Source organism: Hippopotamus amphibius, chromosome 11, assembly GCF_030028045.1.
Source record: "Hippopotamus amphibius kiboko isolate mHipAmp2 chromosome 11, mHipAmp2.hap2, whole genome shotgun sequence".
Lineage (NCBI taxonomy): Eukaryota > Metazoa > Chordata > Mammalia > Artiodactyla > Hippopotamidae > Hippopotamus > Hippopotamus amphibius.
The window spans coordinates 26,449,730-26,593,393 of record NC_080196.1 but is presented as its reverse complement, the minus strand read 5'-3'; the positions used below and the strand labels follow the sequence as shown (position 1 = coordinate 26,593,393).

At 43.0% G+C, this 143,664-nt stretch overlaps 5 protein-coding genes and 2 non-coding genes across 9 annotated transcripts in view; 2 read left to right on the top strand and 5 right to left on the bottom strand.

The window, feature by feature from the left end:
* The window catches only part of LOC130831233 (glutathione S-transferase A4), a 15,575-nt gene extending 234 nt beyond the window's left edge, over positions 1-15,341 (bottom strand). The window contains exons 1-7 of the mRNA XM_057699119.1: positions 15,245-15,341; positions 14,206-14,310; positions 7,550-7,601; positions 5,972-6,104; positions 4,891-5,032; positions 3,156-3,287; positions 1-365 (exon numbers count right to left, since the gene is read on the bottom strand). The exon at positions 1-365 is cut by the window's left edge and continues 234 nt beyond it. Of these exons, the coding sequence (XP_057555102.1) occupies positions 243-365; positions 3,156-3,287; positions 4,891-5,032; positions 5,972-6,104; positions 7,550-7,601; positions 14,206-14,295 (672 nt within the window). The 5' untranslated portion in view covers positions 14,296-14,310; positions 15,245-15,341 and the 3' untranslated portion in view covers positions 1-242. The remainder of the gene's footprint in view (positions 366-3,155; positions 3,288-4,890; positions 5,033-5,971; positions 6,105-7,549; positions 7,602-14,205; positions 14,311-15,244) is intronic.
* Positions 15,342-19,646: 4,305 nt separating this feature from the next.
* Positions 19,647-53,444, bottom strand: CILK1 (ciliogenesis associated kinase 1). Of its 2 annotated transcripts, XM_057699383.1 has the most exons (13): positions 53,312-53,444; positions 49,886-49,940; positions 45,242-45,363; positions 44,193-44,272; positions 37,034-37,166; positions 35,959-36,130; positions 33,737-33,904; positions 30,806-31,117; positions 29,202-29,392; positions 28,939-29,087; positions 26,755-26,883; positions 23,847-23,969; positions 19,647-22,857 (listed from the first exon to the last, which is right to left on the bottom strand). In XM_057699383.1, exons 1-13 carry the CDS (start codon positions 53,410-53,412, stop codon positions 22,703-22,705), a joined length of 1,890 nt encoding a protein of 629 aa, XP_057555366.1. In that variant the 5' UTR covers positions 53,413-53,444; the 3' UTR covers positions 19,647-22,702. The 2 variants fall into 2 exon arrangements, with proteins under 2 accessions (XP_057555366.1, XP_057555367.1); XM_057699384.1 differs by lacking the exon at positions 30,806-31,117.
* Positions 34,169-34,240, bottom strand: TRNAE-UUC (transfer RNA glutamic acid (anticodon UUC)). Its single transcript has one exon. It is a non-coding gene; the product is annotated as a tRNA-Glu (tRNA).
* On the bottom strand, positions 53,442-53,561 carry LOC130831354 (uncharacterized). The gene has a single exon (XM_057699385.1). It carries the CDS (start codon positions 53,559-53,561, stop codon positions 53,442-53,444), a length of 120 nt encoding a protein of 39 aa, XP_057555368.1.
* Positions 53,562-74,916: 21,355 nt separating this feature from the next.
* On the top strand, positions 74,917-96,039 carry FBXO9 (F-box protein 9). 2 transcript variants are annotated; one of them, XM_057699791.1, is made up of 13 exons: positions 74,917-75,130; positions 78,075-78,164; positions 80,785-80,940; positions 83,215-83,272; positions 84,685-84,784; positions 86,796-86,926; positions 87,746-87,860; positions 90,365-90,483; positions 90,680-90,770; positions 91,312-91,407; positions 91,824-91,917; positions 93,447-93,598; positions 95,443-96,039. In XM_057699791.1, the coding sequence occupies exons 1-13, from the start codon at positions 75,128-75,130 to the stop codon at positions 95,549-95,551; spliced, it is 1,314 nt and encodes a 437-aa protein (XP_057555774.1). In that variant the 5' UTR covers positions 74,917-75,127; the 3' UTR covers positions 95,552-96,039. The 2 variants fall into 2 exon arrangements, with proteins under 2 accessions (XP_057555774.1, XP_057555775.1); XM_057699792.1 differs by lacking the exon at positions 78,075-78,164.
* Positions 96,040-114,276: 18,237 nt separating this feature from the next.
* GCM1 (glial cells missing transcription factor 1) lies at positions 114,277-131,203 on the bottom strand. Its single transcript, XM_057700618.1, has 5 exons — positions 131,129-131,203; positions 119,387-119,639; positions 118,253-118,365; positions 116,435-116,563; positions 114,277-114,996 (listed from the first exon to the last, which is right to left on the bottom strand). Exons 1-5 carry the CDS (start codon positions 131,201-131,203, stop codon positions 114,277-114,279), a joined length of 1,290 nt encoding a protein of 429 aa, XP_057556601.1.
* An 11,742-nt stretch (positions 131,204-142,945) lies between these two features.
* On the top strand, positions 142,946-143,052 carry LOC130832176 (U6 spliceosomal RNA). The gene has a single exon (XR_009048248.1). It is a non-coding gene; the product is annotated as a U6 spliceosomal RNA (small nuclear RNA).
* Positions 143,053-143,664: the final 612 nt, after the last annotated feature.

Genomic DNA, 143,664 nt, shown 5'->3' with positions numbered 1-143,664 from the left:
AGATCTAACTTAAATGCGGGCCTCTCCAAAAAGGTTTTCAGAAGGGTCCTGAACAATCACTCACTGGACAGAAAAGATCGATGTTTCTAGAAGACATCTCCTTGACATGAAAGACCAACTTAGGGACAATACAGACAGCACCACAACAGAGCTGGATCACGGCAGCCTGGCTTCAATTAAGACACAACTGTGGACACGGCGATTTCTGGGGGACAGCGCTCACACGCAGCTGCACTGCTGTCCTACGGCATGAAGATGTTGTACACGGTTCTCACGTAGATGTCATCAGGAGGCGGCTTCTTCTTGCTGCCAGGTTCAAGGAATTTCTTAATTGTAGGGATATTACTTATTTTCACTGTGAACTCCTGGGAAAAGGGAAAACACCAAAGTTCAAGGCTAAAAGCAAAAGTATTCATTTCTACGAAAATAGGGCAGTGCAAAAAGGCCCATCGTTCGTCAGTTGCAAACTATTCCGTATAGAATGGATACACAACAAGGTCCTATCTTACAGCACAGGGAACTATATTCGATTCCTGGGATAAAACATAATGGAAAAGAATATGAAAAAGAATGTATATATAACTGAGTCACTTTGCTGTACAGCAGAAATTAACACAACATTGTAAATAAAATATAGTTCAATAAAAAATAAAATAAACACAAAAAAGAACCCCAAATGGCCCTTTGAAATGTGTTCAATAAATAGTTGCTACAGGGATCCAAATAGAACTGTCATCCAGCACTTGTTGAGGGGCTGATCTCTTGTATGAACGTTTACAGTGTCTGCCAACAGTGGCTGGAATCTAGACCAGGCTCCAAGCAAATCTCATGGTTCACACCAAGACGTGAACTCTTTTCAGAGACAGGAAAATAGAAAAGATACTTAGGATAGGATTATATTTGCTCAAAGAGAAGAAAGGAAGGACAAAAAAGACATAGGAAGTACCTCAAATGTATTGATCTTGGAAAAAATAGCTGAGTTATTTAAATAAAAGTGTTTTACAAATTCATCAGATGCTAGAAGTTACATTTTGAGATTCAGTTTCCTTGGGCATTTTTGCTCCTATTAACAAATGAATCCTCTTTCTAGCTATGTGTGAAAGATGGCCAGTTGCACTGTTTGTAGCCTAGGGCTCAGATACTAGATACAAGATATTCATGAAAACTGCAATGGAAGAAAAAAAATCTTATTTTTCATTCACAGAGTCAAATCTTCCCAATTTTCAGCAACTGAGAAAAAAAATCCACTTGATCTGGTGAAAATTCTGAACTATATGAAGAACTGTATATCATATGCAATTATTCTAATAAAATCTTTCAAACTTAAGAAGTCATTTATTTAAAAAGCTACTATTTATTCAATCTCTATTTTGTACAAAGCACAGCCTTAAGTATGCACACAAACATACATATGCAGTCATACATGTGTCACTAATATTAACAAAGACTCTAATAATTATGTTAATTAATTCTATGTAAATATGACAATCTTTTTATTACTTATTTGAACTATTTGTATTATTGTATTTTTATGCTTTGTGTTATAACCAATATTTAGAAGCTTATTCCATAAGATTGATCATTTCAAGATTTACTTGGGGCTCACACTTGTTATGTATAATAAAACTTTTGTGACTTTTGACTCTTTTTTTCCCCTTTAATCAAAGCAGGAGTGACCCTTTAATTCAATCAGATCTGGTGTTAGATTCTGGAGTCCTTTAATATTGATGCGTGACCTGATAGGATGTGAAATTTGTATTTACACAGATGTACCTGAGGTTTAAAAACAAATTGTTAGCATCTTGGATGGAAAATACCAACAGGTCCTTGCTATTTCAGGCATCTATTGGTATTAAAGTCAGACTTTAAAATGTTCATCTCTGTGTCTGCAAGAAGAAAGGAACAGAGAGCTAAACTATAAAATGGCTATTTGCCTTGTTGAAGATTTCTATTCTCATCTTCTGGGTGTATGTATTTAACCGGTGGTTGAAGTCCTCATTTGTATGTCAAAATGATGTTCACTACACTTGGAAAAAAACATTTTTTTAAGCATATGTGTTACTCTTTGAAGATTTAGTGTGTGTCTCTCCTGGCTTTTGATAACTTGGTCAAAGACGTGTCCATTTCATCCATATAGGGGATTGGCAACCTTTTTCTATAAAGGATCAGTTAGTAAATATTTTAGACTTTGCAGCCCATATGGTCTGTATCGGAACAACTTAACGCCACCGTGGTAGCGGAAAAGCAGCCCTAGACAATGCATAAATGAACGGGTGTGGCTTTGTGCCAATGAAACATTTATGGACACACATTTGAACTTCATATAATTTCTTGTGTCATGAAGTATCACTATTCTTTTGATATTTTGTCAACCATTTAAAAATGTAAAAACCATTCTTAGCTCAAGAGTGATACAAAAACAAGTGGCAGGCCTGATTTGGCCCAAGGGGCTAACCCACCAGTACAGAGGAAAGCCCACTGCGTTTGGAGATAAAAGGCGAAGATTCTGCACAACGTTGAGACACCCACTAACCAGGCCATCTGGCTGCTGACTTCTTTACCCTGCGTCTCTATTTCTTCATGGGTATGTTGACGGAATTGGACGAGACTCATTTTTTAAAGTCCTTTTCTGCTTCTAATTTCTATGATCAATCCTGCAAGAATAAACCGAGTCACACACACAAGTCTGTCCTTGGAATTTGGGGAAGAAGAATGGTGAGAATTCTCTGGCGTGATGTTTAGGGTGCCTCTTATCAGCTCTCAGAACTCAGGCACTGCCGTTTCCAATTTGAGATCATGTTATTTTTGAGAATGGGAGCCACACTCTGGTGACCAGGCTGGTTTTGATGGTGACTCTCAGACCCTCCCGTCAGCACGTACAGCACAAGCAGATGAGGCGCGCCTGGTCCCTACTGGCAAATGTGTAGGGAATTTGTTACAGCAAAACCTAGAGACAACTTCTTTCACATGTGAATGATCTTTCAGCTCTAACAGTCTGGGAATCAGAAAACCAATTTCAAGTCTGCGTCTTCATTTCATTTTTCTAACTAGAACCTAAAAAATGACACACACACACACCCCGCCAACCAATCAACAGACACTGAAGGAAGGCCTAAGAGTTCTGGACCAATCTTCTCCAACGCTGTTTTACTTACCTGGAGGTGAGGAAAGGCAGACAGGATATTAGGAATTTTCTCTTCCAGAGCCAAAATGGTCTGGAGTAGAATTATGTCTGCAAGGCTCAGCTGATTACCAACAAGAAATCTTTGTCCGTGACCCCGCAAAACCTGCAGGATATAAACATTTTACATTGGTTATAATACTCAAGATGGAGAAATGATGAAGCTAGGGAATCAGTGCAGTATCTGAGAAGGGCTGAAACTGCGACCTTGTCCTTTTATCCTTTTACAAATAACATCAACTAATAGGAAGTTCCCTATCTGAGAGAGAGTAAGCAAAAAAGGTATAGAAATGAAAGAACCCTTAAGTATTTGCTTTACATCAGAACAAGACCCTAAAAAGGGGAAGAAAATATTAATTCTGGATTTAGCATCCAGGGCTTTAAAAGGATACATCTATTCCATAAATGTATCTACAGAAAAGAATGAGCCCCGATGCATTCAGGAGGCGGGAGGAGGTGATGTAAGACATACGTATCGGTCCTGTCCAGGGAGGCTACTCTCATTTGCCAGTTCTGTGTTTCTATGACTGTCAGGACTCAGAGTCATGAACTAGACATGACCGAAAAAAGCAGGCTTCCTTTCACATCTTCTAAGACAGGGAAAATTAAAAGAATGAGAGATCCTCTGACTCCCACCTTGAGAGTAACATGTATGTGCAGAGGTTCCTAGGAAGAGATGGCGATTGGGAAGAGGCAAGGAACAGGGGTAGAACAGGGGAGATGCCCACGAGTGTGAGAGAGAAAGTGTGTGTGTGTGACAGGGACTCTAATATGGCTCTGAATCAAATGGAGCCCCTGGAGCCGGACTCAGAGAGGATGAAGAGTGCGCACTTGCAGTCAGACGCCAGAGCTCCAGTCCTGGCTCCCGCCTGAGATATGTGGCCCAGTCTCTCTGTGATTGTATTTCACTGTGTGGAAAAAGAAGGTAACGATTTTTAGCTCATATGTGCGGCGGAGCCCTGAGCTAGTCTGGGCCACGGGGACATAGGAACCAGCAGTGGCCCTTCTCCAAGGCACCTGTTCCTCCCTGGTCACAGCACATGTCATCACAGTTTACATTCACAAAGTGCCTGGGGGCAAGAGCCCACGAAACCAAGGACAGAAACACTCAGAAAATCTGCTTCCTCCTTCTTACATCTACTACCATGTCAACGGCCAGAGGAAGTCTGCCAATTCCAGATTTTTACATTCTCAATTTTTTTTGTTTTTTAATTGAAGCATTTAAAACAATCCCTCTCGGTTGAAGAAAGGAGAGGAGGAGTCTGAAGCTCAGAAAAACAGACAGTAATGAGACAAGCAAGATAACAACAGAGAAAAAAAAGAGCACAGGGAAGAGAACTAAAACAGCAATGGTTCTTCTCTTTGTATCAAACTATCAAGTGGGACCCCTGACACACACATGCCTGCAGAACGGAAGAATGAATGAAGTAGGTGGCTTCTGCTCCCCTGTATCCTGCACAGGGTGGCACCTGGCACATGTAAGCAATGACACTGCACACAGGCGTGAGCCCGTATTTTCCCCAGAAAACATGGAAGACTCTGGAAGAGTCTGGGAGGCTCCTGGACACCCTGGCTTGGTGCTGATGGCAACTGTCAGCCCTAAGGAGTCCAGGAGGTTGGTCTAGCAGGGCTCAGCTTCACTCTGCCTGAGCAGAAAGGGGCGTTTGTGGTCTGGTGATCCCGTGTTCACAGGCTTCACTGTCACCTACCTTTTCAAAGACAGGAAAGTATCTAATTATAGCCTTGTGGGCCATGTTAACCACTTCCTTTTGCTGGTCATCTGGTTTGAGGAAAGGATGCATGATAATCAGTTCCAAAAGGTCCAGGGTCCCCTCCACATACATGTCGATCCTTTAAAGCACAAGAAAGCATTTTCTCAGTCGCCCCTCTCTTTGAACTCATTGGCCTCTACAGCTAGGCATGAAAGTGTTTTTCTCTTAAGGCTCTGGCAACTTAAGTACCAAGAAGCATTCATCTCTACCTGTCCCTTAAAAGCAAAGATGCAAAGTCAATTCTAGCTGTAACTCAGAAAACTCCTTCAGAAAAACCTGTCACAAATCTCAAAGCACAAGAATCATGAATGTCTCTCTCCTGGCTCCTACCCCCCCATCCTCACTCTAGCACCCATGGTCGGTGCACACAGAACTTCATATTTGTAAAAACAGTGCTTGCTGTGTACCAGGCATGGTGCTACACACTCTATATCCAATATTTCATTGAATCCTATGGCATCATGAGGAATATGTTATTATTATCCCCATCACACTGGAAACTCATCAGGACACTGAAGTGTAACACTTTGACCTGGGTCACGATCCAGGAGGTACAAGGACCAGGCTCTGAGTTCAAATTATAATCCAGTGCACAGGATCCTGGGCTTTGATGTCACAGCAGCTGCCTATTCCTAACACACAGGATAGCATCAGGAACAGGATTTTTTACCTTTCTCACAGATGTATTATTAGGAATATTTCATTAGAATGCTCAAATGTAATATTCCTAATAATACATTTGTGAGAAAAGTAAAAAACAATATCAAAGCATTTAAAGATGCTGAAACTGCACCACACCCCAGACACAGGCTCTAATATCTGAATTCAATCCTTTTCTCTCGTTTTACTCAGACCCTCTGTACTGATTTTCCAACTGGTCTGACGATTTTTCTGGGGGTTTGTTCCCGGTTCACACTACGATACAGGACATGAAGTGGACGGTGTGCTGTAGAGGACGGCTATTCAGCTAAGCATCGGGGAGCGGACAAGTGAAAACACGCCAGAGGGGCCACAGTACAGGGTTCTCTCCTTGAGGTCTTTGCCGAAGAGATGGTGCTTGTCCGCTATATAGTGGAGGATGCTCCGGGTCTGCACCAGCTTCATCCCGTCAATTTCAACCATTGGTACTTGTTGGAACAGCAGGTGGTTACCTGGGAATGGAAGCCCAGAGTTAGAAGTGATCTCTTCCCTGGCCCCAATCCCTCAAAGAATGCTCTGCGGAATGTAAAGGGACAGTGGGGCAACAGCCTTAGGAAACAGTGTAAAGCTCCCCCAACTCCATTTGAGGGTGCAGATTTAGCCAGAAAGCAAGCCTGAAAAGTAGCATTGATCCAAACCTTCCTTTTTAATTGTCACCCCAGGAAAAATACCGAGCCTTAGCGATAAAGGGTGGGGGAAATGTAGTGAAGATACTTCTTTAGAGCTGCGCTGGCCAATACAGCAGCCAGTAGCGGCATGTCTATAGTTACACCTAAATTTAGGTTAATCTTTTTTTTTTTTTTTAAATGTCTGTGATGCACAGCTTACAGGATCTTAGTTTCCTGACCAGGGATTGAACCCAGGCCCACAACAGTGAAAGCCTAGAATCCTAACCACTAGGCCACCAGGGAACTCTAAATTAATCAAACTTGTGAAAAATTTAAAACTCATTTTGTTAGTCGCCCTGGACATGTTACAAGTGCTCAAGAGCCACATGTGGCTGGTGGCTCCTGCACTGGCCACTGAAGAACAGAGCATTCCCATCACTCTAGAATGTTCTATGACTGCACTGTTTTGACAATCTGATAATGAAACCTAAGTCAGCAGCTGATACTCACACACAGGCGTCCACGGCCACGGCCCACCCACCATCAAGTACGCGGTCACTGGTCAAAAGATAACCCATTACTTTCTTCAAGAAGCCTGTCTCAAACACTTTCCCCACACCAAACACCGGGGAGAGTCGCAAATACAGCACACAGCCCAGCCCTGGGGGGCTCAAGGCTTGGGGGCACGTGCAGGTCGAGGGGAGATGTGTGCTTAGCACAGTGACGCCAGGCAGTGTCCCTCATGACGGGGGCATCACAGCCCTGCAGATCTGGTCCCTCCCCAGGGAGCCTCAGGACCCTGCTGATGGCTGGGAGGGAGGCAGCTTACAGGGGTCTGGGTGTGGAGGGAGGGCATGACTAGGAATTAAAAGGGGGCCTTTCACGGATGTCACGTCTGTTTGGTACTTACTTCAGAAAGCAGCCCAGTGTAATTTAATCTGCACACTCCAAGTAGGTGCAGATGCCTCAGCTAATTTGGAGGAGGTGGAAGATAAGGAGGGAAGGGATGAGGGAGAGGAAGAAAGGAGGGAGAGGTAGAGGAGCGAGAGATGCAGAAGGGCTCCCCCCTGGCATGGAGGGAGGAACTACTTCCTTCCTTCCGCCAGCTTTTATACAACTACTGAATAGGAAGCGACTTCTTGGCCATGTCAGCTGCTGTTCCCTCCGGCTGGTCTGGGTTTAGGACACGACTGAGGATGTTTAGTGCGAGCAGCATCTTTGCCCTTCATGTAAATATGGGTTCTGAAAAACCATCAGCATTAGTGACAGTAACACATTTGTATACTCACCATCCTGTAACTTCTGCAACTGTTCTTTTGTTTCCAAGAATTCTTCATCAAACTAAATTCAAAGAGACACCCCCCCGCAAAAAAAAGAAGGGAAATGTCATTACAGGCTCAGGACCAAAAATACCAAGTGTAATCTCCTCAAAAGCGGAGAGAAAGAACATACTCAGTCCCCACATCTTGATTTGAAATATCCCTGGGCTGCCAGGAAGAAAGGTTGACTCTGTCATGTTTGAAAGTGAGGCCGTACTCAAAGATTAATGGATATGTCACAGGCAAAGGGGCCCAGGACCCTACCCAAGAGGGATTCCCTAGCCACATCTGGGACAATTCAAATATCAAAAAGAGTGGTATCACTTATGGATTAAAACACAACCAACAAAAAAACCCCTGTGTCCATAAATGATGATTCTAAAATAGAAGGAAGGGAGAAGGAAAGCTGTCTTTTACAGAATTAGCACTAATTAATATAGAATTACTCTTAATTAATGATAAAATTACCAGTTTTCATCCAGTAATGTAAAAACTGATTCTGAGAAGGCTCATAATGGATGCTGAAATCACTGGGTCATGGAGCACAGAATATTCACACAATCTCAAGGTGTCACCCCACAAGTTACTTATGACAAAGCAAAACCATCTCTGCAGATCTGGAGAGCCCACCATCCACCTAACCAAGCGGTCAAACTCAGCTCCCCACTGGGGGACTCCCTGAGACACTACATGCTCCCTGCCGTGACACCGTGAGGACACAGCAACACTGCAGAAACAATGCCCCAAACAACTTAACTTGGATTGAACTGCAAGGTGAAAAGGGGGCATATCCAGAATGTGGGACACGCTGTAACATAAATGGCCTGGGCTCTTTCCAACCTAGGAACTTTTGTTTTGTTTTTAAGCGCCTCTAGGACGTGCAAAGTTTGGAAACAGGTCTGAGGGACTTTTTGCCTCTGCCATTCCCACTCTGTGGTCCTCACCACTCATGTGGCTCCTGATTTCTAGACATCCATCCACTTCCCAACCAAAAGCATGAGCTCTGCTCTCGAATCCCTTTAAATAAAGGGATTATTTAAATGGATTCGACTAGAGCCAGGTAGCCCTCCTCTGATAATTCTTTATGTCGTTTGGCCGCCAAGTCACATAAGCGAGTCTTCATTTCTGTGGCAGACATTCATGCAAGAGAGTTAGTTCCTCCTTCACACATTCCTTTTCTGTTAAGTGAAGGGTAGGGAAGAAAAGAACAAAATGCACGTTCTGTTCTAGATGAAGAGAGCCTAGGGACATAACCGCCAAATGTCTGAATCTTGATTAGATCCTGGGTGGGGGGAGGGGCAGTTATAACTGCTAAATAGTAACAGTTATGTGGACTTTTGGGGGACAAGTGGGAACTTCTGATATAAATTATATATTAGGTGCTGTAAAGTTCGTGTTAATTTTCTTAGTTGTGACAATGATATTGCAATTTTTAGAACAATGATTTATTCTCTCTTAACAGGGAGATATATGCTGATGTCTGCAACTTACTTTCAAATGGTTAAGAATAAATAAAGAAGAGAGAGAAGAGGCAAGGAAGCAAACATGGCCAAATGTTAACAACTGGTGAATTTAGTTAAAAGGTGTCCATTGTACTACTACAACTTCTCTGTAGGTTTTAAAGTTTCAAACTAAAAGGTTGGGGGAAAAAGAAACACTGAACAGTTCCTTTTCTTGTGACAGACAGAACTCCCTCTCGTGCACAGAAGCCCTTCACATGCCCACCGAGTCCCCGAATGGTTCCCAGCCCGAGTGTGTGCCTGCACAGCCCCCACGGCATCCCAGAAGGGGCAGAGCTGACAGCACAGACATGGCCATTCTCTCCTCTGCCTCCACTAGCCTAGCTGGGGGGCACCAGGATGACGGGGTATAGGCAGGGCTTCTACTACTTTCAGGGTCCTCCTGTGTGAAGAGGGGCCCCTGTGCCCCTAGAAGCACTCCATCTGGGGCCCAGGAAGCAGTCGCTTCAGGGCAAGAATGTTCTGGGCATTTGTCCAAATGCCCAGCTGGTCAGGTGTGATGCCAGTGGTGTTCCCTCTGCACCACTGCTCTCAAACTTTTATGACCATGATCATTTATAAAGCACAGGGGAAAGCATATGTGTGCATGTGTGTGTGTGTGTGTGTGTGTGTGTTGTGTGTGTGTGTGTGTGAGAGAGAGAGAGAGAGACAGAGACCCTAGGCTCATCCCTCAGAGATTCACATCCAGTAGTTGCGAGAGATCAGAAATGTACCTTTTAAAAAAACAAGTCTTTCCAAGCAACATGGATGCACCTAGAAATGAACATACTAAGTGAAGCAAGACAGAGAAAGATAAATTCACTTACATGTGTAATCTAAAAAAAAATATTAAAATGACACAAATGAACTTATTTACAAAACAGAAACAGACTCATAGAAAACAAACTTATGGTACCCAGGGGGGAAAGAGGGAGGATAAAGGAGGAGTCTGGGATTAGCAGATACACACTACGATATATAACATGGATAAACAACAAGGACCTACAGTACAGCACAGGGAACTACAGTCAATATCTTGTTATAACTTATAATGGAAAAGAATCTGAAAAATATATATAACTGAATCACTTTTCTGTACACCTGAAATATTGTAAATCAACTATACTTCAATTGAAAGAAAATTTTTAAATTACTTCCAAATGCTTCTGATGCTGGTTTTTGACTTCTGGGAACACGTAGCAAAATGCATGCTCTCTCTCACTAGAGAAGTTCTCATGTGTCAAACTTTATAAAACTATTGGTCTGTAAGAAGAAATAGCACCAGAATGTGAGATGAGAGTGGGGAGAGGGAGGAAGGGAAAAAGGCACCAGGCAGAGCTTGGAGGAGCTGGTGACTGTCTGGGTGCTGCTCCGGGCTGTAAGGACAGACAGCGTGCGGTTTCTATGCACACAATTAGCCATCTGAGCTCCCTGCAGGGGTGCTGCTCCTGCCAGGATCCTTGGAGAAGTGCCCGCATCCACACCACGCACTTCCTCTTCACACACCTGCTTCTTCTAAGTGAACGGCCCGGAAGTCCTGAGTGAGGCGTTTGTGGCCTTCACATCTTCCTTTTACACTGTTCACCCCGCTCTCCACAAGGAGGATCTGATGGGGTTTGAGGGAGGGGGCAGGTCTTTGAGGAAATGAAGCTCCAAGCAGCCAAGATGCAGCATCCAGCACAGAGCAAGGTCTGAGAACTCAAACCAAGCATGAGATGGAGGACGCTGACTCCCTGCATTAAGCCAGGTTGCCTCTCAGCAGGTGTGAGGTACCCAATTTCTGGGATGCCTATGCTTTACACGTCGGGGTCTACTTGACACTGTAACTCTGGGAATCACGAACTCATCCAGCAGCTGCCAGCCCAGCCCTCCTGACTGTTTCAGATCCTTATGAGCACAAATGTAGCTGAAAATGTCTTTGGGCACAGGAAAGGGAGGGACCCCCGGTACCACCTTTTGGGAGTTGTTCCTGTAAAGCACGTGGTCAGCCCTCGCGAGGGAGCCAGTCCAGCTCCCTCTACCCTGGTCAGAGGAGTGAGCTTGAGACCCACGCTGCGCTAACGGCTCTCCCCCACCTGCCTGCCTGGTGGAGGGGAGGTGGGTCACATGACCCATGATCCTTTTTGTTTATCTGACTTAGGGCTGGGTTTCTACCAGTGGAACCAAGGATCCTGACTCACGGCAGAGTAGGAGCGGCAGGATGAACCTAGGCAAGAGGGGCTTTGACAAGGGATTCTAGTACATGCACATAAAAGACACCCCATTCAAAACCAATTAAAATACTGCACACTCAGAAGCATACAGGGTTACACAGGTGACATAAACAAGCTGAACAGGTTCCAGTCAAGGCATCAAGAATTGTTTCCCTCTCCTCTTGACACAATTAGAAACTACGCCCTGAGAAAATAGGGGATTTGGGGGACTGTGCGGACTAGGAAGGTCCATCTCTAGGGGCTGTCCCAATTCAGAGTCAGCAGCTGCTGCCCTATGGAAGTGAGACCCCAGGAGCATCAGATCTTCCAACTTCTCAAGTGAGGTCAGAAATCAGAATTTGTATATAAAAATGATATCAGCTGATTTAGAAAACTGTAAAACACTGCATGGTGAGTTATAATGATAGGCAAGGAAACCAAAACCAAAACCAAACCAGCAAATAAAAACCAAAACCCTGAACCCATCAACCCTCATTTGCACCTCTGGAGGTTGCTAGGGTAACGACTCACTATTCTGAAAACTGATAAAGAGGCAGAATCAAGCATTTATCCTGCTTTTCTTATATGAACTGTACTTCAAGGTCATTAAGTACTTAACCAGTGAACAATTACTCTTTATAAGAGAATCACAGTTGATAAATTTAGATGAAATGATAGAAATAGGAAAATCACCATTCTGTAACCTCTAACAATGGTGATGATCAAGGCTGTGAAGACACTTGTTGAAAAAGTAATGGAGGACACTTCATACTGCATGCAACAGGCTGATGCCATGGGAACACACTGATCAAACTCAGCAACACTGAAAACGAGAGGGGCAAACATCAGGCACTCTGGGTGTCACATGAGAGAAATATGTTCACAGTATCACCTCTGCCGCAGTCTGGCAGGAAAAGAAAATAGAGACAGAAAGAAAAGAAGGAGCCTGGATTCCATCAGTCTTCTGGATCCAAACAGTAGTTTACAGGAAATCGAGAGAACAGAGGAACAGGTTAAAATGAGAGTAAATCTGCCAAATCCAGAACAGGGGATATTCTACAAGGCAGTTTCTTCCATAAACGGCACAAGAAACAAATGCAGACACTTAGCACCCAGATCTCGGCTGCTAATACCATTTTCTAATTAAAGGGATCAGGGTTCCTTGGAGAAGTACTAGGGCTAGGGCAAGGAAAATACAGGATGAGCCTGGAGCATCTTGGAGTGTCAGAAAGTGAGGAAATGCTGAAGAGAAAAAAAAGGTAAAAAGAGGACAGGGCTACATGGGAAGAACACAAGAGCTGACCTGAAAGAGCCCCCAGTGGTCAAAGCTGGAACAATCTGAGCAACAAAATAAAGTATCAATGGATTTTAATTCAAAGGATAAAATGAATATTCTTTTAAGTTCATGGTGATATAAATAAATGAATGGAATGAATAATAATAGAAGAGAAAAAGACAAATCTTCCTTACATAAGAATTCTAAACGCAGATACCAGGAGATGGAGCTTAATTCCCACCCTTGGCAGTGTGGGCTGAATTTAAGCGTTCTTTTCCAAAGAACGGAGGGAAAATTACTCACTTTACAATGAAGGAACCTGGCAGACACCACCTTACCTGGCAGCCAAGCTTAAGAGCACCAGTGACAACTCACGTGAACTTCCTATAACCCCTTACACGATGTAATAAGAAGGACACTTCACTCCATGGTCTTATTCCCCCCAGACCCCAAACCTGGTCTAATCATGAGAAAAACATGAGACAAACCCAAACTGTGGAAGAGTCGACAAAAAACCTGACCAATACTTTTCAAGACTATCAAGGTGGTGAAATAAAGGAAAGACTAGGAAACTGTCCCAGATGGAGGAAAGCTAAGGAAACATAATGACTAAATGCAAGGTTGGATCCTGGAACAGTAAAAAGACATCAGTGGAAAAACCAGTCAGATTTGAACGAAGTCTGTACTTTAGTTATGCACCAGTGTTAATTTCTTGGTGTTGATGTGGTTAGGTAAGATGTTTACATTAGGGGAGACAGTGACAGTTACATGGGAATACTGCACTATCTTTAAAATGTTTCTATTAATCTAAAATTATTTCCAAAAACGAAGTTTATTTATTTTTTTTAAATGCAGAGGAAGTGTGACAGATTTTTTAAATACTAAAAGAAACGTTATCAAGTGCAATGTGTAGACCTAATTTAGATCCAGACTGAAACGAGGCCTGTTAGAGACAATCCAACTATTAGGTGTTAGTAAGGAACTGCTGTTGATTTTGCTGGGAGCGATAACAGTCTTGTGTTTGTGTTGTGAAATGCTCATCTTTTAGAGAGCAAAACTGAGGCACCCACAGATGAAAGGTAAGATATTCCCAACAAAGAAAGCAGAGGGGAGGAGACAGATGAAACAAGATTAGCATAAAGCTGATGGTTGTTAAAGCTGAGCGACAGGTACATGAAACTCCTGGCAATGTTCTATCTTTGTTCATATTTGAAAGTTTCCACAAACAAGAAGCTGCAAGAACAGAAGAAAAACAAGACCCAAACCACTGTGGGCCAAAGCATACAGGAATGCTGACAAGATAGGAAGGCTGCCAGTCTGAAGCCACTGAAGTAAACAGGAAATTCACCTAGAGATTCTACATTCACAAACGTTCTGGGTGTCAACTTGCAAACTGCAGGTTCCTTTCTTTTCTCCTCATTAATAAATATTTATTGGTGGTAGATCAGAAGCCATTGATTAAAGCTGAAAGTAAAACAGAATTTCATCAACTACACTCCATTTATAAAAATAAAAATCCTTGAGAGGAAGGACTCTTCTGACTCCCTGAAGCATGTCTGTAATGCCAGCGGGAGGGGACAGGGCTCCACCATTGACGTTTCCCTCAAGTCTCAACATTGTAGGACAAATCTGTGCGGAAACAACATACAGGTAGGGTACCTCTACTCCTGCGGCAGCTAAAACCCATCGCACGGTTTCCATCCGGCCTCGTCCATTTGGATAGTGGAGCTTGGGCTTCGTAGCCATCATGGCCTTTCAGATTTTCTGAAAAACAAACGCAGCAGCTCCTCGAAAAAAGTACAGCCTCAGTTTCGCGTCCTCAGCCCAGTGCTCAGGGACTAAAGGAATATTCAGGATTTTGGCACAGGAAACTGTTTTGGGGCTTTTGTGGGGGTTAGAGGGGGAAGGGATTTTGTTTTTGTTTAAACTGTGTTTTCCCTCACTCAATAAAAACAGACCACCATTTTAAAACCTTAAAAAAAAAAAAAAAAACTTGGCTTTCATATCGTTTCGATTTATTACTCTGGATCTTTGGAAGCTGGGGCCATTTGCTGTGAAGACATCTGTGCTAGCAGCTCGAGACTTCACAGAATCAGAACATCATATACTTTGACCTTGAAAATCTGAGATTTCCCAAATTCGGCCTGTACAGGCCAGACGCCAAGGGCCGCGGAGGAGACGTACACACGATAGAACCTCTGCAAAAATTCACTTTCACACGCATCAGACTTGAGCCTCACAGCAACAGGGAGGTGGAGGGGCCGAGGACTACCATTGTCTGCAAGACGTGCTTCGGCGGGCAGGCTCGCGGTGGCGGCCCCGGGTCCATCACGCCCCCGCCCTGCCGGGACACAAGCCCCCGCCTCGGGTGCGCCCAGGCCACCGCTGCCGAGACAGCCTCCCCGCGCTCCGCGTTGCGGCTCAGCCCGCGCGGCCCGCTCCAGGGACCATCCGAGCCTGCCTCCCACCCAGGAGGGTTAAATAAAGATACGCACACCGAGCCAAGCAAGACCCCCATCCCAGCCTAGGGGCCCCCGTCTGCCCCAATGGGGGCGGGGGGGTAAAGGACCGGGGGAGGAAGACAGGAGTAGGATGAATTCGGGGGTGGTTACAGGATGGAGAGAGAGTGAGAGGCTCGGAGCCGGGAGACACAAGAAGAGGGGAAAGGGCAGGTGGGGGCGGCAGGAGGGAGACAGACCTGGGTCCGCTCGCAGTGACCAGAACCGCACCGAGCGCCCCGCGAGCGGTCTGCAGCCAGGGGACCCGTGGGCGGCCCGAGGTGCTATCGGTGGGCGAGGCTCCGGAGGGTTTCACCAATAGAGACGGCAATATTTAGCATGCCCCACCCATCTGCAAGGCATGCTGGATAATACGAAAGCAACCCCAAATTAAGCCCGTTGTAACACCAATTTTAGCAATTTCAGGGATTAAGTGACCTTTCAAGTGTTAGTTAGAACTTTAGTCTAAGATGCCTTTTAGGGAACCGGCATGAAAAACAAGTCGGCCTAAGCAAAAAGAAAGAAATCTCTTCAGCTTTATATACCGCGTGCACCCCCAATAAGCCTCGGATGTGAGGGCGATCTGGCTGCGACATCTGTCACCCCATTGATCGCCAGGGTTGATTCGGCTGATCTGGCTGGCTAGGCGGGTGTCCCCTTCCTCCCTCACCGCTCCATGTGCGTCCCTCCCGAAGCTGCGCGCTCGGTCGAAGAGGACGACCTTCCCCGATAGAGGAGGACCGTTCTTCGGTCAAGGGTATACGAGTAGCTGCGCTCCCCTGCTAGAACCTCCAAACAAGCTCTCAAGGTCCATTTGTAGGAGAACGTAGGGTAGTCAAGCTTCCAAGACTCCAGACACATCCAAATGAGGCGCTGCACGTGGCAGTCTGCCTTTCTTTTGACAATGTTTCTACAAAAGTATTTTTTTTTAAAGTTTACAGTTAGCTGCTTATTATTAAACACTAGAACTTAAAACCTCTCACTGTGTGTATAATACAACTTATTAAACGCTAGAGCTTAAGAACCCTCTCTCACTGTGTGTATATATGGTGTGTGTGTGTGTGTGTGTATATATGTTTTTTTCCTCCTCTCCCTCCTTCTTTCTTCCTTGACCCCCCCCCCCCCCCCCCCAAAAAAAATCGTCTTGAGAATCTCCATTTCTACACTTTTGACAAAACGGCTTTAAGCCACAGGCTAAACATAGCACCTTCTTGGATGGGAGGAAATGGGGGCCTTGGGGTAGAGGTATCAATGGGGCTAAAAAAGTTGTCTGGTAAATAAGTTAAAATTTAAAAAACAGTCGAGGTTAGTATAGAAAAATTCACATGAATTTTACAGTTAAAAATATATGCCTCCAAAAGCGCTTCAGAACTTTTTCTCGTTTCTAGGGGCAGCTTCCGCTGTTTATCAGACTGTAGATGCTCTTGATTACTGTTTTCACCCAGGAGGGGCTCTTGAGAGTACCTGGCTTGAGAAGCCTGTGCTGCTCATCAATTACAGCAAGTAACAAGATCAGATTTTATTTTCCATAGATTTCTCTGGCAGAAAGGTAGAGGATGAACTGGGACTGGGAGGGGTGGGGAAAGAGAGACCTGTTAAATGTCTGTGTGAATTATAGGCACATCATAAATTTGAAGAAGATGGGTAAGAAAAGGTGAGCTATTAAGGAGGTGGAAGGGAGGAAAAGTCTAGACTCATGTGCCCCCTCTCCAAACACACACACACACACACACACTTCCTTTTCCACCTTTCTTGTTTATTTTTCATAACATTTATTGTCATCAAACATACTATATATTTTATTTATTTTCTTATCTACTGGAATTTTGATAGAATGTAGATTCTAAGAAGTTGGGGATTTTCATCTTTTTTAAAATATAATTTTGTGTATCCTGCTCTTAGAACAATGCTTAGCACAGAGAAGGCATTCAGAGAACACTTGTTGAAAGAATAAATGAATGAAGGATACCTTGGTTTCTAGCTCCATAAAGTTTTGGGTAAATAACAATAGTAGGTTTGTCTTTCATTCCTATGAGCTGTCCAACTGGAAATGTCCACTAGACAGTTGAAGAGGCCAGTGGGAGGTTGGGGTTAGCAGATGTAAGCTGTTATATATAGAATGGATAAAGAACAAAGTCCGACTGCAGAGCACAGAGAACTATATTCAATGTCCTGTGCTAAACCATAATGGAAAAGAATATTAAAAAATAAATTATATCTCTGTGTAACTGAAGAACTTTGCTGTATAGCAGAAATTAACACATCATGAATCAACTATATTTCAATAAAAAATAAAAATACATTTTTTTAGACCCACTGACAACTCAGAGGAGAGGACTGAGATGCATTAAATTGGTAGTAAAAGGTGAGTTTATCCAGAGGAATTATGTAAAATAAGAAGAAAAAACAAGAACAGCTGGGCACACCAAGAATCAGGAAAGTCACTTTCAAATATGAATAACAGTATATGTTCAACTTTATCTTTCTAATTCTGACCTAACAGAGCGATTACTTGGTTTGACATGGGTAGGAAACCATATTTTTCTCCTCCTCCTCATCCCCCCTCCCCCTCCTCCTCTATTTTTTTATTTTTTAAGTAAAAGGAGGTTTAATCAGAGAGCTACACACTCCACAGAGTGTGAACTGTCTCAGAAGGTGAGAGAGGCAGAAGCTATATTTTCCAAACCTGCTGAAAGTGGTCATTCTTTATCAATTTTTTCCAACCCACCTTTCTACAAAGATTCACTTTCATTGAACTAGATGGGACACACATTGCTCTCAACTTTGTTGATCAGCCAAAACTTTATTTCCATTTTCTTATTTCTACTTGGTTGAACCATATCAAATTGCTGGTATTTTACTGTGTTTCTCTAACCTACAAAAATGGACACTTCATACGTCCAGCCTGATAAATTAGGGGTCATATCATCCTGGTGATCTTGTTTACCTGAAAGAGAAACTAAGGTAGTGTCATAAGACTCTCATTAAACAGACTTGTGGAGAAATAGAAAACTCCCGTTCCAATAATTCTGCCATTCTAGGACAGGTACCCTTAGGTCATTCTGCTCCTTGGAAGTCCCTGAAATCATTCTATTCTTGGAGATGCTTGGAGGTGCTCTCAGCCTGGGACAGTCTTACTCATGGTGCTTTGTACCTACCTGATATATATCAATATATTCAGAGGCCCTGGGAATTCACCTCAGCCTTTGACCCTTCCCCCACCCACTCAGCAGCAGGTAAAATTGCCTTAACAAAAATCGAGCGCTTTAAATCTCAGTTTAAAAGGAGCTTTTGTGAGTACATTCCACAAAGAGGAAAACAATGGCTTAAATTCAGCCTCACCTATGAAGGACCGGTGTCAGGCCCTATTCTAACAGGAGGTTTTGATCGCAGGAAGGAAGGCCGAGAGCTTGACTCTGTGGGGCATCTGAAGGGACCCCGCAGTGGAGGGGGCAGGGAGGATGGGGGGGATTGGGGGTGCGCAGGTGCCAGAAAGACAAATAGGATGATTACACAGTCAGGTCGGGGGTGTTCTGATGAGGGAGGGCACATCTACGGATTCACCAATGCAAGGCTGATTGCTAAATCATATTCCCTCAAAATTCTTTCAAGAATTCAAGCAATGTTTGGGAGATGAATTTCCTGTGGAATCCTGTATGGAATTCATGAAGTTATGAGCTTCTTTTGAAGGTGTATACTGTACATGTGAGTGTACTATGAAAGCTAGAAAAATACAAGGTAGGTATTAATCATGATGAAATCAGCAACAAGAAATTGTTTTGACCTTTTGTTGTTGTTTTTTTAAATATCCCTAGGGGGGCTTCCTAGGTGATGCAGTGGTTGAGAATCCGCCTGCCAATGCAGAGGACACGGGTTCGATCCCTGCTCCAGGAAGATCCCACATGCCACGGAGCAACTAAGCCCGTGCGCCAAAAAAAAAAAAAAAAAAAACCAAACTCTAAATATTCCTAGGCACCTAACTTGCTGAAAGCTGAATTTAAAAAGCCTCCACATGGCAAGATAACGCTTCCTACTGCGAGTCTAAATGCACACTTCCAATTTCACGGCAGTAACACTATATTAAGCATTAAGGAGAAGTTATAAAATATCAAAATTCCAAATTAGGAAATAGTAATGTTATTGTTTGATGGAAGAACATAAAAACAAAAACGGAACACTCAAATCAATTTTTCTTAAACTGTAACTTTATTTGGAGCAGAATTTTCCTTAAGTAAAGAACGTTTTTAAACACCTTAGGACAAACTATTCAAAAAAAGGAACATTTTATTTCAGAAGGGGCTTGAGTAAGTGGTTTTCTGTCCTCCTATCTTCCCATTACATGAATATTTGCTTTATAATTAAATATAGTCTTAGTTACTCCCTTGTAATCAAATCGGGTGACTAAATTGCTGTCAGCACTGAAATACCCAGATCAGAAGACTGGTCAGGTCATTTTAAATTCACATTAGCACAGTGACCATAAGAAACTGATAGTACAGATTAATATGATATTTGCCCCCAGTTTGTCTTCTATGTGTTTCCATGAGAAGGTCCTCACAATAAATTATATAAAATACAGTACTTTGGCTGGAAATTGTAAAAACAATTCTAACAATTAACCACATATATTAAACAAGTTGCTACAGTATGCTTTGAATGATATAAAACAACTAGTGTGTCAAACATTTTCTTATAAACATATTGCTTTGGATCATACATTGAGCTGCAACATACAGCCTGCATTCTTTTTCTCTCCTAAATGGCACAAAACAATGGCTTGATGCCATTTCACGAAAAAACATGGTGCCCATGAACTCCAACAGTACTGGTCATTTGTATTTAACAACAAAATGATTCTTGTTTTACATGGGTTTCCCTGACCGTATTCAATTTGTGATAACTCCAGAAGATGACACAGCATCAGTTTCTTAGACATACATAGTTCTTTAGGCAAGAGATGTGTCTAAAAATTGCTTGAAAATCAGTTTTCTTCCTATTTAAATCATACACGAGCTGGGTGAGGGCTCAGTAACTAATGGCAGCTTATAGTCAAATGAGAAATCTCACTAAGAGTAGCTTTTATGCCCATGCAACTTTCCCTGCAGTTCACACATACCCTTTGGCATACCACCGTCACTGAAGCTTTGGGCACTGTACCAGTTCCTGACGTCCCAGAAAGCTTTCTGCCTGGAAATGAGGTACGGACGTGGGTAGGTACAGGTAAACTCATCATTCCTCTTGGTGTCTTGCAGTAAATTTTATAAGTCTATAGTAACTTAGAATACAGGCAACAGGTAGCATTTCATTTTCACTGAACAAAATAATGCTGACTATTCCCTTCTATAGTAAACAGCTTGTATGCTCAATTTATCCTTTATCCATTTCAGGGCAGGGGGAATAGAGAACTTTATGGGATTTTTCTAGTTCTTTAGTACTGACATTGCTTTTTCAGCCTTCTGGTTTGCTCAATGCAGCATCAGGTTCTTGACTTTCAGATGAATAAATGTGTTTGGCTTCCCAAGGGAAGTTGTTTGCTGATAAACAAATGAAAGAGGAAGAAGAAAAGCGAGATATTTTCTGAATTTGGGCCCTACAAAAGTAATAGAAAAACAATTTTATAATGTGTAATAACCAGGTAACTGGGTTTTTCAATTAAAAAACAAAATGTAATGACCTTAACATAAGCTAGAGTGCCAAGAATGTGGTATTCACAATCCATCTGGTTCTCTAGGGGTATTTACAAATTAAAACCAGCTTTCCAGCAAGCTGGGTAAGCTTTCAGATTAACTTACTTTTTATACATAATACAGAAAAGGGAAATAAATATCAACCTCATAGTAAAGGACTCATCTCTGAAAACACATTTTCTGTTGCTTGAGATAATGAGAATACAGAAATGAATTCAGCTTCAAGTTGTGCTTACATGTACGTCTTTATTTCCTGAAGCTTTGCTGCCAGTTTGTTAACAGGAAAATATTACCTCTCAAATCCACATCCATCATGTGCTTTTCTCATGCCCCCAGCGATCATGGTGCTTGGTCCAGTGCATTTTTGAGCCAGACTCTCCAAAGCACAAATTACTCCCTGATTTTTGGTGAGGGCCCTTTGGGAGCCATGGTGATCTGTTCAAGCTGCAGCGTATTATGAATACATCAAAGCAAAAATTTACCAACTTATTAGGTTGAACCATACTAGAGTGCCAATATTCATGTTAACCTATCGTTTTAACCTACAAAAAAGACAATTTCATTGGCTCAACCTGCTATATCCTGGAACCAGATGAGAGTGACCTGAGCCCTGGGAGAAGGTGAGTCAATACACTCAGGAGGTGATGTAGCGTTTCCTGACGGTGACCTTCTCTCTTGCCTTTCAGGCAACCATGAGCGGAGGCGAGTGTGCCTGACAGAGGCGGACGAGGGTGGACGTTTTTGCCTTTTTCTGTCTCCAAACTAGCTTTGTCATTTTCAACATTGCTGTAAACATTCCTCTCAGTGGAACAGCCTCTGCCCACCAAATAGATTTCTCACTGCTGAAAGAAACTACATGAGGGTTAAGAGTTCTTCGAATGTGGCACGTGACAGACACTGACCTCCTGGGAACTGTGACTTCCCAGACCTGGGGCATCTCTGCCATCTATCTTCCCTGCTCCTCAAATTGCCATGAAAATTGGACTAGAGGGCAGATGATTATTCATTGTCTATCCCTAGCCAGGCTTGGAGAACTGAGCTAAATGCAGCACTCTAAGGGTTATGATAATAAAAAAAAATCTGCTGCTGCTTTGACACTTAGCTTTTGCATCATGCATCTTGGCAGGGATATAAGTTCAAGTGACTGTGTTAACCTTTAGGTGGAGAACATGTTGGCTTGAAAAGCTTCCCTTTTGTGGGTACTTATACAAATTGACTTCAAAAAATGGAAGAAAATAGAATCTGATGGCATAGCTTGGTTTCAGCTGGATATCGCCAACCACCAAAAAGGGTATTATAAACATTTCTAAAAATATTTACTTAGAGTTCTATCATCTGGGGAGTAAAAAGAACACAAAGTGAATTATGTAATAGTACTTTTAGAACAGCACAGCGGTATCAGAAAGTCAAACCAATGACATGGTATTGAGAGCAGCAGATGGTCAGTGTTCTGGTGCTGACATCAGTCCAGAAAAGCCTAAAGTACCGAATACGCCACATTTAAAATTTAACCACTTCACAAATATCTGCACACACTGAGGAAATAACCCTTTATCATGTAGCCTTAAATTGCACCCCTGTTGCAATACTGCATCAATATTATTATATTTTTAAAAATCTGTATAAAATATTATCTGGAACCCCAAAGGAAAATCAATTAATCTTTAAAAAGTTCCTTACAAAGTTGACTGTATAAAATGCTAAAACATAATCCATATATACAAAATGCTGCTGTTTAAGAAAATAACGGGACCCAGTTTTAGAATAAAATAACTTTGTACAAAAAAAGGTACTGCATTCAAATCAATATTTAAAAAAAAAAACTTTAAAAAAAGAATATTGAAATGTCTCAGTTCAGAAGAAGAACTATAAAGTGTTTGCTTTTCCATCATCCGAAAGTCTCTTGCAGGTAGAACACCAGCTGGCCGAGGGACAGTGTCCTGCTGTCCCCTACAAAGGGCCTCATGACAGTCATCGCCGAGATGCGTACTTAGCAGCCCAGTCCGTCCGGCCATGCACGGGCTGGGCGGCCGGAGGCCGGGGCAGCAACCCAGGAGTGCTTCTAGGCTGGGTGTGGAAAAAAGGTCGCCCGGGATGAGGTCTCACAGCCTTCAGGGAAGAATAACCTGCAATGAAAGATAAAGGTGTGTCTGACTGATACGGGACCCACGCAAACAAAGTGCAGCAAAGAGCATCTTAGTGATAAAAATATTGGAAAAGAAGAGTTCAAGAACAGCCACTTCCTCAGAGTCCTCCTTCCCAGTTAAGGACAATCCCATTCTATAGTGGTCAGGCCAGATATACTGGTGTCATTTCTGACCTCTCTCTTTTTCTCAGATCCCACTTGTAATTTTTAGCAAATCCTACTGGCTCTACCTTCCAAACCTATCTCAAACCTGGACCAGGTCACCTATCACCACCAGCTCAGGTCAGCCTCATTCCTCGCCTGCATAATCTCCACAGGCTCCCAGTTGGTTTCCCTGCTTCCACCCTGCTTGCCCTTTCAGTCTAGTGACAACAGCCCTTGAGTGAGCCTGGAAGGTAGAAGGCAGATCCCCTCACTGCCCAGCTCAGAACCCTCCATGTGGGGCTTCCATGTGGCCAGAGTCAATGATGACATGCTTACGGTGACCTGCAGGGGGGGCCCCCTATCACCTCTCTGACCTCCTCTTCCTGCTCCCCTCCCCTTGTTCACGCCATTCCTGCACTCTGTCTCCCTGCTATTCCTTGCCTCTGTCAGGCCCATCCTGCCTGGAGGCCTAGGCACTAAAAGCCTGCATTACAGGGCTTGCTCACTCACCTTCTGTAGATCTTTACTTGACAGGTCCTTTGCAGTGGGGTCTTCTTCAGCCACACTATGTAAAGTGCATCTGCACCCCATACCCCTGCCTCCACACTCCCTACTCCCTGCTTTATCTTCCCCTTAGCACTTTGGAGCATCTTATTCCGTTTATTTATTGTCTGTAGAGTACAAGTTCCAGGAGGACAGGGAGTTTTGTCTGTCTCCTTCACTCCTGGACCCTAGGCCTACAAGGTCTGGCACAAAGCAGTTGTTTGATAACTATTTGTTGAATCAATTCATGAGTAATAATAAATAATCTGAAATAGAACTTACCAGGGGAAGGGTCAGGAATAGGTGCCAAGTGGACCCTCTGCATAGCAGAACCGATCTCTTTTTTCAGAAAGGAAGGGATATAGTTTCCACCCAGTCCACTAGAACTTGTAGAGCCGGAACCAACTGATTTGCAACAGGAAAAGCTTGTTACTGCAAAGACATGCACAGGACACCCATGGGGGTAGAGGAGAGTGGGGCGGGGCAATAGAGAACCGGGTTTTTACTTTCAGGGGGAAAAGAATTAGGATAAAATCAGTGAATTCTGAGCAGAGCATTCCACCACACCACACTGTTGGAAAGACTGAGGGACGGGGTGGAGGGGTACAAAGACAGTGCTGACCCTGTAGCTGGAACCCACAAGGAGGCTGGTGGGTTGGTTTGTTTAAAGAAAGGGGAAATTTGGAATCTTCTTTCTGTTTGGAATAGTAAGTTTAACCTGTTCTGGAATTTTCTTTCTTTCCACGCCATAATATAGAAGAGTTAGCTTTCCATGTCAGTATATACAAATTCCAGAGAATGGTTAAACTGTAACTCATTGAACAATTCTCTTATTGATCAGCATACAGGTTATGTTACTTAGCTATTATACATAAATCTATGCTAAATACTCTTATCTAGAACCAGAAAATCAATCACTACTAAAATATATTAAATACATTCACTTTTTATGTCATTTCTATCTTGAGAGTGTTTTAAGGGCAAGAACTGGATGCTTCTCATCTTAGGGTCCAGGTGGTTCACAGAAAGCCTTACATATAGCAAGTCATCAATACAAATCGGATGGGTGAATGTGTATCTATAATGAGCCTTATTATTAAGGCTTAAAGGTGCACATGGAATAATGAAGGATGTTATACAAATGGAAGTTAAAGGCATTAGGAAGAGTTCACGAGGGGGAGAGTTGCTCTGTGTCTTTGCAACACAGAGACTTCTTGGCAACTGCTCAAGGCAGAGCAGGGAAAAGTGTCTGGAGCTCATGTGTGAGGAGCTGTGTTGATCAGCTGGAGCACATTCTGCGATTCTGGTGACTAGATAGATAAGAAGAAAAATGGGAAGAGAATTTCAACAAGGAAATCACAGGAGGGAAAAAACGGAGAGTCAGTAAACACAAAAGATGCTCAACCCTCATTAGTCAATGGGGCATGCAGACTGAAGCCACAGGAAGATGCCACTGCACACCCTCAGATGAGCACACGTTTGCAATCGCGACAGTACCAAGAGGCACCAAGGACGGAGCACAACTCCCACACCCTGCTGGACAGCAGCTGAGCAAAATCTGTGAAGTCAAAGATGTGCACAGCCTTTAACCTAACGTGTTCACGTCATATCCAGAAACCTCACACGTGCACACCTATAGGGGCATCAGTGTTCACTCCAGCGCTCTAACTGCGAAAACTGTCAACAGCTTACATGTTAGTCAAGAAGAGATGGGATGAATAAATTGTGTTCTAAGTGTCCATCAACAGACGAACGGATAAAAAAGATGTGGTACATATATACAATAGAATACCACTCAGCCACAAAAAAGAACAAAATTTTGCCATTTGCAGCAACATGGATGGACTTGGAGGGCATTATGCTAAGTGAAATAAGTCAGATAAAAACAAATGCTGTATGATATTCCTTACATGTGACATCTAAAAACTACAACAAACTAGTGAATATAACAAAAAAAAAGCAGACTCAGATATAGAGAACTAGCGGTTGCCGGTGGGGAGAGGGAAGGGGGGAGGGGCAGTATAGGGGTAGGAAATTAAAAAGGTACAAACTACTAGGTATAAAATAAGCTACAAAGGATATATTGTACAGCATGGGGAATATAGCCAGTATTTTATAATAACTATAAGTGGAACATAACCTTTAAAGATTGTAAATCACTAAATCACACACATAACTTACATATAATACTGAACAGCAACTATACTTGAATATTAAAAAATTATATTCTAGTATAAATAATAAATTGTGGTATCATACACATATACATTACACATGTAATACTATACATAACATGATATATATATTCTATAGGTGTATAATTGCTGCATATGTAATATAATTACTAAAATTAGTGGAGATCCAGGATTATATGCATAAAAGTTTTAAAACATGCAAAACCATACTAGGTATTTCTTGTATCCTAAATAAAAAGCATGGAAATAATAAACACCCAACTTGGGCAGGGTTGGGGGTCAGGCGGAAGGAGAGGAAAAGAGGAGAGAGGAAACGCAAGGTCCCGGACGTCCTGTGCGTTTGCAGAGTCTGACTTTATAAGCTGGATGGTGAGTAAGTGGGTGTGGATATATTCTTTCTTTCCTTTTTGTATTCCTTAAAATACATGAACATGTGATGAACAAAGGCAGGGAGAAGAGAAGCCCAGATGTTTCCTTGGCACGTGGAAAGGGAAGTGGCCCACAACAGGGGACATTGTCTACCAGGCATGGGGTGCGACCGCCTGGAGGCCTTCTGAAATTCTTCCGTCTGCTAAAGAGCAGGCAAGGCCTTCTAATCCACCCACCTTCCAACCAGAAGGGGTTCTGATGCCCGGGCTAAGGGGGGGGGGCCGTCAGACGGAAGGGGCAAGCCAGAGCAAGGAGGCCCCATGAAGTGTGACTCCCGGAGGTCGCCCATCACAGAGCAGGGCCTCAGAAGCCAGACTTGTAAGACTGTTTTTCCCTGGAGCCAGGGAAGACTGCTCTCCTCTCCTGCTACGCCTGACGGCAGAGCCCGAGGGAGCTGGCGGAGTCCCCAAGGCCTGCTGCCAGGCGAGAGAGAGCTGCACGGGCCTGGAAAAGAGGCCCAGGGTTTTCACACTAGAGAGGACCTCGTGGTCCCACAGCTTGTCGCCCTGCCGCATCCAGAGAATCTGCTTCTTATTATCATTTAGGGGTTCATCATCATTACTCACCTGAATTTATTTTGCTGATCACTGATACCGTCCCTGAAGATTTTCCAGACAAACCAGAGCTGGACCACGGATTAGACGGAATAAAATCCTTGCCTGGATTCGGGAGTATGCCGTTTCTTATATTTATTCCTAATAGATAAGAAATTTTTTCAAATGCAAAGTTTATATTTGATCTTGCACCGCACGTGCAAGATGAAATGAATGCAGAATCCAATTTGCCAAAGACTTCCTATGGTTCAACAATCGAAGCAAAAACTGACTGTGATGATGTCATCAGATAGGTGGCAGAGGAAAGATGCCATCTTTGGGGTGAGTGGGCTGTCTCACTGGTGGGTGGCCGGACAGAGGTCTCTTCCACTTCTACCAACAGATCTGTCCATGTCTTGATGCCTTGACCACCTGGTGCTCTCCTGGGCTTCAGTGCCCCTTGGCCTTCCTACTCATCTGCCTTCACGGACCACTGCCTTTCTGTCAGCTGCCCAAGGTCTTCTCTGTCCCTCCACCCCACCATGCCCAGCTCTGCAGTCCTCGCCTCTCCTCTTTCTGAATTCTGCGATTCCATCCTCTCACCTCACATGGACCATCGTCACCATGGTGACTCTCGTCTGTACCAGTGACCCTCACTAACTCCTTCACACCTGAGGCTGCCTTGACCTCAACTGCAAGACGAACCGCTCCCTGCTAGATCACCCACTTCCCACTCCTGTCAGGCATCGCCGTTAGCTTTCAGAACAGAAAGACTGAATTCATCCTTTACGCTTCTTCTTCCCCTAGAACCAAAAAGAAATAACTCTCCAACTTATCCCCTGCGCCCCTCTGCCTGTGTTCACTGTAGCTGGAGTCTCTGCCCCCCACATCCTGTCATCCGGGAATTGTCAGGCCAATCTCCCGAGGCCACAGTGTCAAGACTGATGAGGTGTGGCAGTATTTAGGAGGCCTGTTCCCAGTCGAGGGTGGGGAACCAGTGCATCGGCAGGGCCTCCACTCCCCGCCCTGGGACTCCACCCTAGATCTGAGCACCATGGCCCCCACCTGGACAACAGCAACAGCCTGTGGGCCCCTCACCCACGCAGCACACAGATGTCAATAAAGTCGTGTCACTCCTCCAATTACAACCCTTTAAGAGCTTCCCGTTGCTCATGAAATCAAATCCAAATTTCTTACAAGACCGCAAGGATGCCTCATATATCATAACACATCATCCTCTCCGAAGGTGCTCAGGCCACGCTGGCCTCTCACAAGCCAAGCCCTTTCCTGCCTCCAGGCCTTTGCACTGGCTGCTCCCTCTGCCCAGCATGCTCTTCCTGCAGCTCCCTTTTTTTTCTCCTGCATGTGGAGTTCCTTTCCAATTTGGGGGACCCAGCTCGGAGTCGTTGGCTCAGAGAGGCCTTCCCCAACCACTCTGTCTAAAAGTACTGCCTCCGCCCCCATCACATCACCCTTAACACCAGCTGTCACCATCCACTTATTTAGGGTCTGTCTCCCACCACTGGGAAATATGAGGGTGAGGATACTGTCTACAGGCTGCTGGCTAAAGTCACTGCACAGCCTATGATGCAAATGGAGGTCCTAGAGGTGGGCAACCCGTTGACCCCTCTTGACTATTTTATCCACCAGATTCTCAGCACCCAGCACAGGACAGTGCTCAGTATGGATTTATGGATGGAATGGATTTGTGAATGAATGGTTGGCTAGTGCTATATGCTTAGAATACAGAGAATCTGGAGAGAGGCTTGGGCACCCTCCAACGACAATGTTTTCTCTTAATCCCTGTGGTACAGCCACATGGGTGACTAAGCTCCCACCTGGTTTCCTGAGAGCACACAGGGCTGGCAGTTTCTGGAGAGATCTCGGACAAGCTGCCTGGCTCTTCCTGGTTACTCCCTCCCTAGGGGCTGGACCTGGTTTCCTCTATCAAATTTCTTATCTTCGGCAACTGCAGACGCCTGGGAATTCCATGGCGGTCCAGTGGTTAGGATTTCGCACTTCTACTAGTCGGGGAAGTGCGATCCCACATGCCGTGGGACATGGCCCCCCCCAAAAAAAAAGAACGTGAAGCCTGGGTTTCAGCAAATATTTCTATGGTGGTCCCACCACTGTCCAAAACAGAATCTTTGTGAACATATGATTCCTGGGACACAATTTCTTATCAGTGATCAGAGCAAAGGCAGGAATGCTTATTACCAGGCAGGTACCGGGAGTGCTTCAGGTAGTGTTGCTTGGCCGCCGACCTCAGGGTGGGTGTGTCACGCCGGGGACAGGATGTCTGGGTGGGGGCACTATTTCCAGTGCCCACGGGCTCCGAGGGCTTCAGGTCCAAAACACTCTCAAATCTGATTGGGGAGAAGATGGTTTTGGTCAGCACCTGCTAGGCAGCTCATTGGATGTAAAGACGATCTCGCAGACCCCCAAAGGCAGTCCGTGTGCAGATGGGAGCCCACACTTGCCTGCACAGCGTCTCATCGCTCTGTCTTTTCTTGTTTTTCAGGTCAATCCTGGTGAACGATGGGCTGAAATCCGAGTCATCCAAGTCAGCCCAGTCATCGGAATCCTTTGTTGACCTGGAAACGAGACCCCACCTTCTCCTACTCTTTGGCTTGATCTCACCATTTTTGTGTTCCAGGCCAGTGAGAATTTTCTGTGCATACAAGGAGATGGGGAAAAAAGCAATAGTTGGCATTAATGGAGCTCACCCATGCCCATTCTGAACTTCTTCAGTTATGTAAAGGAGGGTCCTGGGGTGTTTCCTTCCCCGATATGCACTGTTTATTGGAAACAGCAATGGTGGAAAACACAGTCCCAGATTTCTGTCTTACTCATCCTGCAGAGATAACGTCAGTTTTCATTCAATGGGGCTGCTAAACTGTGCAAGATAAGGATTTAAAAAAAGAAATTTAAGGTACTTCTCACATGCGAGGTAGGTGGCTGGATTCTCATCCTGGGCTCACCTCTGAAAGAGTTAGTGTGATTGACACTGTCCTAAACAGAATGTAAGAGAATACAGCTAAAGTGTCAGTCACCTGCTCTTTTATGGAAAATAATGCAGCTAATGCCTTCTTTGCCTTCTCCATAGACCTGGATCCTATTTAACTACAGGATTAGCAACAATGAGAAATTTCTAAACACACACGGCCGCTGCAGGGGGGTGGGGGGAAGTGGCAGTCAGGAGCCAGCACTCACTAAGTGAATGCTTAGTGGACAGATAAAGTATTACTTCTGCATTAGAGGTGTCAGAAGATCAGACTCTCAGAGAGCATTACGAGGTTAATGAAAACCAGACTCCCTTGTCAGGTTATTGCTTTACTGCCTCTAACACTCACTGTTTCCTTTTGAACAGCAAGAGGAAAAGAAAGAGCTGGGCTCAGTCAGCAGCCCGGCGTGAACCGCATCAGCTGATGGCACTGATGGGACTAAGGGTCTGCAAACATCAGTGGGGCGCTTGATGACTTTCAAAACATCTTCCCAAGCAGCAGGACCTTTGATCCCGATGAAGAGCCCTGCCTGGTGAGCAAGATGGGCATCGGGATCCTCCTTTTCCAGATGGGGACACTGAGTCCATGGGGACTAATGACAATAACTAGCATTTACTGAGTTCTAACTGGGTACCAGGTACTGTTCTACATTCTTTCTAGCCTGAACTCATTCAGTCCTCACAAGAACTGCATCTGGTGGGTGCTCTCATTATCCATCCCTACTTCACAGATGAGGAAGTGAGGAGCAGAGAGGCCAGGTACCCTGCACAGGGTCATGGAGCTATGTATCAGCAGAGCCAAGATGTGAGGTTAGCATTCTGGGGCTGCATCCAGCCCTCAGCCACACCCCTATGTCCACCCCTCCACGAGTGACAGTGCCATTCACAGGTAGAGCCAGAACTTGAATTTAGACCTTTAACTCCAAAGCCAAGGCTCTTTTCACAATTCCATAATATTGCAAAGACTGATCTATTATAATTAGACCTTATATGCTGAAAAAGAAAATATTTCACGCAGTAAGTGGGGTCAGAAGAGGAACAAGACAGACACAGGGCTCTCGAGTGAATCTTCCTGCTTACTGCCTGAGGATGGTTGGTGTGGAGGGATGGCAAGAGCAAAGGGCTTGGCTTGTCCTCCGGAAGGTGGTCCATCCTGGAAGCCTCGGCTTTGTAGGGGTACATGAGATGCAGAGGGGCCTGGCTGGCTTGATGCTGTCTCGAAGAAATGCGCATGTGTGGCTTGGTTGGGGGCTGAGCAGGAGGAACCGGCTTTATGTGAGGTGGTGGGGCTGCCTTTTCTAGAATGTCCTTCTGTGGTTTTCCTGAATCTTGAAGGCTCTGTGTGGTGCTGCCCAGGGGATGCCCAACCTGGAAGTAAGGATATCGAAGTGCCTGGAAGGACACATAAGGCTGCTTTAGGAGAAGAATCTAATCAGGAAGGTTGACACCATTCAGAGTTGCTGGCTAGATTTCACGAAACCAGTTTACTACAGTTGCTTAGCCCAAACCAACTATAAAACAGCATCCTGAATCTGTAACACCCCTTGTGATTTTCCTTATCTAAAATAGCGTAAAATGTACGGACTGGTTGCCACACTCAAATTATTTGGGTAAAGCAGCCAGGTTCACTGCTATGCTCTTTGCTGCTTCTGCCAATATCTTGGCTTTGTAGCTTATTTGCTATGTGTCTTAAGTATAATATTTCACCATTCTAAGCCTGTTTCTTCATTCCACAGGAAGAAAAAAATATATAAAATGGAAAGAGCCAAATATAATGATCCAGGAGTATCCTGAAGAATCAAATATAAAATAAGTATGTACAGATAAACAACAAGGATTTGCTGTATAGCACAGGCAACTATCTCCAATATCTTATAATAACCTGTAATGGAAAAGAATCGGGAAAAAAATATGTAAAACTATCATTTTGCTGTATACCTGAAACTAACACAATATTGAAAATCAACTATACTTCCATTAAAAAATAATAAAATAAAATAAGCATGTATAGTCTGCTTTAACTCCAGAAATGCCAAGAGTGTAACGCATGCTGTAGTTAAACCTTGCCCATCAAGATAATCGAGTTTTCTGGATCGCCGAGGGATAAATCTTAAAGTGCTGGGGTTTGCAATTCTTCCTGAAATACTTTCTTTTTTTTTTGAGTGGAAGTCACTGAATATGACATAACCTTTCTCAATGACTCTGGGACATAGGTATAAATACCTGTAATGATAATAAGTGTAGATACAGAGGCAAATAACGTTGATATTCCCTTAGAGGTCCTGGATCCTGACATCTAACTCGGAAAGTCTTCTTTGTAGTCCCAGGTATTTCTGCAAGTCTCAACTGATTTGGGGTATTTTTAGCTTTTCTGATACTATTCTTAAAAGTACACATGCCTCTCTTGGTTCCTTGTTACAGAATCTTTTCCTTTTCATCTCTAAAAAACTTTTCATCTTTAAAAAACTAGGTTCTTCAGAAAGCTTCCTTCCTGCCCTGAAACCATTTGTGAATTTCATCACCAAAGGCACACTTCTGAGCACTCTCCAACCTTCTTGAGCCATCCAGAGTCTTAGCTCTTTCTTCCTTGAGCCACTGGAAAGCTGCTTTTCTCTCATTCCTTAATCCCCCCAACTGTCAGCTCTCAGCTCTCACAAATTCTAACATCACACTGGCCCTGTCTTCAAGTGCCTCGGTCACTTTCCCTCAGCCAAATCACTGACTCTGATTAGAACTGGTCACCTTTCTGATCCTCTGAGCAATTCGATTATCGATGAGACCACCTGAGAAGGGGCCAGGTGCAACTACCACAAAAAGAGGCTGGCAGGAGGCCTGGGGGTGTCTGGAGCCCACGGCACTACATGTCTCTTTTGGGTGCACTTGATAATCTAAGTCAAAGTGGCCTTGGGGGAGGGCAGGTTGGGAAAACAGGAGGTATGGAGTTAGAAGGCGTGTCACCCACATGACAGAACTGCCGTTGATAGTACACTATCTGTACCAGTTACTGGGGGAGTTATTAAGGCAGATCACTTAAACTTTCTTTCCTTCTTTTGCAAATCACTTGCACTTTCTAAGATTCAGTTTTCTTGTTTATAGAATGAAAACTGTAATGCCTGTCTCCTGGAGCCTTCCCGGTGTTAAAATCACATAAAAATGGGACTTCCCTGGTGGTGCAGTGGTTAAGAATCCGCCTGCCAATGCAGGGGACATGGGTTTGAGCCCTGGTCCGGGAAGATCTCACATGCCACAGAGCAACTAAGCCACAGCTAATGAGCCTGTGCTCTAGAGCCCGAGAGCCACAACTGCTGAGCCTGAGTGCCACAGCTACTGAAGCCCACATGCCTAGAGCCCATGCTCTGCAACAAGAGAAGCCACTGCACTGAGAAGCCCATGCACGGCAATGAAGAGCAGCCCCCGCTGCAACTAGAGGAAGACTGTGTGAAGCAATGAAGACCCAATTCAGCCAATAAATAAATAAATAAATAAATAAAAATCACATAAAAACATACTAAAGCATGTGCAGACTGTAAAGTGCTATAAAATCCTGATTACAGTTATTATCCTAGCTTGCTCTCTCTGTCGTCTGTAAAACAAGTGATTTGGATCTTACATGATATTTTCACATTGAAACTGCCTTTCAACAACCAGTACTGCCTTATACACAAACTGTTATATCATCTTAACTCATAGAGAATATATTTGAAAACATTCGCCAAAGACAGTGGATATATCTGTTTATTTCCATCTCCACCTATATGGTGATATATCACTGAATTGTATGGCAATTTTCAAAGCAACTACATTGTTTCAACCTTAACCACTGATACTTTGGACACAGAGAGTTTCTAACTACTTTGAGTTCTTGTACCTTATATAGTTCACTATTAGTGGTATTGATACTATTTTTCATACGTAATACCTAATACAATATTCCCCATGGGATTTATAGGACTTATTCACAGGTAGACAGGAACTTCATAAGAAATGCATCAGAAGAAAATGGAAGGAAACCTGACTAGCTGTTGGCCGTTTCTTGGGATCCCACTGCAGCATATCTCTCAGGAGCTGAATTGCTTCGCTGCCGGCATTTGGGATCAGGGTCTTCAAGTTATTGGGCACACACTGGGGCCAGCGGAAGCTCATGGCATTGGACAGTTGGTAGCCTTCAGGCCAGTCAGTCTGAAAGAAGCAAAAGGTAGAAAATCTTGCTCAGCTAATCGCTGTGATTGGACTGTATATTCTGGCACCTGTGCCCATAACAAAAAGGTGACATGTCACTATCACACCCATACTCACCACGGTGGCGCTGTGGGTGCTGAAATGCAGGAGGATGCTAACAGAGAGACACACAGAACAGGAAGGCTGGGGAACACTGGGAGAGATACTGGACGTGCCACCAACTTTTTTTTTTTTGGCTGCATCACGCAACATGTGGGATCTTAGTTCCCTGACCAGGGATTGAACCTGGGCCACGGCAGGGAAAGTGCCAAGTCCTAACCACTGGACCACCAGGGAGCTCCCCACACCAATTTGTTTATAACTTTAATACAAGACAGTTCACCTCTTGAGATCTGGGGGCTGAACCAAATTAGTATTTTCTCAATTGTGTTCCATGAGACACAGGTTTTAGAAATTACTACTGAGATATTTTTTGGGTGGGGGGAAACAATAAAACAAAACACCTTGTTCTTGGTCAAATAAATTTGTGCAAGCCTACATAGTAGTACATCCCCCATCTTGATGAGTCAAAGTACACACACTTAGCAACCCAGCAGTCAGGAGAGCTGTTAGGTCTCAAGCCCTCCACTTTTTCACGCATCAGACCTACTGGACACTCAGTGTTGGAGTGCATGACAGAAGATGCTGGACAATCAGTCTTTAAGGTCCTTTTTAGTTCCAACAAATTCCTGTTTTACAGGACACATCCTGATATAATTGCTTTTTATTTTTTTAAAGCGAAGTGGCAGCCTATATAGCTTGTAGCATTCATTCACTTAGATAGTTACCGAGTGCCTCCTATATGCTTAGTGTTGTTGGGTATCCAAAAAATAATCCAATATATATCGTGCCCTTAAAGGCATTATGGTTTGAAAGAGAATATAAGACATTTATTTTAAAAACACAATAACACAGAATAAAAAGTAACAAAGGTCACAAGAGAGGTAGAGGTACAGTCATCCAGAGGAGGGAGAGATTCCAGAGGAGAGTCTGGAAATCTTGAGGAGGTGGCATTAATGATTCCTTCAGATAATTAAAAAAAATTCTTTTTGAGGGTCTGGTTTATACCAGCAGTGATGCTAGGATGTGTAAAATAAATGCAAAGAAACACGAGACAAATCCTTTCCCTGAGTGAGCTTATGGTCCAGGAAACAGACATGTACACAGATGGTATATTAATAACACAGAGCACAGTTGAAGACGAAGAGATTCGAGGAACAGGGAGGAGAAAGATTACCGAGGGTCTTGGAAGAAGAGTGGGACTGGGGCACATGATACATGCACTCGGCAGAGGTGGGGAGATTCCAAGCATAGAACCAGGAGGGGTGCAAGTGGGGGATAAGGAATGAGAGTTAGGGGGCTGGGCGGCAGATACCAGAGCTGCTCTTTAGGGGGATACATCTGGCCACAGACTGGAAGAAAAGCTGGAGGGAAAAGACTTGAAGGCAGAAAGACTGGGGCGATCCCCCCTCCCCAGACACAGACAGGGCTTCAGTCAGACATACTGGGTGGAGACAGTCAACAGGTTCTATGGGCCAGCTGCTGGGATGAGGGGAAAGGGGAGCAAGGGAGAGAGAAAGAAGGTAAAACTGGAACTCAGCCTCGAGGCTGCGCTCTGGGATGTGATGGGACCACAGGCAGAAACGGGGAATGAGCGCAGGAGGCTGGTTGGGGGCGAAACCTAAAGCCGCCTGGGTCAGACATGCTGAGCTGGTGGTGAGGGTGAGGGTGTTGTGGGAAAATCTCAGAGATAGGTGTCAATTTGTGACTGGAGTTATGATGGAAAGGGGGAGGGCTACGGATCACATTAGGAGACTTCTGCATGGATAAGAGCTGTGGCCATGAGAACACTGAAGCTCTGCAAGGGAGCGGAGAGGATGTGGACAGAAAAGCAGAGGCAGCCAGGAAGTCCTCCAGGGGAGGGGAGGGGGAGGGGCCTGTGCTGCCCAGGGTTGGGGGCAGAGAGCACGGGAAGCTGCTGCTTTGCCCCACAGGCCTTTCTCCCACATCATTACCTTCTTGGGTGTCCCCAGCACTTGGCAGATTTTGAAGATTGTGTCGATCTCACTGGCCCCAGGGAAGAGCGGCCGGAGGGTGTACACCTCTGCCATGATGCAGCCCACGGCCCAGATATCAATGGGGGAGCTGTAGCTGGTGGACCGCAGGAGCACCTCTGGAGCCCGGTACCTGCAGGACAAAGGAGAAGCTGCTAAAGCGCCCACTGGTCAGAAGCAAACTAAATACACAATCAGTTCCCCGCAGAGTGTTTCTGTATTTCTGTTTTCTGTCTAGGTCAGGGCAGCGCATGGACTCGTGACACAACAGCTGTGCCTGCAGTGTAAAGTGGGGCTCCTCTGCTTCATGGGGTTTTCTACTGAGCATTTCTCGATAGGCCTCTGCTCTACATCATCGCTAAGAAATACAGACAGTGAGAGAGAGCAGGAAGAGAGCCAGCGAGAGACGGGGGAAAAGGAGCGAGAGAGAGTATAGAGCTAGTCTGTAGGCTCTTCTTAGTCACAGCAAACTGCTTAAATCAAATTCTTAGGGTCTGAAAGTTTTAACAACAACAACTGGCTGGTTTTCAGACAAGTCTTTGGAGGATCTTTTACACAACTTTTTTAGGAAACGGTCTTCAGGAAGCTCTATATATAGAACATTATTTAGATTATGGAAAACCATAATGGATTTCCTTTAAAAAAATTTTTTATTGACGTATAGTTGACTTACAATGTTGTGTTAGTTTCTGGTGTACAGCAAAGTGATTCAGATATATATGTTCTTTTTCAGATTCTTTTCCATTATAGTTTATTACAAGATATTGAATATAGTTCCCTGTTGGACTTCCTTCTAAAATTATTTACAACACAAGCTTTTAAAACTTGTACAATGCCAACATTCCTTCACATATGTGTTTCAAATGGTGCCCTTAATGTAAAGTTAGTGTTTGTGACATTAATATTACCCTCAATATGGTGTATGGTCTTTAAACGGTCTTTAAAAGTAAGAAATGCAAACATTAATATTATCCTCAGTATAATCGTATATTTTTAAAGAAGTGCAATTAAGTCCTTTGAGGAAGGTGGTACTCACCATCTGGTAGATACATAGTCTGTGTATGGAGGTCTTGATCGGATTTCTCGGGCCAGTCCAAAGTCTGCAATTTTCACGAGTTCGGGTCCCATACAGAGGAGGTTCTCTGGCTTTAAGTCCCGATGGAAGAAGCCTGCAGAAGTGGTGGAGAAGGAATTCAGAGGCAAGATCGTGTCTGCATGACTCTTTCCAGCTGTACTGCTCTTTTCACGACAGTGATGGTTTGAAAAGTAGCCTGGTGTGGCACCGAAGGCTCTGTACATTCGTCCCAATGATAGTGCAGAGCCCTCTGGGTCATTTGTTTCCCTTTGACTCGTTCAAAATGTCAAATCGTTCAAAAGTTTACCTTCATAATTTTTTTCCAAGAGAGCAAACTTCTTTTAAAACATCAAAACTCCATGATGGGCTAAGATAACTTGGCAAAAAGAAATGGTCACTCAAGGGAAAAATATCATGCCTACCCTGCCCAACTCAGCCAGAAAGAATTTGTGATTAAAGCCATTTCAAAAGACAAGTCTTATGACTACCACAGCAGAAACACAACTGCAATTTTTGTTTAAGAAACAAGGGCTTTATGAATATGACCTACTCATATCTGAGATTCTGGTGTGTGTCACAGCAATTGTTTAAATGTCAAACACCAATTACTTTGCCCAGCGAAGAAGCACAGAGGTACATCTGTAACCCACATGGTGAAAGGCAGTGATAACTCATCGAATGGGAAGCCTGTCTCAGCTACAGCAGGGCTTTGGGGGTACATGCAAGAGAGACACAAACACCCAGTGGTCAGCATCACATGCCTCTGAAGACCCCAAACCTTCCTCTTGCAGAGAGTATCACCGATAGACATCATTCCTCATGAGTCTAAATGTGAATGGGTCACCAAAACCGGAAATACAACTCTGTCAATGCTGCTGATGGGGTTGTTACCTGCCATCATTACCAATGTTGTGAAGCTGGATTCAAAGTAGAACATTACGGGAGGAAGAGCCATCACTGAAGACACTATTCCTCAACCACCTCTGTGCTGATGTGCTCAAGTCTGCATCTTTAATGTGTCTGCTGCACCCTCTCCAGGTCTATGTCTCTGATGGGCCAGCAGTTGATGTCACTCTCACCCCTGCATTAACCTGTCCCAAGCACTCTTCTCCTCTCCCAAATCATCTTTCCTTCTTGAAACTTTGATATGATATCCAGGTAGGTTGACTCCATCTTTCCCAAGACAGTAATGGAGCTATATCACACTTTTCATCAAAATACAGTACCTCCTATCTGTCCTTTCTGCCCTTTCTCTGACTTAAACATGTATAAATATGCAAGCAGTTATGAGAATGGGATCTTTTGCCAGTACATCCAGGAAGGCTCCCATGGCTCCTAAAACACATGCACTGTGAGACAATGGCTTCTCTTCCTAAACACTCAGAGCATCAGAACCATGAAAAAAAGAGATGGCAGACATCATTTTTTTTGCCAAACAGATGGGAGAAATGAGTTATGGAGAGGGTGGGGGACGAATTAGTCACAATCCCAAGAAATGTGTCAGAGCTCTTGTACTACCCGGCTCTGTTCTGTTCCTCTCAATCCAAACTGCAAAATCTTTTTTTTTTAATTATTTATTATTATTATTTTTTAAAATTTTACGTATTTATTTATTTATTGGCTGTGTTGGGTCTTTGTTGCTGCACGCGGGCTTTCTCTAGTTGTGGAGAGCAAGGGCTACTCTTCATTGCAAGGTGCAGGCTTCTTATTGCGGTGACTTCTCTTGTAGTGGAGCATGGGTTCTAGGAGCGCAGGCTTCAGTAGTTGCAGTGAGTGGGCTCAGTAGTTGTGGCCCATGGGCTTAGTAGCTCCACAGCATGTGGGATCCTCCCGGAGCAGGGCTTGAACCCATGTGCCCTGCATTGGCAGGTGGATTCTTAACCACTGAGCCATCGGGGAAGTCCCAAACCACAAAATCTTGATTTCTGGTGCTAGTCCTCTCAAGTCCAGATTAATCCCATTTCTCCTCTCAGACTACCTTTTCCTCCTCTACTTTGGCTAAACTATTATTTCCAAACTTAAGTGGCATTTCTCTGATAATGAAATGTCCTCCACCCCCAGGCCCCACTGCAACCTCCCCTGCCACCACCTATAACACCCGCTCAACAAACCTCCATCTTCTCCTCATTCAGTTCAACCTATCACATCAATTGTATTCAGATACAAGCATCATTCTTACACTCCAGACCCTGTACCTTGTTTCCACCCAGGTCATGCTCTGGTACACACAGACCACCTCCTCTCACCAGTCAAGCTTTATCCTTTCCCTGCTAACTCATCTTTAATCCTGCTTCCACAGAGAACGTGGGCACTAATGAAATGAGGAGAGGGAAGATTCTGGTTCCCCATATACCCCTCTAAGCAGCTTTCCTTTCTATGGATCATACTTCAGGCCCAAAATAAACTGTCAGAGGGAAAATGGCTGGGAAAAAAGTTTAACTGCAAGCAGACTCTTAAAAATGACTGATGAAAACTGTATTTGTCAGTTGACATATGTCATCTGTCATACTGTATTTGAGGATAAGCCTTTATAACTAGGAAGCATTTGTGAATATGTCTGTAGAGTATCTGGCTCTCTGTTCTTTTTATTACTGAATGACAGCAATGACTATTATCAGCCTTACACCGGTGAGTTCTGTTCCTTGGTAATTAAAGGCATAAGACCCTCTCATCATGCACCTTTACTTGTCACCCCTATTTTAACAAAGCATCACTAATTTATCACTATGAGAGGCAACACTGCATAGTGGTTAAGTGGGCACACCAATGGGGTTGCCTGATTTCAAATCCCAATTCTGTTCACTGGCTGGCAAATCACTTAACCTCCCTTTCCTTGCCTGTAAAATGGGGAAATGACAGCATCTACCTCGCGGGGTTGTTTTCCAGGATTCAGTGTGTTAGTATCTGTACAGCTTTCAGTGCAGTGCTTGGCCCACTGGCACTGGCAAGAGCTTGTCATTGTTAGCAGCATGAATCCTCTCATTTTATCTTCCCCACAACCTGGCAAGGGGGGCAGGCAGACACGGCTCCATTTGTTGCAGATAAGAATTAGGGCTCACGAGGCCAGTGACGTGCCTCCTACCTGTGAGGAGGTGGCGCTAAGCCCTGATCTGATTCCTGGCCGGGTACGTGTTCTGCTGATGTGCGCACTCAGGCTTGCAACAATGAGCCCACGTCTTCCTCTGCGCTTCTGATTCACAATGGAAACCCTTATTGCCGGGCTGTTCAGAGATCATGCAACAGCAAAGTGCTGTTAACACAGAATCTTCCTGTTTGAAACTGTTTGGATTTCAGAATATGGGAACAGACCTTCGCTTTAATTTCAGGGTACCCCAGGCCAGTCGAACAACAGAGAAATTTTCTCTTTCATCCTGGCAGAAAATGTGTTGTGCTTCCTTTTTTATTAACAACCCTTGGGCAAGAAAAACATCAAGCCACAAAGAAGGCTTTCTCCCCTCCACATTCTGCTCATGAGGAATCTGATAGGAATATATGGAAATAACCAGAGAATACTTAAACACTATGAATTTCTGTGCTGCACCTTCCTGCTAGGGAAGTTGTAATTTCACAGATACTACTGAATTTAAACCACAGCGCTTTTATCAAGAAGGCCAGGAGGACAGCAACACAAAGAAAGGCCAAGGGCTGACTCAAGGTGATGCACAGCAAGAAAGTGGTGAAACATGGAAGCAGAGAACCACCTCTTGGGACCAAACATTGTCCTCCAAGCCACCTAAGGCATTTCTGGTTTCCTATATGGATATTTATAAGGGCAGGGCAAGGATGAAACACGGTTTGCATTAATTATGTAATTCCTCCAAAGTACATATGCTGAGGCAGTGCTCGCTTAGCACCAAGTAGAGCTGTGTTTTCATTCCCTGTGGGGGGGAAGTAGTCACTGACATGAACCATGGCCATGGCAACCACCTGCAGCTCTGTTCTCTGCTCCCAAAGGAGTCCACTCCCAGGGACAGAAGGCATCTTCGCACAGTGAGAACCAGCCAACAGGGAAGAGCCTAGAACTCACAAGACAAATCTGTAAAGTGCTTTCGATTATTTTTTTTTCCATGACTGGAGGAAAGGAACACTATAAAGCTCCAAAGTTCAGTCAAAACCGTATGAAAACCATTCAGAAGTTTTCAAAAATCATTTATCAATGAAAACAAGATAGAACCTGCAAAAGGAACATGCATCCCACCTCCAATTATTATTCTCTGTTCTCTTGTTCTCTGCTCGGACAGATTTTTCTAGAGAAGTGTAGTAAATGTGCACAGATATCAGAGCTCATCTCTGCTCTACTGCTTTAATGCAGTGGGGCCTTTGGCAGGTCTTTATTTATTTTTTTAAGGTCTTTATTGGAATGTAATTGCTTTACACTGTTGTGCCAGTTTTTGCTATACAATAAAGTGAATCAGCTGTATTTATACACATATCCCCATATCCCCTCCCTCCCACGACTCCCTCCCACCCTCACTATCCCAGCCCTCTAAATCATCACCCATCATCGAGTTGATCTCCCTGTGTTATGCCGCAGCTCCCCACGAACTATCTACTTTACATTTGGTAGTGTATATATGTCATTGTTACTCTCTCACTTCATCCCAGCTTCCCATTTGTGCCCCTCCCCCACCCCCTGGTGTCCTCAAGTCCGTTCCCTACATCTGCATCTTTATTCTTGCCCTGGCAGGTCTTTAAATCTCTCTGAAGCTCAGTTTCCTCTTCTTTGAAAGAAATAGATGCCATCTGTCCTCTCTACCTGAGAAACTGGCAAGGAAACAAATATGGTAACGGATGAAATCATATAAAGCTCAAACTCGAACTGGCACTTAGCTGGGAGAAGGTGTCCACAAGAATCTCGGGGAGAAGCATGGTACTGGGGTGAGAAAAAGCAAAAGAGGTCTGACCCCCGTACACTGAGCCTTCCCGTCCACCGTTTCCATACACGATTGGAGTGCATAAGGTGTTCAAGGGAGACTGACAGTGCAGAGTTCCAAAGAGCTGTTTTGATACAATAATTTATGGACGCTAATTATTGGATACGAATGTGTACTGTCTGTGTGTGCATATATGTGCCCTTGTGGGTGTTGGGGGAAGAATGCCTGTGTAGGTACACGTGTGCCTGTGTACATGCAGATGTGTGTGCGTGTGTATGCACATGTATGGGTGTGTGGGCATGTGTGTTAATTTGATGGGATTTGATAGATACCTGGATGAAAGGACACAAGTTCTTTCTGGCAACAACTATCTGAGTTTCACAAAAAGCAACAAAAAGGAAAGGAAGGGAAAGCCAACACATATTAACTTTTTTATAGATCCACCAAGCAGTTTCCAGTACTGAGCAATGAGCCCCAGTGACTGAGACACTGTGACGGGTCCCTATTTGAATACATCTGGCTGACCTTTCTCTTTGGAGAATCCCTTTGATTTCTCACCATTTCTTTTTTCTTAGCTCTCAAATCTAGTAAGTGCCCCTCTCCTCCTGTTTGTCCCTAAGACACCATACCAGAAGTTTTCAGCATTTTGCAAACTCATACCATCCCCTGGGAATTCTTGGGGCAAAAGTGCTCATTCTACCTGTGCCAGTGGAATCAGAGATACCTTTTACCGAGAACTTTTTACTAGAATTGGTTCGTAGGCTTGCATATCACTCTCAAATTATTTAGCACGTGCCCGTGGCTTCCAAGGACTTGTAGAGACAGCCTCTGTTTGTCTGTGTTTCATTTGGCCTCTAACTGTGAGGGGATACTTAGGGGTCACAGAGCAGGCTGGGAATGATCCAAGATGTACCATGTGGCACAATGTCTTTTCCCCTCACTGCCAATTTGTGTCAAATCTGAACTGACTGTATCATCAAAGGGCTTCTGCCCAGTTTTCTTATTGGGTAATGTAACTCATTTTTTGGTGCAGTATTTGCAATGGCGATGATACCCTGAGAGATTTCTGCCTGTGCAAGGTCAGCTTGCCTGTCTGTTTGTCAAGCCAACCTCAAAGGCCTCCTGTGGGACTCCTGGCTCCTCTGGCAGACACATCCATTCCGAGGCTCTGCGCTTATGAGCACGTATCGACCTAACCCCAGTTTAGTATGCAGCCAGTTAGGAACCCAGACCGGTAATGCCTCAGGACTTGCTAGAAATATAACTTCAAATGCACTGCTACTCAATACGGTTCAAAAGCTCAGCTAAGAACAACAGTGATGGAGGATTTCCTGAAGGGTATGTGACCCTCCACTCCTCTGGATGCCCTAAATCCCTCCCTGGACTCACCAGACCATCCCCAGAGTGAACCATACTGGGTCCCAGTAGGACCATTTTCCCTGATCAGGTGAAGTAATTGGCCTATATTGAGGGACATGACCTGAAACTGTCCCATGGAACCTGTCACTGTGTTTACCATAAATCATGTTATGTAAGGATCCATGAGAGAAACCTCTCCGGTATCAGTACCAAGAATAGTTCTGTTTCTCTTAGGTAATTGAACTGTTTTTACCTCGGAGAAACCATGTAGGTTGTAATTGGTCGTGTTTCACATTCTGCATTGTCTGACAGCAAATTCAGGCTCACATCTGTAGCCTGCTTCTTCTATTTAAATAAAACTTGCTGACATGTATTTTGTTGATTAACCTCACCCCGGCTATATCCATGCCTTGTTTTGCCTTTTTCTTTGCTTATTTTAAATGTATTTTATTTTCCTGGGTTGCAAAAATCTTTTTAGACCACTCCGCACCTTTTTGAACACATTGAAATTGAAATACATTAAGAAAATGAAAGGCTCCAGCAAAGCAGTGTTAGTGGGTTAAACATCATAAGTGAAGCTTCTCTGAATTCTAATCTTAGGTTCCTCATTAATATACCACTTAACGGTCAGGAATAATTCTCAGACCTATAACTAACAAGCTTCCTGTTAAAGCCTAAAGGATAAGAACACGCAGACATGATAAACAATGAAGGAAATTCGGAAATCAAGCTACAGAAGATAACATATTCCAAAATCCACTGTCAGCCTCTCAATGTTTCCATTTTTTCTGGGAGTCAATTACGAAAGACACTGATGCTTCCTACATCTTCTACCTGATGACAGCATTTCACTGCTATTCAAAAGCACAATACTCCAAATCACCTACCGTGTTTGTGAATAAACGCAAGTCCTTGCAATATCTGATACATGATATTTCTTATAGCAGACTCGGGAAACAACTTATTTCTGTATAGGGCAGAGGAAAAGAAAGTTATAAATCTAGATTTATGAAATTTGTTAATGAAAACAAATCCCTGTTTTCATGCTCTTTTGGTTATATAGTAAGAATTTAAGAAAACACCTCCTCACATGCTAATCTGACCAGATCCTCTGATAATAAAAATCAAAGAAAAACAATTGCATACCTTATAAGCACCAAATATATTCAGTTACGTTACAAAGAAGAAACGATTAAACATTTAATAACAAACCAAAAAAAAAAAAATCCCTCCAATGTATCATATAAAAATCTCCTCTCTCCATAATATAATTAAAACTTAAAAAATTTTTGATGGGGAAAATCTGAGGTCTTTCAGATGAAGGTCTTATGAGATGCAGTGGACAGGGACATTTTCCCCTGATTGGGCAAACCACACACCTTCACTGCTATTATTGACAATGAAAACGGTATTTGTTCACTGAAATCACTCAGAGAGATGCTCTGAATGGCCTTCACCTGCCACCAAGAAAATGTGCCCAAGAGGTTCACTTTTAAAGTCCAAAATGACCATCGCAGGTAAGTTTTTTTTGTTAGTTTCTTTGTCTTCCCAGCATGCGAGCCCTGAGCACTGTGGCAAGAAAGGCACTGAAAGGGACCTGGAAGTTTCCGATGGACGGCTGAGAAAGAAGGAAGCTGCTACACCCCTCACTTGTGGTCACTCTGCCCATACAGTCCTGTGGGAAGGAATGCTGCAGAGTATCTGTTAAATCTCTGAGCCTGTTTGGGTGAATCATCCAGTAAGACATTCAAAACGGCTACACAGAAAGCAGCTTCTCTGCCACCATCACAGGGCCTCCAAAGCAGGAATGCAGGTGGGGCCCCTCATCTTATGGGCAGCTTTAAACAGCCAAGCCCAAGCAGCATGACCAAAATAAACAAAAGCAGAAAGAAAACACATCCACTTTGCAATATTTATAAGATCATGATGACTGTACCTTTCTTTAATGAGCTGGTAAAGATTTTCCTTCATGTACTCAAAGATAAAATAAAGATGATCATTTTCCCTGATAACTTCTTTTAATTTTACTACATTGGCATGGTTGAGCTTCTTTAAAGACTGAAAGGTGAAGAAGAAAAATACAAAAAATTAGAGAAAGTCTGTTGTTGAAAAAAGAAGTAATCCCACAATATACTTAGGGAGAAACACCTAATTCTAGAACCACAGAGTGCCACAATTCATTTTTTTTTTTTTTTTTTTGGGCACATGGGCTTAGTTGCTCCACGGCATGTGGGATCTTCCTGGAGCTGGGATCGAACCCGTGACCTCTGCGTTGGCAGGCCGATTCTTAACCACTGCGCCACCTAGGAAGCCCACACAATTCATTTTTTATAGACAATACTTTAATACATGGTGTTTCTCTGAAGTTGGTAGTAACTTTAGGTAGAAAAACTATTTCAATTAAGTGACTAGGAGGTAAGAACTTGACCATCACTGGAACTTCTGGCTGCCCCCAGCACCAGGCAATGGGCCAGGGCTATTTTAGGTGCACTCTCTCCAGGTGATGGAATTCACACCATGAAAGTGACCAGAGGGGAACCCACTGAGGCTTTGATTGATCTGATACTGGAGAGGCAGCTGCTGGGAGCTGAGATCACCGGCCAGCAGTCTGCAGACTCTCTGAACAGAAAATTGCTCAGGTAGACAGAGGCTGACAGCCCGATTCTCTCAACTTTCTTCTGACTCACGTGGTGTACATGGGACGTATAGAGCTTCTTACAAAGTGAGTGTTAAAGGAGAAGGAGAAGAAGGAGGGGGAAAGGAGGAGAAGTCTCTTTGGAAAGACCCTGAAGTGAGATGGGAGAGAGATCTCTACTTCCAAGAACTGCAAAGGCAAAAAAGTCAAGGGGGGGAGGGGGGCTGAGGACCAGAGGGTGGCTCAGAAAATGGTGAGTGACCTTCTGATTATTCCTGTGCGCATGTGTGGTTTTCCTCTTCCCGGAACATACACGTGAGCGCAGCCACGTGCAAGCTATTTTCTGTTTGCATCGCTAGCTCTGCTCACAGTGAACAAATACACTTTCATCTTGGTAAGCAGCAATCCAGTTCATGTATGACAGCCAGACACCCAACTGCAGGTTTGCCCACCAGGTGATCAGAATTTGATAGACCATCTCCTTCAAGAATGCCTCAAAAAAAAAAAAAAGAATGCCTCAAGGGGTCACTGCGGCAGGGGGTTGAGCCCTTTAACTCAAAAAGCCTTTTCCTCATAGAGATATGAGTCCGATAAAAATAAATTGTAAAGCCCTTTTTATCTTTGAATTTCCTTCAAAAGAACATTCCTTCTATAAAACAAACAAGCAGAGTGTCTGAAGATGAAAGTGTTAACATAAGTGTCCAGATCTGGAAGGACACTCAGTAACAACGCACCCAAGGGATCAGAGCTGGGGAATGTGTAAGATGACCGAGTTACTTCAAGCATCTGGGAAGAAACGTGGCCAGTGAATGAGAACAAAATAAGACTCTTCTGGAACCTCTGCCTTGAAAGACAAGCTTTTGGCCAAGTGCCTCTCTGGCAGGAAATCTTCAGCTGTTTTGGCCAAGTGGCCAGGACCTTCCAGAATGACCCAACCAGGCTTATTACGTCTAGTTGGGTTGGATTTCTGGTTCTCCGTGATTAGCAAACATTGCCTAACTCGGAAGTATCCACCAGACTCTTGTGGACTACAGCCGTCTCTCCTGCTGGTTTGCTTAAAATGCACCACCACCAGCAAGGGCTGAGGTCTCCAGTGGAAGAGCCGCGGGATGAATAGGGGAGATTCATTCAGAGGAAAATGAAGTTGGTTTCAAAGCTTTGTGAGAAGAGAATTCTAGGCAAGCAGCAGAAGTGTGTTTTGAGCGTGAATTACTGGCTCAAGTCTAAGAGTGGCTGCAGCTCTTATTTCTAAGTGAGGCTCAGGGGCAAGTTAAATTCTATGTCAGCTTAATAGAAAAAGAATTAATTAAAAAAAAGAATTAATTTTGTGGAGGACTTCACGAGACTCATTTTCTTTCTTTCTTTTTTTTTTTTGGCGCATGGGCTTAGTTGCTCCACGGCATGTAGGAATCTTCCTGGAGCAGGGATCAAACCTGTGTCCTCTGCATTGGCAGGCGGATTCTTAACCACTGCGCCACCTAGGAAGCCCACGAGACTCATTTTCAAGAGGTGTATTTCCAGAAAGAAGGCATCTTGTTTTGGCTTGAGAAAGGCTTCCAAAGAGCAGTAGAGGTAGGACAGCCGTATCAGGCAGAGAGGAAGGAGCACATCAGAGACGCTTCAGGGAGGAGTAATCTGCAGACTCGGAGTGGTCGGGGACAGTCTCACGCACGTGACCTGAAGGAAGAGTCAGGCCTGGACAAACTCGGTGGGAGGGCAAGGGCGCGTCAGGAGGGAGCCCCTCAGAGGTTAGGCGTGGGAGGCAGTGGCCACCCAGGGTCTGAGGGACGGGAACTGCCCAGATGCCGGGTGGATGCCCACTGAAATCAACCGACAGACCTTGGGCTTGAGACCAAGCTGTGCTGCCTAGAGTTGTGTTTCCCTCTGGCAAATTACTGAGTCTCTGGGCCTCAGCTGTCCTCATCGGGAAACTAAAGATACTAAGACTTTCCTCGTCAGGTGGTTGTGGGGATGAAATAAGACAGAGCACGTAAAGCTCCTAAGGGGCTGCCTGGCCCATAACTGCTGCTCAGTAAATGGTAGATGGTGTGGGAACAGCTGAGTGTTGGGGAGATGAGATGTGTGGGAAGTGGGGTCACACAGGCCGCTGCAATGAGCTACGGTTTCTGAGCGGAGGGCAAATGATCACTCACACAAGAGGGAGAAAACATGAGCACTGGGGGAGGCAGACATTCTAGAAAATCCAGACACTGATGTCCACTAAGCAGCTGGATATATAGGCCTGAGCAGTGGTCGGGAGACTTTTCTGTCAAGGCATAGAGAATAAATATCTTGGGCTTTCCAGGTCACGTGGTCCCTGCTGCAACTACTCAGTTTTGCCAGCGTAGCGTGAAATCAGCCATAGATAATACGTAAGCAAATGGACATGGCTGCATTCCAACAAATTTTTTTTTTTTACAAAAACAGGCAGTCGGCTATTTATCGACCCCTGGTCCAAATGCGTAAGAAAGATAAAAGATGTGAGGGGGCTGCCAAAGCGAGGGGGAGGAATAAAACCACTTGGGAGGAGAAGTCAGAGCAAAGGCAAGAATTGCCGAGAAGAGAATGCGAGAAATTATTGATATTTAAAGGGTGAAATCATAGAACCATTGGTGAAAGGCAAGAAAGAGGTAGTAGAGGGCCACAGAGACCTGGGAGAGGGAGGAGGAAATGGTCCACAGCAAGAAAACATCTGAGAAAATAATCCTGGACTTGGCAGCTGCTGGCTTTTAGGAGAGCAGCTTTGGTAGAGTCGCAGGGGTGAATGACTGATCCGGTTAAGTGGAAAGGCAGTGGTGGGGGGAAGTGATGGCGGAGGGGGAGTCTGGAGGGTGAGGTCAGGAAGGGGAAGGGGAGGGCGGGCTGAGGCCGGTTAGAGAGAACGGTGGGCACATTGACAGACCGAAGACAAGGAGCCAGTGGAAAAGAGTTTAAAGGTATAGGAAGGTTCATAATAGTCAAAGGTGTCCCAGTGCCTATCGATGGATGAGTGGATAAACAATATACAGTAGATCCACACAATGGAATGTTAACCAGCCTTAAAAAGGAAGGACAGCCTGACACATCGGTGAATCTTAAAGACATTCTTCTAAGTGAAATCAGCCAGTCACAAAAAAGCCAAATACTGTATGATTGCACTTATATGAGGTACCTACTGTAGTCGAATTCATACAGATAAGAATGTAGAATGGTGCAGGCCAGGGGCTGGGGAAAGGGATTCGTGGAGAGTTATTTTTTAATGGATACACAGTTTCAGTTTTGCAAGATGAAAAGAGTCCTGGATGATGCTGATGGGAGTACAATATTATGGATGTACTTAATTCCACTGAACTGTACAATTTTTAGGTCAAATATGCAATTCTAAATCTATTTTGAGCTCTTTGGGTTCTAGCACGGGACATCTTCATCATTGTCCTAATAGTCTGGACTATTTCTCTGACTGTCTGGCAACCTGCCACTTCTTCCTTGGAGTTTTTGTTAACCTTAATGCATAGGCATTGTTTGCAGAAAATATACAAAGAAGCCTTCCCCAGAGATGACTACAAAACATGATTACTGCATATATTCAACTTCTGAATGGTATGACAGATTTTCTAATATTGTCCAGTTTGCTATGTAAACACAATTGGGCAAATCTTTAAAAAAAATGGTCAAAAGGTAAATATTATGTATATTTCATCACAGTTTGAAAGGAAAGAGACATTAGTGAGAAACTAGGGAAAGCTGAATAAATCTGTGGTTTAGTTAAGAGCACTATTACCAAGGTTTTAAAAAAAGTACATGCATACACACAAAGAAACTAAAAAAAAAAGTACATTGTTATCATCTGCCTCCTTTTTCAGCATCAGTGAAACAATTCAAACGGTATCAACTATAAATCTACACATGTATAAAGCTATTTTAATCAACCATACATAAATTATCCCTTCGTGTATTAATAAATACCTTGACCTCCCGAAGGTTCATGCATTCCTCCCAGGAATAAAACTTTCTTTTCATTCTAAAAGAGAAGAAAGAAACAAATAGCATGCTTATTCCCAGTAACAGGTTACACTTTACCTTTAAAAAAAAAAAAAGTTTCGTTTTGAACCTAATGAACATTGCTTAAAGTGGGTTCCAATTTCTACCAAATATTATACAGCATTTTATTTAAAAACCCAGCAGTGCGATCAATTCTCCAGCACAAAATTTCCCAGCAGAGTTAGCCCAGGGCATTGCAAAGAGGCCTGCACTGCTGTCTTGCTCTGTCACTAATTAGCTAACCTTGCTCTGGAGGAAAATCCCGCAGGCTTATTTTATCTAGACCAGAGCTGTCCAATCGAACTTTCTGTATTGGTGGAAATGTTCTGTGCTGTCCAGTATGCTAACTACTAGACACACATGACTACCAAACTCTTGGAGTAAGGCTAGTGCAACTCAGAAACTGAAGTGTTAGTTTAAATTTTAAATTTAAATGACATATGATTACTTGCCACCATGTTGGACAGCACAGGGACGGGACCCTCCGGCACAGGGGATGGCAAACAATGGCCCACGGGCCAACCCCAACCAACCATCTGATTTGAAACAGCCCATGAGACAAGAATGGCACTTATACTTTTAAATGGTTGGGAAAAACAAAGAAAAAGGAAAATAATAACTCATGACATGTGAAAATGATCTGAAACTCCAGTTTCAGTTTCCATAAATGAAGTTTTGTTGGAACATAATCGCACTCATTTGCTTCTATATGATCTATGGCTGCTTTCCCATTAAAACAGCAGAGCTGGGTTGCGACAGAGACCATATGGCCCGCAAAGCCTAAAACATTTACTGTCTGGCCCTTTGCAGGAAAAGGGTGCCAACTCCTGGTCCAGAGCCTGAGGGGAGAGACAGAGAGCCTGGTGAGCTGGCCAGAAATCCAAGGGTTCTCTCTTTCATGGCCCTTCAACCACATCGTCTCATGGGAGTCTTACAGCAGCCCCACGAGACAGATGGGATGGGAGGAGACCAAGAAACACAGAAGTTATGCCATTTCCCCAAGCTCTCACCGCTGGGTAATAACAGACTAACTCTCATCTCTCCCCCTCACTCTGACAGTCTGTCCCCGATGTCATGCTGTCTCCCAGTTGAGTGACCAGTTCCTTTATTCATGCTCCAGTTATTGTTTAGCCCCTGCTATACGTGGCAGAGGCCCAGGCACTGGAGATACAGTGATGCGAGAGACATTCCTCGCGGAACCGACCTCGGAGTAGGAAGGCAGGTCATCAATCATCTTCTGTGCTGAGTGCTAGGAAGGGAAGGGACAGGGCCCCATGAAAGTGGACCCCAACGTGACCTAATCTTATCTAGGATATCAGGAAACAGTCCTCCAGTGAAGTGGTATTTCAACCAAGACCTGAAGGACCAGGAGAATTTGGGCTGGTCAGAGGCGTGTGGGTAGGGAGTGGCACGGGAAGGCAAAGGACAGAGAGGTATCTGGTGAGTTCAAGAAGCTGAAAGGCCAGAGTGGCCAGGACAAGGCAGCCAAGGGGGTAGAGGGAGGAGCTGTGCCCGAAGAAAACAGGCAGAGGCCGAGTGAGGGAGCAAGTTGTAAAACTGGGGGCTTGATCCTAAAAGTGACAGGAAGACATTAAAAGCTGTCTTGGTTTGGGTTCCCTGAAAGCAGAGCCTGAGGCAAGGACTTGGATGTAGGGAGTTTATTTGGGAGGTGATTCCAGGAAGCCAGAGCAAGGAGCAGGGAACCTGAGAACAGAGAGGGGGGAAACCCACGAAGGGACACATCATGGAGATGGCACTGCAGTGGACAACAGGGGCTCTTCTGCCGGGGACCTTCTGTGGGCCGGGCAGGGGCACCTGGGCTGAGTCTCCCACATGCACCTGAGATGGGACACTGGCGGCGGGCACATCACTGTACACCCAGCACACTGAAGCCAGGTGGGACAAGGGGATGTCATGGGGTAGCAAAGGAGGTTTGGTACAAATGATTTCAGACAATTAGACGCATGTGTTTAAGATAGTCCCTTCAGGCTGGAACGGACAAGGGGTAGGAATGGAGGCCAGGAACCCTAGAGAGGAACATATTCTAGAGGCAGAGGTGGTAAATGATTAATGAGTTGGATGGGAGGTTAGCAGTGGGGAAATAGAGAAGTACGTGGATTAGATGAATATCTGGTGGTTGGAATCTACAGGACCAGACGACCAATGCTGGGGCACACAGAGGGGCGTCAGGAGGACTCCCAGGCTTTGCAGGGATGGAAATATGTCATTTATCAAGATAGGCATTATATGCTGGCTATAAGTTCAGTTTTGGATATGATGAGTGTGAAGTGTCTGCAGGGCACCGAAATGGAGATGTTGAGAAAGCAACTGGATATAGATGGGTGTGACAGGCAGACTCTAAAATGGTCCCAAAGCCCCCCACCTCCTGGTATTCACAAACTGGCATAAGCCCCTCTCTTTAATGACTTGCTTCTAACCAACAGAATACAGCAGTTTGAGAGAATACCCCTTCTGTGATTAGTTTACAAATGCAATGAGACGTCACTTCCACCTTAATAGAAGACTCTCATTGCCTTCTAGATTCCTATGTCGTGATGGAGCAAGTTGCCATGCTGTGAGCTGCTCTTTGGAGAGGCCCACATGGAAACAGACTAAGGGCAGCCTCCAGCCAAGAGCCAGAAGGGGACCAAAGCCCTCAGCCCAACAACCCTGGAGGCCCTGAATGCTGCCCACAGTCATGTGAGTGAGCTCAGAACTGGATCCTTCCCCAGTCCAGCCTTCAGATGAGACCCCAGCACCAGTCAACACCTGGACTGCAGCCTCATGAGAGACCCCAAAGCAGAGAACTCAGCTAAGCCACGCCAAGATACCTGACTCAGAGAGACTGTGAGATAGTTGTCTTAAACCACAATTTTGGGGAAAAAACTGTTATGCAGCAACAGATAACTAATACAATGGGTCTGGACTCAGATTGCAAACAGCAAGTGGGGTGGGGGGAGCAAAACCGTAGTCACCAGACCGCCACACGTGTAAAGGATCCAAAATAAGTCACTGCATTTCTCAGCTTCAGTTTCCTTTCCTTATAAAATATTTCCTAGTCTGCCCGTTCCTGCTTCCCAACACGAGAAGACCCTTGGAAAAAGTACTAGAGCTGTAGGCAAAGTTGCGCCTCTAACATCTAACACGGGGATGTGTTTAAGACTAACACGAGCATCCCAGAGTACACAGTCATCTACCCCACAGCAATCAACGTCTGAGATTCTTCTCCACGCCTGCACGCAATCCCCTTTAGAAACTTTTCAAAGACAGGGCAGGGAGGGTGTAGAGTTAAAACTCTATTGACCATGTGTCGTCGAGCACCACTTGGTGAGCGTGAAAGAGAAAACTTACTTTTTAATAGCAATCAGTTCCCCAGACTCGATGCTTCTTCCCAGCAGGACGGAACCATAGGTTCCATCCCCGAGCTGCTTGATGGTTGTGTATCTATTCATGGTGTGCCCGCTCAGGCCGGACACTCATCTCAGGGCCGAGGCGGATCCGTCCTGCAGCCGCGGCAGACCTCCCCGGAGTGTAACCAGATTTTCCTATGGCAGCACCAGCACAAGGTATTCAACAGAACGTGACTATCTCCCAAATACATATTTTCAAAGATGAGTCTCCTGCCTGTGAAGAAAAATGAAAGGCCGGGATAAACGTTAATGTACATTCTGAGTCTGTCTAAAGCAGGGGCCAGCTGTAACCCCCAGCCCGCCACCTGTTTTTTGTAAATAAAGTTTTATTGGGACACAGTCATGCCCACTCACTTGCACACTGTCTGCAGCTGCTTGCACGCTACGCAGCTGAGGAGGTGTGACATGGGCTGGCCCACAAAGCCCAAGGGATTTACTGTCGTGCCCTTTACAAACAAAAGTTTGTCAGCCTCTGGTCTAAATAATGCTCTTTTCGTGGGTGTCAGCAGATGGAGAATTACTAAGAGGAGCATCAGGGTCAAATAAAAAAAATAAATAATGCTCTTTTCCCATTTTTTTATAAAATGAGAGACAGCATTCTTGCCAAGTGATTTTTATCACTGACTCAGAAATGAATCAGCTGCAATTTGATGCCTTTCTGCTGACTAACCACTGTAGGCAAACACTACATGATAACTATGGTTGATGGAAATTGCTGAGTTATGTGAATCCATGCTAAGGTACTGTGTTCTGTGTAATTCAGCTATGATTAACCAAGTAAACATACAAAGGCCAAGAAATGCTTAAATTAAGTTTCTCCTGATATAGAGCTTACATGTGCTCCATGAACTGTTTAAAGCTAGGCAACAACAGCATTTTATTAATATTATTTTTATTATCAGACATTCAGAAGCTAAACAAACAACTAATAATTTTTTAAGGTCTGCATGTAGGGTGTATCCCTTTTAAAGTCATTCAGTTGTGATTTTTAAAAAGATAAGTCATTGATTTTTCATTTATAAAATTCAGTGTCATTCAATCTGTCTATAATGAAGAAAATATAGTACTTAAGTGATTGCAATGCCTTTAGACAAACATTAATAAAATGTAAATGATTACATAAGAACACTAAGGCATTTAAAAAATACATTTGTCAAACTAATAACCTGAAAAATCAAAAGATCAGAAAAGAATGATTAGAAGTATGTGACATTCTGCATCTAAAGCCAGTCAATGCAGCTTCTCCTTCCAGAAGAATTCCAATCAATAAATGTAGAAGGGAAGAGGGAAATAAGAAACTCACTATTAGGCAAACCTCACAATTTGTTGCAGACAAGATTTGCTGATGGATGCAAATACTGGTTGATGAATGCTTGAGGAGAAACAGGCTATTTGCATAGTTTCGAAGTATCTTTGGGAATTCCCTTTTACTTACCAGGTCTGGGGTTGGGGTTCAATCCCTGGTTGGGGAACTAAGATCCCACAAGCCACATGGCACAGGGCGCAGCCAAAAAAACAAACTATCTGTAAGGTATTTATTAACGTTAAAGGGAAAGATGGTAACTCTACAGGCAGAAACCTAGCAGAAACCTCCTTATCCAAGTGATCAAGTTCAACATCACTATTACTAAGACATGTGAAACTGTGTACCCTGGATATGATGCTCTGAGGAGGGCATACCATCACCTCTGTGGCATTCTGTCAAAAATGCAGAACCTCAATCTACTCGTGAGAAAACATCAAACTCAAAATGAGGGACATGCTACAAAAAGCTGACCAATAATACTCTTCAAAAGTATCAAGATCATAAAAAGCCAAGGAACTGTCACAGATTGAAGGCAAAGAAGGAGACATGACAACTAAATACAATGTGAGAACCTGAGAATAGGATCCCAGAAGAGATAAAAGAGATTAGTGGAAAAGGTGGTGACATTTGAATAAGGTCATAGTTCAGTTAATAGCACTGTGCCAATGCTAACTTCCTGGATTTGATCACTGTCCTATGCTTATAGGAGATGTTAATATTAGGGGAAGCTGGGTGAAGAATTGCTAAGAACTCTCTGTACTAGTTTTGTAACATTTCTGAGCATCTAAAATTAGTTCAAAATTAAAAATTAAAAAATAATTCCAGTCTATGTTTTTGTGAAGGCTGTGCATGACCATGAGAAACCTTAAGAAATGTAAAGGTTATGCCTGATTTCACTATATTCTACCATATTACTGGAAAACCTTTTAGAGATCAAGCCTCCCCTGCCCCTCCCCCACTCATTCCCATTTCCCCCCAGAACCATTTTAAGGCCCCTGGTTTGAGGAGTATTTTCCTTCCTTTTGAAGCTCTATAGGATCAGACTCCCTACAACTTCCTTCAGCAGCTCTTTACAACGATAGATTCTATTGCTGATGAATAAATATTTATACAGCACTTCCCATGTGACAGACCCTATGTTAACATCTGGGGATACAAAGGCCAATAAAATATGGTCCCCCCATTTTTCCCTTAAATCCTAGAGTCTCATGGCAGAGGATGAGGGCGGGGAGGTGGGCAAATAGGTACTCATGAATATGCACTAAGATATTTCAAGTACACAGAGGGTACAGGACGTTTTGGCGGGGGGTGGTGGGGAGAAGTAGTTTAAGGAGAAGGTCGCCTGGCTTCTAGCTGGGTCGATTCCACGTGGGCTCAGGAGGGCAGTAAGAAAAATCTTCATAAAAGACTGACTCTTGAAGGAAAAAGACAGCAGGTGCTTTGTAAGGTAGGGGATTCTAGCATTCCAAGGAGCAGAAAAGAACGCACAGGGGCTGGAATCTGGGGTGGACGGGAAGGTGGGAGCTCAAAACTGGAAAGAGATGACCCCAGAAGTTTGCTTGTTGAGGGCCTCAGATAACATATCAACTGAGGCTTTGACTGGATCCTGTACTAAAGGAGAAGAAAATACTATAAAAGACTTAATGGTAACAATTAGGATATGGATGCTAAAGTATTATATCTGTACTGAATTTACTAAAGTTGATGCCTGTCCTGTGGTTGTGAAAGAGCATAGTCTTATTCTGAAAGAACAGACCATGAAGGATTTCTAAGCAAAGGACCATGATATATGCAATTTATTCTCAAGTGGGTAAAACAAAAATTGTGTGTGTGTGTGTGTGTGTGTGTTTGTGTGTGTGTGTGTGTGTGTGTGTAGGGAGAAGAAGAGAGACAGAAAGAGAGAATGGGGTAAATGGGGTAAAATGTTAATACAAGGTAAATTGTCAAAAACGTGTATGGGTATTCTTTGCACTGTTCTTGCAATTCTGCTATATGTTTGAATAAGTTGAAAAAAATTATCAAAATGGTAGAGGAAGGTAATCTTTAAAAAGAAGCATTTTTTTCAGCCTAAAACATTTTAATGTAGATTTACTTAATAAAACCTAATATGAACTTTTTCATAAGACAGAACACATCATACATCAGGGCTCCCCCACTTCATGACTAGTGCATTGTGGACTGTTTTAGACACAAGCTGTGTCTCAACATAACACAGAAAGAGCATCTGGGCTACAACGTAAGCAATCTGGGACTCTGTGTTTTTCCCCTCTTTTTCATATTTATCTCCATCTATTTTTGATATGACATTTATGATTTCTGCATCATTGATAATTTCATTTTCCAACAAATTAAAATTCCCAAACCATTGTTGTAAGTCATCTTCCTTAAAAAAAAAAATCACTGGAACTACGATCTGTCAAAAATCACCTAATAAACTACATGCTTTCTTTTCTGTTTTTTTTTTTTTTTTAAAGGCTTTGACCTAGAGACAATGGGAAGTCAAAGTTTCTTTAACAAGAAAATAACATGATCAGATTTGCATGTTGTAATCCAGTTAGTTAGAATATGTTTCTTAATGTCCAACCAAAACCTGCCTATTCTAGTCTAAGCTAACTTCCTCATGCTTCATTTTTTGTGAATATAAGAAACCATCTCATGAAAATGTGTATACACACCAAATTAGTAATCAAATGTGTATCTCTCAGCCTCCTCTTGCTGTAATTACACAACCTTTCCTCCTAGGACCTGTTTTCCACTCCTTTCATTATCTTTGGCATTCATCTCTGAATCCTCACACATCTCTCCACCTCCTTGATGAACTGTGGCAACCAAAACTTAACAACCATCTACATTCCAGTAGCATGTGGGGTCTCCCCCACTTTTTTTTTTTTTGCAATGGCATTGTAATAATAACAATTCGTATCTATTAATTATTAATCATAGAAGCCTTTATTTGATAGTTACTTCCTCATCCACTAAAATTGTGCAATAGGGAAAATGTCTTCCTAGATTATCATTGAGAAAGCTATCTTGAAAAAATTAAGAACTTTACTGAAATCATGACAGAGTGGGTCTTTCACTCAGTACACAGTCACCCTGTGATTCCTCCTGGTTACTGTCCGTCACATCACTGTAGAACAAAATTCAATTTCTATGGCAAGATTTGGCCCTTACCACACCATGGTGGTTGCTTTTTAATTTTATTTCAGGTAATTACATACCGATTGTAAAATGGATCAAACTAGAGTCTCTTCAGGCACTGAAGTCAGGCTGACAATTTCATTCAAACTTTACCAAGATGCCAAGCACTATGCAAGGCTTCTGGGGCACATCATGGATAAGAGAAGGGTCCTTCTTTAAATAACTCACCATTGACATGTACATGGGAAATGTAGGAAACTCTATGAACCCACGGTAGAGAGAGCAACCAACTCTTGGGAGGAGGGAGAGGTCGGACACCCCTTCAGAGAAGAGGTAGTATTGAGGTTTGAAGAACAAGCAAAGTTTTATTATAAAAAAAGGGAGGAAACTCTGCAAAATGTTGGTGGTATAAGAGCTTGATATGTTTACAAGAGGGCATGAGCCTAGTGGTTCCAACCCTGGGTGAACAACAGAATCACCCGGGGAGCTTTTAACAAATACTGATGCCCAGGCCCCACCTCTAAGAGTCAGGCCAAGGGTGGGGACTGAGTTTTGATAATTTAGAAAGCCCTCCAGGGGATTCTAATGTGCCACCCCACCATGAAGTACAGGGCTAGGACATAAAAGCTGTGGAGGGCAGTAAGGAAACGCAGGGAACGGCTAGAAACTTAGGATGGAACCTGGCTGTGAAAGGGTATATCTGTCTTGCAAGAGTTTGGTCTTCACCCTGCCACATGGGAGCTCTCCGGGGTTTTTAAGCAGGGAAATGACATGAAGAAGATCCCCCTGGGCTATTCAAACTGATGTTAGAATAGAGAGACTAGAGGCAGAGAGACTAGTTTGGAGGGTACTGCAACAGTCAGGTGAAATATGTGGAAGGCCTGAACAAAGGCACTGGACAGGATGAATGTGAGACAGAGTAGGAGACACAATGAGTTCTGTTTTCTAAGGTGCTGAATTTGAGATACGTACAAAACCTCTCATTGGAGATGTTCTAAGATTGTTTTATTTTTTTTCCCCAAAGATAGTGCATTACTGGAGTTCTTATTAGAAGGACACATTCAGACAAGGCTAACACACTGCACAACTCTCGGGCACTCACAGAGCACTAGATGAATGGTGTCCACTGGAGCTTTGCAACATGGCGGCCATGGGTCCGGAACAACGGACGTGACAATCTCAACATACATCTGAGTTACTGTTCAACTCTGGATGACAAACTTCAAGAAAGATATTAAAGGACAGGGACTTCCTAGGTGATGCAGTGGTTAAGAATCTGCCTGCCAATGCAGGGGACACGGGTTCCATTCCTGTTCCAGGAAGATCCTACATGTCGCAAAGCAACTAAGCCCGTGCGCCACAACTACTGAGTCTGTGTGCCACAACTACTGAAGCCCTTGCACCTTAGAGCCCATTCTCTACAACAAGAGAAGCCACCAAAATGAGGAGCCTCTGCACTACAATGAAGAGTAGCCCCCGCTCACAACTAGAGAAAGCCCATGTGCAGCAACGAAGACCCAACGCAGCCAATAAATAAATTAATTAATTAAAAAAAGACACTGCAATCAAGTCTATCAGATTTTTTTCTCATTAGGAGCTACAAAAAGAATCAATAAAAGGTAAACTTAAAAAAAAGATATTAAAGGACATAATAAGAGGCCCAAATGAGAAAAGGAGTTGAAGAAACACAGAATAAGTGAAGAAAATGAGACTTAGGAAGCCCTGGTGATTGTTTCAAGTGTACAAAGGAGTACCAAAGAGGATTCGTTGCACTATATATGGGTCCAGAGAACTGAACCATGACAACTATCTGAGCTTTCTATTCTCTAGTGAATTATTTCCTACACAAAAAAATGAAGTGGTATTATTCAAATTAGCATTAGACAAAAAGTAGCATTCAACCCATAGTCAATTCTGAGCATATCCTAGCAGGAAGTGGTTAATGACATTGAGATCAGTATTGTTCAGTTGTTCATCATTTTTGTGGTGGCCTGAATATGATGACTCATGTTATACTCTGAAAGGAAAGGACAAAAACTCACTGCTGCTCTGGGAAAACAACAGGGCGTCAGACCATGCACTAGGAAAAAGAAGGGCGATGTGACTAACGCCATTGCCAATCTACCCAACAGCAATGATCCTCCTTCTGCTTGGTTTATAGTGCTCTGATTTTATTCAGGATTCAATATAATCAGGGATGGTGGCCACCTACTACAGCCCCAGGGCATGAACTATGATCAGTCGGAAGTCAAGCCAAGCAATTCTACTTCCTACTGAATACTGTTTAGGAGTGGGGCTGTGGCTCTAACTTGGGAGACGGAAAGGAAAGTGAGCTGGTGAGGGAAAAGGAAAGCTTCTGAGGGGGAATCTACTGCTTGATAAAGACAGTTGACAAAGAGGTTGCCCTGTGTTTCTGCCTTGAACATGGTTGTATAAAGCTGTAATATTTAGAGCTGACACAGTTTTCTGGTGATTATGAGATGGCAGCTCTAAAGATGAGAATCCCAATGGCTGAGGATGGATGAAAAGAAAGAAGTTGAGTCCTGGGTGATATCACTGGGCTGCTGCATGATCCCTGAAAATATCTGCTTTAGATTTCTTGTTATATGACCTAATCAAAAGTCTTTCTTTGTTGCTGAAGCCACCATTAGCTATTCTATCAAGGCCAACTGAAAGCATTCCTGATACAGTGAACTAAGGCTACCCTGACTCAAGAGACTAAATGCAAAATTCTCTACTGGAGGTGACACAGATAAACACTGATCTATCAATCGATCTTTGGTAGTCAACAAGGTTTTGAAGAATAAAAGAGGTGTGTAGCTGGAAACAGATTAGAGGAAGTAATTCTCTATTTGCCTAAGGTTCATTTTCCACCCACCATGATCTGCTTCCATTTTGGAAGAACATATAACTACACACCTACTAAGTACAACAAGGATGAGTGTCCAAAAATGGCCCTGGGTATTGCCCAAGGCTGCCTGGACAACTAGCCAGCTGGGGCTGGCGCTTCCCTCTTCTCCCTAGGGTTCAACAAAACCCAGCTTCTCTTGGCCCTTGAAGGTCCCCACCGCCCCATAGTAGGCAGATGGCTTTCTCTGAAAACCACTATCTACAGCGGGCACCTAAACCCAGACTCTGAAAATCTTCCGATTATGCTGACAGACAAGACTGTTCTCAGCCCCCACTGCATGTTCAACAGAACACCATGGCCCAGCATGGCTCTCCATGCAGATGGGGAGAAACTGGGACATCTATGCTTCTCTTTTTCACTCTCTTGATTTAGAAGTTCACCCCAAAGAGCCTATTCCTTAATTCATGCTGTATGACCTTGTGGAATTTTGTCCTAGCCCTATGACACGGCAGGTGGCAATCATGAAGGGATCCCACCTGGCACAAGAAGTAGGACACAAGAGTGGGGCCCACTCTGCATGTCACCAATAGTGAAACTTACCATATGTAGCAACAGAGCTTAAGTTAAAGGAAACCAAGGAAATCATAAACCTCTCGGTCTGAGTTTTAGCAGGAAAAAAAATTTCAGCACACTACTGACAATCTGACATCTACAGAGATCTTCAAAGAAATGGCCAAGGTGTAAAAGGCATATGCGAAATAGCTATTCTTTTTTAAAAAGTTGGGGTACTTCAACATTTTGGTATTTATTAAACTCGGTGTTTTGGAATATTCACTTGGAACAACAGCCACACACAGTGACCGGGAGGCATGGCAGTTGGGGTAAGTTCCTGGTGGGGTGGAGATGACCAGAGGACTACAGCTGCACAAGCCAGAAGTCGCAGTATGGACATTGGCCAAAAATCTCAAGGATGGCTTAGAACCATGATCTCTAAATAATGGATGGTTTCTCTCGTCAAGGACATGTCATTTACCCATACACTGATCCATGCATCACCAACAAAAAACCAATTTTTAAAAATTTTCAGCAGTTTCCTGAACAGCTGCTGTTCACAAATTACCATAAACTTTGCGGCTTAAAACAATAGAAACTGTTGCTTCTGGAGGCCAGAGTCCAGAACCAGCATCACTGGGCTAAGATCAAGGTATTGACACTTCCTCAAGAGACTCACGGAGGAATCCATTCCTTGTCTCCTCCAGCATCTGGTGGCTGCCAGGGTTCCTTGGCTTGTGGCCATATCACGCCAATCTCTGCCTCTGTGGTCATACTGCCTCCTCTCTCTGTGTCAAATCTCCCTGTTTCTCTCTTGTGAGGACTAGTGTTTGCCTTTAGGGCCCACTCAGATAACCAAGGTTTATCTCCCCATTTCAGATTTCTTAATTTAATCACATCTGCAAAGTCTACTTTGCCAAATAAGGAAACATTCACAGGTTCCAGGGACTAGGACCTGATATCTTCAGGGGATATCACTGAGCCTACCACCCTCCAATGAAACCTCCCAAAGACTCCCACAGTCATCTGAGCTATGGCAGCCGTGGTTTCCACTCATACAAACCTGAGTGTTTTAGGAATGAAATTAGGAATCTAATGTTTAGTTACCCAATGCACAAAGGCATTCCTTTTTGAACGATAGAAAGTATCTCTCTTTAACTCTGCAAAGCAGACAAGACTTCACAATTCTGGTTGAAAACTCTGAGTATATGACATTAGCATATGGGAGATTCTACCCTGTGTGGATCAGGGGTTGCAAACAGGCAGCCTGAGGATGGAATTCACAGATATGCTTTTAGTTGATATTTAAAAATGGGAACTTTCATACAAAAATCGAGATTTGGGGCAGCTCTAGAAAAACTGAAGAGCTAGTAACACAAGGTCCTTCACTCTCCATGGGAATAAAAAGCTAGGCAAGGGTGGTTACCAGCTCTTCAGCTGGTATGAGCTCTCCTGCTCATCACCGTCCTCATCGTCCCTGTGTCCCTAAAATGAATGCCGTGTCAGTTGCTAACTGTTTTTTTAGTTGCCATTTATTTTCGCACCTTCATGGCCACTTGTTTTACTAGAAGAAAAATATTTCTCTGTTCCTCGACCTATATCAAAAGTAACAAAAGAAAAGACAGCCTGGGGAAAAAAACCTCATTTGAAGAAAACCTGGAGGAAAAGAAAAACGGTTGCCCTCTTTTTAAAAGAGAAGAGCAATTCCTTACTGTTTAACACGCACGTATCCAGCTGCCTTGAGTCTTTTACATTTCCTCCCCTGTCCCCGACAGCATCTGAATTCACAGCTCCCGATACAGATACAGACGTCACTGCTGCCTGTGAAGTGAATGGGGTGTAGCAGCCCATCCATTAACTTGGGGAATCAGCTAACATGCTAATAGGCAGTACTTCTAAATACTACTCAGGCTCCAAGAATGAACTTGGATAATCATTCACTATAACAAATCCATACTTAGCTTACTAATATATCAAATAAGCCAAAGAGGAAATAATAATTTTAGAAATTACTATGTGTACAGTACTGTTATAAGTGCTTTGCATATATTAATCCATTCAGTCCTCACAATGGTACCAGATACTATTATTATTACCCCTATTTTACAGATAAGGAATCTGAGCTATTTGTTCAAGGTTATGCAATTCATAAATGTTGGCATTGAGACAGGAACCCAGGCCGACTGCACCAAACTCAAGGGAGAGATTGCAAAAGATCCAAAGGTCATGAAATCTTTTGAGGATCTGAGAATGAGAGGAATTAAAAGAAGTACTTTGTAGCTCAAAGCCCAAATATGGAAACCAGTGATGTGGCCATGCTCTAGCTGGCCTCATTCTACAGTCGAGCTTCAGTGGACCCAGCAGGGACCTCGTCAGCACCCACTGCCGACAGCAGAGGCAAGTGACTGCGGACAAAGAGGAAATGAGTTCCAGTTTCCACTTGGTACAGACCCCCTGTGACTCAGAGCATCTCGTGGTCCTCGGGTTAATTTCTGTGAGGTTAGGGCGTGGGACTTGATGAAGTAAGGTAGTGTCCTGCTCTACTGCTCTGTGGTTCTGTGACTCTCTGGGTCAGAAATCAAGCTGACACTTGTCTAAGAAAAAAAATAGATCAACATTTCCACCGTTCCCATCGCAAGCCCAAAAGCTGGTGAAGAGCAGACAGTGCCCCAGAGGGACCCTGTGTGCTACACACCATCTCCCTTTCAGAGCAGAACAAGTATCCCTCTGCCTCAGCCATAGCCAAAAGCCCAGAATCTACTCCTTTTCCTCCCTCAGAGTCCAACATCAGCTCAAACATCACCGCTTCAGGGCCTCCTGCCCCAACCTGCACAGACACAGCCTACAGCTCTCTCCCCAAGAGGCCACAAGCGCCCTGTCCCCACCTCCCCAGGGGTCAGTGACATGCAGGCCTGTCCCGGACACTCACCACGCTTCCTTCATCTCTGCTCTCATACCTCATACTCCGCCTGCACCAGCAGGTACGCATGGTTTGAATGGTCAGCACGTAAATTTCAGTCTTTGCCGTGTATTTTCTGTACCACCCTTGGTAAGTAACTGAAAACACAATGCTTCTATTTCTTTGTGCGCACAGTCATGGTGATCAGATTGTCTGCCCTGAGCAGAAACGTTCTGAAGTTCTGAAATGGGAGGATGGTAAATGCTGCAGAAAGTGTAGAACAGGGAGGCTGCCTGTGCCCTCCCACCACGGTGCTGGAATTACTGGTCTCAGAGAATCACAGACAGGCCCCTGCAGTGTCATCAGATCAGGCCTTTGGCCTCTGGGTTAGGCTGTACCCAACTCACAGAACAGCACCGCTGTATTTCGCTTTCAAGGGGCTCCAGCCAAACTTTGAAATGAATGCTATGGTTTCTCTGGCTCGATGCTGCTGCGGAAACCTTCCTGCGAACTGTCCCAACTCCCTCCCCTCGGCTCAGTCCTCAGTGGGGCACACCATCTGCTCAGGGCTAGGAGTGCACGCCGCTGCCCTGCTCATTCCCAGCCTGGGAAACCGATCAGGCACAGGGATGCAGGTGGTCTGCTCTTTATTTTGAAAACTTGAGAGTCACTGAATAAACACTACAGTTACTCATTTTTTAAGATAGGAGACAGAAAACTGTAAGCAAAAGTGGGCATCTCTGGGGGCTGCGGTTTACCAGCCCCCTGTTCCCATTCAGACCCGTATGAAGAGCTTTTCTCTCTTAGCCTTGATCGTCTGCCACTGAAAAGATGCCACGGCTTTCACATGTCCTCGCAGGAAAACTGGATCATGTGCGAAGTCATTCAGTGGCCCTTCTCCTGGCACTTCTGAGTTCCATTTTACCTTAACTGGCAGGAATTCTAGGTTCAAATGTTTCATAACTTTACAAGAGTAAAGTTAATATTGTTACATTTCTTTTAAAAAGGTACTAAAAATAGTATACCTGTATTTCTAATTTTTCTCTCTGGGACCTAATTCTTCTGACCACATACATTTTAGCAAGAAAGTCCTTTAAGTATTTTGCCTCTTGGACTAGTGCTTTTTTTCTGCAGTGGAGAGAGCAGCTACAAGGCCAAAAGAGCCTTCTTTTTTGTGGAACTTGCTTTCTTTCCTGTGCCAAAGAGCATATTAAAGATGTCTCTGGGTACTGCCTTAACTCAAAGGATGGGAGAAGAAAATCTGTTACCTGGGCTGCCCTCTGCTGTACCCTGGTGACTGTTTCATGCTCTGACCTCCCTCACGTCCTTCAGCCCCAGCTTCTGAGAGGAGAACTCATGAACCAGGTCCTGAATCCCAGGAGAAGGGTCTGTAACTTCCCATCACTTCTGCAAAGGGCATTGTGCCTCAAACCTAAAGGAAAGTCTTCTGTTGCTTGTAGATTATTTCTAAACTAGGACCCATCATTCTATGTGGTTTGTGGGCTGTGAAGAACTGAAGGGAAAGGAAATTGAAGACCCAGGGGAAGAATAACTTTCCCCTGACTTGTGGGAAGCTGTGGATGAGCTGGGGTGACAGTCCCCCAGCTTCATGCAGGCCGTGGCCCTGTTCCCAGCCCCAGCTGCTCAGCTGCCACCTCTGTTCTAAGGGTGGGCAGGGGAAGGCGAGGTGAAGATGAGGGAGTGAATCAGAACATGTCACACATTCAAGCACTACTCAAATATCATGTTTAACTTAGGGCTGATCTCAGGCAATGTAAGACGCCTCACCGTATGTAACAACAAACAAATCAATAACATGTACTAAGGAAGTAAAGGCTTAGCGTAAAAATAAAATAGAGCAGGGGGTCAGCAAATGTTTTCTGTGAAGGGCCAGTAAATACATTAGGCTATGAGGGTGACATGTCTCTGTCACAACTATTCAACTTCTCTGCTGTAGCACAAAAGCAGTCACAGATGACACGTAAACAAATGGGCATGGCTGCACCCCAGTACAAGTCTATTCACGAACACGGGCAGTAGGCAGAACATGCCTGCAGGGCGTGGTGTGTGGACCCCTGAAACACAGGAAACCTTGCATGAAGGCAGAAGCACTTTAGCCCTCTCTGCACAACCCTCATTTACCCCTGGGTCACAGCATTACATATACAGACTGTGTGTATCCTGAGAATATAAGCTCTCTAATTCTGTTATGTTCACAACTGTATTCCCAGCACCCAGATATGTACCTGGCATCCAGCTGGCCCAAATAGGTGCTCAAAATAAAGATGTGTTGAATGAATAAATTAATGAATAAGTAATCTATGGGTTTATAAAGGGTCACTTTGACTGTTAATTTTCCTAGACCATCAACCCCACTCCTACTGCCAGCCCTCACAGATTCTTTGCAAAAGTGGACAGCTCTATGGAGACTAGGGCACAAAAATTATGAATCCTTCTAAAAGCTTTTACAACAATTTAGGAAAACATTTGCTTTTTAACAGCTAAGATAACACGCAGACAGAGACGTCCCTGGTGGTGCAGTGGTTAAGAATCCACCTACCAATGCAGGGGACATGGATTCGATCCCTGGTCCAGGGAGATACCACATGCCACGGAGAAACTAAGCCTGTGTGGCACAACTACTGAGGTTGCGCTCTAGAGCCCACGAGCCACAACTACTGAGTCTGCGAGCCATAAGTATTGAGGCCACATGCCACAACTACTGAAGCCTGCATGCCTAGAGCCCGTGCTCCACAACAATAGAAGCCGCCACAATGAGAAGCCCGCACACTGCAATGAAGACTAGCCCCCACTCACCGCAACTAGAGAAAACCCATATGTAGCAATGAAGACCAATGCATCCAGTAAATAAATAAATATTAAAAAAAAAGATAACACGTAGACATACATAGCTTACTTTGTTCTCACTCAGTTTTGTCTGAGTTAAATCAGTCATCAATAAATTCACTTTCAAAGCACAGGCAGTGTCCAAGAGGACAAGACCATTAACTACTGTCTTCTGGGAACTACAAACTCATGCAGATAGTAACTTTCATGATATCGTCAAATATGTAGTTGGACATAACACCATTACTCCTTTATCTTCTTGGTTCTGGGCCATTATCTTCTATACTAACCACAAAAGCAGTCACATGTTATCAGCACTTTATCAAAGACCGCACCATACCTTTAGAAAGGTAAAAAATGACTCACATTGATCTTTCACACATATTTCACAAATATGTGGCTCTCACAAGCCCTCAGCCATCACTGTATATTTATCGAGTGGCAACTAAGAACATGGTGGAAAATAACACTATTGTGTTACTTATTTTAAAAACAGTAGTTTTTAAATTAAAAAAAAAACTGAGTTAGGATGACAAACGTAAAATCTAGGATAGATTGAAAGTAAGATACTATATAACCTAATGTTAATTAGCATAGATTGAATGCTCAGTTTAATAGGACCTAAGTTCAACACAGACCTAGCATAAAAATGAGGAAATGACTATAGAATCAGATTTTTTTTCCTATAAGTGACCTGAATGATCACCCTCCACCCTCACTTTACAGCTGAGATGCTGAAGCCCAACCAACAGAATTCTTGTTACCTTCAGGGCAGCAAAGTTTTAAATGTGTGAATATAAGAAATGTTTTCACAGTGGATTAAAGATATAACAAATGCTCCCACTTCCCCTTTTGCAAAAAGTATATGAAGGTACTGGTAATCCTGAAACTATATAGAAAAAAAAAAGTGGCAGCTCTCCAAAGATGTGCTTTCTTCCAACTCTAAGACAGCTTCACAAGTCAGTGTTCCCAGGATGTGAAGCCAGCTACACAGGTGAGTCCAAACTCAGGCACTCTTTCTAGGAAGGTTGTGACTTTCAAAGCACAGACAGCTAGGCACTTAAAGTGCAAGGATGCTTCCGTTTCCTTGGAAGGAATCAAGAAAGGAAGCTCTCCGTTTGGATTGAGTGTTTCCCTAGGATCTGTTGAGCAGTATTTTCCTAGCATCAGACGGCACCTCCCGAGGAGCAGAAAGAGTGAGTGTGAATTCCACATCAACCATGGTTACCATCTCGAGAGGACCCTCCACGGCTTCTTCTACTTCTCTGGCTACAAGCAAAGATACCTCTGATTTCTCCCTGCCATAATAACACTTAGCATTTTAACGCAACTTGACCCAGAAATTGATTTACTGCAGCAAATTGTTTTTGCCAGGTAATTTTCTCAAACACACACATGTACTAATAAGGAAGTTAAAACTACTTCAAGGTAAGCAGAGCCACAACCTAGGACACGGTTACACTGTAGGTATGTGGGTGTAAGTCATCTGGCACACACCTCTGTTTGTGCATTCTCCCAGTCACCCACAGCAACCACAGACACTGAGGTCCACAGACAGGAGGTTTCTGATGCTCTAGTTATAGGCCTTTCTCAGAAGGCCATGGTCGAGCAAGAGAGCTGATGAGACAGTTTACAGTTAAGTAAGACACTATTTACAGGCTGACAGATTAACACATACAGAAAGGTCACTGTGCCCAGAATTCTGCCAAGAAACCGCTAGGCAACTCATCCTGCCATAAATACATACACTCACACGTACCCCCACATGCAGAAAAACCGGAAGTGCTACGTACAACTCCAACTCAGCAAGATCCTGCAAGATGAAATGGAGGAGCTTGCCGCAAACAAGCAGTGAAAAAAGGGAAAAAATGTAAAGGCAGCCGTGTTCCTGGCAAGGTTCAGAAGGAAAAGCAGCAACAGATCCCAGAAGCAGAGCTGCAGCCAGGAATAACCTAAGCTCACGCCGTTTTAAGTGAGGGCAGGATAACACTTACTAAGGATTCTGCACGGGTGCCGTCCTCTGGGCCTCCAGGCCGAGCCATGACTTGACTCCAAGTCAGCTGACAAACATCTACCAAATATCTGCTACATGTTCAGGGCTCTCCGAGTCACTGTGGAGGGATGAGCAGATTTTTGTCAGGTGTGTTCCAGGCACTGTCCAGCTACCTACACCATCTCCACACTGCAGCCAGGTGGGAAGGCATCTCCCCTCTTTTACATGCCAGGACGACTGCTTGGAGAATCCATAAGGCCACATGAGTATGGAGGAGTGAGGCCCTGACCTCAATTCTGCCCGACTTCAAAGCCCACAACCCACATCACCATGCAGAAAATATGGCTCCTGCCCTAAAGAAGCTTAAAATAAACTAAACCAATTAGAGATCAATACAGCCAATATAATGAAAGCCTAACAAACAAGGATCTGGAGACTTGCAAGAGAGAGAAGAGAAATGAATAGTTAGAGAAGACATTATAAAAGAAACGAGGACTTCGGTTCCTCCTCCGAGGAAGGGTAAGATTTGCACAGGAGATGGGGGAGAGGGGTAGGGGTTTCTAGGATAGCGATCTGAGCAGCTACCATCCTGGCCCCCTTCGTAGAACAGGCTCACAAGAAGACCACACCCACAGAGTGCAAAGATGTATGCTGACCTGAAAACAGAATTTAGATAGGAGGGGCGAGGCCTGATTATGGAAGGCCTTAACAATTAGGCAAATTATTTTAGACTTGGGATAGCTGAGAAGGGAGAGGACCTGAGGGTTGCAAGGCAAGGAGAGGCATGAAGAAGTGATAGTTTTAAAAGATTAGATGGACAAGAAGTTGAAGAGACCAGAAGGGTGTGTGTCTCATTCATTCATTTATCCATCCATCCACTCATTCAGCAAAAATTTAATGAGGACTTACTTAGAGCCAGCTTGGGAGGCTAGCTCAGAGGCTGCCCCAGCCTGCAGGAGAGGAAGGGTGAGGCTCTAGATTACAATATGGAGGGAGGGCGCTATATAAATCACATGTCAAAGGTCTTGGTGACTCATTGATAGAAAGGATGAAGGAAATGAAGGAAAAGATGGTTAAAGAGAAGTCCAAAAGGTTCAAGACTGACAGGATTTCCACCATTACTGGGAACCTCAAAAAACAATGAGAAGAAAACAATGAAAGTGGAAAAAGAGCTCTGATGAGGTGAAACAGTCAACAAATAAAACCCCCAAAGGCTGGTTCTTTAGCCTGGTAGCCTGTTTACACACAGTTTGTAGGTAAGAAACCTCAGAGAGAAAAACCATTTCTTTGTGACTAAATGCTGAGTTCTCTTGGCTAAGACAGACCTCTCCCCACTCAGACAGGCTCCATCAACCCTCCAACACATCCTTCCATCATCTGAAACTAAACCAGTCTCATTTAGAAACGTGGCTGCCCGCTCCTGCCCTGCCACAAATTTTGACTTTGGAAGGGGACAGGCAAAGTGGACTGGCAAGGTCAGGGTAAGGGCTGGACCTTAGGGAGCAAGCAGTGGTACAGGGTATCATTTTAAATAAAGAATCCCAGCACTGCTCTTATTTCTCAACCCACAATTACTGGTCCTCAAATAGATAGGAAGGCCAAATTCTTTATACCAAATTGCAGTGCTTTGTTCAGAAACTATTTCAAATGTGCATATTTATGAATATATTAACTCCTAGCATAGCTAACATATGGTTGAGGCACAAATTCTTCTTAATAATTTCTATGTTAGCTACACGAATTTAAAGCTCATTTTAATTTTATATTCAGCAATAGTACAATTCATTTTGGGGGCACATCCTGAAAGCCCACTCACTGGAAAATGTGAGAAATGAAAACTGTACCTATCAAACTGCTACAAAGAGTGCTCCAGGCTAAAATTAAAAACACAAGTGCCAATACCTTAGAGAAATCTAGCTCTGAATGCAAAATTCAGGGTGATATTTTCCCAGTACGATCCAGCTTCAGCAGAAGCTGCTCTTTATTTAGTTATAAGTGGAAACGAATACTCTTTTCTGCGGAATAAGGTATTTAACTACTTTTATATTTAAAAGTAAAAGTACAAGCCCTCAATGCTAGTGTCAAAGTCAAACTTTAAAAGGTGCATTACAAAACAAACGGTGCTTCTGGAAAGTCCTTCAGCATCCCTCTCATAACATCCACACAGATTAGTAAGAAAGAAACCAGACCAGAAAGAAACCCAGTGAAAAATGGTTGCACATAAATGTGTGTGGATTTCTTGCTCAGACCCCTTGCGGGACAGCCAAAGGCCTAGTCAAGGAAAATGCCAAAAGCAAGTCCTCCATATCTTACCAAAGGGGCTTCAAATCCGGCCGGGATCCTTCCCCTCTTTCACGCTAAAAGAAAACACCCATCAAAATCTTCCAGACTCCGCGGAAACGCGAGTTTTCTGCCAAGAGGGAGAGACCCACAGGACCGCGGAGAGAAACTACAGCCCGAGAGCCTCTCCCTCGTCCTCCGATCCCTCGCGGGGCCACCGCACCGGGGGCCCTCGCAGCTCAGGTCCATCCCCCCGAGTGACAGGTCCCCCGGCAGAAGCCCCTAATCCCCGACCCCACTTACCGGCGCCGCGAGCACAGGCGGCGGCCCGCCCCTGCGGGGAGCGCGGCTCCTCGGAGGGCGGGCGCGGGGCCGGCCCGGGAGCAGGAGCGGGAGCGGGGCAACCCCCGCTAGGACGGGCCGAGGGGTCCGCGCAGGGACGCCCGGGGGCACCGGCGAGGGGCGCGGGCCGCGCGACGCATGGTGAGCGGCAGGCACCCGGCCGCTCTCCAGCCTCCCGCAGGAAAACAAACAAAAGGCAGGGAGGCTTCTGGTGGGGACGACCGGCCGCTTTCCCTGGGAAAAGTTACCCTGCAGCTCCCCTCGCTGGCCCCGCGCGTCCCTGCACCGCGGCCGGGCCGCCCGGGGCGCCGAGCCTCGCGCTCCGCTCTCCACCCGGGGCCCGCCGGAGCCCCAGGGCCCTGAGGCCCGCCGACCGACGACGCGCCCTCCAGCTCCACACGTTCGCCTTGCTGCGGATCGGCTGCCTAGGGCATCAGGATGGAGAAATGCAGGCCGAGGATGCACGTTCGGAGGACATCTCATTACAGGTGATCATGGTGAACACTTTCCGGGCTTTAAAAAACGTAACTGCAATGCCACCGAAAGTGGTTAAGATGGCAAATTGCGTCATTTATGTTTTACCATAAAAAAAAAATTTAAAATAAAAACCAGACTGCCTGTTAGCATCCATCTGAACGTCAAAAGTTTTTATAGTGTGAGCAACTTCAGTTTGGAAAAATTGGATTGTTACTCAGGTGGGGAACAGACTAGATAATGGTCTACACAGTCGTCCTCTGTGTGTAACTAGGTATATGAAATTAACACTTAACATTTTTAAAACATTCTCACTTGTGTAGTTAGTTATACTGACGAGGTAAATCATCCATAGAAGGACTGGTCCTGAACCACTTTGAAAAAAAGAAAGTACTTCGAGGTCCTCGGTTTAAATTCACATAATGATCGCAAGCCAAGAGTTCTCAGACTTTGGTTGGAGGCATCAGAATCACCCAGAGAGCTTGTGAAGACAGACTGCTGGGCCCTCTCTCCAGAATTCTGGTGCGGATGCTCCTGGTCAGGGGACCCACACTGCCCTAAGCAACACAATTTTAATTAATAAAGCAGTAATCCTTTCACACATTGTGGACCTTTCTCTGAGTTTAAATTCATATCAATTGTCTCTACTTTTTTTTTTTGTATATATGATGACATTTATATTTACACTGTCTTTGTTTTTGAATTCTAAGAACTGAAAAGATTGTTTTCTCCCAACAAGAATCTGTGCCAAAGGCCTGAATCCCTCTTTCCTCTGGCTTCTGTTGAAAAAACCTACAAGATACAAGACAGTCAAGTTTCCTTAAACTTCCTGTCCCAGATGGGAAAAGGTCATCTGGCCACTTGGCAAATGTATAACATTTACCTGCCTTCATGTTTACCTATATAACACCCAAACCATATGGCAAAGGAAAATTGAAAGCCATTATCAATGAAAAGATAGGGAGACAGGAGGCAGCCTAACAAATCATATACTACCCCCATGAAAAGTGATTTTTAAAGTATTTAAAATGATCACTTTTAGTCAAATTCAGTTGTCAAAGCAACTGAATGGGCAAATGGACTGTCTTGGTCTTTCTTTAACAAGGGTCCACTGGGCTAGTAAGTGGTTTAGGTCCAGTAGTCCTAGCCTTGGGAAAATTATAACCATGTAAGTATAATACAATGAGATAATACAACCCTGTAAAGAGGTCTAGTGGATACTGATCTAAAATTGAAAATTAGTAGCTATGAAACATAACATTTTTAATAAAATAGGTGCTCAATTTATTGTTACAAATACTAATTATTATTTTATTAAGCTTTATTGTTTATTTACTAGAATAATAGAAATCATCTGTGCTAACTAACCAAGCATTCAATAAGTTTAATGAAATAGACTCGTTCTGAAAATATTTCAATACCCCATTCCTCATTTGCGAAACTGATCTTTTGTATTCAGAATTCACATATAACATTTTCTTCTATTATAAATCCTTACATCTAATCCTCCTCCTCAGATTTAAATTTTAAAATACAATTTAAAAGAGGTCATTGGGAGGAAAATCATCCTTAAAAGACCTAAGCCCTAGAGTCTCCTTTAAAAACTAGTAAATTTTTAGTCTCCGTTAAACAAGAATGTACTTTTTACAGGTAGCTGACTTAGGATGCAAATGAAAGCACACCCATCAGAAGGATGGATCCTAATATTAAAAGATAGCAGTTGGGGCTTCCTTATTGTAGCTCACCATTCTGTACCCCTCCCATCTTTTTTTTGCTTTATTTTTCTGCAGAAAAAATGTACTGCATTACCAAGGTCTAAAGAGAATAAAATAAAATAATGGATGAGATTTAAACCCTTGTGAACTCGTGGAACCACGAGCAAGATCTTGAAAACCTAACTATTAGTACCCCACACCTAGTAGAAAATTTAGAAACTTCATAAATGTCTGCTGAATGAAAGTAAGAAGCTCCAAGACTAGGTTTACACAGAGCAGAGCGCAGGCAAAATTCTGTAAGACAATGTAAAGTGTGGGAAAATAACACACCGCCTGACAAACAACAGTGCCTTCTGCGGAAGTGAAATCAGGTGTTTGGGCTTTAAGAGGCGGGGCCCGGATGGCGTGTGAGTGCCGCCGCTCGAGGCGCAACGGCGGACTACAAATCCCAATGTGCCTCGGGAGCCGTCGCCGCAGGTCTCGCGGTTCGCAGCCGTAGAGCCGCAACGTTCCCCCCCCCCCCACACCCCACATTGCATGTTGGGATCTGTAGTGAGACGTGCGTTATGGGGGTTAAGTGTCGTCTTCTCCTGCTGCTCACCTGAGCGCATCTTTTTCTCAACATCCAGAACCGTGTTTTTAAAAACTGTAGTCGTTATAACAGCCTGTGACGAGTGTGGAATTTAACTGTTTCCCTGCAATCCCGGAGTGGTACTGTAGCCACAGTCGCCCAGGACCGTGTAGTGACCAACCGACCGGAGCACCGAATTCGATGCCTTAGGGCCGCTTGCCTTAGGGCCTCAACTCTAAATTTGAGTTAAGTCCTGTTCAAGGTTGCATAAGTTCACCGAGCCGAAGACTACGTTGAGTTTGGCCTTCAGCAACCCGGTGACCTCACCCGGGCTGTGCCTCGCGCACCGGAGCACAGCGCGCGGGCCGCGGCGGCGGCGGCGGCGGCGGCGGCGGGTCAGCACCGCGCATGCTCGCTGCGCCGGCGCAGGGTTCCGCAGCAGAGGGGCATCTCCGCGGCAGCGTCTGGGGTCTCCGACAGGGCGGACCCGCCGGTGCGCGCACAGTTCTCGGCCTCGGCCGGCCCCTGGCGTCCCTGCGCCCCGCGAGTCCCCGGCCGCCGCCCCAGCGCGCCGCGATCTGGCCCTCTGCCCTGCGAAGATGGCTGCCGTACGCCGGGCCCGCAGTTACTGCCGCTGCCTGGTGCGCTTCTCCGACCGAGAACTCTGCTAAGCCCCGCTGCAGCAGACGGCAGGAGTAGACACCGGGCTCCCAGCGCAGCTCCTCGCGGGGGCGGTGCCGAGGGGGCACCGAGAGCCCCTCGGCCGCGGCCGGCCGGCCCGCCAGCATGGTAAAGCGCCGAGGGGCTCGGGCGGGAGGGTACGGGCCTGTGGGGAGGGGGAACCTGCGAGGGGTGGGGGCTGCACGGCTACCACCGTCCTGGGGGCCCTGGCCTGAGAGAGCGGACAGTGCCAGCCCTGCCCGCTCCCCGGGATTGCTTCTTGCCGAGTTCCCGCAGCGGGGGCTCCAGGTGAGCAGAGCCGGTTTGCTGGACGGCCGAGAAAAATTGTCTCTGTCTCCTCGGCCTGCTGAGGACATTGAACCAATCTATTCCCTTTATTAAAAGCAGCGAGCATAGATCGAGGTGAGCCGTCGCAGCATCTGAAATCGGGAGGGAGCCTTGGCGAGTGGAGTCACTTGTTGATCGTCCCCCCACAAAAGCCTGCCCACGAAGCCTCCGTTTCTGGCCCCTTAAGGAGTCCTGGGTTGAGGAGGCACCTGCGCCAGGACGCGGCAGTTCCTGGGACAGGGTTTTGGCAGGCGGTCTTGGCTGCTTGGGGCTGGAGGGATTATGTCTCATTTCAAGGCAGGGAGGGACCAAGCAGCGTCAGTGCGGTCCAAATGGAGGAACGGAGCAAAGCTCCAGAAATTGACAAAGCAGATTCCATGGGGCTACTGCCTGCTGGAATGTGTAGTCTCTGCTCCATGCTGCTTTGCTTTGGCTTTGGCATCGAATAAATTATCCATCCGAGAAACTAATCTTTGGCTGAAGTTCAGTGATTCAGGAGTGAAATGATACCAGACTCAGCTTATAGAAGACACCCAAGTGTTTATTGAATACATGAATGGTTGAATGAATTTATTTTATGAAGGCAGTTTGGAGAAGAGAGAAACCCTGACTGTGCTTCTAAACTTTCAGAAATAGTTCTCTGACCAGGATTAAGCACTTTAACTTTCTGTATTGCATTAGCCCCATCTGTAAAACAGTAAAATGATGAATACATGAGCTACTCTACTGAAGGGTGATGTTAGGTCAAACTCAATTATGAAAAACAAAGTGAAAATCTCTGGATGACAGCTGAAGACCCGCTTTTTTCAAGTGGTATTTGAGTTAAAAAGTGTAGTAAAACCCCAAATTTGATGGTTCTGTTTTTATCATCGTAGTGTCAAAATCAAAGTCTTAGTGGATTAGAGCTCTATTATAACACAGCTCAGGGAAGAAGAAAGATGCTGTCTGTATTATAGGCTTCCTGTCTCCTTACCTCATCCTTAGATATGCATTATATATCCTTATGGCATTTTATTTGTTAATTCATTTTTTTGAGCACTTATTATCCATCTGGCATAGTGCCAGACCTCAGATCTTGTTGCCAATGCACTAACTCTAGCGAAAGAGACGAAATCTCAATACAGGTCTTAAATGCTCTGATACCAGCACAAGTGTAATGAGAAAACGAAAGAGGCAAGTAAAAGGATCAGAAAATATTTCCTACTGGGATAATCCCTGAGCTGAATCTTGAAGGATGAGTAGCAGTAGCCAAGAGAGGAGGAAGAGGACGCAGGCATTCCAGATGCAGAGAGCAAGCAGCATGTGCAAAAGCGCGGGGCTGGAGAGAGCAGGGGAAGCTCAGTTGAAGTCAGTTTCGTGGGGCTACTGGTCTAGAGGTAGAGGCTGAATTACTGAGGTACCCCAGGGACCAAGGTCCTCTTCCATTAGCTGTCCTGAGAGTTTATAGTAATAAAGCAGACCCTTATTTGAGAAGAGAGAGAAATACTTCTTAGATCTATAAATTCAGACCTTTTTATTGTGTAATTTCCCATTAATGTTCTTAGTAGAAAAAGCTCTCAGCTTAAAGAGACTAAAAAATATGTATTTGACAATGCTTTAATGCTTAAATTTTCCAGTTTTCTGGAAATTCATCCGAGTCTCAGCCTTTCTTATTTATTTCTTCACTGATTTAATCTTTCCAGGGTGCCAAGCACGTTACCATATACTAACTAGTTCACATCTTACAGGCACCTCTGTTCTAAGTCTGGTTGCCAGAGATAAGATAGGGAGCCAGGCTTGTTTGTGTTGTGCTGTGAAGAGGAGCAAGTATGTCTGGTTGCTGTGCTCAAAGATAGGTGTTCATACAAACATTTTAGTCCTGGGAACAAATTACAACCCAAATTGGCAGTTGTAAAACACCATGTTTGGAATGAGTAAAATTAAATAGGTTTTATTATTTTATTTCTAACTAACCTTCAGGCTCACTTCCCTGATTGCCTCATTTCTTTATAGGACTGAACACTTGAAGTGTTGAGCAAGTCTTATTTGCTAATAGGTGTATTAGGTAACAGACTGCACCTAGGCAACATTTCCTTTTCACTGGAAGGTAGGATTCAGTTTTATTTAGCAAACACTTATGGAGAATAAAAGAATAAAAAACTGACCTGAGGCCTCTTAAGTCCCAAGCTTTGAACAGTAATTCCAGCCCAGCTTTGTTCCACTTTAAATCAATCCAATATATAAAAATCTGGATTTATAAAAAAAAATAGAATAGAAGGGGCTTCTTTACAGAAACCTTCACTATTACATGTCTTTGGTTTTAATGAGCTTTTCTGGTATGTTTCAAACATTAACAGACTAAAGTCATTCACACATTAATAACATTCCAGTTTGTGTAAAAAAGGGACAACCACATATAGACTGTATATGGTCTTAAGAAATCCATGAAACAAAAACTATTTGTTGAACTCTATACCACCACTGACTTATTTTCTGAAGCAAAGTTGTTCTTTTTAACCATCTACCAAAACATTTTAAGCTGGAGCCCAGGGAAGTTGTTTGTTCTACAGTATTAAAAAATTAAAGTATCAGATTTTCTGACTAGACTCACTTAACTTATCTGTGAAGAAGATAATCTAGAGAGAGGCAACTATATGTTTCACTGGACAGGTAGCTGAGTAGATGTAGGTTACCCAGGGAAACCGATTTTAGTGTATTCCTGAGCTTTGTTTATTTTCCCCCTCAGGCAGAAGCTGAGGAAGATTGTCATTCTGACAACGCTGTCAGGGCAGGAGATGATGGTGAAAACGAAAGCCCTGCTGAGACAGATTTGCAGGCATGTTTCTTCATTTGTGTGTTTAGTTTTTATTCTGTTGCTTTCCGTACATAAGCAGGAGTTGGTCATAATTGTGAATTAGTAGGTTCTTATTTGCATTGAATGTAGCTGTATTTTTATACCAGTTTTTAGAGTACTTAAGTTATAACTATGTTATGGATTTCTTTTTCTGTAAAAAGAAATATCAATAACTGCTGCTGTGTAATTCAATATATGGGTTTAAAGTGTTTAAACCAAGGCATAAGCATGACTAAAACCGATCACCTTAAAGAAAAAGATTGACAGATTTGACCACCTAAAAGTTTAAAACCTATATATAGCAAAAGACCTCCTAAGTCAAGAGAAGTAATTAACTGGAAAAACTATTTACCATGTATGGGAAGAGGATTGATATCTCTGATATAAATGTAACATCCTTATAAAATTAGTAAGAACATAGGATAGAAAGATAGGAATGAACAACTAATGGAAAAAATTAATATAAATATTTATTAAACATTCAAAGATAATCAGCCTCACTAATAATTTTTTAAAAATATAAATTAAATCTGCAAAGAATTTTTTTTTTTTAAATGATCAAGGACTTCCCAGGTGGTGCAGTGGTTAAGAATCCGCCTGCCAATGCAGGGGACACGGGTTTGATCCCTGGGCCAGGAAGATCCCACATGCCACAGAGCAGCTAAGCCTGTGCGCCACAACTACTGAGCCTGTGCTCTAGAGCCTGTGCTCCGCAAGAGAAGCCACTACAATGAGGAGCCCACGTACCACAATGAAGAGTAGCCCCCGCTCTCAGCAACTAGAGAAAGCCCGTGTGCAGCAATTAAGACCCAGTACAGCCAATAAATTAAGTAAATAAATAAGTAAATAAATTTATTAAAAAAAATCGGATTAGTGAATAATGCCTGTTGCTGTCCAGGCTATGAGAGCACTCACACAGTATACATGAAAGCATAAGTTGCTACAACTTTTTTGGAGGGAAGATTAGCAGTATGGATCAAAATGAAAAGCATACATTCCCTTTGAACCAGCAACTCTACTTGCAGGAAATTAATCCTAAGGAAGTAATAGGGGAAGTGAGTAAATGTACACATACAAAAATGTTTATTGTAGCATTGTTTATATGGAAAAATGGAGTATAGCCTAAATACCCATCACTTGTGTTAAGTAATGATGCATTCATACAGTGAAATACTCTGCAGCCATTTAAAAGGATGAGGTAGGTCTTTGTGTGTCGAAATAGAAAAATATTCATTGTAATTAGTTAAGTGCTTCTTACTGAATTTGTAATCTTTGTAATACTTGTGCATTTAGAGTGCTCCATCTAGTAGACATTAAGAGTGCTGCTAGACAAGAGAAGCCACCGCAATGAGATGCCCACGCACTGCAGCAAAGAGTAGCCCCCGCTCTCCACAACTAGAGAAAGCCTGTGCACAGCAACAAAGACCCAACGCAGCCAATAAATAAATTAATTAATTCTAAAAAATCTTTAAAAAAAAAAAAGAGTGCTGCTAGGACTTTCCCTGGCGGTCCAGTGCTTAACACTCCGTGCTTCCAATGTAGGGGGCTCAGGTTCGATCCCTGATCCGGTAACTAAGATCCCACATGCTTAAGTCAGAGGTATATGTGTTATGTTAGAAGTAGAAAGGTGGGAGTCAAAGTAGTGTGCAGAACGTAGAGAAAAATTATTTTAAAAGCTTCCATATTTTAAAGCTATTAAAAAAAAAAAGCCAGGACTAATATACACAATCCAATTACCAATGGCCTTCTTTGTGGGCATCTCAGGTCGGGTTCCCAGAAAGCAGACTCCAAGGTGGATGTAGGAGGTTTAAGCAGTGCTCTTGGGGTCAGCACCTGTGCCAGGGAGGCAGGGAGGGAAGCTGGAATGGGTGGGGAGCTAGACTGCTCTGCAGTCTCAGTGGGCCACCTCATTTAATCCTGCAGAAGTTCTGAGGACGGAATGACCTTTCAGAGTGGGGTCCTTTATCAGTCTCTGATCTCTGTCATTCATCAGGCATTGGGTGGGAACCGCCTGGTATGATCTCACTGAGGCCTTACCCACAAGGGCAGACAGTTGAGGGCTGTTTTTCGGTAGCACTCCCTGCAGTTCCTTATGGGAGGTATCTGGGCAGCACAGCAGAGCCCACCACACAGGGGGCCTCACTTTTATATTAAATTTTTTTAATGATATATATTAGAAAAAATAATTTCTTTTAAAACAGAATGGTTACTGAAAGGAAGACTTGGGGATCACATACAGAATTTTGAGGTGATATGTTCCAAGTGAAGAAATGTTTGAAAGCAACTAAGTTCAGTCCCTAAGTGATGGCTTATATTTTCATTTCCAATTAAAATTTGATTTTCCCATATCATTAGATTTCTCTGATACAGAGAATCTTATTTTAGGCAGATTTTTATGATTTCTTCAAAGTCTTAAGCAAAAAATTATCTTGGAAGATAACAGGTATTTAATGGTAGTATTCAGTAATTTAGTAATTTAAAGACAGTGTTTTTCATCTTAGAATGTGTATGTGTATGGACATCAGTGTTGGTTCTATTGATAGATTGTTTTAGAGTTGCACTCCTCTTCCTTGGCAGGTCCTAAAACATTCTTCTCCCTCAGGCACAACTCCAGAGGTTCCGGGCTCAGTGGATGTTTGAACTTGCCCCAGGTGGAAGCTCGAGCAGTTTAGAACCTCGACCTTACAGAGCAATGAGAGGCTCTTCACTGAGAGCAGCGGACATCAAGGGAAAGCAGGAGCTGGCGAAAGAAGAAAAGTTAAGTGTTAATGGGCGTTGTACTTGGAAAGATGTTGACAAGTGTGCCAGTGTATCCATCCCTCATGACTTTTTGTAGGTCTTTGGATGATACATTACTCCTTCTTTCCTACAGGTATACAGTCTTGCTGGAACTCTTTGGTAATATACACCCCCGAGATTCACTTGGTCTCTGAAAGTTAGATGCCTCTGAATTAACAGAAGCCCGAAAGGGGAAAAAATTGGTTCAAATGTTAACACCTTCCCAAAGGTCTTAATGCAATATTTTGTTATATTTTGAGTTGAACAAATTTATAATGATGCAGTGATCATTTCCTTACTCTGGGAAATTTTGAATGCTTTCTAATGGTTCACCTCTTTCCTAGTGCTTATCCACACAAAATACGCACAGCCCACCATTTCAGTTTTCACCACATTTGTGGCTCGGTATCTGAGGATACTCACCTTCCTTGTATGAAATGGTGTAGTGTTTGCATATCACCACACACATCCTCCAGTATGCTTTAAATCATCTGTAAATTACTTATAATACCCAGTAAAATGTAAATGCTCAGTAAAGAGGTGCCAGTGCAAATTCAAGTCTTGTTTTCAGAGCTTTGTGGAATTCTTTTCAAGTATTTTTGATCTGCGCTTGCTTGAATGTGAGGATGCGGAACTCAGGGATGTGGAGGGCTGACCGTATCCACAGGGACTGTTATCTTCACACCATCAGACCCAAGTTTTTATTTACAGCAATTTGCCATTAAATAATCGACATTACCTTGATAGCAAAAAACTGTCCATATTCGTTTTATTTCATTTTAATTTTGAAATAATCATAGATTCATAGCACGGGGGGTCCTGTGCGCCCTTCACATCCTCCCTCAACAGTGACATCTGCCATAGCTAGACTTCTAGGAAGTAGACATTGGTGCAGTCCACAGAGCTTATTCAGATTTCCAGGCACTTTGTGTGTTTGTGTATACATAGTTCTCTGCAATAGTACTACACGTGTAGCTTCATGTAACGACCACCACAATCAAGATACAGAACTAGGGGCTTCCCTGGCGGTCCAGTGGTTAAGACTCTGCAGGGGACTCAGGTTCGATCCGTGGTCGAGGAACTAAATCCTGTATGCCTCACGGTGTGGCCAAAAAAAAATACATACAGAACTGTTTTGTCATGACAAGGCCCCCTCTCGCTACCTAGTTATACACTCTCTTCCCCACCTCCTCCCCAGTCATTCCTAACTGCTGGCAACACTACTCTGCTCTGCATTTCTATAATTTTGATATTCAGAAAATGTATAATTCCTTTAAGGTTCATCCCAGTTGTTGTGTGTGTCAGTAATTTGTTGCTTTTTACTGCTCAATCACGTTGCATGGTGTGCATGTATCCCACTTTGTTTGACCACTCACCTGAGGGACATTTGGGGCGTTTCCAGTTTGGCGCTTTATTACTAGAGCTGCTATGAATATTCACATGCAGGTTTTTGCATAAACATAAGTTTTCACCTCTCTGGCCTGAGAGTGCAATTGCTGAGTTGTATGGTAAGTACGTTTGGTTATGAGAAACTGCAGACTCTTTTCCACAGTGTCTGTACCATTTTCTGTTCCCTCCAGCATTGTGTGAGTAATCCAGTCTCCATATCCCCTTCACCATCAGGTGTTGTCATTACTTTTTAATTTTAGCCATCCTGATATGTGTGTAGTGATACCTCCTTGTGACTGTAATTTGTATCTCCCTGATGGATAATGATGTTCATTACCCTTTCACGTGCTGTTTCCCATCTTTATATGCCCCCCTGTGAAATAGCTGTTCGTCTTTTCTAATCGGTTTACTCATGGTGGATTTTAAGAGTTCTTTATGTATTCCAAATACAAGTCCTTTGTTGAATATGTGGCTTGTAAATTCTTTCACTCTGTAGCTTGTCTTTTCGTCCTCTTAACAGAGAATTTCGCAAAGCAAAAGTTTTTGATTTTGATGAAGTTCATTTTATCAATTTTTTCTTTTATGGACTGTGCTTTTGGTGTCAAGTATAAGAACTCCTTGCCCAAGTCTCCCAGATTTTCTTTTTCTTTTTTTTTCCCCCTAAAAGTTTTTAAAGTTTTACTTTTAAGTTCTTGATCCATTTTCCAGTCGCTTTTTGTGTAAGCTGTGAAGTTGAGGTTGAAGTTCATTGTTTTGCCTGTGGATGTCTAACTGTTGTAGTACCATTTGTTGAAAAGGCTATCCTTACACCACCCGCACTCATTTTTAATATAGATTTTCAAAAATTGTTTTTCACTCTTTATAGGCTCGAGAACTCTTCCTAAAAGCAGTAGAAGAAGAACAAAATGGAGCTCTCTATGAAGGTAAGAACTCAGGTCCCAGGATCATCTTGTCTTGACATTTCTGAATAACAATCTTTGCTACTGACCAATTTTTTTTTTAACTAGAATATATTTGGTATAGAACATCAGTATGTATATTTGAGATTGTTTTTTAAAAGATCAAAAATAAAAATTGTATTTTTATATAACCCATCTCTTTCCAAAAAATATTACTGGGAAACGTCATCATACTAGTATGAGTAAAAATAACCTTTTTCTACATTTAGAGTTTAGTATTCATTAATTCTTCATTATTAAAGTCTTAAAAATATTGTTACTCATGAAAAATAGGATATGCTCTTTTTATAGGTGAACATTATTTCAGAGGAGGAGAATATAAAGGATAGATTGAGGAACATGTACATGCTTTCTAAATTCTAATTTACATTTTATGAGAAGGAATACTCTTCAGCCTTAATTGTCTTTCTTACTAGGCCAGTAGAAATGTGTAAGTAAACCAAGTGATGGGACTATTTACCAGATTAGGTTTGTAATTAGGCTTTCATTTTGTGAGAGAAAAGCTATTAATTGGGGCATGGAAAAAAAATGCTAGCGCTTGAGTTGTTTGAAAATGCCCCCCAAATAACATTTTCAAAATTACTGCATTTATTTGCAAGTTTCTTCTAGTGGGTTTTTACTCTGAGATATGAGAAGGGCCCAAATGGTGACATCCCTTCACAGTCTTTATTAGCCTGTGAGATTCCTGTCTCCATGTAGTTTATAGTAACTCACCCGGAGTAACAGAACCTGGCAGAGTGGACTGAACTGAATGGACTTTGTCTGAGGGGCAAGAACTAGTCGGCTTCTGCAGCCCCAAATTCTATGGTATGTGTCTGTGGGAGACACTGCTCAATGTTATAGTTCTAAACCACCTGGCCAGATTTATTTAAAAACAGGTTTTATAGGTTATTTAGCTAAATAAGAGGCAGCTGGACTAAAAGAAGTTGGATTTGAAGGGTAAATTCCAAAAAACCCTTCTCCTTACTCTGCTCAGGAGGAAGCATTTGATTTTCCTCAACTCTGCATCCTAGAGAGAAGTTTGCTTAAAGGTGTTTTTGTTGGGGCTACAGTAGTGGCATTTTCAAAGCCCAAAGAAAGACAACCACATATAAGATCACTTCTGACAATATGTGAGAGGCTGAGGAAAAAGATGGGCTAAAAGATAAGCGTAAAATGCAACATCTTAAGTTTCTGTAATGTGAGAGCTTTAGAAAAAGATTATTTCTGAATAGTAGGGTTTGGAAATAAGTTTGTTCACTGCTACTGTTGCATGTAGAAAAAGGGAATTTGGCAGTTTGTAAAGAAAGTTACCAAAGTAAACCACAGTTAGGGTAATCAAAGGAAATGACAAAAATGTGTGGTCATAGCTAATTTAGCTTTATTTCTTCTTTTAGCCATCAAGTTTTATCGTAGGGCTATGCAACTTGTACCTGATATAGAGTTCAAGATTACTTATACCCGGTCTCCAGATGGTGATGGCGTTGGAAACAGCTAGTGCGTATATAATTTGATAGACAGTAATATATAGAGTTCGTTAAAGTTAAGCGTCTTTGCCCTGTTGACTCTTAACATGATAAGAAGACGGTGCTAATTCTGTTAAGTTATATAGTCTTTAGTATAAAGATTTGTTTATAGTTATAGAAATTTTTTAATTAGGGAAATTTTAAGATTTAGGTATAGAAATGCACATTTTAAAGAGATGTAACAAAAATAAGGTGATTTTTTTTGGTTGTTGTTTTGGTTTTTCAATAAAAGCAGTGATTACTGAAAGGAGTAATTAAAGGACACATTTCCACTTTCTAAAACCTATGAAGTCATTACTATTAAAAATATAATCAGGCCAAAGCTAAAAAATGTTAATAATGATTGAAATTGAGTACATGGGGTTTTGTTAAACTAGTCTTTCTCCTTTTGTATCTGTTTGAAACTATACATTTTTTAAAATTCTTTTTATTAGGAAAATGTTGGACTCTAACCAGACCTTGTTGTAGATGGATTATTGTTAAGACTGTAACATTTGTTTAAAAGCACTGGGCCTGAATATAAGTGCTCCTAAAAGAAACCATGTTTCATTGTATAGATACCACTGGTATTATGTTCATACAGTAGGATTGATGGTTTATATGGACAGAGACCAAGAGAACATATTTTTAAGCTGATACTTTTGGAGCTGTTTGTAAAACAATTATAAAATTGTGTTGGCTTAATCTCTCTCTTTCCCAAAGCTGATTTTAGAAGGGAAGGGGAGTCTGTACCCATGAGAGGATGTCCAATTTAAAATGAGTGGTACCTAGAAAAATAGAATTTTGGTAATGAGATATTATATTAGTCATTATTACATTTCCTCTCTCATGAAACAGTTAAGAAGTTACCTTTATCGATAACTTACGCTGATTGCCTGTGCTGTTTAACTGCTTAGAGTATTAATGGTTAAGCTTTGGCTAAGCCGTATTAAAAATATCCCGATGAAGTCAGCATTTACTGCCTGTTGAACTTTTGGGCTAATTATATTGTTCACCAAATTAGATTTAACAGTATGAGGTGGTTCATACTCAAAAGGACTCATTGGGGCTTTTTCTAAACCTTCCTTAAATTTGGGTGGGGTCCTTTAGACCCAGCTCTTAGCCAGTTTTGTAAATACATGCCAGGTGCTATTAAGAAAGGTTGTATTAAAACATTAAAGAAGCATTTCTTCCTCTCTCATCCTGTCTCACAGACTCAGATGCTCTGAAAGTTCTTTAAGGATATGATTGTTTATTTTCTTAGCAGACCTAATAGGCCCTAAAAGCCTCAGTTGTCTTTTTTTTTTTGGCCTTCTGTAAGAAGCTGGTAGCATAGCCCTGCAGTCCATCTAGCCTCAGCCACATGTGCCCTTTGTTGTTTTATAAGCCTCATTTTCTAACTTCATCCTCATCCAATGTTTTTGTAAGTCTGATCATTTTTAAGGTCACATCAACAAAAATGAAAACTAGGTATTTTTCTAGAACTCTATGTATTTGTTTATACTGATAGATTATTTGTGGACCCTGCTTTTTAAAATTACATATTTTCCTGTCTAAAGGTAGGGTGATAAGGCACATGTGTTAAGTATCTTACATGACATCTGTGTATTTTATTTTTATCCAATTAGAATGGATTATGGTCACTTAAAAGGATATATTTACATAAGATTTTTAAAAATCATTTGAAATTTTTTACTAATTCATGAAATCTCTACTTTACCATAAAACTAATTTAAATCTCAACACCTGTATCCAAAAATTCTAATTCTCTCTCTGTGGGAATTAAGATTGCCGAAGCTTTTTTTCTTCAAAAAGTTGGTATAGCACTCTTTTACAAGGCAGGGTATAACGTTTATCATATAAAAAGAAAAGTAGTAGGAAGTTTGCTTTTGGATGATTTTTTCTAAAGCAGATTTGAAAGTACTGTGAAAAGTCAGTTTCTGAGCTGTGTGTGTGTGTGTAGCCTGGGGCACTGAGTTCGCTCACCTCCCTTCTCTTCTCAGCGTTGAAGATACTGATGACGACAGCAAGATGGCAGATCTCCTGTCCTGCTTCCAGCAGCAGCTCATGTTTCAGGAGTCTGCACTCAAACTGTGTCAGCCTGAACTCGAGAGCAGTCAGACTCACATATCAGGTGTGACTTCAGACTCCTTATAACAGTGAGAAATACTGATACTTTTCCTTAGATTTAAGTTTTCTGAACTTATAAGGTCAGCTAGCCTGTCAGACAATTGCTCTAGTTCACAGTATGGTGGGAGGGCTAACTGTAATTAATTTGTGTATACTACCGAGCTTTTCAAAATCTGAAGTAGAGTGAAGTTTGCAGCAGTTGTTCAAGGATGCCATTCTATTCTCAGTGTTGATCTAAGAGTGTGAATGTCTGAGTTGTTGGGGCAGCCTGAAGACAATAGGAGGAACACTGGTATCATCAGGCACTTCAGCCAAGTTGGACAGTAGTCAGTAGTCCTGAGATAGGCTGAGTGTTTAAAAATGAATTATTTTTTTCTTTTCATATGTTAAATGTTTAGTTAGCTATGGGACTTTTCAGAGGAGGACAATTGAAAATTTTCAAGGAGATGCAAATAACTTTCTAATGTTAACAAATGCAGTAAAAAATGCAGTATGGATGATGCATACGCATATATACTAGACAGTTTTTCTAACATACCTGTTTTTATTTATCTTGACGATGAAATGATCTTCCAAGGGAAAGGGGTACTTTATAAAAGTAGCTCCGGATCTGTTAAATACTGAAAAAACTAAGATATTTGTGTCTTGATGTTAGGAACTGTTATTACTTTTGGGCAGTTAAATACAGTCGTGCTGTAGCTCTGAGCATAACTGAAGGTGTAGTTTATAAAATTTTAGGGATACATAAAGATATCTGCACTGAGAACATGACAGTAGAGTGATGTATAGGAAGGAGAGTCACTGAGGGTGGTTTCTTTTGTAGCACTGCCGATGGAGGTCCTGATGTACATCTTCCGATGGGTGGTGTCGAGCGACCTGGACCTCAGATCATTGGAGCAGTTGTCACAGGTGTGCAGAGGATTCTATATCTGTGCCAGGTACTTACTTTTTTTTTAAGCAACTCTGGCAAAAAACATATCCACAAAGTGAAAAGACAACTGATGGGCTAAGAAAAACTATTTGCAAACCATATATCTGATAGGGAGTTGATATCCAAAATATATAAAGAACTCATACAACTCAATTGCAAAAACCCCCAAATAATCTAATTAAAAAATGGGCAAAGGACCTGAATAGATGTTTTTCCAAAGAAGATGTACGAATGGCCAACAGGTACATGAAAAGTTGCTCAACGTCATTAGTTATTAGGGAAATGCTAATCAAAACCACAGTGAGATGTTAGCTCATGCCTGTTTGAATGGCCATCATCAGAAAGACAAGAGATAAATGTGGATGTAGAGAAAAGGGAACCCTTGTGCACTATTGGTGGGATTGTAAATTGGCATAGCTACTGTGGAAAACAGTATGGAAGTTCCTCCAAACTTTTTTGAGGAAATTCCTCCAAAAATTAAAAATAGGTCTACCATACGATCCAGCAGTTCCACTTCTGAGTATGTATCTGAAGGAAATGACACTAACTCTAAAATATATCTGTACCGCATGTGCGTAGAAGCATCATTTACAGTAGCCAGAACATGGAAACAACCTAAGTGTCCATGGATGGGTTAATGGGTAAAGAAGATGTGATGTATATAAACAGTGGAATATTATTGAGCCGTAAAAAATGGGGAAATCCCACCGTTTGTGACAACATAGATGGACTTTGAAGGCATTATGTTAAGTGAAAGAAGTCAGACAGAAAAAGACAGATACTGTATGATCTCACTTATATGTGGAATCTACACAGAAAGAGAGCATAGACTTCTGGTTACCAGAGGTGGGGGAGTGGGGACTGGAGGAAGATGGTCAACAGGTACAAACTTCCAGTTACAAATAAGTACTAAGGGTGTAGTGTACAACATGGTGACTGTAGTTACTGTCGCCATGTGATATGAGAGTAGATCCTAAGAGTTCTTATCGCAGGAGACCTTTTCTTTTCTCTTTATTGTATCTGTATAAGATGGTGGATGTTCACTAAACCTGTTGTGGTTTATTTCACCGTAGATGTAAATCAGACCATCATGCTGTACACCTTACATTTTTACAGTGATGTATGTCAAATGTCTTTCAATAAAACTGCAAAAATTATCCTATACTTTTAAAATCTTGCTCTATGAAGAAGAATCATAGTTTAGTATAACATTTAAAACAGATAATCTTTTATGAGTGCCTTATATAAAAATATATGCTTTATTCTTAGAATCTAGAACTTTTTTATAGCTTTAGTTCTTAAAATTCAGATGCATTGTTTTTAAATAACCTGATCTCATTTGGAGTCCTATGTTTTGGGTAAAACATTTGAATTGCGTGAAACCTTTGTTTTTTGGTGATTCTATGTGCATTTCTATGTAACAAGTACCTGTCAAGCACCTAGTGGATTGACCCGGCCTTTTGAAATTGGGGTCTGTACCACTGTTACTCCATTATACTTATACATGAGAAAACATTGTAAAAAGGGAATTGAGAAAGTAAATGTTCAGGGGTAGGATAAAACTTGGCTATGAAAGTATTTATTAAAAGAAAAAAATTTAAATACATTGCAGTGTAAATCGGGGGTGGGGGGCAGTTAATCTCTTTTTTGCAGTCTGGCTTTGGTATAAGTAGTTCCTACGTCTTTAAAACTGAATGTTTCAGTTAAAATTATTTAAGTTGTATTAGAAACGTCAATTGCTGCACTTTTGGCAGTAATCCCATAAGGGCTTGGAGCTGTCTTCAAATTCTGTCTCCAGTCTGACCATTTCACTGTGTGTTGAATACCATTCTGGCTTAGCGACCCTTAGGCCTGGTCTGGATTATGGCATTGGCATCCTGTGTGGTGTCTGGGCTTCCGCTCTTACACCCTGGGAGCACATTCTCACAGAGCACCAGAGTCATGTTTTAAAAGCATCAGTCATGCTCAGAACCCTCCAGGGGCCTCCATTTCACTCAAACAGCCACTCCCGCCTGCAGACCACTACCTTACCTGCCCCTGACCACCTCTCCACGCGTGTAGTCTGCACTTCAGCTTGTCACGTTGCTGCAGCCACACAATCCTTACTCCTTGATGAGCACACCGGCCACACTTCCCCCTTGGGCCTGCACGCTGTGACTTCTGCCAGGATACCCTTCCTTGTCATGTAGACACTGCCCAGGAAAAAACAGTCTGTTTCCCCACCACCATCGTCCTTGTCCTCTTACCCGGCTTTGTTTGTTTGTTTTCTCACTGAGCACACCACCTGAAATTTTTCTCTCGCTTTCTTGTTTTCTCGTTTGCTTCCCCTATAAAAGAGCATGGCCTTTGCCCTGTCCATCAGTCTGTCCCCAGTGCCCAGGACAGTGCCTGGCAGACATTCAGCCAGTACTGCTGAACAAAAGATGGCTGGTGGCAGGAATGCTTCTCATGTCTGAGTGTGGCTGGGGACTTGCCTGTTACATGTATTGATGTTGTGCTTTTATTACCTAGAGACCCTGAAATATGGCGTTTGGCCTGCTTGAAAGTTTGGGGCAGAAGCTGTATTAAACTTGTTCCATACACATCATGGAGAGAGATGTTTTTAGAAAGGCCCCGTGTTCGGTTTGATGGTAAGTTGAACTCTTTAGAGCAATGGTTGTCTGTTGTGCTGATTTTGAGAAATACACAGTCTTAATTTTCTATAACAGACCTGAGTACTATAAGCATATTTAAAGGAAACTACAATAAAAATAAAGCTGGAAACGTGTTACATGATTGTAAAAGTTTTTTATTATGTTCTTTTTAAAAACCTGTTTCTTTTTATAGGTGTGTATATCAGTAAAACCACATATATTCGTCAAGGGGAACAGTCTCTTGATGGTTTCTATAGAGCCTGGCACCAAGTGGAATATTACAGGTACAACTGTAGTAAACTGAGTGAGTGACAAATTCTCCCCCTCCAAGTGTTAGTCCGGTAGTTATTGGGCATGTCGTCTTTGTGGCTTTTGCATTTATCCACAGAATGGCCCTCAGTATTTTTATCCAGTGCTGTAACAGGAACTGCTCTCAAAGAACCAGTAGGTTAAGATAAATCAGTTAATTCCTCCTGGCCTCTAAATCTAAGAATTACTTTATACTTTAGAGCTCTCCCTTGTCTTCTGCCTGTTCAGATAGCTTGTGCTATTTTTCAGGCTTATTGTTGACCAGATATTAGTGTCACTGAGAAACAACAGGGCTATGCTAACAACTGTGTCGTAGCATTGGGCCTCACTTTTGTTTGACATTGATTAGTGCTGGCCTCACAGGTCACGTTTGTGTCAATGATGTTTTGCCAGTTCTTTGGCCCGTGGTATTTTCATTTTGGTTACACAGCTGTGAATAAACAGGTTTGGGTACCAGTAAATGAGGATGTGTTTTACCTTTGCATGTGGCGTTCTGGTGTTTCCCTTGTTCCGCAGGTACATACGGTTCTTCCCGGACGGCCACGTGATGATGCTGACCACCCCTGAGGAGCCCCAGTCGATCGTGCCGCGTTTGAGAACCAGGAATACCAGGTCGTGTTTCTGTAGTTTTCTATCCAGCCCACACTTTAGGTGGTAACTTAATACTGGGTGATTAAAGAAGCAATCATGGGGGCACTTGTGAAAAATACCAGTCCCAGGAGTTCCATGGTGGTCCAGTGCTTAGGACTTGGCGCTTTTACTGCGGAGGGTCCAGGTGCAAGCCCTGGCCGGGGAACTAGGATTGCACAAGCCACACAGCGCAGCCAAAAAATACCGATCCCTGGGCCTCTCTCTAGAGATGTCCTTTAGTAGGTCTCAGAGCCTTGGAAACTAGGTTTACTCACATCCTAGCTGATTGTCCTCAGGCCAGTTGAGCAAACACTTCCAACCCATTACTTTTTCAATTACTTAAATAAATACACATTACTAATTAATAGATTTAAAGTGTATTTTTTTTTAATTTCTAGAACTGATGCAATTCTACTGGGTCATTATCGCTTGTCACAAGATACAGACAATCAGACCAAAGTATTTGCTGTAATAACTAAGAAAAAAGAAGAAGTGAGTATGCAAGGTGGAATTGGTAGTTTTCTTTTAATTTCTATACCTGCTTATTCAAGCATTCTTGATTAGAAAGGATGAAAAATAGTGTTTCATAACTTACGCTGTTGTACAAAGTGGGTGTTGACTTACAGCGTATCTGCAAGGCGGTTTCTAAAATGCGGTTATTTCTTATTGGAACAACTTATTTGTTTTTCTCCAAGTTTCCTTTTCTGGTCCAGTTTTTTTACACATGAAAATGTAAAGCCAGAATTTCCTGTGAAATAACTAGTACAGTTATATATGAGTATGTTTTTGGCTTTTCTCATTTTGAATCCTGGGAGATTTTCTTCCTAAAGGGACTCATATAGATTATTCTTTCACAAGGATATTTTTAGAATTTCAGTTTCTACTGGAAATAAGCTAAAGTGAGATAATTTCCTTCTTCCTGTTCTTGCAAAAGGAAAAAAAAAATGCCAAGCAAATACGATGGCTGAATTGTTACATTCTGGAGTATTTTAAACTCTCTTAACAGATTAAGGGGCTAATTTTTTTCCACAACTTTTCTCCATGTGCATGTTTTTCAGTCCTGGTTAAAAATCATAATGTGTACTCAAGCAGTCAGTTGTGAGGCAGTTGGAGTAATACTTGCCTGTTGCTTTTATAATTAATGTAGTTTTTGAATGTAGTTTCTCTTGTGTTAAATCCCTCCCCCACACCCCCAGCACCATGTATGGGAATAGTTAAGGCAGGTTTCATCTGGGAGTCCTCTGGCCCTTGGCTGTGGCCTCTCTGGCTCCCTCTGGCTCCTGGAATTGGGGGCAGCAGTCTGAGGGGCAGAGATGCTTGCTGTCACTGTGACCTTGGCCATGGATTTCCTGAGGTTAGAGCTGGGGAGTTGTGAGGCCTAGTTGTTTAGATTTTATGTATTAAGAGAGTTTAGGAGCTCCCATGCTGACGACCAGTATTCTCTGCAGAGTATAATACAGTGAAGCCATGTGTAGTGTCGACATTCTTGTGTTTTTAGCAGTATTTGCAGAAGTGTGATTCCAATGAACCTTGTCACATCTGTTTCTCCATTGACTACTTTACTCTTATTGTGAAAGATAAGTTATACTCTGTGCTTTTTCTGCAGCCTTCACCAGTTCATCACTTTCCCTCTTTAAAAATTCCCAAGTGATTTCCAGTAGAAGGAAATACTAGACCTAGACATGGGAAACGAGAGTTTTAGTTTGCATCTCTGACACTGACCCTGGGCTGCCCGCCCTGGGTCCTCATCCCGTCGGCCATCACATGGCAACTCTGCCGTTGCCTGTCACACATGGGGTTGTCGTGACATTTGAGATGATCGTGATGGAGGGAAAAGTGTTCTGCTTTTAGAGTCCTTCACATTTTTCCAGGCACTCAGACAGTCTCAGTTGATACACAAGATAGCTGTTTACTGTGTGCAGATATTATGTAACTTAACATGTTTCTAAGGTATTTATGTATAGAGGTAGCTCCACCCACCTCTGTGTCTCACTGTTGCGCACACACCTCTTCTTTTACAGAAACCACTTGACTATAAGTACAGATATTTTCGCCGTGTCCCTGTACAAGAAGCCGATCAGAATTTTCACGTGGGGCTGCAGCTGTGTTCCAATGGCCACCAAAGGTTCAACAAACTCATCTGGATACATCACTCTTGTCATATTACTTACAAGTAGGTGAATGCAGTAAAAATCCCAAGGTTGCACATTAGATGTGTCCTTCCTGTCCAGCTGAGGGGCTCTCAGATAGGGTTTGATTCCTCAGAGGTAACATTCGATTACAAAGCAAAACCACAGCACAATACTCCTGCAAATCAAGAAAACGGCCAACTTGAAAAAAACTAAAAGTGGACCTGGAAGTGGAGCGTCTGGAGCTCCTGCCCATTGCCCAGGGTAACGGTGGGCATCTCCCCTGTGGGGTTGAGAACAGCTTCCGTGAGTGGGACGGCACCCGGGCACTAAACTGTCCGTGCGTGACTTCATTCATTGATTTACTCAAGGCAGTTGTAAAACACCAGACCTGTTTTTCTTCTCCCATGTTTCAGTCTTATCATTTTTCACCTTATTTCCATTTGGTTTATCCCCAGGGATTATACCCAGATTGAAAATAAGTTGTAGTTAGGAAAGTAAGTCTGCTGAAAAGATCTCTAAGTCTGTTCATGGTTCCTACTGAAAGCTCCTTGTCCTATGAGTTAGGGTTTACCTGTATGAAATAGTTAATGAACAGATGAGAATGTGTGAGGAAGGAACGGTGTAGAAATGAGTAAAAGGAATTCGGAATGTGAAATGTCAGTTTGTGTGGATACTGGCATTAGCTGATGTTAGGTTTGAGAGAATATTGGTGTGTACCTGAGGGTCTCCATGCCAGTTGGATCCAGAATTTTGAGAGGTGGGTTGTAAGGCAGCTTCCATTAGCCTCCTTCACAACCTCGACCACGTTGTTGAAAACTTTTTCTGTCACGTTTCCACCTTACGAATGACTTTTCCCACTCATCTGAGAGGTCCTGACAGTGGAGAAAGAGCATTTTCCTCTCTTCTCACCCTCATCAACCGGTCCTACTATGCTCTTTTTGCTTCTCTGAGTAATCTGTAAAGTGGAATTTTTTTCTTTTCAAAGAAAGAGACCAAACCCAGAAGTAGGAAAAAGCATCATGCCTTAGGAGAAAAAAATGTTATTTGTAACTGCTCATGATCACGTCGACTTCCTTATGATAATATTTATAGCCACTTGAATTTTCTGTTTTCTTTCTTTTTTTTTTTAAGGAAAAAAATAAAAGGCTGTGGTAATACAAGTTGTCACCTGTTTCTCCTCCCCAGCCTGAAATTTTGCTGTTAACCATGCCAATATTACGAGGGTGAGTCAAAAATTATCCACACTCTGGTTATATTAAAACTTCTATAAATTCTGCAGCCAGAGTGTGGGTAATTTTTGACTCAGCTTTGTAAATCATTAAGTTCTCTTCTAGGATTATAATTTTTTCTAAATATGTTTTAACAAGAGCCTTAAAATGTCTATAGCCTTTCACTTAGAAATCCTACCTTGGGAATCTCTTCAAAGGGCATAATCAAAAATATCACATCATTTTAAATGGCCAAATATCAAAAGCAACTTAAAATCTCCAACAAAAAGAGAATTAGTGGAGTAAGCAGACAGTGAAATACTATGCAGCCACAAAAATGGCTTCTGAAGAGCATTTAATGATATGAGGAAATGCTTATGTCATAATGTTTAAAAAAGCAGGATGACTAGTGGATCTCAGCAGTAAAGCTCAGTAGTGAGGTTGAGGTGCCTGGAAGAAATGCTTCTTGAGGCCTTATCTGGGTGATGGGATGACTAATTTTTCTTTAAATTTTTCTAAATTTTTCAAATTTTCTACGATACACCCATATCATTTAGAATTGAGATGAATTAAATAAAAGGCTAATGCCTAAAATAAACCCCCCCCCTAAAAATAGGCCAGGATTTTAAAAGAGTTGAAATCTCCTTGTAACGAGTGAATCTGTGCTTTCTTTCCAGATCAACTGGAGAGACTGCGGTCACAGCTTTCGAGATCGACAAGATGTACACGCCCCTGCTGTTCGCCAGGGTGAGGAGCTACACTGCCTTCTCAGAGAGGCCACTGTAGCCCTCACGTCCGCCCTTGCTACAATGCATGAATAAAAGTATATAGAGAAACAGAGCACCTAAGTTATAAATGTACATATATTATATATATATGGAATTGGAACTTATTTTACATTGTTGGAATTCTTTCAAGAAGAGTATAAATTGATTATTTTTTTTATTTAAAGGGAGAGTTGATTCTTGGGGTGTTTGTTTTGAAATTAAGTTGAAGTTATTATAAGTTTCAGTACATTTATGTTGTGAAAAACCATATAAGGTTTAAATCATGCCCTTTTTCAAGCAGATTTCTGAGCAGACTCTGTCCCATAAGGTCGTCTTCTGACTCATCAGCCCAGTATTTAAATGCATCAGGGGAGCACCCCATGGGATCAGCACTTATTTCACGCATGACATAGTGTCTTTTCACTAAAGGCTCAAAATGTGGACACCTGTTCTGGATTTGTTTGAAACTGTTCAACCAATAAAGATCATAAATAAGTGTTTCAAGGATATATATTTGGAGAGCCTTTTTAAAATGTCAGAATGATAAACAATCCTAAGGTAACCAGTGAAGGCTCACGAATGAATCAGTGCCTCTTTTCATCTCCGTCTTTATACGCAGCCACAGGCGATAGAGTCTGTACTCTGACCCCTTCGGGATCAGAACTCCTTCCACAAGCTCAGGCAGTCATCCTTGTTCCTAAAAGAGCAGGAGTGGATCACATAAACCCAGGCCTAATTCTGTCCAGAACTAAAATTGGGAGAGAGCCAGTCCCCAAGTGAACTGTATGTTACCGCCCTAGCAACAGTGCTATGAGTAATTTCCGAGTTTGCGTCTGGCCCATCTCTACCAGGTTCAGATTTGGTTTTGGTGATTCAAATACAGCTAGAGTGGAATACCCGTGTGCTCTCAGAAGTCGACAGCCGTGGCCAGCATTGCTTTCCAGTTCATAGTGACATTAAAGATGCTTCGTAAATTCTCACAATTCACTATGGGGTAGGCCTTTTAAAGAGCTAGTCTATGTCATGTTAAAGATGAAAAGCGGACTTCCCTGCTGGTCCAGTGTTTAAGACTTCACGCTTCCAATGCAGGGGGTGCGGGTTTGATCCCTGGTCCGGCAACTAAGATCCCACATGCTTCATGGCTCAAAAAAAGAAGAAAAAGAAAAAGGTGAAAACCATACATCCAGTGTGTTCAGGAAAAAAAAGCTGCATTTAGGTTGGCTTTTTGCTGCAGTCTGAGATGAGAAATGTGGGCACATCACAGGAAAGCGAAAGGTGGATGCTGTGTGCCAAGCTCAACCTCACTGCGATGGGAGAGCCAAGATGAGCTAATTAACTCCCACTTAATCTTAGGCTCAGTGCCTCTGTGACGCATTCCCTGATTCCACCAGATGGTGTCCCTTTTCTCTGTTTCCAAAATACCCCACATTCCCTCTATCCCAGCAGGTATCACACTCTTCTAATTTTTTTACATGTCTGTGTCCCTCCATAGTAAAACTGGGTTCTTTTAGGACAGGGACTATTTCTCTTAAATTCCTGATCCCAAAGCACCTCCGTGCTGTGAACTTTAACCCCTAGGAAGCACCAGTTCTTTTTTCTTTTTTTTCCTTGTTTTTTAAATCTTTTAAGTTGGAGTACAGTTGATTTACAATGTTAGTTTCTGCTGTACAGCAGAGTGAATCGGCCATACATATACACATATCCACTCTCTTCTAGACTCTGTTCCCGTGTAGGTCATCACAGAGCACTGAATAGAGTTCCCTGTCCTATGCAGTAGGTTCTTCGATTAGTTACCTTTTATATACAGTAGTCAACACTACCTTTCTTCTTTCAAATGAGTGAATGCATGCTTTTGCCATTAGGTGATGCTCTTGTCCTACTCTTCTCGTTTGCTTTTTCTTTCTAGCCTGTGTGAGGGAGGGAGCTGGTTTTCGTATTCACGAGAAAACAGAGATGTCCCAAATCTTTCTGATGGGCCGCCAAAGTTACTCATGATAGGAGTTAAGACTTAAAGTGTGGATCCAAAATGAAATGCCATCCTGATGACAGAGCCCTGACTCCTGCTGTGCTGAACTCCTCAATAACCAGCCAAGGAACCCCAGTTTTCTTGGCCAGGGTTTATCTGGCCAGTTTATCTTGGCTGTTTGAGGAAATTCAATATCCTGTTTGGACTGAATAGAAAAGGGATCCCAGGATGAGTCATCTGGGGTCAGGTTGGGAGGTAGACAAGATGGGAAGGAGCACAAGAGAGGTCAGCTTGTCCCCATTTGACACACATTTGGCCTCATTTATTGTAACTTGTATACTTGGGAGGCCCCGAGCCCTACTTCCCAGTCCTGCCCAGTGCAGAGATTTGCCGCGTCACCCCTAAATCCACTCGAAGCTCCCATATGTGCACCTTCTGCTTGTCCCTCAGACATTAGGACACGGAATTGAGATTCACAAAAGCTTGCAAGACTGATCTAAGATTTGACAGACACCAGACAAATCTCCGTGTGTGTGTGTGTGTGTGTGTGTGTGTGTGTGTGTGTGTGTTGTGGGTAGCAGAGTGAGAGGGGAGGCTGTGGAAATTTCATTAGCAGCACAGGCTTCTTTCTGACAAAATGAATTTCCGTGCAGACTAACTTTTCCTTGAACACTGGAGATACACTCAACCCAACTGATTGTGCGCAGGCCAAAGGGGCAGTAAGTTGAAACCTGCTGTGGAAGCAAGGTGAGTGTATAGTCAGTTTATTGTCAAAATCAGGACACTTTTTAGGGGAAAGAGGAGTGTGTTTTGTAATTACACTGAGACAACCAGCATAACGTGGGACTGTCCTAGGAGAGTGGGGATAGACGGTCACGCTGCATACCAGGCATTGCCAAGGACCTACAACCAGCTTTTCAACCGATTTCACTTGTAGTGAGGTTATTTGTTCTAATCTATTTTTCTTCCTCTTGCTCGAAAAGAAGAAAACAGCTTTGGTTTCCTCGTGTGTGAAGTGACTGCTTTGGGCCCTGCTAATTTCCCTCAGAACGTCACCAACATCTGCATTTAGCTGATGGAGACTGGTGTTGGGCATCACTGACAGCATGAAAAAGCTCTGAATCTGTCAGTTTCTACTTTTCTCATGTCTGTTCTTGGACTCTGTTCAGAATCCCAGGTTTACTGTGGACAGTTGCCTAGAGAGGTCTTCTTTTTGCTTGATGACTTTCATTCCCTCCAAGTGTCTGGCTAGAAGCCAAGTTCCCTGCCTTGTTTCTTTTTTGTTCCCCTCTGTGAGCACCTACTCTGAGTAATCATCTAGAGGAGTGGGTTTTTTTGGAGTGCTGTGACATGGTGTGGTGCAAAGACTACCAATTGGATCAAAGGACCTGTGCTCAGAGCACCTAGCCCAGAGCCTGATGCCTAGTAGTTGCCCAATAAATGTGAGCCAACTCCCAACCAGAACGTCTCCGTCAGTGCAGGACTGGGGAGCAGTGGAGGGGTGGCCTCTGTAGCCTTCTCTATCAGTAACTTGTCAGAGGAGGAGTTCCTTGCCTGGGGCTCCCAATTCAAGCCTCCAGTAATAGATGCTTGTACCATTTGCAGCAAGTGATAGCTACAAATCCTGGGGCTTCTCTAGATTAAGGGTCTTTTGGCTAAACATCCTTCAGACCTAACCAGGATTCCTTTGAGTCCCTGGGATCTGAGTAGGAAGATGTGAAGGAGTAAGGTTTTCCCCTAACTCAGAACTTGAAAGGAGAAGTAAGGAAATAGCGTAAAATGGTAGAAACACCTTGGACTTTGGAGCTGGATAGCTCTGGGTTCGAATATCCACCTACCAGCACTTATTATCTTAGTCAAATTCACTTAACACCTGCAGCCTTATTTGTAAACTAGGGATAATGGTAACTAGCTGCACGGTTGCCATGACAACAAAATACTACACATCCTAAGCCCCGGTACATAATAGGCTTTTATAAATGGAAACTATTAGTGCCTAGAATTTCTAAAAGAACAAGTAACACTCAGGTAGGTGGGGAAAAGAGCTCTATGACTGGGTGCCCCCAGGAAGAAGATTCTAAACTCATAAATCTTGAAAATAAAAAACAGCCCTAAGACTATACTTGTGACCTATCTCAACTGGGCAGTTTATACCAGAAATCCTCTTATCCTAGGGCAAGTCAGGGTATGTCAAATCTATGACTGGACTTGATCAGTTGGTAGGGATTGCCTGAAGTGGGGTTGGGAAAGATTCTGATGCTGAGTCTGAACTCAGGGAAGCATGCCAGAATTGATTGATTAGTGATGCCTGCCCTGGGTGCAGGATATGGGAAGCACATAAGTACCCTCTGTTCCTCACTGACCAATCATAAGACTGCTCTTTAACACAGGCAAGTCTGGCCATCTAGAGCAGCACTCAGGCTTTGGGCAGCTCAGGGGAGATAAATGGAAGGCAGTGATGCTCCAAAGGCTGATACAGAAGGAAAGGTGTGGAAGGTCATGGGAAATCCTTGATAGTATGTTGGACAAATTTCAGTGATTTCCCAATTCTACCCAGGAGCAGCCCAAAAGGGGTAGCCCGAAGGGCCTGAGAAATTACCTGGAAGCGTCAAGAGAAAATTACAAGCTTAGTGCCCATGATTATACCAGCTGGCATCACACAAACCTGCACGGCCCTCCTCTCTCTGGCAGGGTCCACAGGGGGCATGAATGAGCCACAGGCAAACAGACAGTGACTAGCGGGTCCCTGTGTGGCTCATCTGAAAGGGAATTAGCTGCTGGGCTCCTGCTGACTGTCTCCATGAGGCCAGATCGTCCCATGTTTAAAGAGAAGCTGGGTTGGTGTGAAACATCCATATTTTAAAAATTTGGCTCAGATTAAAAAGACACACACACACACACACACACACACACACACTATACAGGCCAAGCAAAAACCATCTGCAGGATGAATGGAATCAGCCAGTGTTTGACCTTTGGGGTCCAGGCTAAATCCAAAATCATGAGCTTTGCATCTAGGCTCAGAATGACTTGACAATGACCTACCTTTCCAATGGTCCTTCCTGCTCATGTCCTCAGCTAGCCAAGAGTAGTTCTGGTTCCCAGGACACCCAGGGCACCTCCCTGCCCCTGCATCTTTGCTCTGCTGGCTCTGGAATGCCTTTGCTTCCAGCTCCTCCCACTCCACCTTGAAAGTTCTACTCCTCTTCCTGGAAGTCTTCCCTGATTTGCCCCCAGCCAATGAATAATTAAACAATTACACACAACTTACTCCCACTGAACATTCTCAAAGCATTATATTTCATCTCTGTTTTAATTTCTATTATTCTGGCATGCCCTACCCATCAGAAGACTTTGATACTTAATTACAGTAAGTCCCCTACCTGCGAACCTTCAAGTTGTGAACTTTCAAAGATGCGAACGTGCGTTCCCATGTCCAGTCACGTAAGTTAGTTTACGTGTCTGACGTACATTGTCACGTGTGTGCATCCTCTACAAGTGGTTGTGCTTTTGTGCACTTTACTGTACAGTACTATATAGAGTATAGTAGTTCAGTACCTTTATTTCAAGCCCAGGATGTCCAGAAGCAAGCGCAAAAGCAGCAGTGATGTAACTGATACTGCTAAGAATCACCAGCTATGATACTGTACTACTGTATATTTCAAGGTAATGTACTGTAAGATTAAAATGTTTTATTTTTTGTTTTTTTGTGTTATTTGTGTGAAAAGTATTATAAACCTATTACAATACAGTACTATATAACCAATTGTGTTAGTTGGGTACCTAGGCTAACTTTGTTGGACTTACGAACAAATTGGACTTACGAACCCACTCTCTGAATGGAGCTCGTTTGTATGTAGGGGACTTACTGTATAAGCAACTTGTGTGATGTAGAGAACAAACATATAGACACCAAGTGGAGAAAACAGGGCGGGGTTGGGGTGGAATGAATTGGGAGATTGGGATTGCCATACATACATTACTAATAAGAAAAAAAATATCAAATTGTATGCTTTAACTATATGCAGTTTATTGTGTGTCAATTGTATCTTTTTTTTTTTTTTAAAAGAAAGAGACAAAAAGCAAACTTTATTTTTTTTTTTTATTTTTGGCTGTGGACTTTTTTTTTTTGGGGGGCGGTACACCAAGTTCAATCATCTGTTTTTATACACATATCCCCGTATTCCCTCCCTCCCTTGACTCCCCCCCAACCCTCCCTCGAGACCCCCCCACCCTCCCCGTCCCAGTCCTCTAAGGCATCTTCCATCCTCGAGTTGAACTCCCTTTGTTATACAACAACTTCCCACTGGCTATCTATTTTACAGTTGGTAGTATATATATGTGTGTGCTACTCTCTCGCTTTGTCTCGGCTTCCCCTTCACCCCCTGTCCCCTCCCAAACCTCGAGTTCTTAATAAAAGTTCTTAAAAAAAAGAACTATAAGGACTTTTCAGAAGTATACTTAAAAAACAAACATTTTTATCAAGTATTTTTTAAAAACTGATACATATTTTTATAATACATTATGGACTTAAAAAATATTTTTTTAACTGTTCTCCTCTCCCAATACCTTCTCCACCAGTACTTATGACCTGGTAAACATCTTTCCTTAATTTTCCTAATTTTCCATTAAGAATTCAAATACATATTGGGTGGATTTTACACAATTTTGTGAAACAACAATATGTGTTAATAGCAGGTGTATTGTTAATACATATTGTTAAAGACAGGTATATGACATGCTACAGCATAGATATGATGAATTTATTCAACCGTTTCTTTATTAATAATGGTCACTGCTTCCTTTATTTTGCTTTTTACCACTTGGGGAAATGCTACAATAATAATATTCATACAAAAAAGAATAAGCAACTTGTGTACAGAGCCCCGTCTCCAGCTCACCCCCACTACCACCACCATTAAGCCCCAAGATGTGTCTTGTAGGTGCCAGATGAATGTCAAGGCTTCTTGAGAGCTTTGACTTTAAAGGACTAAGCTGAATTTATCCCAGCCAGGCTGAATGCAAACCCAGAAGACCACGGCTGGTTGACTCACTGGGCAAAACTCCCCCATTTTTCTGCCCCCCCTCCTCAGGGCGCCACTCTTCCACAGCGTGGCCAGCATCTCTAAGCTGTGTCCTTGGCCACTCAAGGTCTCAGGCCAGAGGAGGTGAATGAACAAAGCACCCTCACTCCTACTCCCCCGGGGGAGTGGATCCAGGTGCCAGCCCTGCTGACTGGTGGGGGGATGAGATACCTGGAGAGAGTAACTCCTAGATCCAGTTCAACCAAATTAGTACTGATGTTACCCTCTTAAAGTGATAGACTCAAATGGCCTTTTTAGACATTAAAATCAAGCAGGAAGCTGAGGCCCCAAGAAATATGGCTTGCTCAAGGACAAGGCAGAGAATGCCTTCAATAAGATTTAGGACACTTAACTCCAACGTTGAGGACTGTTTTCCACTAAATAAGAGGTTTGCCATTAATGTTTGAAAGGTTCCGATAAAAACACAAGTGATGTACCACGAGAATGCATTTTCCAAAGACTCCATTCTACAGCTGTGCAAAAATGGGCCCCGACTTGTCTTGTCCTCCTGGCCTTTGTGAAGGTAGCATTTGGAGGGTAACGTTTGCTGCTTCAGCCAGCCCCACCTCGGTGCCCTTTCCTTGGCAGAAGGGAGGTGAGTGGGTGGTGTCTGGATCCACACATGTCAAACTCTGAGCCAAACCTTCATCACAGGAGTGGACAAAATAAGAAAACGCTCACAGGTAATCTGCAGCCTTGCTGTGTTCTCCATTTCGTCTTGCCATGTTTCCCTGGGAACATTCAAATAAGGAAGAGCTTTCTTTTAAATCAAGAAAGAATATTAGACTCTTTTCTTCTCATGACCAACCTGGCAACCTCTGCTTCAGAGTAAGTCAATGTAAAAAAAGATCTTGAGGTGATAAGATGAGACCATTATCTTCACTTCACAGACAAGGAAACAGAGGCTCAGAGCAGCTCAAAACCATTCACCCATTAATTTGCAGTCAAATGGGCCAGGCTCTGTGCTAGGTTCTGGAGATACAATGGTGAACAAACAGACAGGGTCCTGCCCTCAAATTGCTTCCAGCCTAGCAGGAAAGAGACTGTAGGTAAGTTACATGAAGCTGAAAGGAAATAGACTGTGCCTCCCCCAATATGCCTCTTTGGCATAAGGATTGCTTTGAGCTGAATGCAGTGGAGAAATTAGTAGACTGAAGGAAATCTCTCTCCTTTTCCCTGTTTGCCTAAAAGCCAGGCATAAATTTCCCATGTGACGGTGCCCCTCTTCCCTCTAGTACCAGGAAGGGCAGAATGACTGTTCATCACCGGAGAGGACGATAGACTGATCAGTCCAGAGACGGCACAGAGAGGAATCTACATCACAAAGCTTCCTAAAACAGCATTCATCTTCCATTAGTTTCCCTGTGTATCTACCGTCCCACAGTGCACCGCTCCTAGAAGCTCAGAGCCCTTCTCCTCTGTCTTGTCACTTCACAAATGTATTGTCCTTTGTATTAGCTTCCGGGTCTGACCACCTCTTTGGGGTTTTCCTTTCATTCTGTGAGGCCCTCAATATGCATTTGAAATAAATCTCTTTACCTGGTTAATCTGTCTTCAGCAGTCTAATCTCCAGGGCCCCAGCCAAAGACCTGAGAGGGTAGAGGAAAAAGTTTTCCTCCTCTACAGAATCTTCTGACACCTAGTCCCAAGCCCTTTCTACTTCTCCAAGGTGCCGACACCACACTCCTGAGTCGGGTGAATGGGATTGCCCAGGTTGGTTACTTAATCTTCAATTTTTATCAGCTCCTTTCACCCAAATCTGACCTTATCACCACTCCCACTGCTTCCCTAAAACATGCTTTGTTTTGTGAGGTGAAGATGGAGATCTTGATCTCCATGGCCAGCATTTTGTGGGTTCCTCAGAAGCATCTTTCAGGGTCAGTAAGAGCCCAAATCACACTGCCCAGCCCATATCTAATCTATGTCATTATGATGTGGGTTGGCCCAAGAAACCAGCAGCCAAAGAGAGGGACAGCTTCAGGTTTTTGCTTATAGGACAATTACTTAGCCATGCAAACCATGCCAGGCTTTGATGGCTTCTGAGAAATACCAAGCATTTCTGAGGAAGCTATCATTAAAGTCAACCTTTTGATCTCTATTCATCCAAAGCATGTTTCCACATCCCTGCCAAGAATTCTTCACATTTGCCCAGAGCGCTGTATCGCCATCCTATGGTTAAGCCCCGGCAACTTTTGCTACCACAGAACCAATAAAAAGCAGCAGGAGAAGCCACAGTGACTGATGAAACAGGCTGCTGGAGATAGCATGATGTCTGATGTGCAAAGGCGTGTATGTTTTTGTGGGAACATTGGGGACACCATGGAGTATTGTGGGGGTGGCAGTGGCTTTGCCAGGTCCTCATAGTGGAGCCTCAAAGAACGTCACTGGCTGTTGGGAGCGCCCAGCTGCAGTCCCAGGCCCCCTCAGCACCAAGTGACAGGTGTAACCCAGGTGTGCCTTAAGCTCACATGCTTGGGTGTCAGGGACACTAGCAGTTTGCCCTGAAGTCTACCTTGCCTGCTGTGCACCGTATCCCCAGAACTTACCTGCAGACTTTGACCAACATCTCCCCAATTCCCCTACCTCCCGAAGGCTCATTCTCTTAACTAACCCTTACTCTGCACTGTCTCCTGGGTGTCCTTCTGAGTAACTTAACATCTCAGAGCTCAGTTTTCTTGTTTGTGAAATGAAGACAATCACACGTTCTATATCATTGTTTAGAGGATTAAATAAAGTAGTGTATAGAGAGCATTTTGTACAAGGTCTGGCACATTCTATGCTCTTAATAAAAAGTCTCAAAGTATTTCCATCAATAGATGAATGGATAAAGATGATGATATATATATGGTTGAGTACTTATGTATACAATGGGATAGTACTCAGCCATAAAAAGAATGAAATTTTGCCATTGACAGCAACATGGGTGGAACTGGAGGGCGTTAGGCTAAGTGAAATGTCAGACAAAGACAAATACTGTATGATATCACTTATATGTGGAATCTAAAAAATACAACAAACCAGTAAATACAGCAAAAAAAGAAGCAGACTCACAGATATAGAGAACAAACTAGTAGTTACCAGTGGGAGGTACAAACCATTGGGTGTAAGATAGGCTGAAAGATGTATTGTACAACTTGGAGAATATAGCCAATATTTTGTAATAATTATAAATGGAATGTAACCTTTTAAATTGCATTAAGAATTATTTTTAAAAGTCTCAGAGTATTTAACCTTCTCTCCCAGCCGTCATGAAAAGCTTTCAGCATCTCAGGATGGAGTCTCAACAGCTCATAGACTTGAGTTCCTCAAAGGATGTTTTCCATCTGCCTTATAACCAGAGCAAAACCAAATGGTTCCCAAGAGGTGGGAAAAGGCCAGTCCGTGGAAGGTCTGTTGCGGACATATGAAGAGTCTGAGCAGATAGGGAATTAGCCACAAGCTTTATACTCTCTCAGAGTAAAGAGGACAGTGTTCTGTTCCATTGTTTGTACAAGAATAAAATTGCTGGCATGAGGTCACACAAAAGGAACATGAAGGAGTGAGAGCTCCCAGGCTGTACATCTCAGCCTGAGTCAGCCCAAAGCACCCTATGTCTCCTGGTTACTGTCTAGTTCTTGTATTTTATTTTGTACCAAAGGAACACAAGCTCTCTGTGACAGTTAGATAAACAACCCCAAGGCTTAGCAGAGGATGCTTAGATTTCCAAAATAATTTTTTTCTTAGCAGGGCAAAGGAAGCTAGAAAAAGAAACAAGTCAGGTATGTTTCTTCTCTCTTAGTCAAGAAAAAAAACTGCTCTGGAGGAATCCTCCAGATATTTGCAGGATGAGAGGATGAACCACTGAAATCACCCTGGGCCAAAAGCCTCCTCTTCTGCCATTAGGACAATGCTCTCATTTTAAGGGAAGGATTCTGGTCAGAAAGTGGACAATGATTCTTTCTATTTTGAACAACAGAATGAAAATTTGGGAGTTGGTTCTGGTTTTAAAATTCATTCCATCCTCTCTTCCTCAATCACCACATACAATTATGTATCCTCCATTCCATCTCCCCCAGCCCTCCCCTCATCCACTCTTTGTTTTTTTATTGAAGCAGTTGATTTGCAATGTTGTGCCAGTCTCTGCTATACAGCAAAGCAACTCAGCCATATACACATAAATATTCTTTTTTTTTTTTAACTTTCTTTTCCCTTATGATTCATTCCAGGAGATTAGATATAGTTCCCTGTGTTATACAGTAAGAACTTGTTTATTCATTCTAAATGTAATAGTTTGCACCTACCAATCTCAAACACATAGTCCATTCCTCTCCCTGACCCCCTGCCCCTTGACAACCACAAGTCTGATCTCTATGTCTTCCTCATTCACTCTTGAAGAGTCTCCCCATCTCACTCATGCCATGAACTTGGAGGCACCCAGTTTGCCACCAAGACAGCCATCTTCCAACCAAGCCCTGATGCCCAGGTCCAACTTAACTTTGACCCCTGCTGGTAGGGCTGGCTGACAAGAGACAGCAGTGGCTGCTCTTCAACATAGTTTTGGAAGTCCTTGCCACAGCAATCAGAGAAGAAAAAGAAATAAAAGGAATCCAAATTGGAAAAGAAGTCAAACTGTCACTGTTCGCAGATAACATGATACTATACACAGAAAATCCTAAAGATGCCACCAGAAGGCTACTTGAGCTAATCAATGAATTTGGTAAAGTTGCAGGATACAAAATTAACACAGACAAATCTCTTGCATTTCTATACACTAACAATGAAAGATCAGGAAGAGAAATTAAGGAAACAATCCCATTCACCATTGCAACGAAAAGAATAAAATACCTAAGAATAAACCTAACCAAGGAGGTAAAAGACCTGTACTCAGAAAACTGTAAGACACTAATGAAAGAAATCAAAGAGAGCACAAACAGATGGAGGGACATACCATGTTCTTGGATTGGAAGAATCAACATTGTGAAAATGACTATACTACTGAAAGCAATTTACAAATTCAATGCAATCCCAATCAAATTACCAATGGCATTCTTCACAGAACTAGAACAAGAAATTTTACGATTTGTATGGAAAAGCAAAAGACCCCGAAAAGCCAAAGCAATCTTGAGAAGGAAAGATGGAGTTGGTGGAATCAGGCTTCCTGACTTCAGGCTATACTACAAGGCTACAGTGATAAAAAACAGTATGGTGGACTTCCTAGGTGGTGCAGTGGTAAAGAATCCACCTGACAATGCAGGGGGACATGGGTTCGAGCCCTGCCCTGGGAAGATTCCACATGCCACAGAGCAACTAAGCCCGTGCACCACAACTATTGAGCCTGTGCTCTAGAGCCTGTGAGCCACAACTACTGAGCCCATGTGCTGCAACTATTGAAGCCCACGTGCCTAGGGCTGGTGCTCCACAACAAGAGAAGCCACTACAATGAGGAGCTTGTGCACCACAATGAAGAGTAGACCCCGCTCTCAGCAACTAGAGAAAGCCTGTGTGCAGCAACGAAGACCCAATGCAGCCAAAAAACAAATAAAATAAAATTAAAAAAAAAAATACAGTATGGTACTGGCACAAAAACAGAAATATAGATCAATGGAACAGGATAGAAAGCCCAGAGATAAACTACGGTCAACTAATCTATGACAAAGGAGGCAAGGATATACAATGGAGAAAAGGCAGCCTCTTCAATAAGTGGTGCTGGGAAAATTGGTCAGCTACATGTAAAAGAATGAAATTAGAACACTCCTTAACACCATACACAAAAAATAAACTCAAAGTGGATTAAAGACCTAAATGTAAGGCCAGACACTATAAAACTCCTCGAGGAAAATATAGGAAGAACACTCTTCGACGTAAATAACAGTAAGATCTTTTTTGATCCACCCCCTAGAGTAATGGAAATAAAAACAAAAATAAATAAGTGGGACCTAATGAAACTTCAAAGCTTCTGCACAGCAAAGGCAACTATAAGCAAGACAAAAAGACAACCCTCAGAATGGGAGAAAATATTTGCAAACGAATCAACAGACAAAGGATTAATCTCCAAAATATATAAACTGTTCATACAGCTCCATATCAAAAAAACAAACAACTCAATCAAAAAATGGGCAAAAGACCTAAATAGGCATTTCTCCAAAGAAGACATATGGATGGGCAAGAGGCACATGAAAAGCTGCTTAACATCACTAATTATTAGAGAAATGCAAATCAGAACTACAATGAGGTATCACCTCACACCAGTTAGAATGGGCATCATCAGAAAATCTACAAACAGTAAATGCTGGAGAGGGTGTGGAGAAAAGGGAACGCTCTTGCACTGTTTGTGGGAAAGTAAATTGATACAGCCACTATGGAGAACAGTATGGAGGTTCCTTGCAAAACTAAAAACAGAACTATCATATGATCCAGCAATCCCACTGCTGGGCATATACCCAGAGAACACCATAATTCAAAAAGACACATGCACCCCAATGTTCATTGCAGCACTATTTACAATAGCCAGGACATGGAAGCAACCTAAATGTCCATCAACAGATGAATGAATAAAAAAGATGTGGTACATATATACAATGGAATATTGCTCAGCTGTAAAAAGCAATGAAACTGGGACATTTGTAGAGACATGAACGGACCTAGAGATTGTCAGAGTGAAGTGAGTTAGAAAAAGAAAAACAAATATCGTATATTAACACATATATGTGGAATATAGAAAAATGGTACAAATCAATCGGTTTGCAAGGCAGAAATAGAGACCCAGATGTAGAGAACAAACATATGGACACCAAGTGGGGAAAGCGGGGAAGGTTGGGGGGGAATGAATTGGGAGATTGGGAGACCAAATAGTACGCTCTAAATTTATGCAGTTTATTGTATGTTAACTGTATCTCAATAAAAGTTCTTAAAAAAAAAAAAAGAAAGAGAGAGACAGCAGTGGCTGTTAAGGCACATCTGGAGTCAACACCTAAACCAAATGCCATCAGCTAAAAGAATTAAAAAGTGGGGTGTGGGGAAAGGACTTGGGAGTGGGTAGGGATGGCTAGAGATGGCTGTTATTTGTGAAAAGGTTTAATGGTGCCACCTGATGCTTCAAGCTACGTACGTTTTCTTGCTTTAATAAGTATCAAGATTGCTGTTTTCCAGAGAAAAGGTTTGGGAGGCAGAGCCTAGTAGATGTGAAATGTTTGACACATCCAGAAAGCCTTGGACCAAATAGAAACTAAAGTTCCCACCCATGCAGTGGCTATTCGCTGACACATTCTTAAGGTGCAGGGGAGCCTCCCAGACCCAGGAGCCTCTACCATGCCCATGGCTTCATCCCACAGCCTGTCCTTCTCCTTTTTTAGCCTTTTGAATATTCAGCAGAGCCTAATTTAAAGGACCTTCTTTGTGATTTCTGTGGCTGCCAGACCGTCCCTAATCTAAAAAGTACTTTGGATTCTGTCCAAAACTTTGAAATTCCACGTATTGTGGTCAGTGCAAATGTTACGTTGTTTTGACCACTGCATCTTAAGAGTAAGGACTAGCATTTTCAAGGTCCTTCACTTGGCTTTCTGACTTGCACAGACTTGGATGTCACACTACCTGGGTGTATGTAAAGCTTTTAATATTTTTCGACTGAAGACCTAATATTTCTCCCTTGTCCGCAGGGAAGAGTAAGGCATCCTTGAAATGACCTGAATTCCAGGCACTTGATGAAATTACTATGCTGATTATGTTCTGAAGGGAAGAATTTCTCTTCTCTGCAAAGTTACCAACGCATGCTGGATAGGCTTTTATTTGGGAAGCTGCAGAGGAGATTCATGTCTGTTCAGATATTTGCACGTGACCTTTAAACTTTGTTAAAACTGTCAGATCCAATGGTTATAGGTCTCTGATTGGTTGATTATACTCAAGGTCCATGCAGGGAGGGGAGACACAAACTCCTGGGGCTCTCTGAGGGGATGTGAATTTCATCAGACACTTCTTATCAGACAAAATTCCTAGAATTTTGAGTCAAAATGTTTAGCAAGCAGAGACACCAGAGCATGGAGGAAAGGCATTTTAGGTGCAAATAAATAAATTTAATTCAGCCATGAAAATAACAAAGTACAGCTATTCATAACAATATGATGGTTCTTCTGGACACAATGTTGAGTAGAAAAAGCAGATATGAGAGAATGCGCACTTGGTGGCCAGACTGGTATGTTCTTGTGATAATGTATTGAGCTTAGGCTATGACCGTGTGCTCTTTTGTATGTATGTTATAGTTCAATACATTTTTAGCATTTCACCATGTGATTCTATTTGTTAGGTTCTCCCCCAAATGCCAAAATTAAAACTATTGTTAAGTAATACATATAAAGGTAGTAAAAATATAAAGCACCATCTTAGCAGTCACCTTAGGGATGCAGGAAAGGGCTTGTGATCAAGAGTGGGTGGGGTGGAGGGTTGCAATTAGGGGACCTTCGGTACAGCATCTGCTTTATCCATTTATCTGTAGGTGGACATTTTGTTTGTTTCCATGTTTTTGCTGTTGCGAACAGTGCTGATATGAACATGGGGTGCATGCATCTTTTTGCATTACAGTTTTGTCCCAGTATATTCCCAGGAGTGGGATTGCTGGATCATATGGTAACTCTATTTTTAGTTTTCTGACGAACCTCCATACTGTTTTCCACAGGGATTGTACCAGTTTACATTCCCACCAACAGTATAGGAGGGTTCCCTTTTCTCCACACCCTTTCCAACATTTATTGTTTGTAGACTTTTTAATGATGGATATTCTGACCCATGTGAGATGATATTGGGACCTCCTGAAATGCCAGTAAGTTCTGTATATTGGCCTGGATGGTGCTAATAGAAGCATTTACTTTATAACTCTGCTAACCTGAATATATAAATTTTATACACAGACAAAATAATTTAGTAGATTCAAACCAATCAAAATGTTTATCAATAGGAGACTAAATTCATTATAATATAGTCATTTAATGTATTATGAACCATTAAAAATGAGGCAGCTGTGGTTCTTTATCCTTATAAGGATCTGATGTTCAAATTGTGTCCAAAAATGACAAAAGTCATGTTAGAAATGAATCTAATGGGCTCCCTAGTGGTGCAGTGGTTAAGAATCCGCCTGTCAATGCAGGGGCCAAGGGTTCAGTCCCTGGGCCGGGAAGATACCACATGCTGAGGAGCAACTAAGCCCATGCACCACAACTACTGAGCCCACACGCTGCAACTACTGAAGCCTGAGCACCTAGAGCCTGTGCTCTGCAACAAGAGAAGCCACTGCAATGAGAAGCCTGTGGACTGCAATGAAGAATAGCCCCACTAGCCACAGCTAGAGAAAGCCCATGAGAAGCAATGAAGACCCAACACAGCCAAAAATAAATGAATAATAAATCTTTGTGATGAACTCCCACTCCATTTGGCTCCTTCCCACCCAGGATGTGAATCACGCCTCTGTCCAGGGCTTCCATACCGTACATGCTCCCCACCCATAAGTCACTTGGCGGCCATCTCCGTTACCAGATCGACTGTTGTGCTATCACAGTCCTTGTATTCAAGTAACACTTATTTTACTTAATAATGGCCCCAAGGTGCAAGAGCAGTGATGCTGGAAACTCCTATGTTGTCTTACTGCACCTAATTTATGAATTAAACTTTGCCACAGCTATGCATGTATAGGGGAAAACACCGTATATATAGGGTTCAGTACTATCGTGGTTTCAGGCATCCATTGGGGGTCCTGGAACATATCTGCCCACAGATAAGCAGGGGACTCCTGTCTGCAGAAAATATCTCTAATCTTTGTAAAACAGGCAAGAAACCAGTCAATGCTGCCTTAAGAAGTAGAGCCAAATTTTGTATCATGTGCATTTGTTATCATTCAAATAGAAAAGAGCATTTATTTTGAAAATATTTGCTAATTGCATGGTTCTTTCCAGACTTTATGTCTAGGTTCACCTTTATTGCAAAGTACTTTAGCAAAAAAGAACTGACATTCAAATACAGCTGCCCGACCATGGCCATGTTCATTACACAAGGACTCTTCTAAGCAAACGTTTCTCAAGCACCTATTTTGAACCTGGTGCTGTTAGGCACTATAAAAATAAAGATAAATGGGACAAAATTGGAGCCCTCCTGGAAGTCAGTAGGGAGGAGGAAGAAGGAAAGGAGACCATCTGGTGCCCCTGGAACGTCCCTTCACGCAGCCATTTAATTCTGCTTCTCTTCATCTTTAGGAAATGGGGTTGGGTCATAACCCTTGTCTTGACGAGTCTTAGAAATCAACCAGAGGACACCTGTTTTATAAACCAATGCCACACGTTTCATACCAGACAAGTACTAACTATTACTTCAGTGGTAGCATCTTTGTCTTTCTGTTCCTCTGAAGCTCTTTCACTCTTTCTGTTCCTTCGTTCTATTTCCAAGAAGCGTAGGTGAGATCCTGGGTAGCTGGGCTTTTCACCTCTGCTCTGTTTGAGATGATTCCAAGGATATTGCAAATGCAACAGATAAGGCAGTTGAGGTGCTGAGAGCCCCAAATATTGTGAAAAAAGAAAAGAGCAGAGGACATTTCCTGCCACAGATTGGACAAGTTTTCATTCTTCCCTGAGGAGTACTCTAGCACTCCTGAAGACTCCTCTAGTACTCCTGAGGACTGTTCTAGTGCTCTAGTACTCCTGAGGAGTAACTAGTACTTCTAGTACTCTGGCACTTCTATAGTACTAGAGTGGAGGAAGACAGGACAATGGATCACTCTTGTGAAGAGAGGTCGTGCCTTCTGCTAGCCATCATGATTCTGATTTATCTGTAGTTCCCTTTTGAAAACTATTTCCTAAAGAAATTCTTTCAGCCGTTTCCCAAAGCAGCTTTTTAAGTGGCTATGAATGATTTCGGTCATTCCCCCCCCTCAGTTTCATTGAGGTATAATTTTATTGAGATATAATTGACATATCACATTGTATAAGTTTACGGTGTACAACATGATGCCCTGATATATGCAAAATGTTTACCACAATACGTGTGAATATCCATCACCATGCAGTTATATTTTTTTTCGTTGTGATGAGAACTTTTTAGATCGATTCTCTTCTTAACTTTCAAATAGAATACGGTGTTGTTAACTGCAGCCACTGTGTTGTACATTACATCTGCAAAACTTATTTATCTAAAACTGGAAGTTTCTACCTTTTGATCACTTTCACCGAGTTCTCCTACCCATCACCCTCTGCCGCTGGCAAACACACATCTGATCTCTATTTCTATGAATCTGGGGTTTTAAATTTTCCACATCTAAGCGAGATCATATAGTATTTGTCTTTCTTTCTTTGATTTATTTCACTTAGCATAATGCCCTCAAGGTCCATCCATGTTGCTGCAAATGACATGACTCCCTTCTTCTTTATGTTTCAATAGTATTTCATTATATATATATATATAAATAATATATGTATACACACATCACATTTTCTTTATCTATTCATCTGTCTTAGGCTGTTTCCATGTCTTGGCTACTGTAAATAATGCTGCTATGAACATGGTGATGCAGATATCTCTTCGGGATAGTGATTTTGTTTCCTTCATATATACCTTGAAGTGGGATTGCTGGATCATATGGTAGTTCTACTTTTAATTTTTTGAAGATTCTCCATACTCTTTTCCACAGTGACTGCACCAAATGACAATTCCACCAGCAGGGCACGAGGGTTCCAACTCAGATCATCTTAAAGGACAGAGGTTTAGAAGCATTTCGTTGTTGCAGTGATCCAAACCCATGTACCTCCTTTCTTCATCAAAATCCCATTTGCTGCTCTTGCCAGGCAGAGAATACTGATGATGGGCCTGAGAGGTGTAGGTGAGGAGAAGGGGATCTTCCTGAGGTGAACGGCACGTGGTGGAAAGGTGGTAGCTGTTGAAATCCATGTGCACCTTCTCTTCATAAAGTTCACCCCCTTGGTTTGGCCATAAGGGGTGACAGCTAGTTTTGGCTGCTGGTGGTTCCACTGGGATCTGCTGGAGAAAGGGTTCTGAAGAGCCCTGGGAAGGGGAGAAGTCGTAAGGCCAGCTGGTCAGAGGAAAAGGGTAACTGGGACAACCGTTGTCATTGAGAGGATTTCTCCCCAAAGCAACACTCTTATTCCATGTTTGCAGATCACTGTAATCAGAGAAGACGCCAGAGGCCAGAGGCTGAAGCAGGTCTTGGCTGCGGGAGACCCGACTATTCTCGTAGAGCTCAGTGGGGCCCAAGCTGGGAGTGGGGTCTGCGGGGTCAGAGGTTCCCTGCAAACCATAACCCTCGGAGAAGGAGGAGCCATCATCCAGTACCTTCTGCTGGGGAGTGTTACCTATTAAATGTCCATTGTAACTACTAGGCAATTGGACGCCTTCCTGGAAAGACCAAGTTAAACTTTCCCAACTTTGTGTTTCACCTGGAAGAGGCTGCAAAAGAAAGAGAGAAAGCTCACATTAATAAGTTAAACTGACCCAACTACCCCAGGCACCCACGAGTGACCCTGCACAAGTTACTGCCCTGTGGATTTTCCTCATTCCTTACATACTTGAAGCACACACACACACACACACACACACACACACACACACACAGGGCTTTGCACAAGCACCCAAGGCCTGGAAGAGCTAAAGGCTGCTGTCATTCCCATTTGAAACCTGACCAACCAGGAAGGGCCGAATTGCCCTTCACTCAGACAGGAGTGCGTTTACAATGTTTCACCTCAAACGCAAGTCTAACTGCCTTTGTGAGAAACTTGTAAGGGGCTATTTAAGAAAAATCAAAGCATAGCTTCAAAGTTTTATATTATCCTCAGTACAACTCTCAAGGGACCCTCATTTCCCTCCTTGACTTTTCTATTTTTTAGTGCTGTGTAGATTCCATGAGTCCAAGGCTTATTTTTTCTCTCAAGAGACTTTGAACTCATTTTGTTGAATCACAGATCTCTGGAATATGAGGCGGTCAATTTATTTTTATAAATGGAGAAAATATATTGTCCTCCAGTTAATCACGAGAAAAGAATCTGGTTGAGGATTAAGTTATCCTCTTATTTATGTCAAACTAAGGACTAATAAGAGGATGGGGATGGAGAGACTGCGACCAGGTAGGGTGAGTGGGAGGAAATGCCCTTCAACTTATCCCAGGGCTAGGAGATGGGATGAGGGACCAGCCATTGGGATTCAAGGATTCCTACTGCCCTATAACAGACTCAAATTACAATTTTTTTTTCTTAAGGTACTTTAGAGCCTCCAGGGATGGACTGGCTCCATTTCTGTACTCCTGAAATGTGGAACATTGAACTGTAGAAAAAGTACAGCAATTAGTAACACTATTAAGCAGACAAACCCACAAACCTACAATATGACGCCCATAAAGCCATGAACTTCACAACTCAGTTTGACTGCAGGGAGAAGCCTGCATCCCCACATCCCTGGACGAGCACTGTTTTCAGAAACTGCTTGGTTACTTTATCTTGGTGGAGTGCGCTAAGGAAATCATCTGCTTTAAGAAAGAATGAAAAAGCATGAGGCTCATATTTTGTGCAGATCGTTTCATCTTGGTTCTAACAGAAATATAGAGTACCAAACATAGGTTAAGTACTAATTCAAGTCTCTATTTAATTGTAGCAGGAAAGAAGATTCTGAAATTATATGGACTTCACGGTCCAGGGTATGCTACAAAGATGGCAGAAATTAAGAAGAAACCTACAGATGCAGTTTCTTTGGCAGACCCTGCCTGATTCATAGGTGAGCCTGAAGGTATATGATTTTCGGCTTTCATTTGTAGAAAGGGACAGGGAAATCTATTGCTGCCACTGTAGGGGTGGCAAGTTGCCATGCGTTCTGAAGCTGCATGGGGCAAGGTTACCTTTATCTCTGGGCCCTGTTTCAGCTTCGAGGAGACAGAGGAAGACGCCAAGTGCGTTTTCTTCATTGCTCTTCTGGCCTCGGCTTCCAATTTGGTTTCTGGCTTTGGATGGTCATGCTCTCCCTTGGACTTAAAGGAGACAAAGCAGTGAAGTAAATAACTAGATGTACTTCACCTTGTGTAAAGCTCTGTTCTGGGCCCTGCCATTGGACCAGGTGCTGTTGCCCTTGACTACTGTGACAAGACTGGAGCACCCCCTTTTTTAAATTAACTTTTATGGGAGTATAGTTGCCTGACGATGTTGTGTTCATTTCTACTGTATAGCAAAGTGAATCAGCTACACCTATACATATATCCCCTCTTTTTTGGATTTCCTTCCCACTTAGGTCACCACAATGTATTGAGTCGAGTCTGCTGTGCTATACAGCAGGTTCTCATTAGTTATCTATTTTATATATAGTATCAATAGTGTAGATATGTCAATCCTGATCTCCCAATTCATCCCACACCTCCCCTTCTCCCTTGGTGGAGCATCCTTTTAAGACCCTCCCAAGCCCAACATACACTCTCCTGCTTGCCCATCTGCCTTCGCTGACTGTGCCCCTGGCTTGCATGGTGCCACTCCCCAGCCTGGCCAAGTCACACTCACAGTGGTGACAAGTCATGCTGATTATACACGTCTTCCCTGAATCTTCAGCGTGAGGCTGTGAGGGCCATACCACTCTTATCCTCCCCAGGAGGCATATAGGGATTATACTGCCTGGGAAACCTCCCCTGGTACGTGGGGGAGCTGGGATTCAAAGTGTGCCAGAAACAGCAGTTTCTCAGAGCTGTCTGAAATGCTGTCTCCCAGGCTGCAGTCCTCATTTTGCCCCAAATAAAAACTTTAAAAAAAAGAAAAATAAAAGGGTGCCAGAGCTGGCCAAGCCGAGAGCCAGTTGTTGGCCATTCAGGAATTTTGGGAGCTGGTTGTTAAAAACGGCATGATACTTCGCTGCGCACCTGAAACTAACACATCATTGTAAATCAACGATACTCCAATAAAATTAAAATTTTAAAAATTTGTTGAACTGAATGAACAAAGAGGAAACGAGGGAAAGAAAATTTTATCTCCTCTTGCACACTCCTACCAAAGAGATCTTTCCAGAGAACCTCTGTCAAGCTTAAAATCTTCTATTTTCTAGGACCTTTAATATTACTTTCTAATGTGCTTTTGCCATGAAACTCCATGTTCAATCTTATGATCATATAAGCATTATGAAAGAATATATATTAAAATAATTAGCTTTTTCCCAAAAACCCCACAAACCAGCTTGAAATCAGCCATGATAGAAATAGTTATATCCCCAAAACTGGCAAATCCTACACATCAGAACATTTTCTTTTCGGAGGCAGGTTTAGCTAAACCCAGGACTCAAACTCAGGCAGTCTGACTGTCAGAGACCACCGTTTCTACCATCTTCCCCGTGAGGACTTAGCACCACATTTTACAGAAAACTGGGGCTTAGGGGAGTAAAGCAATGTGTCCATGTTTACAGAGCTGGTGAAAAGTCAGAGCCGGGTCTGTGGAAGGCCAGTGCATGCCTGATCAGATTACCCCCTCAGAGCCTGAGGCAGAAGCAGCTGCCCCCGTCCTGGGCTCCAGCACCCGACTCCTCTCTCAAGGTCTGAGGTGTAGACGTTTGCTTGCCCAGAGGGTCCCCCCAGGGAGGGGGCAGGCTCCCCTCCACCTGTGCATTTCTTGGAGGAAATTTCTCCTGGTGCTCTGTGAACGGTTCCTGAATTATAGAGAAATGGAATCTCTAACTCAGATCCAACCTGGAAAAATATGAAGCGTCCGTCGTGCCTCCAGAAGTTAGTGACGGGGAAGCCCCCGTGGCCTCGGCAGGGAATGAGCTTCAGGGGCCCATCGCAGTTGGGACAGCGTTTCCCTACGAGAGAGCAGAGGAAGATGGCCGTGCCTGGCTGAGTCAGGCCAGTGGACCCCTGAGTCTGTGCAGCCCTGCTGATTTCAGACTCCGGGTGGCAGAGAATCCGCCTGGGTCCAGTTTTATAGGCTTCCATCTACTGGGCACGACCCCTGAGCCTAGGAGGTCAGACCACCAAAGCAGCCCAAGGCGCTCTCACACGTGGTAGAGGAAGCAGTTGCCTACAGAGTGGGATATTTTACAGGTCAGGGGAGCTCTTTTGAGCAAAAGAAACCCCTCCCTGCTTACTTACTAATACTTGAAATTCTTTGTAGAGAAGCAGAAAGAATTCTTTCACTTCACAATTAGAACTAAGGGTCAAGGAGCAAAACCACATGACGGAGAGAATGCAGCTACTAAATTTTCACTAAAGTGTAAATGATACCAGATCCTTCCCTGAGAGCAAGTTTTGAAAACAAATTACAAGGAAAGAACATGAAGTACCTTGAGGTCTGAAGTGGGCAAGGCACAGGGAATGCCGAATGCATCTATTTCACAATCTCATAATATGATAAAAAGGAAAAACAAAATGAAGAATTATCTCAGCATGTGTTTATGGCATGAACCGAAATGGCATAGAATTGAGTCTAACCTCAGATTCAGTCCCGGCTCCCACTCCAGATCAAAGCGCTCACTAAGAGCATTTTGAGGACCGCATTCCCCAAGGTGTCAGGTGGCAAGCGTGACACACAACTTTCTCTTAAACGTTACGTGGGTTTGCTGGTGAGTTAATGTTAGTTCCCCAAGGGATGGGCCTTCCTTTTAACAGAGGCCCCGAGTCAGGCGCCTGAACCCAAGGGAAGTTAACGGGGGATGCCCTGGGCGTGGCAGGTCCTTGGGATGGATCCGGGGCCCAGGGGCTGGTTGGCGCTCCTTTAAATGATCCACAGGAACGGCCTTGGTCTCCACCACCCACCCGTGCGAAGGGTGGGCCCTTGGGAGGGGCGGGGACGTCGTGGCCCCTCGGGACAGGGGCCGCACTCACTCTGCTGCTTCTGCCGTGCCTTGTCGCAGATGGCGGGCCTCAGGTAGACCTTGCGGCCCTGGGCGGCAGCGCAGTCGCGGCTGCAGACCACCACGCCCAGGCACGACTTCTTGAGGATGCGGGAGTTGTGGTTGTTGGTGTTGCGCATGGCCCAGCTGCTCATGTGCCTCTGCGCGTTCCTGTCCTCCGAGCTGTAGATGTGCTTCTCGTAGGCATCCGGCCATTCCTGGAACCAGTCTGTCTTTTTCACATTCTGAGGAAAACACAAAGAATAGGAATACAGTTTCAACTGGAAAACGCCCCTGTGCCTAAAAGTGGTTTTGGCCCTCGGGAGCTGCAAAGACCAAGCTGGATGTCACTCCGTCGTGGGGGGTCTGAGCGCGCCCGGCACAGCCGTGACCACGTGATTGCTGGGTCCACCCAATATCTGCTCCCTGGACCAGAATGAGCTGTGATGCAGCCCCTCTACCTGACTGATGTTGCTCTAGCCTTTGGTGATAAGCGTGAGGACCATTTCTCGCTGAGGATGTTGGAGGGTGAAGTAACATGACTGTGCTCTTGCACAATGACTGTGGACAGCACTGGGGCAAGGCAGCGAGATAAAGTCTCTGGCTGCACAGTGGTTACCTTGTTGGGAAAGCGGTGGGTTTATGCAAAGCCTTCCCAGGGAGGTACGTGGTGGAAGGCGGGAGAGCTGCTTCCACCCCCCCGTAGAGATTCTCTCCCCTTTGCTCTACTCTCATGTTCTTGCACCTCAAACAGGGCAGAGGGGTCCGGAAAAGTTTACTTTGACTGGAAACATCTATGTTCTTGCCCAGGACGGGCACAATTCCTTGCCCATGAATAGCTAACTAAACTCTCCTTTAAGTGGGCAGAGACATAGGACACTCAATCCTTATAGCATAAGTTATTTGGCTTCCTGTGCCTCAGTTTCTTCATCTGTATAATAGGGATAACTAGACCTGCCTACCTCAGGTGGGTCTGAGAATTAAATAGGATAATATGTAAAATTATAACACATAAGATTTTATAACATATATTATAATATATAAAAATTACTTAGCACAGCACCTGGCATGGAGGGAGCGCTGAATAAATGTTAGTCCCTGAAGCTGTGGCTCACAAGGATATGGTGTGTGACAGATTCTTAGAGTGAGGATCATTAAGGGGTCTCAGTAGTCAAACTTAGGCTGTGCCCACCTCTGCAGCTTCCTGAGACTTGGGGTAAGAACATTTTTCATCAAGAAGATTCTAGAAGGTTAGGGTGGAAGATTCTAGAAGTTTAGGATGAAAGATTCTAGAAGCTCCAGGAGGAGAGATCAGGGTGCCTCTCCTTGGTTCCCCAACAAGAAAACACAGCATAGGATATGAGAAGGGAAAGACAAGACGTTTGAGGAAGAAAAAAGCAAATGTCATCAGGATGGAAGGCAGCTCAGGGAAGTCGGTGTGTCTCCAGTTAGATTTCAAGTTTCGAACAAGCCAAAGGACTTTGTCATATGAGACGCGGGGCAGGCAAGTGTCTCTGAAGCTGCATTTTGCTCTTCTCTAAAATGGGGACATTGATAAAACATGCTTCACAAAAGTACCATGAAGAGCAGATGCATTGTAAGCTGTAAGTTTTATATAACTAATGATAGCTGTCACTTGTACGGAATTTCATGGGACCTGAGGTTGGTCTGAGGAAATAGAAATGAGAGGTTTTATGTACATGAGAGGTAGTACTAGTGAAAGTACTAGTTAATAGCGAAAAGCTGGGGTCTGCAAACTAGGGCCACGGGCCAAATCCAGCCCAATGCCTAATTCTGTAAATAAAGTTTTATTGGAACCCAGCCATGTTCATTCATTTAAGTGTTGTCTGTGGATACATTTACACCCCAGAGCAGAGTCCAGTAGTTGCAGCTGAGACTGTATGGTCCCGAAAGCCTAAAATATTTCCTATCTGGCCCTTCACAGAGAGCTTACCGACTCCTGGTAAGAGCACAGCCCGTGGAGGCACTTGGCCTGGGTGCAGGCCTTTTGACAGTTCCTTCCCTCTCAGGGCTCCACTTCCTGCTCTACCAGATGGAGGCCACAGGAGTACCTGCCTGACAGGGATGTTATGAAGATTGAATGAGTTAACACACAGAGCATTCAAAACAGTGCCTGCTATTCATAACAGCCAAAACGTGGAAGCCACCCAAGTGTCCGTCAGCAGATGAATGGATGAAGGAGGTGTGGTAACTACATACAGTGGAATATTAGCCATAAAAATAGAATGAAATTATGCCATTTGCAGCAACATGGATGGACCTAGAGAGTATCATACTAAGTGAAGGAAGTCAGACAGAGAAAGGCAAATACCATACGATATCACTTATATGTGGAGTCTAAAAAAATGAGGCAAATGAACTTATTTACAAAACAGAAATAGACTTACAGATATAGAAAACAAACTTATGGTTACCAAAGGGGAAAGAGGGGATGGATAACTAGGAGTTTGGGATTAGCAGATACAAACTACTCTATATATAATAGATATATAGGAAGGCCCTACTGTACAGCACAGGGAATTATATGCTATATCTTTTAATAAACTATAATGGAAAAGACAACAAAAACAAAAATAGTACCTGGCATAGGAAATATATTCAATATCCTATAAACCATAATGGAAAAGATATGAAAAAGAATATATATATATGTATATACACACATACATACATACATATATATATGTACATACATGAATCACTTTGCTGTATACCAGAAACTAATGCAATGTTGTAAATCAACCATACTTCAATTTTTAAAAATAAAATAAAATAAAATAAAACCAGTGCCTGGCACAAAGCAAGTTCCACATCAGTGTTAGCTGTTACTCTATCAGATCTGGGGCCACACACACCAGCCAGTATGGTTGTGAGGGCCACCAGCTTTCAGGAGAGAGATGATCCCCAGAGTGGTCACTTCCTGCTTTAAACCTTGTTAAGCCAAATGCAAGACAGGAGTCCAAGCCCCTATAAAACAAAAGCTTAATCGGTGCAACTCTTGTTCATGACCTTCTTTCTCAGAGCAGTGACAACGCTCACCCTGCGGTGTGAGAAGGGGACATTGCTCTAGAAGATTAGGGAGAAAGGGGGTGGTGTCTGGAGGAGTCACCTCTGGTCCATCAGGCAACTACAGTCAAGTGTCTAGGAAAGAGGCCCGGCTGGGCTGAGATGCTGAATGAGCTGCCTGTTTTTTCCAGTTCTTTCCCTCTCTCCCCCACTTCCCTGGTAATTCTGAGCTGGATAAGACTCCATGCCCGGGGTGAGGAGAAAACCTCAGGCAACCCCTGGGGCAGCTCTGTCTCCTGCCTCCACCCACCATTTCTTCTCTTCCTTCTGACCTAAAGCTCTAAACAGTGCTCTCTTGTCTTCTGCTACACAAATGCCACAGAAAGCACAATATTTTACCTTCTGAAATAATAAAAATGTAGGTTAAAATGTTAAAATGTGGACCTTTAGCAATTTGGAACATGGATTTGAATTATTCAAATACGAAGAACAGGTGTCAGGGCAACAGAGAAAAGGGTGAGGTAGACTTGAAGGAAAGCTGAGATTTTCATGTTTTAAAAGTGAGGGGCCCCTTCAGGCTGGGCAGTGGCATAGATTCCACAAACCAGGAGGAGCAGACAGTGTCTGTGAGAGCAGCTCAGATGCTTCAGTTAGAGCAAGGACACCCTGTCTGTGGAGGAAGAATGACCTCCACTGTCTTTTCTCTCTCAGTTTAATATATATTTTGATCTCCCTTTGAGGTTTCCTCTTTGATGGATTATTTAGAAATATACTGTTTAGTTTCCATGTATTTACAGATTTTCCTGTTGCCTTTTGCTGTTAATTTCTAGTTTGCATCCATTGTAGTTGGAGAACACATTCTGTGTTTCATATTATTTTAACATTATTGAGATTTTTAAAGATTTATTTAAAAGATTTTTTTAAAGATTGATTTATTATTTGTTTATTTATTTATTTATTTTTGGCTACATTGTGTCTTCGTGGCTGCATGCAGGCTTTCTCTAGTTGTGGTGAGCAGGGGCTACTCTTTGTTGCAGCTCAGAAGTTGTGGTGCACGGGCTTAGTTGCTCCACGGCATGTGGGATCTTCCAGGAACAGGGATTGAACCTGTGTCCAGTAAAATTTTAAAAGAAAGAATAACTATTTCTTAATCCTGTTTAGCAAATCCCCACAAATTATTTTCTCCTTTTCAGATCTTCTGCTTATTTTAATTTCTAACTTTTCATGAGTAACTCTTTGTTTTTCCTCTTGGTTAAGAAGTTTATAATTTAAAGGGACTATTCTTAAGGTTTCCAACATGTAAATATAACAAAGTTATATTTCATAATCTCATGGGTAATATCATTGGGGGTCTAACGAAGATTTCTGCGATGTCTGTATGTAATTTTTTCCCTAAGAGACTTAATCCTCTAACTCACTCAAATCTTTGACATTGTGCAATCAGAGCACTCTTCGTTCTGCCCACATTCTCATTTATTTAACTACTTGAAGTTTTAATAGGGTATCTTCAGAATTAAATATACACTATTACATAAAACTGATGAATTAAAATAAAAAACTTGAAATGAGGTATCAAAAATATTTACATTATCATGTTATTATATTAAATTTGATTTTTCCCTTGGAATATAATCTATTTTAATGTAAAGCAATTATCTGCCAGGTTTTCTTTAATAAGAATAACATTAATTCCTTGTAAATAAATGTCTCCAAATAAAACAGGGCTAGTAAACAGATACATTTTTAAGCAAATCAGAGAGAGAGAAAAATTGGATGTTACTTATGGAATACAGAAAAAAAAATTCATCCAGCATTTTGATTTACCTTCAACTTTTCAGGAACTTATCTCTCCGAGTCAACTGGAAATCCAACTGCAAGTGTTTTCAAAGGGAGAAATTCAATTCAACAAAATGCTTTTGAGTTAACTTAAGCATTACTCCTTTGGCTAATCTTGCAATTTCCTACCATTGTTAAAGGGTCAAGATGCAGGACAAAAAGTTCCTTATTTGCTCAGACAACACTAAGGTGGGGCAGTGCCCCAGCTTTCAAACTCCGTCACCTCGCCCTCTCTTTTCTTTTCTCCCTTTCCAACTCCACCTGGCTAAGCAAGGGACCTGCTGGCAGGCACCCAGGGAGAGTCTCGGCTACCAACCCCATCACCCCAGAAGCACAGGGTAGCAGAAGAATTCTGGCCCCAAAAGTGAGGGGACCCAATGACCACAGGGTCCATAGAGGTGGCACTGTCCCGGGAGTTCAAATGACCTTGAGATCAAGGAGAATGCTGGAAAAAGAGGACAAAGTCACGAGTGTCCCCGTCAGAGCAGCAACAAGGTGACCTGATCATGCAGTCAGATAATAATTGACCAGAAATTCAGAATCTGGTTTACCCCTTAGCTCCCTCACGCCAGGACACATCTGATTACAACTAGCTTGTTCTGATTACATGTACCCACACAAATTCACAGCATGAGTGCAAAGATTCACCTCTGCTCATAAGATTGAGGCAAAGGAAATTGTGCTGATTAAAATCATGGTCCAGGGATGAACTCATCAGAGATGTGGCCTCTTTGGGGTTGAACTGCCAGACTTTAGGTGGCCCTGTACTTCTGTTTAGCCTATGTATAGTTTTAGGGTTTCTCTACAAAAAATATCCTTAAACCTTGGAATTGTGTGAGTTAATGGCTTGGTGTGGCTTTGGTCATGGGTTTAATCTGCAAACTGCTTGTGAAGGGAGCAAGATGATTTGCGGGTCTGCTGGGGGGCTATTGGAACACTTGGTGCTTCTGCTCAGAGAACCTGGCAGGTGTTGGGAGCAGAGTGGCTGCTCCCATCTCCGTGCTCAGTGGATATCATTTAGGAGAAAAAGGAATTGGTTTTCTCCCCGATTTTCAACCAGAGTGAAAAAAGAAATGTTTTAGAGATTCACGGCTCTCAAGTATTATAATTGGTATTAATGAGAAGTATTTGTGCAATGAACCATGCAGTATAGATTTTTAATAAAGGCAGGACTAACTCAACCCCAGATGTGCTGTTTGGACCAAGCAAACCCTATAGCAATTGTATTTGAACTTTTAAAATGCAAATGTAGTTTAAAGGAATAAGAAAGGAAAGCAAAATTCGTGTATTATATTGGTCTGGAATAAAGAGGATTTTGTCAATGATTTTTAAAAAAACTCTTTTGGCCACACAGCATGGCATGTGGGATTTTAGTTCCCAGACCAGGGATCAAACCCGTGCATCCCTGCAATGGAAGGGCAGAGTTTTAACCACTGGACCACCAAGGAAGGCCCTATCAATGATGGTTTCTAGTAAGTTAAGCACCTGCAGTTCTGGGTTGACTTCCTGGAGGCTGGATAAAGGATAAATAGTATCAAAATAACCATGAGTTAGACCAGTGATTGGAAATGAGTGAAATGATTTAGAAAGACATGCAGCTGAAAGAAGAGAGAAGGACACATGAAATAAATTCAGTGATGGCAAGAGACTCTCTAAGCCCTAGATCTGATCAGCATGCTTTCCAGCCCAACAAGCCTACTGGCTTCCCAGTGCCTTTAAAATAACCCAATCCTCTTAGGATAACCTGCATCCAAACCACCTTTCAGGCTGGTAGCCTCCCAGATCTCTTTGCTGAATGTCTGTGCACAGCTTCCCCATATGTAGCCTTTGAAGAGCCTTCAAAGTGTTCTACACTGCCTTGATCGTCTAACCTTCGCCTGCCCTAATCATGTTTTACAATGTACTTGTCCAGAGAGAGCCTTTTGCCAGATGTTCTGCCTTGCTCGCCATGCCTGAGTCATGCTGAATTACATATGCCCTCTTTCAGCGCCTCTGGCGTTTTTACATATGGCATCAATTCTCTGTTTGGACGCTGATCTTGTTCCACTGGCCCAGAAGATTATGAGCCCTTCCGTGAAAGTTAACATAACTTAACAGCCCCTGTGTCCCTGAGCCTGCTATGGTGTCTTGCACATCCCAGTCACTCAGATATCTCTGATAACCTGATGAGGATGTCATCATTCACTGTTGCCAAAAATTAACCCATAGATCTTGACCTATGTAGAAAGGGATATGGGATGTATAAAGGGCTATGGAGTTTCCAGGACCAGAAGATGCAATGAGCACTCAGGTAACCATCTCAAAACTTGAAGCAGGTGAGTGGATTAATAAGAAAGGAATTTGTCTACAAGCTACAGGAATTTGCAGGAACCCTGGCAAAAATATAAAAATATGAACAATAAACTACAAAGTCTTTGTACGGGTAGGACAGAGAATGAAACTGGGGAAATGTATGATAATAAGCCAGTGATTTTATTATAGATGTAATCCTTTAAAACATATGTTCTAATGCTCAAACAGATGGTCTGAGGAACACTCATTGCTTGAGGGGCTCCATGAAAAGAGGGCTCTGTGGTCAAAAATAAGTTAGGGCAATAAAGCCAACACAGCTTCCTCCTGGGAGAGCCGCCAGTGCAGTAGGAAAGGCACCAGGCCTGAAGTAGAGAAACTGGCTTAGGGAATTCCCTGGTGGTCCAGTGGTTAGGACTCTGAGCTTCCATGGCAGGGGGCACAGCTTTTATCCCTGATGGGGGAACTAAGATCCCACATGATGTGCGGTATGGCAAGAAGAAGAAGAAGAAGGAGAGGAGGAAGAGGAGGAAGAGGGAGGAAGAGGAAGAAGAAGAAGAGGAAGAGGAAGAGGAAGGGGAAGAAGAAGAAGAAGAAGAAGAAGAAGAAGAAGAAGGAGAAGGAGAAGGAGAAGGAGAAGGAGAAGGAGAAGGAGAAGGAGAAGGAGAAGGAGAAGGAGAAGGAGAAGGAGAAGGAGAAGAAGAAGAAGAAGAAGAAGAAGAAGAAGAAGAAGAAGAAGAAGAAGAAGAAGAAGAAGAAGAAGAAGAAGAAAGAAGAAGGAAGAAGAAGAAGAAGAAGAAGAAGAAATTGGCTTAATGTCGTTGAACCTAGTCTTTCCTTTCTTCCTTCACAGCATCCATTAAAATTCCTTGTAACTGGGGCTTCCCTGGTGGAGCAGTGGTTAAGAATCTGCCTGCCAATGCAGGGGACATGGGTTCGAGCCCTGGCCCGGGAAGATCTCACATGCCGCAGAGCAATTAAGCCTGTGTACCACAACTACTGAGTCTGTGCTCTAGAGCCCGTGAGCTACAACTATGGAGCCCACATGCCACAACCACTGAAGCCCGCGCACCTAGAGCAACAAGAGAAGCCACTGAACTGAGAAGCCTGAGCACCACAAAAAAGAACCAGTACAGCCGGAAAACCTTTAAAAAAAAAAATCCTTGTAACTTACACACTACAGAACACATTTTGGGAACACAATTGTTCTAAACAGCTTAGAGATTTAAGCAGGGTATATAAGGAATTACTATTTTCATTTTACAGAGGAGCTAATGAAGACTTAAGAAAATAGATTTGTTTAGAGTCACACAGATGATAAGACATGGAGCCAATCATTCGTGAATTTTGTATTTGTCCTTTGTGTTTAACATGTGCCAGGCATGGTGGTGGGCACCCAGCCCCCATTCTAGGGTGCAGGCCATCTTCCAAATCTCAGGTTGCCGAATCCTAGACCCTTAGAACTAAAAGGGTCCATAAGATACCATTTAGTGCAACCACCTCATTTTCAGAAGAGGAAAGGGAGCCTCCGAAAGGCTAAACCACTCCATGAAATTCCACACATAAAAAGAGGCAGGACTGGAATTCAAAGCCAGGGCTTGCTTTCCTAGCCCCGCGCTTCTCACCATACACCACTCTGCCTTCAGAAACACTCTTGCAATATAAAATCTACTGTGCTTGGAAATCCTTCCAAGACCTTTTATTTTTCATCTCAACTGAGTCTTGATAGGATTCCAAAGCCAGCATAAACCCAGATGAGGATGGTGTTGACTCTGCTCAGAAAATACTAAGGAACATTTGCTCTTTTAATCATTTCCCTGGCCTATTTAACAAACTGAAGGGCACTTACCTATTTCCATGAGCAATCAAACTTTTCCTACGAACTAAAAATGATACACTTCCAAAACTGAATGTGTATTTTCATTGTAAATGTCTCAGTTTAATGTCTTGAGTAGCTGGGAATGCTTGCGTTTTGGAAAATTCATGTTGGAACATGAACTTTTATGAGCCCTGAGATCCCCTCCAGGGAAGTGGTTCTTCCTTTTGTCTACAGATTTGATGAATGATATGAATCCTGTCCCAGAAAAAATAAGTGTTAGTACAGTGTTGCCTGCCATTTCAGAGAGTTCTTAGGCCCCGTTAAAGCCCCTGCTCTAGGATGTGATTTTGCAAAATCATTTATGTACCTGCATCTTTCAACTCTTGTTTTTGAGGATGCCCAGCTTCTCTATTTGGAAGCTGCAATCATGAATTAGGAATATGTGGGAGGGAGTCGCGGGAGGGAGGGGATATAGGGATATATGCATAAATACAGATGATTCACTTTGTTGTACAGCAAAAACTGGCACAACAACGTAAAGCAATTATATTCCAATAAAGCGCTTTAAAAAAACATGAATTAGGAATATGGGTCCCTGCGCCAGGATTAATTAAAATTTACCTTATGGGCTTCCTAGGTGGCTCAGTGGTTAAGAATCTGCCTGCCAATACAGGGGACACGGGTTCGAGCCCTGCTCCAGGAAGATCCCACATGCCACGGAGCAACTAAGCCTGTGGGCCACAACTACTGAGCCTGCGCTTTAGAGCCCGTGAGCCACATCTATTGAGCCCACATGCCGCAACTACTGAAGCCCATGCGCCTAGAGCCCATGCTCCGCAACAAGAGAAGCCACTGTAATGAAGAGCCCGCTCACCGCAACTAGAGAAAGCCCCTGCAACTAGAGAAAGCCCGTGTGCAGCAACAAAGACCCAACACAGCCAAGAAATAAACAAATTTATGAAAAAAATTTACCTTAAAATTTCCCCTAAAACAGCTATAACTATTGTAAACCAATTACAAGCAACTACAAAGACAAATTCTTAAAATGTGCGTGATTTAGCTGTGGTGTATTCAACCATCCTTAAAGGAATGGAAAGTAGGGCATACTTGGTGTTTCCCAGCTCTTCTAAGACCTACCCAGAGATAATGGGGGAGGAGATTTAAGGGGAAGCATAAAAAGAAACAAAAGAAATTCTTCAGGGACTTCCCTGTCCATCCAGTGGTTAAGACTCTGGGCTTCCATTGCAGCAGCACGGGTTCAATCCCTGATTGGGGAATTAACATCCTGCATGCTGCACGGCTTGGGGGGGAGGGGGTGCGGTGGGGAGTGGGGGAAAAAAATCCATAAAAGAAACATTTCACTGGAGGGAAATTTGGAATGATCTGGAAGCCTTCATTAGAGTGAAATCTGGAATGATTATAAATCAAGCCTGTGGAATCTCATTCCCTCTCCCCTTCTCGGGATAATTCAAATTTCTTGTTCCCCAGAATCAGAGAGACGAAATTGACCTTTCACTAGATGGTACTGGTGGTCTCCAGTCTTAGCCTTCCCAGCCACCTTTCCTAACAACTTCTAGTGAAAACATTCTTCACTGGAACATTCTTCACTGGAACATTTTTCACTGGAAGAAAGGCCAAAAAGGGAGGTCGAGAAAGTCAGTTTTAAACAAGTAGTGTTGGGAATTCCCTGGCAGTCCAGTGGTTAGGACTTGGGGCTTTCACTGCTGAGGGGCCCGGGTTCAATCCCTGGTCGAGGAAACTAAGATCCTACAAGCCACGCAGCATGGCCAAAAAAATATAAGTAAATAATTAATGAAACAACTAATATTTTCCATCAAATTAAGAGTTTAAAACATCAATTGCCAGAACTTCCCTGGTAGTCCAGTGATAAAAAATCTGCCTTCTAATTCAGGGGATGCTGGTTTGATCCCTGGTCAGGGAACTAAGACCCCCCCACCCCCCCACACACACACCTTGGCGTAGCTAAGCCCACGTGCCACAACTACTGAGCTTGTGCGCCTCAACTAGAGAGCCTGTGTGCTGCAAACTACAGAGTCCACACTCTCTGGAACCCCTGCACCACAACTACAGAGCCCATGTGCCTTGGAGCCTGTGCTCCACAGCTAGAGAAGAGAAAACCCGCACAGCACAACTAGAGAGAAGCTCACATGCCACAACAAAAGATCCCTCATGCCACAACTAAGACCCAACTCAGCCAAAAAAAAAAAAAACATGAATTGCCAAAGATAAGGCAAAGAAAACATGAAATGAAGTCACTCTGTAGCTGGAGAACAGCCCAGTGTGCGTGGACTGCATACTAGTTACAAAAGTTCTAGAAGAGCACTCTTACTGGGACATTCCAATGACAGATTTAGGTTAAACTCGTTACTATAGCAAATAAGGCTGTATGGGAGCTTGTGCGTTACAGAGAGTCAATCTATGGACAAACACATTATGGTGGATTTTATTCTACTAGCTAGCCAGGCAGGTGCCATCTAAGCCAAGCCAACTTTGAAAGAGAAGGGAAGTAACATCTTCTTTGCTTCAGTCTGTAACCAGGCGAGTCTGGTTGGTAAGGTCCTGTTCAAATCATAGGTCTTAGCATCTCCTCTTAAAAGTCCTCAATCAGATGTCCAGCTGAAGCTCTGGAAGAGAAGTGTTTCCCCAGCTTGGACCCTCACCAAGTTCCATCTGGGTCTTAGCAAGTTACTGGTCAAGGCTTCACAGCCACATGCTGAAGGCAGTGCTGAAGAGAGTACATACCTGTGGCAGCTTCATATCATTAATATCCCAGCTTAATGTCTCTTTGTCCTCAGAATCAACGTTCTCGGGTTCCATGATAAAGTCAGGTTGCCCACAGGTTTCCGTCTATCCAACTGTCCTCAGACGCGCTCGAGAATTTTTCTCTCAAAGACTCTTAACACGGTTGGATCAGTCCACCCAAGCAGTTTAGACCAGGAGGCTATTTTCTGACACTAAAAAATAAAGGACAGTAATACTGACCATTAAAGAGAGAAAAATCAGTGCTTGTGTGCCAGAAAAGCCTGTTTCATTCACATGTTGGCAAGCACCGACATACAAACAAAAACAAAATGTAGGAGCCATTAGTGACCTTGCGGAAATAAAGCTTGACCTTGGGGAATCGCAAGAAGATCATCACTTTCACCCTCTACTTTGGGCTTCCTTCCTCACCGCTAGCCCCGGGTGGGAAGGCCTTAGTAGGAACCGTTGTCACCTGTAGCCAGTGGTTAGGACCTTGTCTTCCATGTACCTGTGTTGGGGCAGGAGGGATAGATGGCTTAGAGTTGTTTCCATGGATACGCCTTCATAAATTCGCTAACCTGGGGTGTGTTCCAAGAGGTGAACATCACAACCAGATGTGTCTGGAAGTCTTTTTTAAAATCTAAGTATCCATAGAGATTAATAATCCAGTACGTATTTTATATCTTCAAATATTATCAAATGATAATTAGATTCCTCTAAAACCTTGGCAATACTGACATTTCGAACCTGATAACTCTTTGTTGTGGGGGTTACTGTGGGAAGACATTCTGGAACCTTTCTGAAACCTTGAAAATGTTGAAGTATGTGGGCCGAGCGATGGGATTCAGAATGTCCTGCTTGAGCAGTGGAGGAGCTGAGGGTGCGGGGCGTGGAGACTAATATCACCCTGTTTGGTCCTGAGGGATGGCTGGTTAGCCAAAGACGGGTAAGATTCCTCAGAGGAGGAACAACCTAAGACAGGCACAGCCGCAGAGGGGCCAACAGGGGTGGTGCATAGAACCTTCCTTATATCACCGTGTTTGGCCCTGGAGGATGACTGGTTAGCCAGAGACGGGTAAGATTCCTCAAGGGAGGAACAACCTAAGACAGGCACAGTCGCAGAGGGGCCAACACGGGTGGGGCACAGACCCCCAATATCTGAGAGAGGTCTCCTACCCCCAGGGCTGTTTTGCTCTCCACCCCCAGCTCAAATCCACACCTGCTCAACTCGGACCCAGGAAGTAAACAAAGATAATTGCCTCAATCATGTGAGGCCTTTGACTGTTTATGAGTGTAACCTGAGAATGTTAGCCCACGAACTCAATAAAAGCAGCCTGGGATGAGTCAGTGGGGCTCTTGATCCGAGAGGTCTTGAGCCCCCCGGTCCCACTTTTCTCTTCAGTCTGTGTCTGTGTCTTCTTCCAGCTTGCGGCACCCGTCACTCGCCTCGAGTCGCCGAGCTGGTCTCGGCAGGTTACCTTGTGCATTGTATGATGTTTTGCAGCATCCTTGGTCTCTGACCATCAAGTGTCAGTAGCAACCCACCCCTCCTTGTTAACAACCAAAAATATCTCCAGACATTGCCAAATGTCCCCTAGGGGGAAAAGCTGTTTGAGAACTACTGCTCTAAAAAAGTGTTTCTCAACTTTAATTCAAAGCACCCTTCAAGACCTCTGACTTCAGCAATCGCACTCTTCTCTGCCCCCTACAAGAAAATTCTGTCTGACTTTGATTAAATTGTACTGTATAAACAATAGGTGCTCAAAAATGTCTGTGCAAACTGCATTTTTCCCCCATGAGAAATACTAGTTTCTAGTGACAATTGGTTAAAGGGGATTTACCACGCCCCCCCCCCCCAAAAAAAAGAAAAGGAAAGGAAAAAAGGAAAGAAAAGAAAAAAAAGGAAAGAAATTTAAAGCGTTCAGCTCTGAGGGTGAAAAAAACCAGTCATTTTGAAATGAAATGTGCTTGTTAGAATATGAAGTAAAACGTTTACATGTGTGACATTTCCATTCAATGGTGCTCTAGTAAAAACAAGGGCCATAATGTTACATAGAGCCACTTAATAGTCACTCAAACCACAAGTGAGTTTAACAATCTCAACCTTAGGAAGTCCTATGCACTCTGTTCCTCAGTTAGTTAGCTTTATGTAACCCTAATACTTACCAATCACTGAGATGTACTGAGGGAAAGCATATGGCTATAGAAAACTGTTGACCCAAACATATAAATGAAGCTCTTGGCCACTAAATAACAAGCTAACGGGAGTCTCTTCCCTCCCTAATGCAGCTACCCACACTCACCTACAACCTAGTGCTCCAAGACTCAAAAAGATGAACCCCCTGCCCCTCATTTCAAACACTGATGTGCAAGATTAAATCCCCATTGAGTTTTAAATCAAATTCTGTTTGGGAAATAAACACTAAGTTACTGAAGAAATGATGCCAAAGGTTGACTTTAATTCAGACTTAAGTACATTAGACACAAATATCGAGGATAAACGTGATAGCACCAGTTTTACATACTTCCTTCTTCAACATCAACAGTAACTTGGATGGTCTAAAATTTGTTACAGCTAACTGGAACAGGTTGACCTTTTTAAAAAACCTTGAATAACAAGATTCACATTTCAAAAAATCGAAGACGTTGTTTTAAGCCTGGGCAATGTAAACAGATATAATTCTTTTGTTTTTAAATTAAGGGAAGGGGAATCAAAAATATTGGTGCAGCAAAACTACATTGCTTTTTCGATTTTTTTCCAAAATGATATAATTTTTTGCCAAATGAATGAACACGAACTTAATATTTCTCTGAAAGTTAAGACCAAAACACAGGAAAGAAGATGGTTTGCAGCCTTTAAAACATAAACAAGCAAATTCAGATTTCCTCCAGGATTGAAAAACTACATTTGTCAAGACTTTCTTTTTTCAAAGCAACTTGGGCCAAAGTGTGTTCAAGTTTCTCATTTCTGCAGAAAACTGACCAGAACAGATGAAAACCCTGTAGAAATGGGGTGGCCATTATCACATCCCTTACATTTGTCTCCCCTCAGGATTTCTGGCTTCCTTACCTTTTTTTCTTTTTAATGCATAATTGACTTACAATATTAGATTAGTTTGAAGTGTACAACATAGTGGTTTAATATTTTTATGCATTATAAAATGATCATCACGGTAAGATGTTACCATCTGTCACCGTACAGAGTTACTACAATATTATTGGCTGTATTCCCTATGCTGTATATTACCTCCCCACGATTTATCTTACAACTGAAACTTTGTAATGGTTTCCTTACCTCTGACTTCTTATGGAGACGTAGACAAAACTGTGTTATAAAAATCTAATCTCTGGTTCAGGTCCCAGCAAGCTCTGGTCATTGTCTACGCAGAAGCCGCTGTTCCCTAATCCAGGTCAAGGTACACTATGCTAATGAGCTCTGGCAATAATCCAATCAAAATCTAGATGCTCTCAGCTTGGGATAGGTAAGAGTGACCTGAGAGCCACTTAACCAGCCCAATTCTTCGCAGAATGCCAGCAATGTGATGAATATTCTATGGTACGCCTATGAACTTTCTCCTTGTTTATGTCAAAAAGGCACTTTAACAGGCATGGACATTGAAAAGATTCTCATGAGGAAGTTCAGATGTTTTCCTTCTTGTAATTTCAAAGTCTGAGCCCAAGGCAGACTGATTAACCATGGATTTTAATTCCTCCACCATTTACCTCTGCTTGTGTACTAGAGAGAGAAGACAGACAGAGAGAAACATCACAGTGATGGAATTTACTGGAATAGATATTGGTTAGCCAACATCTCCCAAACCAGAAGCACTGAAATGTTATCCTGCCCCTAACAATGGTGCCCCACTAATTCTGAGTGTTCTCATCCCCCAGAATAATATAACCCTTCCTTCAAAAGACATTCTCAGCCATCAGGGCACAGCCCACATTGATTCAGTTCACCTGCCATATTCCAGGCAGCTTGCTAGTCTCTGGAGATACACGGGATCATTAAAGCCATGACAAAGTTTAGTGGTGGAAAAGACGAGCAGACACTGAATCAGCCTAAGATAACGTGATGCATGGAATAGAGGTACTCTAGAAGGATGTAGAGGGGGAAGGTTTTATGTTGGAGGGAAGGGACCCTGGGGAAACTTATTCCACAAAACAGGATGCCTGATCAGCCTTTCGAAGGACAAATAGTCAAGGCATCAAGGAAGAAGAATTTACTCTAGGTAGTGGCAACACCATAGGCAAAGGTAAAGTGGTATGAAAAGCTTGTGCGCTCAGCCTGATGAGAAGTCAGTACCTGTAGGAAGGTCCAGACCATGAGAGGAAGGAATGAACAGGCCAGAAGGCAAGATGCTGGGGAAGCCTCTTGGGTTGTGTTAGGCCCTGGGAAACCTTTGGCAATTCTGGGAAGATGTCTCACTAGGCTTTTGGATCACGAATGAACTCCTCTCCCACCTGGAGGATAAAACCCTACATGATTTTCTTGTGCTTTATCTGGCTAATCTTGGTCTGCTCTTTAAAGATCCTCTTTGGTCAGGATCTTTCTCCATTCCCTGAACAATGGTAGCAGGACAAAGCCTGGCATTGTGCCAGCTGACCAAAGAGAAATGTGAACAGCGTCCAGCTCCAGAATCAGGAAGCAGGGCAAAGAGTGGGTGTGGAGCTGAGAGGCAATAAGGTGATAATTGTACTTGCTATGATTATGCACTTGCTCAGGGCTCCTCGTTAGTGTCTTCTCCTCTCAATACAGCTACACCCCATCCATCCTTCAGGAACCCCCAAAATGCCACCCTTTATGACGTCTTCCCACTCTAGTCTAGAACACAGGATTCTTGCTTCAGTGATGTTCCAGAATTCTTAACTGAGTTATAAGCTGTCTTCCATCACTTAAAACTAGCACTTTTTTTCCTTAACTACAAAATAAATTCATGGTCTTTTTAAAAAAACAACTCATGTTCCCATCTCCTAGAGATTCCCACAGGTAACATTTCAGTCACATCCTTTCAGACTCTTGTTTTCCTACATACATCACCAAACGCAGGTCTTGCTTTGCATGCATGTAATACAACTGTACATACTGTTGCTTTAACAGTTCATACACATTATTCCTAGCTCCCCACTAAGCTGCTACTTCCTTCAAGGTGAAGTTGGTATCTTCCACTCTCCTCTTTACAGAAGGATCTGCTGGAATCCCAGCCCCAGCAGCAGATCCATCCTTGTCCCAAGAACCAACCCTACTCTGACATGGGGGGGATCTAAGGTGCTCTGTCCTCACACTCTGGTGGAGCTCTGACCGTATGTCCCAAACAGGTGATGGCACTTCTGCTCTCTTAAGGCCACACCCTACATTCTTGCCCAAATTCTCCTAATTGGATCTCTGTCATTGTTATTAATAACAATGGTAATCACGACAGCTTTCCTTGACAAAACACTATGTGTCAGGTGCTACACTAAGCGCTTGATCCTTAGAGCATCCCTGTGAAGCAGATGTTATTCTGTAATCCTCACAACCACCTTATGAGATACAGTGTTATTAAGCTATATTAGTAGGAGGAAACAGGCACAGAAAGGTTAAGTAACTTGATCTTTAAAGATCGTGAAGTAACCAATCTCTTGGCATCAGCAAACTGACCTTGGTCAAAGAAGAAATATCAACTAAAGAAGAATAATGTTAAAAGGCATTCCCTTCCTGATACAGTAAGTCTGTCTGACATACCAGCCCCTTCTGGCATCAAGATTCCCCTGCTTCCTTACCTCACGATTTTTCAGAACATTTCTTTCCTCCCCCAAGGCTGTTTATCAGAATTTTCTGTTGCTTCTGGCATGAGACCCAGTCTGACCTATGCAGTTCTTTCCTGGAATTTTCCAAATCAGAGGTGGAGGTATTGCTCTTTCATTTCAGATACCAAATTGTAAGCCTGACCTCAGAGCTGCTGTGGCCACCTCTACAGCCACATGATAGATCTGAGAGATGAAACCAACAAGAGAGAAAAAGCAGAGGAAGAAGAGAGACCTGGATGCAGGCAAGCCAGAGGCCAGTCCCAACCTCTCCTTCCCAGTTACGTGATCCTCAAAGACCATCTACACTCTCACCCCTTAGAGATGAGTGGCTTCAACTTGCACCTGTTAGAGGTGTACTAACACATCTCCCGTCTAAGTAAGCCTGAACTTAGCCCAGACTTCAAAATAAACCACTGTCCCTTTTATTTATGCTTCTAAAGGTGGGCACCCAAAGGCACTTGTCTGATACCCCTTAAAATCAGAAAATGCTTGGTAATGTCTCACCTAAGTCAATGTGCAGGAAACAGAACAGCCATTGTCCACCCAATGAGACACTTAGCTAGCACAGGCAGCTTTAAAGCAGATAACCAAGGGACCTCTCAGAGATCGCTTTTCTGTGCTGTGTAAAACTGAACTTTGGATTTTTCCTTTAGGGTTTCTCAAATTTTAAGCCATTTGTGATTCTCACATGGAGAGTCTCCAAGTTCTGTCTAAATACCTCAGTTCTAAGGAGAACCTGCATCATCTTAAAGTGGATTCTAAGCTGCCTCTGTTCTGAGAAAGAAGAGGCTGACTTAGCGTTCTCTTTCCAAATATCTGGGCAGTCAAGACAAACTCGGTCCTGCTGTTGAGATCCGTAGTAGGCGGTTCAGGTGGGAGAGCCCTTGGCTGTCATGGTGCTTTTTGGAAAATATTGTGAAACTTTAAAATGTTTACTTTAACTATAAAACTTGAGAACTGTTTTGCCAATAGAAATGGTGACTAGCATATGTATATGTAATATCAAAATCACAAGCACAAACCCAGGGATCAACCCCCCAAAAATGGAAAAAATCAAAAACAAACAAGCTCTCAAATTCATAGTGGTGGATTGTTTACGATTTCCAGCAAATATTTTGCTGTCCTTTTGTTTTATGCTCAAAGACAAGAAATGGGATGTCCTACAGGTTGATAACAATATGGATAATGGCAAGGTTGAGAAAACTATTCTGTTTCTTAAACATTTTTGCAAATTAGGAAATCAACACCAACTTCAGAAACAAAAACAAGAACCACAGATCAAACAAAGCAAGAATATGATTCCACCATTTCTATGAAAGAGTGAGGTACCCATTTCTTTCAAAAGATTTTTTATAGTTATGTTCATAAAAATATGGTGTTATGGTTATTTTTCATAAAAATATTTATGTTAAAATGTAATGAGTTAGTGTTGTTTTAGATGAGTTAATAAATATTTTAAAAAAATTTTCAGGTCTAGTGTCTAATATGGTAAATATTGACAGATATAACCACATACACGTAAACTCTTTGAGGGTCTCATTAATTTTTAAGAGTGAAAATTGGTCCTGAGACACAAACGTTTGAGAACTGCTGCGATAAAGTACCAAGTCCTGAAGTTCTGAAACTTGGCCATTGGGGGAGGCTCTTTCTGGCGATATTCGGTGCTCAGTGTGTAAACTGCCACATCTCTAGCCCTCCACGGTCTCCTAGCTCAGGACTAGAAAGTGCGCAGGAATCCAAGGAACATGTTGAGGAAAAAGATGTTTGCAGTAAAACTGCACACCATCAACGCCCGTGTGACAAAATATCCCTCAAGGAGGGAGGTCCTGCCCACAGCCAGGCTTTTCGACACCTAGGACCGATTCCAGCAGACCCAGCGCCCACCACATCCGTAGCCCCAGAGCTCCTGCCCATTGCACTGGGGTGGGTTGAGGGTGGGGGTGGGGGGGGGGGTGCGCCCCGTGAAGATGAAGATGCTTGACCCGCAGGAAGCGGGGAACTGTGCGGACCTTAGCAGCCCAGGCTCCGAAGCGGGCAGAGCAGGAGAGGAAGGAAAAGGTGGACGTGTTGTAACCAAAGACCCAGTGGTGAGCACACGAGACATTCCTTGATGAAACAACCAGAGATGATTGGGGCGGAGCCGAGATCCTGCTGGTGGGTCCAAAGACCAGCGAATAACCACCCCAAACTCCCGGTGCCACCCCAATTTAAACTCTGAAGACTGACGAAGACTGTAAATATCACAGGCTAGATATTTACAGTGAAAGAATACTGAGAAAAATGCAACAAAAATGGTAACAGTTGTTCTTTGTATTATGAGATTATTGATACTGTTTATTTCCTTCCTTATATTTATCTATAATTCTCTAAATTTTCCGTAAGAGGCATGCATCCTTTTTTATCATGTGATACTTTTTTTCTTTAAAGGTCAGTGCTATAAAGTAGAAATATCTATTTGTGCAGTACTTTATAGCAGCAGTTCTCAGACTTTTGGATTTCAGGACAGTTTTCACTCTGAAAAATTGAGATCCTCAAAGATCTCTTGTGTTATGTGGTTGTATCTGTCAATATTACCATATTAGAAATTAGAATTGAAAAATTTTTGAAATGTTTATTAATTCATCTAAAATAATAGTAATAACCCATTACATTTTAACATAACATTTTAATGAAAATATATTCAAAACAAAAAATTGAGAAGAGTCACATTGTTTAACATTTCTGTTTACTTTTTACTATCTAACCCAATCGAAGACAGCGGGACATCTCATTTCTGCTCCTGCATTCAATCTGTTACAAAACTACCTGCCATGTAACCTCTGGGAACCCCACTGCATACTTGTGAGAAATTTGCAGTGAAGAAAGGCAAGTAACAGTTTAGTATTATCATGAAAACAGTTTTGCTCTTGGAACCCTCCTAAAAGGGTCTGGGGAACCCCCAGGTCTTCATGGACCACACTTTGAAAACCCTTTTCTTTATACAATGCAAAACATATGCACAAACAAATCTCACTTGACTCTCACAAAAACACTTTGAATTGAGCATATTTTTAAACAGATGAAGAATAGATTTAGGGAGGTTAACCAATTCATCCAAGATCACAGGCTCAGATTCTTGTCTTTAGACTCTGAATCCAGGACTCGATTCCAGATAACCACCCACCTTTTCCCAGATAAGCAACAGCATGGGACACCCAAAGAATTTTTACACAGTAATTAGAATGGATAATATTTTCACTCTAGAATGTGGTGGGAAGACACAGACTTGGAGATGTTATGTAAAACAGAGCATGATGTAGCAGAAATTAGCACAGGTTCTGGGAGGCGGGAGCCCCGAGTTTCTAGACACCACTCCTCCACTTTCTGTATGATTTGACACAAGTTTCTTTGCCTCTCTGGGCACAAGGATTGCTACACCTGCAAAATGGGATGATGATATCTTACTGCCTGAAGGCACAGGCTGGACCAGATGATTGCCCGAGGTCCCCACTAATGGAAGGGCTGACATTTACCAGCAATCCCAGTCATTTAGAAGGCTGGAAACACTACTCGGCTGAAGTGAACTCGTTTTGAAAGTGAGTCCCTGTAATTCTTTCTTTTTCTCTAATATAATACTTGAAACTTAGTATTTATTGAAAGGTATTTCAGTCATTTTTCTTATAATGCCTTCAAACTTTGTCCAGAAAGCTCAATTTGAGAACAATTCATTGAAGTCACTTGAAACTTGATATATAGAAGTCCAGTGCAATGTGACAAGCCCACTCACTGTCATGTGGCAGACGTGTAAGACTAGAGAATTATGTACACCTGTTTTTAATTCTGGGCATGATACTGGATTTATACACAATGCACTTAGGCTGCCTTATTTTTCCCATTTAAAAAAATGTTGTAGGGGCTTCCCTAGTGGAACAGTGGTTAAGAATCCACCTGCCAATGTGGGGGACACGGGTTCAATGCCTAGTCGGCGAAGATCCCATATGCCGGGGAGCAACTAAGCCTGTGTGCCAGAACTACTGAAGCCTGCACGCCTAGAGACTGTGCTATGCAACAAAAGAAGCCACCACAATGAGAAGCCAGCACACCTCAATGAAGAGTAGCTCACGCTCACTGCAACTAGAGAAAGCCCATGTGCAGCAACGAAGATCCAATGCAGCCAATAAATAAATAAATAGATAAATAGCTTTTAAAATTGTTGTAAAATATACATAGCATAAAATTTACCATTTTAACCATTTTTAAGTGTGCAGTTCAGTGGCATTAAGTACATTCGCACTGTTGTGCATCCATCACCACCACCCGTCTCCAAAACTCTTCATCTTGCAAAACTGAAACTCTATACCAATTAAATAACAACTCCCCTTCCCCTCCAGGTCCTGGCAAACACCATTCTACTCTCTCTCTATGAATTAGGCTGTGTACTTCATATAAGTGAAATCATATAGTATTTGTCTTTTTATGTCTGGCTTATTTCACTTAGAATAAAATCCTCGAGGTTCATCTATGTTGTAGCGTATTTTGGAATTTTCTTTCTTTCTAAAGCTGAATAATATTCCATTGTAGGTATATACCCCATTTTGTTTATCCATTTATCCACCGATGGACATTTGGGATGTTTCCACTGCATTTAAGCTTTTCAAGCCTTCATTTAAAGGGTAGAGAAACTCTACATCAGCCAAGAAAAAAGCAAAATAGAGCTAATGGCAGTAGACGTGGATTACAGAAGTATGCACTGAGTTATTTCAAATCTGAGAAGCAAATTCCAGTGTTTAAAAAAAAAAAGCCAGATTTTTGTCTCTGCTGTTTTCCCCTCTTCTCTAAAGAGATATTACTGAACTGTAAGTTTCATAAGATCAGGGAATGTACTGAATTTAGAGAAGGACTGAAGGTACTGCACATTCCAAGTAACGTGTAGCAAAATTCCTGGCAAATTCCATTAACTTATCTTTGAATACACAATGCAGTGCGCCATTAATGAACTATTTTGATCTGAATTACAACATGTGATTTTGCAGCCATCTTACAAGATGGGCAAGGGGATTATTTGTGCAATGTTATGGATGAAGAAGCTGAGAACTTCAGCCATTAGCTCATCACCAGGCAACATAGTACCAGGGACCCCACCAGCAGTCTTACAACACCAGCTTCAACCCTGTCCCTTTGTCTGCACTGCCAGTCAGTAGTTGTGGTGAGCATTTGAAGTCACTTCCTGAGTACAATTTCACCGTGAGGCACAGAAATATAAGCTAAAAAACATCTTAAGGTCATTCTAATCTTAATATTTTATGTGACAGTGAACTTTTTAATTTTTATTTTATTTTATTTTTATTGAAGTATAGTTGACTTACAACGTTGTGTTAATTACTGCTGTATAGCAAAGCAACTCAGTTCTACATACACATACACACATATATACATATACATTCTTTTTAAAAAAATATTCTTTTCCATTATGATTTATCATAGGATATTGAATACAGTCCTCTGTGCTATACAGTAGGACCTTGTTGTTTATAACTCTTTCTAAAATATGAAGATGTGTCTATGTGAGATCCGATCTGCCCACATAGATATTTAGGTAGTAGTGAAATGATGCCAAGTTCTGTCAGAGACCCTGCAATGATGGGAGGAAATCAGCAAAAGTGACGGGGAGAGTGGAGTTGAATAGGTTGGGTAAGAGAAGCATTACTCTTTGATGCTCATGCTTAGTTTAGAAAAGGCCGCATAAAGGTGAGCACATGTATGATGGTTTGGCCCAAGCAGGACTCCCTAGAGCAAAGCTATGAAATGGTCAAATTCACCACCCATTGCGTGCTCAGGCTCCGTGGGTCTCCTCTCTGCAACCCTTGGATTGGACTTTCTCGGCTCTGCCCAGGGGCTCAGTCCCCTCCAGCTGCCTCGTGTGCCCAGCCCCACAAACACCATCTGAGCCCCCTTTCCAGATAATGCCCCAGCCTCTGCACTTTTTCCTCTGCCTCCTCATCAAAACTTGCCCATTTAAAACTTCTGGTTAAAAATGGCAGATTGCCCGTGCTCGCTTCGGCAGCACATATACTAAAATTGGAACGATACAGAGAAGATTAGCATGGCCCCTGCACAAGGATGACACGCAAATTCGTGAAGCGTTCCATATTTTTCAGATGATTGAACTTGGTGTACCCCCCAAAAAAAATAATAAAAAAAAAAAAAATAAAGAGGACAAACCTAAAAAAAAAAAAAAAATGGCAGATTGCCCATAGACATTTATTTCCCCTTCTTCCCCAAACCAACTAGAGTAGCTGCAAAGAATTAAAAATGGCATTAGGGCAAAAATTTGGGGAAAAAAAAAGAGGACACAGTAGAAGAGAGATTTCAATGGATTTTTAGAAGACAGAGTAGACATCAGGGGAACTGACTTAGCAAGGGGGAAATGTTCCAAACTGAGTGGAGGTGGATATGGAAGAAAAGAAAGCCAACTGGCTCACAGGCTTAGTGCCCGGAGCCCCCGGAGGCCAGGGAAGGCAAAAGCATTGGTTGAGGGTCTGAGTACTGGCCAATTGGGTCATTGTTCCCTATGCATTCATCACACAAATAATCCTCCCCACCCGCAACCAATAGGATAGCTGAGATTTGTTTTCTTGGGAGACTGAATAACCAAAGCTTTGATTTAGAGAAGTTTGAAATTTGGGGGCATAAAGAACAAGGGAAGATTGGGATGAGCACCAGGCTGAAATTACACAAAGTCTATAAATTAACTAGGGAACCTCAGC

Bases quoted from the DNA above. Each gene is read 5' to 3' on its own strand.
- GCM1 (XM_057700618.1), bottom strand. From the start codon at position 131,203: ATGGAACCCGAGAACGTTGATTCTGAGGACAAAGAGACATTAAGCTGG. The intron at 119,640-131,128 runs GTATGTACTCTC...TGTTTTCCTCAG, and splicing joins ATGATATGAAGCTGCCACAG to AATGTGAAAAAGACAGACTG. The intron at 118,366-119,386 runs GTGAGTGCGGCC...GCTCTCTCGTAG, and splicing joins GGCACGGCAGAAGCAGCAGA to GGAAACGCTGTCCCAACTGC.
- FBXO9 (XM_057699791.1), top strand. The intron at 86,927-87,745 runs GTGTGACTTCAG...TTTCTTTTGTAG, and splicing joins CAGTCAGACTCACATATCAG to CACTGCCGATGGAGGTCCTG. The intron at 93,599-95,442 runs GTAGGTGAATGC...CTTTCTTTCCAG, and splicing joins TCTTGTCATATTACTTACAA to ATCAACTGGAGAGACTGCGG.
- CILK1 (XM_057699383.1), bottom strand. From the start codon at position 53,412: ATGAATAGATACACAACCATCAAGCAGCTCGGGGATGGAACCTATGGT. The intron at 31,118-33,736 runs GTTTCCTTCCAT...GTGTCCTTCCAG, and splicing joins AACGGCCAACAGCTAGTCAG to GCACTTCGATATCCTTACTT. The intron at 29,393-30,805 runs GTAAGCAGGAAG...TTGTATGCACAG, and splicing joins ACACCAACCATCCTCAGGCA to AAAATTCTCACTGGCCTGGA.
- LOC130831354 (XM_057699385.1), bottom strand. From the start codon at position 53,561: ATGTATTTGGGAGATAGTCACGTTCTGTTGAATACCTTGTGCTGGTGC.